Source organism: Brachypodium distachyon, chromosome 1 (genome assembly GCF_000005505.3).
Source record: "Brachypodium distachyon strain Bd21 chromosome 1, Brachypodium_distachyon_v3.0, whole genome shotgun sequence".
Taxonomy (NCBI): domain Eukaryota; kingdom Viridiplantae; phylum Streptophyta; class Magnoliopsida; order Poales; family Poaceae; genus Brachypodium; species Brachypodium distachyon.
In genome coordinates, this window is record NC_016131.3 from 56,104,747 (window position 1) to 56,237,354 (window position 132,608).

At 45.8% G+C, this 132,608-nt stretch overlaps 4 protein-coding genes, 3 long non-coding RNA genes and 1 pseudogene across 11 annotated transcripts; 4 read left to right on the plus strand and 4 right to left on the minus strand.

Annotated features, from left to right (window-relative positions):
• Nucleotides 1-16,414: 16,414 nt before the first annotated feature.
• Nucleotides 16,415-17,589, plus strand: LOC112269773. 2 transcript variants are annotated; one of them, XR_002961753.1, is made up of 2 exons: nt 16,415-16,664; nt 17,008-17,589. It is a non-coding gene; the product is annotated as an uncharacterized LOC112269773 (long non-coding RNA). The 2 variants fall into 2 exon arrangements; XR_002961754.1 differs by having other exon boundaries at nt 16,415-16,656.
• Nucleotides 17,590-28,607: 11,018 nt separating this feature from the next.
• Nucleotides 28,608-33,981, minus strand: LOC106866829. 4 transcript variants are annotated; one of them, XR_002961749.1, is made up of 4 exons: nt 32,737-33,981; nt 32,615-32,646; nt 32,365-32,505; nt 28,608-28,934 (listed from the first exon to the last, which is right to left on the minus strand). It is a non-coding gene; the product is annotated as an uncharacterized LOC106866829 (long non-coding RNA). The 4 variants fall into 4 exon arrangements; XR_002961751.1 differs by having other exon boundaries at nt 28,608-28,939; XR_002961750.1 differs by lacking the exon at nt 28,608-28,934 and having other exon boundaries at nt 32,161-32,505; nt 32,737-33,354; nt 33,437-33,975.
• A 4,016-nt stretch (nt 33,982-37,997) lies between these two features.
• LOC100840180 (transcription factor IIIB 90 kDa subunit) lies at nt 37,998-46,791 on the plus strand. The gene is made up of 16 exons (XM_014897511.2): nt 37,998-38,156; nt 38,616-38,725; nt 38,898-38,979; nt 40,532-40,631; nt 42,815-42,894; nt 42,969-43,055; nt 43,214-43,294; nt 44,091-44,231; nt 44,310-44,498; nt 45,182-45,266; nt 45,405-45,463; nt 45,583-45,663; nt 45,744-45,818; nt 45,915-45,998; nt 46,123-46,170; nt 46,359-46,791. The coding sequence occupies exons 2-16, from the start codon at nt 38,661-38,663 to the stop codon at nt 46,533-46,535; spliced, it is 1,434 nt and encodes a 477-aa protein (XP_014752997.1). The 5' UTR covers nt 37,998-38,156; nt 38,616-38,660; the 3' UTR covers nt 46,536-46,791.
• An 8,382-nt stretch (nt 46,792-55,173) lies between these two features.
• Nucleotides 55,174-57,615, minus strand: LOC106866405. Its single transcript, XR_001406776.2, has 2 exons — nt 57,171-57,615; nt 55,174-57,089 (listed from the first exon to the last, which is right to left on the minus strand). It is a non-coding gene; the product is annotated as an uncharacterized LOC106866405 (long non-coding RNA).
• A 2,360-nt stretch (nt 57,616-59,975) lies between these two features.
• LOC100840153 (protein DMP3) lies at nt 59,976-60,976 on the minus strand. The gene has a single exon (XM_003557536.4). It carries the CDS (start codon nt 60,853-60,855, stop codon nt 60,157-60,159), a length of 699 nt encoding a protein of 232 aa, XP_003557584.2. The 5' UTR covers nt 60,856-60,976; the 3' UTR covers nt 59,976-60,156.
• A 10,996-nt stretch (nt 60,977-71,972) lies between these two features.
• Nucleotides 71,973-74,604, plus strand: LOC100840461 (peroxidase 70). Its single transcript, XM_014898326.2, has 4 exons — nt 71,973-72,260; nt 72,348-72,542; nt 72,879-73,044; nt 74,027-74,604. The coding sequence occupies exons 1-4, from the start codon at nt 72,048-72,050 to the stop codon at nt 74,416-74,418; spliced, it is 966 nt and encodes a 321-aa protein (XP_014753812.1). The 5' UTR covers nt 71,973-72,047; the 3' UTR covers nt 74,419-74,604.
• Nucleotides 74,605-82,027: 7,423 nt separating this feature from the next.
• Nucleotides 82,028-83,928, minus strand: LOC100840488 (annotated as a pseudogene).
• Nucleotides 83,929-96,054: 12,126 nt separating this feature from the next.
• On the plus strand, nt 96,055-99,154 carry LOC100840790. Its single transcript, XM_024458620.1, has 4 exons — nt 96,055-96,580; nt 97,008-97,823; nt 98,210-98,232; nt 98,349-99,154. Exons 1-4 carry the CDS (start codon nt 96,133-96,135, stop codon nt 98,880-98,882), a joined length of 1,821 nt encoding a protein of 606 aa, XP_024314388.1. The 5' UTR covers nt 96,055-96,132; the 3' UTR covers nt 98,883-99,154.
• The last annotated feature ends 33,454 nt before the right edge of the window (nt 99,155-132,608 follow it).

Consider the following 132,608-nt stretch of genomic DNA (forward strand, 5'->3'; position numbering starts at 1 on the left):
CAGCATCCTCCTCGACTCGCTTGTACTGCAGCCGCCTCATCCCCGTTCTAATTTTCTTGTTACTAGTCGACGAACTTCCAGCCAGCATATTGAGATGTAAATGGACAATTCTGCCATGCATTTGACTTGTACGATTTAATTTCTCTGAACCAGCCGGTGTAATCTCATCTTTAATCTTGCATCACAAATTCACAATCCAATTCGCGTATGAACGATAGTCGCCTGCTACTGCTAGGGTCCTAGCTGCCGCTCCGCCTGGACGGAGTGGCGGCGGCCTGACCGTCATAATCGTTTTTTTGAGTCATGACCGTCGTAACCGTTGCTTCTGGATCCGAACTAAACGCCTGGTGCTCGCTGTTGTGTAAATCTCCGTCCGTGTCCAACGCCTCGCTCTGCCGGCCTTCTCTTTGGCGGCCACGACGGCCTGACGCAGGCCACCAAACCTGTACGTCGACTTCTTCCGTCGAGGGCACGCCGCCCGCAAAGTAAAACTAGGCTTCCGTGCGATGCGAGAGGGGAATAAAAATTATTTTGTTTTAAGAATTAGTATCTCTGGATTACCATTTTACCCTTGTACTCAGGGTACTCCTGCGGTTTTGTGCGTCGTACTCTCCCGTTTTTGCATGGGAGTGCCATTCAATAACGTCCATCGGATTAACACAAACGGATGGCTCATATTTATTTAAGGGTACCGTAAAAGAGCTCGTAATTTTACACTTTGCACAATGTTTCTTTTAAAAAATGATATCGTTGAATGCAACTTCATTATGGCAAATGTGGAACTACATTTGTTAACTCGTTGCATGTTTTCTAGTTGTAGAAATAAAATTACCGACAACATTATTTGTTGATACATGAACTTGACATGGAGAAACACTTTAGTACACATCATGTAATTGATATCGTAAACTTAACATGCATGTGGGAACACTTTTAGTTCAAATTGATTTCCACTTGAGGGCCTAAAATTGTGAAGCTCAACATTACAGTTAGCTCTTTTAAAAACTCCAAACGTTTCACGCACCAAGCCCATGGTGCAAAAATTCCGGTTATGCATCTTTATGACCTAAAGTGTTGATCCGTGCCAAGTTCACGTACCTTTGCAGTTAACTCCATATAAAAAGGTAAAGTTGCACGTGTACTAAAAAGCCAGTTCAAACTCTTCATGAATATATATTGATATGTAATAAAATAAAAAGGATAATAAATTTTATAGTACATGACCACACCTAACTTGCAGTTATGAGAGTATACGCTGTAGTCTCAAAATATATACCCGGCCTTGATCATCAAGGACGTATCAGCAACTATCACTCTTCTAGTAAAAAAATAACCTCGCAACTGCTTTCTTTTCCACTAAACAAAACCATCGGGTCCCTCGATAAAAATAAAATCACACGAGCTTCTATATCTTGCACCAGGACGTATCAGCAACTATCACTCTTCTAGTAAAAAAATAACCTCGCAACTGCCTTCTTTTCCACTAAACAAAACCATCGGGTCCCTCGATAAAAATAAACATGAAGTATACGTGGGATGGTGGAGCGATGAGTATACATAGTTCCCCTCACTTGTTTTGCATATATACTTCAAATGAAACAATGTTCTGACTACATGGCATGGCATGGCATGGCATGGGCTTAGGAGACATTGGGAATGGGTGTTTTACTTCATTCCCAAAACAAACTTCGTGTCCTCAGCTGCCTAGATCGCACCTACTAGTTCGCATCCAAGTTGTATGTAGAGTTTGCAACCGCAATGGAGGCATCAGTATCCGGGCCAGGATAAGAAAACCGTGAGGAAGCATAATTTGAATGCGGGCTGTGACGAGGGGAAAAAAACCCGCACTCGCGTGGCAAAAGAGACACGCTACCTTTCTCTCGCTCTCTCTCTCTGACCTACTACCCCACTAGATCCAAGGTCTTGGACCATCGGAATGGCGAAGCAGCTGCGTCGTCCTTGACTTCGTCCATTAATTCATCATCGTCTTCCTTCCCAGGCTCGACGTCCTCCTTTCCAAGCTGGTCAGCAGTCCCCTTTCCGGCAAACTCGTCGGCTCCCCAAGCTGCTCAGCTCAGCAGTCCTTGCTCCTCCGACCCGTTGTATTGGTGGTTGATTTGCCAAAGAAAAGCCGGTTTCAAGATTCGGTTAGGATTTTTTTTGTTACTACATGTGCTTCATTGTGATAAAAAAAAGAGAGGGAAAATGGCGGTCTTCGTAGACTTGAGGCACCACGCACTATTAGACTGGAGTACTGGACCAGTAGTTGATTGGAAGGTCTCGCCGGAGATTCCCTTCACCCATGTCCTGAGGGTCTCAAAGTCCACGCCGTCCTAATGGAGACGTGTCCTGTCCCCGGGACCCGTGTATATCCACGCGGGCCGGGAGTGTAGCTGCAGCGGGGCTATGCGCCGATGGACAAAGGTGCGTGCCACGTCCACATCGGTGAGCCCCGCTAGCCGTAGCGCCTTAATCTTCTCCACGATGGGGAAGAGGTCGGCGTCGCGGTCGTATCTGTCCTGCCAGCCGTTCTGGGGTAGCGGCAACTCCGTCGGCGACTGTATGAACTCCTGGGGTCCTCCACTCGGACCCAGTACCAATCGCTTCGCCACTCTTTTTCAATCTTCTTCCCCGACCGGACGATGAACTCGGACTTCATCTGGTCGCGGGCGCGGAATACCACCCCCGACGACATCGCCTTCGCGTTGTCAATGCGGGGGTAGAAGTAGTGGCGGAAGAGCCCCACCGACGGCATCACCCTCACGAACGCCTCGCAGAGGAACTAGAAGGTGGTGAGGAGGAATAGCGATGTGGGGTGGAGCTGCGCCACCCGCAACTGGTAGGACTCCATCAGTGCGTGGAGGAATAGGGAGAAAGGCGGCACCATGCCGCAGAGAAGGAAGCGCGCGAACACCCGGAAGTCGTTGTCCTAGTGCTCGACGCCCGCCGGGAAGATCCGCGTCTCCCCATGCTCATTGAAGTTGGAGGCGACGGCGTGCCGGAGCTTCCCCAGCGCCTCGCCATTATAGCCGGGGCGGAAGAAGGCGACTGTGGCTCGCATCTCCCGCCTCTTCTGGTCCTTGGCGGCGGCCGCCTTGATTGCCGCCTCACTCTTGCTTGTTGAGGCCCTCTTCGAGGTTTGGACCTCCTTCCCCTTTCTGGTGGTGGGGGGCGCCATGGAGAGCGGAGGCGAAAACTAGCAGGAGCGCAGGGGTGCGAGATGCGGAAGGGGATGGAGACGAAGGCTATGGGGGCAGAGTATTTTTCCCCTTTTGGCAACGGTAGTAGCTTTATAACGTCCGGCCGTTTGGTAACGGCCGGTTCCGTACCCTACGGGTGCGCGAGGATAACTCCTAATCATTAGGAGTAATGCGCGGAGTGGCCCTAACTTCCCTATTTAGGGGGGGAGTTAGGGCGGAAATCACGCGCCCACTACCCCGTTTGTAACGGCGCCGTACACGGGGCAGCGAAGGGACGCGGGCCCGCGGCGGATCGGGGCCCACACGTCGGTTAAGGGCGTAGCCCGGCAACTGACCGGGAAGAAGACTCTTCCGGGAACAGGTGATTCCGGCCCACACCCGGGGGCTACTGTAGCACCAGTGGCACCCGGGGTACCACCGCTGCGTGACGCGCGGGCCCCATTCCCGAGTTCCCGAGAAGGTTTCATCCCGGGCAGCGTCTATGAGCAGCCCGACAAGTTACCAGCCCGGAAGGGGCTAGCGGGGCTTCGGGGAATATTTCCGCTTGGGCACCTCCCGGGAAGCTGCTTCCCGGGGGAGGTTCCTGGGTGCGTTGGGCCCAGGCGCTTCCCGGGGTCGACTTGCCGGGACAGGGGGTTCCCGGGCGCATGCCCCCGCCTCAGGCGCGAGGCCCAGCATCCAGATCTACAGCGGCACGAGGACGCGTGGCGGGCGTGGGATGCACGGTCCCACCGGGGCAAGGAGTAAGGCGCGCGGTGCATTAAATGAGCCGACCGACGGGGCGTTACCCGTCCGATCAAGGGAATAGTTGCTGTCCAATCCTACTCTAGGGTTTTAGACCCCTAGCGGCGGAGGTGGCATCCATGCACGCCACCAGATCACCGAGGGGAGTTGTATGCCTCCCTGCTCGACACTTGTAGCTCATGCACTGTGGCACCTGTGGCATCCCCTTGAGTATAAAAGGAGGACCCTCGCCAACAGTCAGGAGGGTGAGAAGGTTCGAGTTTTGGTTCCGCGTAAGTTGGGTTCGGTTCAATCGGCCCACAGTTAGCCTCTTGCATGAGCAGAGGATAGTAAGGAGCACCTAGCCAGAGAGAGAGAGAGCCTGAGAACTCGCCCGGCAACCTGTAAGCGCTTGAGTTTAATCTAATACCAGCTCAGACAAGCAGGACGTAGGGTTTTACACCTCCGGGTGGCCCGAACCTGGGTAAAAACGTGCGTGTGTTTTCTTCTTGGATTAGCGCGCACCTTCAGTACTTCATCTCGCCGGCCCTGCAGGGCCTCATTGGCCGTGCTGGCGATTGCCGGGGCGAACCCCGACGCCCCTACCGAACCTAAAAAGGGGGCCGTGACCGCACGCCCCCGGTGTCGGAGCACCGTGCGTCGACACTGCCGTACCAATAATTCTTCAGCCACGCTGTGAATGTTTTATTGTGGTCCCAGTGGATCCAGACTTCTCCTCTTTTAGGGTTTTCATTTCGTAGTTGTTCCATGTGCATTTCCTGATAAGGCCGGCAGTAATCGACAGTTTGCAACACAACCAAATGTGCTCTTTCAAAGTCAGCTTCTCTTCCTCTTCCATAGACATTAAGTTATGTATGTCCAAGGCCACCTTCGCCATCGAGCTTGCCCTTGTGCCGTGATTCGGGAACACCTATTGATTTCAGATCGGCCAATCAATCCGTGCAGAACTCGATGTACTCTTCTGCCCTAAAGCCTTCCACGATGCTACCTTCCGGACGTGATCTGTTACGAACGTACCGCTTTAGAACCCCGTTGTATCGTTCAGGGCCATACATGTTATGCAGGAACGAGGGCCCTAGGGACAGGATCTCATCGCATATGTCGATCATTAGATGGACCATGATATCGAAGAATGATGGAGGGAAGAACATTTCGAGCTCGCACAGAATCTGTATCATACTATCCTTCAGTATCTAGCATCGTCTAACGGTGATTGACTTCTGCGAGATGCTGTCAAAGAAGTCAGAAAGCTTCATGATTGTCTCCGTTACGTGCGGCTCCATGATATCTCTCATTGCGACTGGAAGTAACTGAGTGAGTATGACATGGTTGTCGTGAGATTTCATGCCAGATAGCTTGTAACTCTTCATGTCAACTAGATGCTTGACGCTCGACGAGTAGTTCGATGGGACTTTAATGCCTTGCAGGCACTGACACATCCTTAACGTTCTACATCCAACGCTCAACTCGGCCACCTGTCGTAAGATACCAGACAGTCTTTGCTGGCCTACCCTTCATCACTTCTTTCCCATCGTCTTCGCCAGCTCTGGCGTTTTTCTTTTTGTATCTCGATGCACCGCATATGTGGCAGCTCTCATGGTTCTCGTACTCTCCAATGTATACCATGCAGTCGTTTGGACATGAATGATGTTTCATGCAATCCAATCCGAGCGGGCATGTAATCTTCTTCGCCTCGTATGTGCTCTTGGGCAACTTATTTGGCTGTGGAAAAACCGAAGCAAGGTAACTCAACAAGCCCATGAAGCCCTTGTCTGACCAGCATGATGCTGCCTTCAGTCTCAAAAGTTCGAGCGTCACTTCGAGCACGTTGTTTTCTTCGCTAGCTCCATCATACAAGGGTGTGTTTGCATCCTCCAACAATTTTTTGAACTGAGCAGACTCTGCCTCATCTTCGGGGTTCTCCGGCTGGTCTCGTAGGTACGGGTCATCTAGCATTTCGGCAATCCTGCCACGTGGAGCTACTTCACCTTCCACATTAGCCTCCTCATCCACTCTTGTTTGTTCCTCGGAATCATTCGCCAGATCATACCGCAGGACATCATCATCTTCGCTACCGTTACTGACATCAACCGCATCCTCCCCATGACAAGTCCAGCGAGAATAACCATCGACAAAACCCGATGCCAGCACGTGCATCTGAACATCTTCAGGCTTCATCATGCATGTGTTTCCACATTTGCAACATGGGCAACGCATCATCAAAAGTCCATTTCGTTCCATATCACCTTTCTCGACTCCAAAAAAGACCGTCCATTCGGTTATCCATCGAGCATTGATTCTTTCCAAGAACGGTCCTTCGATCTACAACACAATACACAAGAAAACAAAAATGCAAAATAGTTAGCCTAATCATTGACAAGGAGATTAATGTGCTAATTAACTGGAGCTAACTAAAATTTTGAAATTAGAGACATTCGGAGAGAAATTGGAGGCCGGCGAGAAATATCAGGAGGGAGAGAGAGCACACAAGCGAGAGGGAAGCTCCGGGTGATGGTGAGGACACCGCATTTCGGCCGGCGGCCGCGGAGCTCAAAAATTTTAAATTGGGAAAATTCGGAGAGAAATTGAGGCCGCCGAGAGAGATCGGGGGGGGGGGGGGCGGAGAGAGACATCGGGAGGGAGAGGGAAGCTTATGGCTCGAAGATCGGAGCGCACCGGACGCCGGAGCTCCAAAAATGGAGCTCGGCGGCCATGGAGGCGGCGCCGCCGGCGCAGGGGGGGGGGGGGAGGGAGGAGGGCGTACCTGGGGCGCTCGCCGAAGGCCATGGCGCGGTCGGGCGGCACCTCGCCGTCGCTGGAGAGGAAGGGGCCGCAGCTGGTCCGTCACGACGCGCGGTGCGACCAGCTGCGGCTCCGCACAGCGTACTTAATACGCGAGTAACATCAATGTCGGTCCAGAAAACCTCGACGGTTACTGATAATCGTGTAGACCGTTACTGATGCATGTTTCATCAGTGGCGGTCGCCCCATAAACGAGCGCCACTGATGTAACTCGCGAGCTATGAGTGTTCATCAGTGGCGGTCGTGTCACGCGACCGCCACTGATGTGTGGCTGGGCGGGGACGGACGGTGCCCGCTCGATTCATCAGTAACGGTCGTGACCGCGACCGACACTGATGTTCTTTATCAGTAACGGTCGCGCCTACCTGACAACCTCCTGGGCAGCTGCGAGTGCCTGTGCTTGCATTTGGGCAGCAGCAGTCGCCCGTTGTTTGATTTGCTGCTGTGCTTGGAGTTGAGCAGCCTGCTGCTGCTGAGCTTGAGCGGCAGCCTGAGCCGCAGGATCACCGTTGTTTATCATGGTGACGAAGAAGCCGACGAGGAAGGGATGTGATGAAGCGAGCAGTCACGTAAGAACGCTCCCCAAAAACCTTATCGACCGTCTCCCGCGCAGGATCTCGAAGGTCGGGGTTCCGGAGGCCTGCTCTCCCGGCGAGCTGTGCACGCAGCCGGCGGGATGGAGTAGCAGAAGGCAGCGAACAACGAGATTGGATCGTGGGTGCAACAACAGATTTTTGGGCGTATTCGTTCTGAGGCCGGGAACGTCTTATTATATAGGCACGCATGCGGATGTCGGTTTAGGAAACCATCAATTTAGGAAACCTTCAGTTTAGAAAACCAACCGCCGTTGATTTAGGAAACCTTCGGTTTAGGAAACCAACGGACGTTGATTTAGGAAACCTTCGGTTTAGAAAACCAAAGTCGACTCCGCAATTATCAGGATTTGTTACGCGTCCGCAACATATTCCAACTGCCAAAAGAATAAGCAACGATCCGGACCGACCGACTCGATGAATGGGCTTTTGAGATTTTACAGGAATTTAATTTAGTTTAGGCGTTTGCCTTATCCTAAATTCCAACAATCCCCCACAATATCTCATAAGCACATAAGAATGCCGTTGATCCAAAACTCTGTTTTTGATATACCAGCGTTTCAGTGGAGACCGGTTAAGGTTGAACATCCACCTAAATAAATAGCTATACTCATGCACAACTGAACAATGGACAAGACCTTAAATTGTCAGTTTTCTGTGTTAGAGCTTCACTAAGTTGTTGTCTGGTAGAGGGCTGCCGAAAGCTACCCTACGGTGTGGAGCATATAAGTCATTCTCCAGGCCTTTTTCATGAGCTTACTAGAGACCACCCAAATCTCATAAACTGCGACCAACAATCAGGCTCATATAGGTGTGTTCTTTCGAGACTACTCTGTAGGACAGTATCTCTCTTGCAAATTAATGCAACGCATCAGAACACATTAAGTTGAACAACCTACCATACAACATACGAGAGTAATGCATCGTCAACGGAGTGGGATAAAGAATGTACACTCTCCTCAGTTATCCTATGACTTGTTTCCCAGGTCCTACTTCACGGGATCTCCGATCACATAGGCTGGCTTACCGCCATGGTAACTCACGTGGGTCGCAACCCCATCTCCCTTGATATAGATTCTATCACATTCCTTGATAGACCCTTCGTAAAGGGATCTGCCAGATTTTTAGCCGTTGGAATATACTCCAATGCTATTATTCCGGAATTTCTCATTGCTCTGACAGATTTCAGACGTCTTCTGATGTGTCTTGATGACTTCATGTTGTCTTTAGAACTGTTCACTTTGACTATCACAGTTTGATTGTCACAGTTCATAAGAATTGCCGGTACAGGTTTTTCAACAATCGGCAAGTCCATCAAGAGCTCTCGAAGTCAGTCGGTTTCAACCGTGGATGTATCTAACGCTGAAAGTTCTGCTTCCATTGTTGATCTGGTTAAGATCGTTTGCTTGCAAGACTTCCAGGAAACAGCTCCCCCTCCGAGTGTGAACACATATTCACTCGTGGTCTTTAGTTCATCAACATCAGATATCCAGTTTGAATCACTATAGCCCTCAAGTACCTTGGGGTACCCAGTATAGTGTATACCATAGCTCATTGTATCCTTTAGGTAGCGCATTACCCTCTCGAGTGCACTCCAGTGATCATCTCCCAGATTCTTAGTGAACCGACTCAGTTTGCTCACAACAAAAGAGATGTCAGGTCTAGTTGCGCTAGCTAAATACATGAGCGAGCCAATAATCTGAGAATATCTCAGTTAGTCTCTTCCAATTATGTGATTCTTGCGAAGCAGAACACTTGGATCATAAGGAGTTGGAGAAGGTTTACAATCAGCATAGCTGAAACGGCTCAATATCTTCTCCACATAGTGAGATTGCAACAGAGTGATCTCACCGTTGTCGCCTCTCACAAGCTTGATGTTTAAAATGACATCAGCTACACCAAGATCTTTCATGTCAAAGCACTTCGACAAGAAAGCCTTAACCTCTTCAATCACTTCGAGGTCAGTCCCAAATATTAGTATGTCATCGACCTACAAGCAGAGTATAACTCCCTCACCCCCACCATGGCGGTAGTATACACATTTGTCAGCTTCGTTAACAACAAAGCCGGCCGATGTCAAAGTTTTGTCAAACTTCTCATGCCATTGCTTAGAATCTTGTTTCAGGCCATATAGAGACTTTAATAACTTACACAATTTGTCTTTATGACCCTTTATTACAAATCCATCTGGCTATTTCATGTAAATTCCCTCGTCCAACTCTCCATTAAGGAAAGCTGTCTTGACGTCAATTTGATGGACGATCAGACCATATGAGGCAGCCAGTGACAGTAATACTCTGATTGTGGTCAATTGAGCTACAGGTGAGTAAGTATCAAAGAAATCCTCACCTTCTTTCTGGGTAAAACCCTTAGCCACAAGCCGTGCTTTGTACTTCTTAATAGTACCATCGGGCCTAAGCTTTTTTTAAAATATCCACTTGCATCCTACGGGTTTGCACCCGTACGGACGGTCAAAGACCTCCCAAGTACCATTAGCCATGATGGAATCCATCTCACTACGAATGGCTTCCTTCCAATAGTCTGCATCCGGAGATGCAAATGCTTCATTAATGGTTTTAGGAGTGTCTTCCACAAGGTACACAATGAAATCATCACCAAAGGATTTTGCAATCCTTTGTCGCTTAGTCCTCGTAGGAGCTTCATTGTCATCCTCCTCAGGAATCTCAGCAAGTATTTGTTCAAGATTTTCAATTGGGATGGCGGGTTCAGGAGCTACATCATGATCTTGATGTTCCTCTGAATTGTCGGGTTCAACAGGTATATCATGATCCTCTCTAAATGTGCTATGCATATCTCTCATGGGAAATATATCCTCAAAAAATGTAACATCCCTGGACTCCATAATTGTACCGACACTCATGTCGGGTACTCCAGAGTTTACAACCAAGAATCTATAGCCGACACTCCTAAGAGCGTAGCCAAGAAAGACACAATCAACGGTTTTGGGTCCAAGCTTAGATTTCTTGGTAATTGGCACATTGACTTTCGCCAAACAACTCCAAGTCCATAAGTAAGAAAGTGTGAGTCTCTTCTTTTCCCATAGCTCGTATGGTGTGATCTCTTTATCTTTTGTGGGAACACGATTTAGGACATGACACGAAGTCAATAGAGCCTCCCCCCACCATGCCTTGGATAAACGCGCAGCAACCGTTTGATTTTCTTTTCAAGTTGATTCTCGACTTCAGCTTTATAGATCTTAAAATAATGCAATGTTTCATCTTTTGATTCTAATAAATACACAAAGCAAAATCTAGTCGCATCATTAATGAAAGTCATAAAGTAACGTTTTCCACCTTTGGTTAATACACCGTTCATCTCACAAAGATCAGAATGTATGAGCTCTAACGGTGGTAGATTCCTCTCCTCCGCAGCCTTGTGAGGCTTGCGAGGCTGCTTCGCTTGCACACAAGTTTGGCACTTCGAACATTTAGCCATGGTGATTTTAGGCATTAAATTCAGATTTGCTAACCGCGTCATGCAACCAAAATTAATGTGACAAAGTCGTGAATGCCAAACATTAGACTCATTGTTAATAGAATTGACGTTGTTCACGACCTTGTTACAAAAATCCGAAAGGGATAAGCGGAACAAGCCTCCGCACTCATAACCTTTATCAATAAATTGTCCATACTTAGACACAATAACTTTATTGGACTCAAACACTAACTTAAATCCGTCCTTGCAAAAGAGGAATCCACTATCAAGATTTTTCTGAATGGAGGGCACATGCTGCACGTTCCTCAGCTACACGATCTTCCCCGAAGTAAACTTCAGATCCATCGAGCCAACACCATGAACAGAAGCATGAGCACCGTTCCCCATCGTCACTGAGGACCTGGTGGGCTGATATGAAAAAAACAAGGAAATATCAGCACACACATGAATAGTTGCACCTGTATCAACCCACCAATCGGTGGATTGACATACAGAAAATACAGTAAATGAATTACCATACCTGCCTGCATTTTCATTGTTGCCAATAGTCAGATTGGCAAACTTTTGCCGTATCTGTCCTCCTTTGCGCTCTTTGCAATTTCTCGCCCAATGGCCGAGTCCTCCGCACACAAAGCAAGGATCCTTGTCCTTGTTGCCTCCTTTCTTCTTCTTCTTCAAAGTGGTAGTGTTCTTGGGACCAGGCATGCTGAATCCCTTTTCCTTTCCCTTGTTGTTACTGCTGTTGTGGTTATGGTTGTTCCTCTGAACCATGTTGGCAGTGGACGTAGCCTCCACAGAATTGCCTTTGGGGCCAGCATCTTTTGCTCTCGCCTTCTCCTCAACATCAAAAGTCCCCATCAGGTTCTCCACAGAGATTTCCTGTCTCTTGTGTTTTAGAGAAGTAGCAAAGTTCCTCCCCGAGGGAGGAAACTTGGCAATGATGCCCCCGGCAACAAATTTGTCGGGTAGTGGACACTTGAATTGCTCAAGTTCCTTAGCCATAGTCAGTAGCTCATGAGTTTGTTCGACTACAGATCGGTTTGCAACCATCTTATAGTCAAAGAACTGCTTCATGACGTACAGCTCACTGCCAGCATCAGATGTGCCGAATTTTGCGTCGAGCGCATCCCACAGCCCTTTGGCATCCTGAATGTGCAGATACGCATCAACGAGTTTATCTCTCAGCACACTTAGGATCGCGCCGACGACTACAACACAAGCTTCTTTATACAGCTACTCAGGAGCAACCGTTTGAGTCTTCCTGTGTTGTACCGCCCACCATGCGCCCATAGCCACAAGCCACATGTGACATTTATACTGCCACCTCTTAAAGCTTAAAGTGCAGTCCAGTAAACATAGGTGGTTTCAAAGTAGCAGAAAATTGAGCCATCGAAAATTGCCTACAGATATAAGGTTTTTGGATTGTTGAAAAATTAGGTATTTTCGATGAATATTTAATCCATAAAATCATGGCTAAAAACATGTAGCATATTATGTCATGCAAACTAGACAAACTAAACAGCAACGCATAGCGATAAAACTCGCCTAATTCCACAGCATGCATAATATAACTATTGAATAAAATCAACAAGAAAAAGCAGATTACGTACGGTAAGGTGTCCTTCTCCTGAGTTGGTTCCTTGTTGATGAATTTGTTGAAGTCGGTGACGAGTCCAGCAGCGTCGATGTTCACGCCGGCTGCAGCAGCCGACCTGGTAACCTCCTGGGCAGCTGCGAGTGCCTGTGCTTGCATCTGGGCAGCAGCAGTCGCCCGTTGTTTGATATGCTGCTGTGCTTGGAGTTGAGCAGCCTGCTGCTGCTGAGCTTGAGCGGTAGCCTGAGCCGCAGGATCACCGTTGTTGACCATGGTGACGAAGAAACCGACGAGGAAGGGCCGTGATGAAGCGAGCAGTCGAGTAAGAACGCTCCCCAAAAAATATTATCGACCGTCTCCCGGACAGGATCTCGAAGGTCGGGGTTCCGGAGGCCTGCTCTTCCGGCGCGCTGTGCACGCAGCCGGCGGGATGGAGTAGCAGAAGGCAGCGAACAACGAGATTGGATCGTGGGTGCAACGACGGATTTTTAGGCGTATTCGTTCTGAGGCCGGAAACGTCTTATTATATAGGCAGTCATGCGGACGTCGGTTTAGGAAACCATCAATTTAGGAAATCTTCAGTTTAGAAAACCAACCGCCGTTGATTTAGGAAACCTTCGGTTTAGGAAACCAACCGACGTTGATTTAGGAAACCTTCGGTTTAGGAAACCAAAATCGACTCCGCAATTATCAGAATTTGTTACGCGTCCGCAACATATTCCAACTGCCAAAAGAATAAGCAACGATCCGGACCGACCAACTCGATGAATGGGCTTTTGAGATTTTACAGGAATTTAATTTAGTTTAGACGTTTGCGTTATCCTAAATTCCAACAACGCAACCGACGTTGATTTAGGAAACCTTCGGTTTAGGAAACCAAAATCGACTCCGCAATTATCAGAATTTGTTACGCGTCCGCAACATATTCCAACTGCCAAAAGAATAAGCAACGATCCGGACCGACCGACTCGATGAATGGGCTTTTGAGATTTTACAGGAATTTAATTTAGTTTAGACGTTTGCGTTATCCTAAATTCCAACAACGTCTCGGACCATCGTGCTGCAGAAAAGGCTCTCCCGGCCAACACACCTTCCTTTCGCTCTCTCTTATCCTACAACCCCCTTGGATCCAAGGTCTTGGACTATCGGAATGGTGAAGTAGTTGCGTCCTGGACCTCCTTCCGTGGCTTGTTAACGTCCTCCTCCCCAAGCTGGTCAGCAGCCTCCGTCGACTCGTTCGTCCACAATATTTGGCCACACGTCTCCTTTCCGGCAAACTCGTGCTCCTCCGACTCCTCGCAGGTGGTTGATTTTTTTGTTACTAGCTAGATGTGCATGATTAGGCTGAAACAAATGGGAAAATGACGACTTGATTTTCATTGATTTTTTTTGTAAGATCAGCGTCTGAATTTACATGCTTCTGTGTGTGAAGGCTGATCTGGAATGTTCATACTCCATTTAGCAAAAAAAACATCTTGGTACATTAGTAAATGATCTGAACTCTATTAACACGTACATAAACTCTGTTACGGAGTAGGGTGAAATTTGTACAGTTGAAAGCCTTCTGTAACCTGGAAATACAAACTTGTGTGCTCGTCTTTTGAAAGCCTTCGGAGACAAGGAAGAAGATTAGGGAAGGGGACAAAAGTTGACTGGTCAATTTGGGCAAAAGAGCAGTAAACCGGCGAATTAGAGAGGGGAAGGATGGGAGAGCGCAAGGCAGGGCTAGTGTAGGAGTAGAGGTGAGGAATTCGGCCCACGTACAGTGCTAGTGTAGCTGGGATTTGCTCCATTCCATATGTTGCTACCGGAGTGGGCCTTTAGTTATTTTTGGCAATGTAATGGGCTTCTTCCACTGTGTAGTGTGCACACTGTAATTTTACATTTTGCACGCTTGTGAAACTGAAATTGCAGAATGCAACTTCATTATGGCAAATGTGCAACTACGTCAGATGTATTTTGTAGATTCAAAGTTGCACACAAAACTATTTTTTACTATGTATTGCTCAACTGCCTTGTCATGCACTTTAAAAAGAGCGAAATGCACCATTCATATATAATCTTGATATAGATGAACACTGCTGTACATAAAGTTGCACATCATGTATTTGGAACCATGAACTTGGCACGAGTGAACACTTAAGTCCAATTTGACCTCCATTTGTGGGCCAAAAACTGTGAACATTACAGTTAACTCTCTTAGAAAAAACAAGTGTTTCCCCATGCCAAGCTCATGGTGCAAAAATGAAGGATTTGCATCTTTGTGTAACAATGTGTTGTCATGTGCCAAGTTCACGCACCCTTGCAGCTAACTCCTTTTAAAAAGCTAAAGTCCCCCTTGTACTGTTGTTGGACCCGTAGCATTGTAGAATTTTAAAGCCAATTAACTCTCTTCATGGATATATATTGGTGGACCCGTAGCATCACAAACTTACACTTTAAGGAGCCACACCCTAACTTGCAGTTGTGTGAGTATACTAGTCTCAAAATGTCCGGCGTCGATCATTAACATACCACCAACTATTTTCTTCCGGTAAATAAAACCACTCATCTCACAACTACTTTTTCTTCCACCAAACAAAATCATCTCATCCCTCGATAAAAATAAAGTCACACGAGCTTCTACATCCCTCAACAAGAAGTTGTCGAAATATGAAGTACACGTGGAATGGTGGAGCAATGGGTACACGTATACATAGTTATACTCAGCTCGTTTTCCATACTTCAAATGAAGCAATGGTCTGGTCTGACTACATGGCATGGCATGGCATGATATGGGTTTAGGAGACATTGGGAATATGTATTTTACCTTATTACAGATGCAAACTTCGTCTTCGTGGCTTCATAGATCGCGCCTATTAGTTCACACCCAAGTTGTATGCAGAGACTGCACCCACAATGCAGAAAAGGGTCTCCCGGCCAACATAACTCAAATGCGGGTTGCGACGAAGGAGAAACACTCGCCCCAGCTTTGCAAAAGAATGTAAGGTCTCGGACCATCGGGCTGCAGAAAAGGCTCTCCCAGCCAACACTACCTTCCTTTCGCTCTCTCTGATCCTACACTACCCCCTTGACCATCGGAATGGTGAAGTAGTTGCGTCCTTGACTTCCTTCCCAGGCTTGTTAATGTCCTCCTCCCCAATTAAGCTGGTCAGCAGCCTCCGTCGACTCGTTCGTCCACAATCTTTGGCCACACGTCTCCTTTCCGGCCGGCAAACTCGTGCTCCGCCGACCCCTTGCAGGTGGTTGATTTTGCAAAGAAAAGCTGGGTATGCGGCTAGGATTTTTTTGTTACTAGCTAGATGTGCCTGATTAGGCTGAAACAAATGGGAAAATGACGATTTGATTTTCATTGATTTTTTTTTGTAAGATTACCGTCTGAATTTACATGCTTCTGTGTGTGAAGGCCGATCTGGAATGTTCACACTCCATTTAGCGAAAAAAAGAATTTCTTTGTACACTAGTAAATGATCTGAACTCTATTAACACATAAACTCTGTTACGGAGTAGGGTGAAATTTGTACAGTTGAAAGCCTTCTGTAACATGGAAATACAAACTTTTGTGCTGTCTGACCCGCTGTACTTCCAGGCTGAGGTCATATTAATTTGAGCCTTAATTTGCTGGCACGTGTCGATTTACATGCTCGGGGAGTCAAACAAACGATGATGCTACAGTCACAAAAAAGAAACAATGTTGCTAGAAAGACTCGTTAGTTAGCAAGACATGTATCACGGGCATTATATTCTTACTGTTGGAGCACATTTATGGTGTTTAATCAATGTATTAGCAGTAACTAATAATCTTGAGTAAATTACAGGTAAACCCATGTTTTGCGGCTCTCGTAACAGAAAACCACGAACCCAGTGATTTTTAACTGATACCCACAAGTTTAACATTAATTAGGAGTAACAAAACACTCCGAGAATCACAGTTTCACCAAATTAGCGATTCGGGCCCACATGTCATACTCACGAGTCTGAGTTTTAGCTCCAATCTTACAGCCATTGGCTTGAGCCTAAGATAGGGTAGGAGCCAAGCGGCTTAGGAGTTATCCCCTTCCAAGCCAACCAGTCCGCACATGCGCAGGAGGAGTTGATGCTGGCGTCGGCCGTGCACAGGCCGAGGGATCTGCTCCGGTGCGGTGGTGATGAGCGTGGTGCGTGCACTGGCACGGCCGCATGCTGGTGCGTGCAGTGGCGTCAACATGAAGCCACCCCCGCCGGTGCAGAGGAGGAAGACAACATAGGACGAGACAAGGACATAGCTGTAAATCCGTAATAACTCATCTCCAATCCTATTCCTCTATTGTTTAGTTATCTCATTAACGTCTGTTTTTTCACCCTTCTATCTTACATGAGCTTCTCATTTTCTCAAAGCAGAGAAGAGCAGTGATACATATCCAAATTTATTGCAAGAGTTTACTCATCTCGCAACTATACTTTCTCTTCCACTAAACAAAACCATCTCATCCCTATATATAAAACGAATCACACGAGCTTCTATATCCCGCACTAGGAAGTTATGGAAGCATACGTCGGATAGTGGACGATGAGTACACATATATGTAGCTATAATCGCTTGCTTTCCACACTTCAAATGAATCGGTGTTTTTTCTAGATGGCAGGACATGGGTTTAGGAGACATTGGGAATGGATGTTTTACACACGGATATTGTTGAGGATTTTTCCCCCGCCTGCACAGGCCACATCTTGGTGGATGTCTTTTGCCCTTCTGGTGGTGTGCTGCAAGGGCAGGCGATGCCCAGACGACGGGCGCTGCTGAACGAAACGGGGTGCGCAGAAAAAGTGATGACATGGCTTTGAAAGAGAGCATCAAAATGATGTAGTGGGGTTCTCCCTCTTACATACAGAAGATTCCGGAACCAAGATTCAGCTTCTCCTGAGGGTTGTTTGGTTGCATATATCATACCTGGTTCGCACAAGAGCTATAGATGGAGGCATGTTTGGTAGGTTGAATTGCACGTAGAGCCTGCATCCACGATGCAGAAAAGGGTCTCGTTCCAAGACAAAAACGTGAGAAGAGCACGAGAGCTATAGTTGTAGAACTAAAATTATAGGCAGCATTATTTTTTCAATTACCTCGTCACACATTTGAAGAAGTACCAAATGTGGACATCATGTATTTGGCATCATGAAATTTGGCACGAGGGAACACTTTAGTTCCAGGTCGAGATCTCCACTTGCGGGCCAAAAAATTGCCAAGTTCAACATTACGATTAGCTCTTTTAGAAAAGCCAACCGTTTCCCCGACCAAGCCCATGGTACAAAAATGTAGGATTTGCAACTTTATGTATTTAAGTGTTGCTCTGTGTCAAGACATTCGCAGTTAAAAAAAAAAGCTAAAGTTCCACGTGTATTGTCTGTGGACAGATAACATTGTCGAATTATTTAAAAAGCCAATTCATACTCTTATTTAAAAGGACTATAGATTTATAGTTTACATAGCCACACCTAACTTGTATTTACGTGAGTATATGTTGTATTCTTAAAATGTCCGTCCTCGAGAGCCAAGGATGTAGCACCAACTATCCCTCTTCCAGTAAAGAAAACCACTCATCTCACAACTACATTCTCTTCCACTAGACAAAAGTACAAAACCATATCATCCCTGTATATAAAGTTACACGAGTCTTCTATATCCTGTACTAGGAAGTTGTCGAAATATGAAGCATACGTGGGATAGTGGACAATGAGTACACATATACATAGCTATAATCACTCATTTTCCATATTTCAAATGAAAAAATGTTTTGACTACATGGCGGGACGACATGGGTCTAGGAGACATTGGGAATGGGTGTTTTACCTTAGTCTGGAACCAATCTCCAGCTTCTTCTTGTTTGGTTCCTTAGATCGCACCTGATTCGCACCATAGCTATAGGTGGAGACCTTTTTGATAGGTTGGGTTGTGTGTAGAGCCTGCAGCTGTAATTAAGTAAAAGGCCTCCATGTCAGGATGAGGAAAACGTGAGGATTGAGCATAGCTCGCAGGCGGGTTGCGACGAGGACAAACCCCCAGCACTCGCATCGCAGATGAGACACCTAGGACTTGCTTTCTCTCGAGCTCTCTCTCACCCTACTACTCCCCCTCCAGATCCAAGGTGTTGGGCTGCTCGTCGGCATCTTCCTCAACAAACTCATCAGCGTCTTCTGTTCATGGTTGTCGGCGTCCTCCTCCTCATGTTGGTCAGCACTCAGCAGTCCCCGACCTCGTCCGTGCGTGCTCTTGTCACCAATGTCATGTGGCAAAACAAGGCTAGGTTCAACACATGTCTAGGATATTTTGTTAAGGGATGTACTTGATTGAGCTGAAACAAAATGGGAAAATGACGGCTACGTTTTATTAAGCGTACAGTACAACAAAACGCATACCTAACGGCTCTTGTAACCGAAAACCACAAACTCGAATGATTTTAACTGATACCCACAAGACAAAGTCTAATGAGTAACAAATAACACCGAAATGATTGGTTTGGCCATGTTAATTATTCTGGCCCACCTTCCATACTCACGAGCCATTTTTCTGGCTCAATATAGCGAGCCATCCACTTGAGCTGCATCCGAGGCGAGCCGAACAAGCAGTTGCTTTCTCCATCCCGTTCCCTTCTCTCTTATGTCCCACTCAAGATTCATAAAAGTGAAGCACATGGGAAGAGAAATATATATTGGCATATAGAGATGGTTTTACCTAAGATGACCATATATATATGAGAACCTTACTAGTAGCTAGCTAAAAGTCAAGCTAAGTTAGCTCCATACCATCCAGTTTTTATTGGAAACCATTTTTCACACTCAAAATCAAACGATGTTGTAGTCACATGGCATGAGCTTGGGAGACATTGGGAAAACTTGTTTTACGTGCTGATCAACTAACTCTGCATCGTCAGCCCCAGCATGAATAATAATGCGCATATGATCCATAGTGCTAGCAGCCACTATATTAGGCCTAGTTTGAATTAAGAGCAGTTCATTGCATTTTTATTTTGACTAAGAGTTGCCTACGATTTTTTTTTTGTGTGTGTGAGGAAGTTGCCCACGATTTCAGTTGAAAGGGACTGGCAGCTTCAGAGTTTGTACAGAAAACAGAACAAATTGCGAAGTCAGCGAAGGAAGCTAAAGAACCCCTAGTGACCACACGTATCAACAAGCTTTCAAATAACAATATGCTATTTGAACAAGCAGCATCAGAACAGAACACAAGAAACACATTAGCAGAGAAACAGAAGAAAGTGCGACAGAAACAGAAGAAAGAACAGAACACAAGAAACACTCCATCACCTGGTCCATCAACTGCAGTATGAAGTATGCAATCTGAACTTGCCTCATTTTTCTGCAGAATGAACCAGTCCTTTAACATACAACATATGTAATACATCTCAGAATGTGGGTTACTGACTATCTTGCAATGGAAGCAAGCTTTGTTTCTCAGCTTCAGAATTGCCCAACAAACAGCCAACACCCTCACAGCGAACAGTGCTCATCGAATTACCGTACCCTTATACCAGTCGATCAGACATATCATTCATGTCTTTGGGTCCATCAGATACACCAAAGGCACATCTAATTACCCCAGACATAGTGGGCTAAAGGTGAAGGATAAATGTCTGATGGATTCATCAGCTTCACGAAATTAGCAAGTTTTACCTCCTTGACAGACTCTCTGTACCAAATTATCTTTCTAGAGCATATCAACGCGTCTTCCATGTTCCATTGGGAGCCTCTCGTTCTATTCATGCCCCTCTGGGCGGGTCACGCTGGATCTGGTCCGTTCGGTAGAGCGTGCCTTGAGGACAAGTTGTGGTGGAGGTCCTTTGGTGTCGTGTTTGATGGTGCGTTTCGGTGGCTTCATTGACACATGGGGGATACCTGTCCATTATATCTGGTTTTCGGGTGGTGGGAAAAAACACTAGCCACAAAAATATTTTGATTCTTGTTGGAAAACGAAAATCAGTTTCAATGAGCTTAAGATAGAAGGATCTTATTGAAAATTGCCCACTTTTAGGGAAGAACTAGAGCATCATATCCTTCTGACCATTTAACCAACTTTTGACACATTCAGCATATTGATCTATTTCAACATCAATTGTCCGAGATTATAAAGTCTTCTACAAAACATATTTTCTTTAGAGCTCATCTGCAAGCATGTTGATCAACCCGGAGTCACGTTCTGCACAAATCTGACGGGCAACAAGAATTCCATCACCAACGCCGTCGATATCAACATAAGATGTCTCTAACGGTCGGCTCTCGCGGGAGGGCGATCTCGCCCCCGCCGCCGGTGCCCGGCCTCGCCTCTGCTGGCAGCGCCACCCCAATGCCTGGGCGGCTCCTCTTTCTATGCCTGTCGTTGCAGCTGCCTCCTTGGCGTCCACTGTGCGATCTGCTTCTCCGTTGCTCTTTGAGGGCGACTATGCGGTGCCCACTGTCGCCCTGCCTGCGATGGTGCCTTCCGGCCCGGCCTCCGTTGCCGAGGGTTTTTGGCTCAATGCTGCTCGGGATCTGCAGGTTGCTTTTGACTTCCTCACACCTCCTTCACGCCGCCCTGCTATGGTGCTCTCGTCCACGTCGTCCTTCATCGACTGCTTTGGTGATCTCTGCCGTGCCGGCTACTCCGAGGTGGAGGCTTTCCAGTCCGTCTGTCTGGAGGATGCCTCTTGCCGTGCTGCCGGAGTCTCCATGGTGCTGCAATTGGCCTCTTTTCTTCAGAAGTTCCCGGAGTTCATTCTGCAACACTCTCTTCCCGGGCCTCCTCCTGGATCGCCGGCCTCGCCCACGACCCCATGCTTCAACGACATCGTCGTGGGTCAACGCTTCGCGCGCACGATCTTCTCGTCTCACCGTCAACCTGTTCACCCTTTGTCTGCTGAGGCTGCCTTCCTCATGGTGGTTTCCTTTGGACGCGCTGACTTTAAGTTGGACATGCCGTCGGTGGAGCAGGCACTCGACGCTGTGCTTGGGGCGCGCGGTGCTCTTCTCCAGGTCGGTAGGCAGGCCAATCGCGTCTTCCGCTTCGTGGTTTGCAGCAAGCATGTTGGTTTAGCTGTTCTCAAGCTCAGTGCGTTCGCTTGCAAGCGCTTCATCTGCTTCTTCCATCTCTGGAGTTCGGGCGGGCCTAACTGGCGCCGTGAGTATGCGCTCTGGTTGGCCGAGTCGGAGGAAGATTGGTCCCTGGTTCTTCGCTCCAAATGCACGACTGCCAATGCTCTGCAGGCCATGGCCATTGGTGACAAACTTAGTCCTCATTCGATTCTCAAGAAGCGTTCTTCTGCGCGTCGCGCGCGACCTGGTCATCTTCTCTTTGCCGACTACGTCGCGTATGAAGCTTGTTTGGGATACTTTCGATCGTCGTTGGTCTCGCCGGACCCCTCGCCGGTGCTGGTGCTGGGCGAGTTTCAGTTTCCCATTCCTGAGTGCCCTCCTCGCCTGCCGTCCGCCAGGTGTCCGTTACGCTTTGGCCAACCCTCCCCCCCTCCCCCGTTCTTCCGCTCATGCCCATGCTGTCGCGGGTGATATGTCGACCGCCTGTTTGCCCGTGCATTGTGTGGGTGCATGCGCGGCGTCCGGGAGTCAGATTTTTCCTCCTCGTCATGATTACTTGCTGCCTGCTGACCCTGGTAGGGGTCTCGGTTTGACGTCTTTGCCGTCCGATAGGCCTCGGGCTAGCCCTGTGGCCTGCATGCCTCCCCGTCTCTTCCCCCGCATTAATTATGGGCGATTGGACCTGGCTTGTGGCTTGGGCCGGTGGCCTGCTCGGCCTTTTCGCCTCCCGGTGCGCCCTGGACGCGTGGAGACCTTTGATCTGCCCCGGGCCCGGCGTCAGTGTCCGTTGTTTGGGTTGGGTGTCCCCTTGGGTGCCTATCGGCCGTCTCTGCTTTGTCACATCAACCTCGATTCTCGCCTCTCGCCGCCTCCTGCTCCCTCTTCATGCTACGCTGTGTCTACTGTTACTACTCCACGCTGTTCTCCCAGGCCGATTCAGTTCCCCACACCAATCTCACATTTCGCTCTGCTCTTGGTGCCTGCGGCAACTCGGCGCCCTTGCTTCATGGCCAACTTCGATTTCGACCCCTCGAGTTGGGTCCCTGAGGGCCTCCAATGGCTTGATGGTGGCGATGACCAGACGCGGGAGGCGACCATCTTCGTCGGCGAGCAGCCGGCCCATTCCCACGACAACTGCACGATTGCCGTCGTCAATCCGCTAGATCCTGACCTGCCTGTGCTCGTCCGTGAGCAGACGCTAGCTGAGGTACTAAATGTCATCACCGCTCCTCCCCATAATCTTGTGGTTCTTTGATCCAACATTCATCCGTTCTGCGCTAGGGTCATTCGTTTTGAGGATGTTCTTACCCGAGATAGATTGGTTTCGCGTCCTAGTTTCTTTCATCTGGCGGGGGGCAGAGTTCTATATTTCATGCGCCATGATGAGGCGCGCAATGTCAGACGCACTGAGGGCTTGCGCTTGTTCTATGTGATGTTTTTGGGTTGGCCTTTGGACTTCTGTGAGGAAAGGTTATTTCGCAGGGCTGTGCCTCAGTATGGGATTCCTTTGAATTGGGTTGATCGCCACATGAAAGAGGCTTATATTTTGATTAGATGTCTCATTAAGGAGCACCTCTAGGTTCCTCATAGTACTATCTTGGAGCACGTCTGCATGTATGGTGGCCGGGGTCGTTCTTGGACCATGCCCACCATGCTTCTTGATGGCGATTTGGATGGAGTCTTGCTCTTTGAGGAGGAGCTTCCGAAGGGCGCCAGAAACCGTCACGCTCCTCTTCCGCCTCCGGCTCCAGAGGATGGTTGGGGTCTTTGGGATCAGCCCGATGAGAATGATGGGGGTAATGCTGCTGCTGGGGGTTGAGCCGGATGTTCAGATGCCGGAATCCCGCCTCGTGACCATGGATCTCCATGCTCCTCAACGCCCTCTTGGCCGTAACATCATCAGGGGACCTGCTCGCTCGGACAATATGGACTCGGTCAGCTCACACTCTGTGGTGCCCTTTGTTGCGCGCCCCCAGCCGAGGCGCGTGGTTTCCCGGGCATCAGTTTTCGCTCCCCGCCGCCTGCCCCTTCTGTGGATTTGTGACCTGAGCCGGTGCCTCTTCTTGAGCAACTCGGCTTGACTTCGGAGTTTGATCAGCAGCTTCAGATTGCTCTTCTGGAATGGCAGTCCAGATCACATGCTGTCCCTCCTCCTTCTCAGTTTGACCCTTTTGATCCCAAGGGAAAGAGAATCATCTCCAGCCAGCCTAGTCCGGACAATATTTCCCTCCCCGGGAATTTGACTGCCGGTCCCTCGACGACTCTACCTGAGCACTCCCCTGCCTCCTGGCCTTTCCCTCTTGACAGAGTTCCAGGGCTCACTCCCTCGGCTCCCGTGATGGCCGCTCATGATTTCAGCTCTGCTCCCCTGGCTAGCAACATCCTTACTCTCCTCGAGCAGTAGTAGGCCAACTCTATTCAGTCCATTGCCCCCACTCCTGGAAAGAAGAGGTGGCTCATTAGATTTTTGCAGAATCTGCTTGATAAGGAAGAATCTGGTTCTGCTGAGCAACGGGATGCTGATCCCCCTCTCTCCCCCATCAGAACTGTCAACTTGCATGGTATTGGTGCGCTTAATGACCCTGCCCCTACTACTTCTCACACCAATGTGGTGACCAGAGCCAGAAGCATTCAGAGCTTTGATAAGTTTTACACCAGGCGCAACAAGAGTGTTGATTTGGTTGCTTCCCGCCCTCCCCCAGTTCAAGCGTTGGGCCGTGCTGCTCCGGCCCAATCTGCTCCTGCCCAAGATGGTAGAGGGCCCATTTCTGAATCTGAAGTGAGAAGAAGCCCCAGACTCAGCAACCTCAGCCAAGGATTCAAGCGCGACTATGCTCTGATGCATCGTGGGGGTTCCCAGAATCTGCCCCGTCAGAATAGATCTGCTTCTTTCTCCAGTTCCAGCGTTGGTTCTCAGACCCAATCCACTGCTCGTCGCTCGGTTGATCAAGGTGTCCCTGCGGAGCTGCGACAACATTTACAACCCTCTGAGTAGTCCTCTGTTCCTGTGCCTATTCCCATCCAGATGATCCAGTCCACCGGTGAACGCTTCTGTGGTCTCGCTCATGTGGAGCTGGAGACGGACAAGCTGAACAACCCTGAAGGTGTTCCCAATGTTAGCACACCCGATGCTTAGTGGGCGCTGGCGGCCCATAACTGTCAGTTGCTGGAGTTGCTGTTGGAGGTCTCCAGGTGGTGCTCAGGGATGTCACTTTTGTGGATCGTTGGACTCCTTTTTTGCGCTCGTGCGTGCTGCAGGTTGTGCCTGCTGGCCGAGGGGGGCTGTGTCCCTCTCGTTTTTACTGCTCTTTCAGACTGTTTTTAATGAATAGTACAACGTCTTGTAATCGGGCTTGGAACATTCTGTGTTGGAATGTCCGTGGCATCAATGCGCCCTTTAAGCATGATCCTGTTCGTGCGCGTACTCTTGATGGTGACTGTGCTGTGGTCTGTCTCCAGGAGACCAAAAAGACCTCGTTTGATCTTCCTTTTGTTAAGAAGTTTATGCCTCGTCGCTTGGATCACTTCGCTCTCGTCCCCTCTTTTGGTCTTGTGGGCAATTCGGGTGGCTTGATTACCATTTGGGATGGGGCTCTCTTCGCTGGTATTGTGTTGGATGCACTTCCTTTTGCTCTTCACGTTGAGCTTCGCTCTAAGCTCTCGGCTGACTGCTTCCACATCGTCAACATTTACGGTCCCTGCTCTGAACCGGATCGTTCTCAGTTCCTCGACTGGCTTTGTGCCCTGGATATTGGGGAGGACGATGACTGGTTATTTCTGGGGGACTTCAACCTCTACAAATCCCTGGAAAACCACAACCAGCCGGGCGGCAACGTTCAAGACATTCTCAACTTCAACAACGCGATCGCTGCCCTGGAGCTCAATGAGTTGCCTCTGCAAGGAAGAGCTTTCACTTGGAGCAACATGCAAGATGATCCCCTCTTGGAGCAAGTTGATTGGTTCTTCACTTCCAATGCTTGGGTGCTCAATCACCCTAACAATTCGGTGCGTCCATTGGTACGCTCCACGTCTGATCATGTGCCATGCGTTGTGAGTATTGCTTCTTTCATTCCGAAGCCCGCGGTGTTTAGATTCGAAAACTATTGGACGAAACTGCCTGGTTTCATGGAGGTGGTGGCCACCTTTTGGAATTTGCCGGTGCGGGCTCACACCTCTACGGGGAGGTTGGTTGCCAAGCTCAAGGCTGCGCATCGGGGTTTGAAGATTTGGAGAAAGCGTGCTTCTAGGCTCGACACCTGGATTTCTAACAGTGACTTGATCATCAACGAGCTGGATCACCTGGAGGAGTTGAGGCAGCTGGTCATTCATGAAAGTAATTTTCGGGCGCCGCTCAAGATTCATGTTTTGAAACTGCACAGTTTGAAGAAGATGATTTGGCAACAAAGATGTTCTATTTGATGGGCCAAACTGGGTGATGAGTGCACCAAATTCTTTCATGCTTGGGCCACCAAGGCTCATAGACGCAACATGGTCCCCTCGATCCGTGGGCCTGATGGGCTCGTTGCTGATTCGCATCAAGCTAAAGCCCACGCCTTGTGGAATGTCTTCCGCGACCGCATGGGCTAGGCCGAACCGCGTAGCCTCCACCCTGCGTTGGCCTGCCTCATCACTCGCCACGATGGGCTCAGGGAACTGTCTGCTCCTTTCTCGGTGGATGAAATTGACGCTGTGGTCCAGCACCTCCCGTCTGATAGAGCTCCTGGGCTAGACGACTTCAATGGCTTGTTTCTCAAGTGCTGCTGGCATATTATCAAGAATGAGTTCTATGAATTGTGCAATGATTTTTTCAATCACAATATCAGTCTCCGGTGTCTGAATTCCTCCTTCATCATCCTGATTCCGAAAGTTCTCTCCCCTGAGTCTGTCAATGATTTTCGGCCCATCTTGTTGTTAAACTCTTGTCTCAAGCTGATCACCAAGATCCTATCCGTCCGACTGCAACGTTGCATCCTCAAGCTGGTCCATGACAACCAATATGGTTTTCTTAAGTGCCACTTCATCCAAGATTGTCTGTCTTGGTCTCTGGAATACATTCATCAATGCGTCACATGGGATTAATTTGATGATAAATGGATGGGATGGATCGAGAATCTGCTGGACTCGGGCTCCTCTTCAGTGCTTCTCAACGGCGTTCCTGGCAAGCAGTTCAGATGCCTCCGGGGTGTGCAACAAGGGGATCCCCTGTCCCCTCTGCTCTTTGTTCTTGCGGCATATTTGCTTCAGATCATCATCAACAGAGATTTTCACCTCAACTTGTTGGGACTCCCGATTCCTAACAATGATACCCATTTCCCCATTGTCCGGTATGCTGATGACACTTTGATCATCATGCAGGCCTCGGGTTGGCAATTGATTTGCCTCAAGGCGCTTCTTGGGTCCTTTGCACAGGCCACTGGCCTCCGGGTTAATTTCGCCAAATCCTGCTTGATTCCCATCAATATTCCAGATCAAAAAGCTAGACACCTGGCTGCTACGATGGGTTGTGCGGTGGGCATTTTCACCTACCTTGGGCAGCCGGTGGGTACTTCCAGGCCCAAGATCCGTGATCTCATGCCCATCATTGATCGTATCGATCGTAGGCTTGCGTCCTGTGCTTCCTTCCTGTCTTTCGGGGGGCGTCTTCAAGTTGTCAAGTCTGTTTTCTCGGCTCTGCCAGCCTATGCTCTTAGCGTTTTCAAGGTCCAGGAAGGTTTCAAGGAGGCGGTGGACAAGCGCAAGAGAATTGCCCTCTGGAACAAGTCTGAGATCACCGGCAGGTGCAAAGCCCTTGCGGCCTCGGACAAAGTTTGTTCCCCTAAAAGCTCTGGTGGCCTTGGCGTTCTCAACTTATCGGTCTTCAATGAAGCTCAGATGACCAAATTCCTTCACAAATTCTACAACCATGTCGACACTCCTTGGGTTAAGCTTATTTGGTCTTCTTACTACACTGGATCGGTGCCTAAATTGGATGATGGTGTTGGCTCTTTTTGGTGGAGAGACTTGGTGGGCCTTATTGCAGGGTATAAAGAGGTTGCTAGATGTCTTCCTAGCGGGGGATCCACCATTTCTTTCTGGAAAGATGCCTGGGACGGCGATCCCTTTATGACCAGATTCCCGCGCATTTTTTCGTTCGCGATCAACAAAGATATCACCCTGCTTGAGTTTCACTCTTCTGAAGATCACTATGGTCTCTTTGCTCTGCCCCTTTCCACTCTGGCCTTTGAGGAATTGCAACAGATTTTCAAGATTCTCCACAACGCGGCCTTGGATCAGATGGACCAAGACCTTTGGATTTGTCGCTGGGGATCCGGAGCCTTCTCCACCAAATTCTTCTATCAGCACCACTTCCCTGCTCTCCAAGGATGTCTCAGGTCCACATGGATTTGGAAGAACAATTGTTTGCTGAAGATCAAGGGTTTTGCCTGGCTCCTCTATCGCGATCGCCTCAATACCAAAGACATGATGGATCGCAGACATTGTAACCGTGATGGGGTGCTCAATTGTGCTCTCTGCACCAGCAGTTCAAGGGAAACAAGCGATCACCTCTTCTTCACTTGCCAGTTCAGCGTTGAGTGCTGGCTCAGGATTGGGGTGGACTGGTCGTCCCTGCCTTCGGCGCCTTCTCTTCCGGATCGTCTTCACCTCGTCAAAGCCTGCGCCCCTGCTAGAATTCACAGAGAAGTTTTCCTCTTTGTGGACTGGGAACTGTGGAAATGCAGAAATGATAAGATCTTCAACGATATCACTCCTTCTGTGTCGTCTTGGTTAGCTAGACTCCCCGTTTCTCTGAATGTTCAGATCTGTAGATTCAATTCTGGCTCCGTCAATGTCTTGAGGGCCTGGCTTGTTTCTCTTGCCTCGGTCCCATGAACTAGGTGCCTCTCTTTTCCCCCCCTCTATGTGTATCTCCCCCTGTAAACTGCTTGTGTTTGTGTCCCTTCATTATATAATATGTATGTATGTATGTATGTATGTATGTATGTATGTATGTATGTATGTATGTATGTATGTATGTATGTATGTATGTATGTATGTACTGTCGGAGCCTCTCCTACAGTTTTCGGTCAAAAAAAAAACATATTTTCTTTGGGCACTGTCCGTAAGACTTTAGCTACAGTTTTTTTGGGGTCATAAGCTATATTATAAGATCCTGAAACAAGACAACCAAAGATTAATTTGACACCAATCCAGATATCTTCCTACAACACAGTGTTCTGGCCATTACCTACTTTCGTACATTGAGCATAGAAAGGAAATTAAATTTTCATGATCCCTTACCAGAAATGAAATCTCCTTCTCTCTTTTTTCCATCACCACTGTCCCCTTAAACTGGGCTCAACATTTGTTGCCATGGACTATTTTCAGTCTCAACTCTCAAGCTTCCAGATCCACTCCCCGTTAAAAGGATAACTACTTCACACTGTTCATCAGCTTGGGAAGTACTCCACATCGCAGAGATAGACGAGGTGTTCCGGGAATAAAGTTCTGTTCTTCAAAAAACAAAAGGTTCCCCATCAATTGCCATAATTAAGCTTTTTCCTTAAAGTTCAGTAAACAGCAAAGTGCAGAGGCTCAGACACCAACCGGGAAACATTAATGGTTTTAATGCATGCCTCTGATTTAACTCCTCAGTTTTTTCTTGGTCTCTCTGATTTTGCATATCTTTGAGCAGAAATCATCAAAGCATGAATGAAGCAGAGAGAGGTTACCGCTTTGTTTTCTTAGCATTTGTAGCTAGCTGTGTGGATCTGTCAGATTGTGGTCTTGTAGCATTTGCAGCTGTGGATGGATGATCGATTCTGTGTTGAACCGTGGATTCTGTCTGTCTAAAATGTTTCTGTCTTGAATTGAATCGTGTGGATTGTTTTCGGCAATATAGGAGCACATGGAGTTTCTTACTCTTTTAGTTTTCATAATTTCTTCCAAGTCGATTCATATAGTTCAACCGACCGAGAGATATACAAGTTAGCAAGCGCACCCTGGGAAACTCCATTTAGTTTTTTATATGGGTATGTTGAGTTAGTCTGTTTTTCCTCGCAAAAAAAACTCCAATTAGTCTGTTTTTTCTTTTTTGCTATGTGCACCGATTGATGCAGAGGACAGGTATTCCTCCCCTTTTTGAAAAAAATAGTTAGTGTGTTTATTGACTCACAAGAGTGGGGGGCAAGGACACAATAAAAGTTCAGCCACTACGATTAAACCACTTCCGCTCACAATAAAAGTTTAAATCACACAACGACCTTACATGCCCTCTGGTATGTAACATACATGAGAGGAGTATATATATATATACATGGACATAGATAACATACATGGGAGGAGTATACACACACACACACACACAAATAGATAACATATGTGAGATATTTATCAAACTAGTGAGGTGCATGTTTCTAAGTTCCTCGTTGCCTAGAAATCGTTTTCCTTGCTTCAAATTAAGCTACTTCTGATTGTATGCAATGGATTTGGGAGACATTGGGAATAGGCATTTAACATCAAATCTCATCCAAGCTTCAGTTAGGCGAAGCCCTTAGCAATCATGAGTGATGGCTGGTAATGCACGCTTGACCCTCCAAATGGTTACAAACTGTTGTACATGCCTTTTAATTATTGGATCCTACTTTGCTTTGGAGTGCTTTCGAAGATGAAGCGTCGGGAAAACAACTAGGCTTCATAGTATTCATTAACCAAATTCCCACTAGTTGAGATGTGATCTATTTCCACGCAACCAGTGCCGAGAATCATGGCCACTGCCAAGAATCACGTCACTTGATTAATTAAATTAGAGGATTACAGTAGAACATTCCATGCATGGTTTAAAACGTCGGAAGCAAACTGAACTATAGATTGAAGCTCCATATTTGTGGTGTCCCAGCATTTTGAATTTTTCTACAAGTTAGAAACATAACTCATTTATGTAGGAAAGAATTTTGATGACTAGTTGAAATTTTTGAAATCATAAATAGTCCACCTATTTTTCCAAAACTTTTATGCACATCTGCAAAGTGTTGGAAGCAACTGAACTTGTGTATGGGGGGGAGTAGATGGAAGCAAGTTTATATGGGTACATAACATGACACATTATTTTGTTTATGAAGCACTTGCATAGGGTTGGGGAGATGGAAGAAACTTTTTATTAGGTGCAAGAAAACATCGTGCAATACCTTAGATGCATTCTAAGGGCCTCTTTCATATGTAGGAAAATCATAGGAAGATGAAATTTTGCTTTACTTTGATTGTGGTTTTCTTCATGTTCCTCAAAAAAGTGAAAAATCTGAAGACTTAGCATTGTTGATAGCCTGTGCACTCAACATTATTGCAGGTAGTTGTCACTGGTGCTGCACACATGTACCGAAAATTTTGTCTTGGGGACCCAGTGTTAACTAAGACTTTGCAGGATGCATTTTTGTGATATCTGTGTATATGCATGTTCTGTTTATGCATGATTTAGAGCTGGCAAAAGTGCTTCTTTAATGTGCAGAAATTTCGGTACCGTTTTTGATCTCCAACACTTACGTGTCACACCTTTTTGCTTGGAGGATGTCACAAAATGTTTTAAACTGGGCATATCTGTAGGATGATTGATAAAACCTGATATTGCGTATAGCAGGAAAGTGGGTACACGTGTTGTGGGTTTGGGGATGCCGCTAAATCAGGTGGCTCTATTGAAGTTATACCACAAATAAAGTGATGGTTCATGGTGCTTGACAAATTGATTGCATCAACTGAGAGAAGTTCCTGGCCTAAGGTATGTAATCGGAATTACATGTACATGCTATACTTGGTATCTGTTTTATGCAATAAATTAGTTTGGGGCCCAACTAATGTTGAAGAGAGAATTTCATATTGCCACTCAAATTTTGCTCATATGTCCAAATGCATTCAGAATTTTCTTGTTCCAAATTTGCCACTCAAAATTAATTTGCATAGGGTACAAATATGTCACTACCGTCAGTTGACTGCTAGCTGACCGTTAAATAAAAGATAAAAAGACAATTTTACTCCTAGATACTATGTTGATTTCCTTCACAACAAAATACTCCATCCGTCTCATTTTATTTGTCGTTTTAGATTTAGTCCAAATACCAAAGCACACGATTATTGCAACGGCTGAAACGGGAGATTGATTTTGTTGTAATTAAGCCCACACTTCACGCCGTCTCGCACGTGCGCAGCCCAGGCCCAGCGCATGCACACCAACCAAAGTAATTAGGCACTGTTGTTCTAAAAAAAGGTAATTAGGCACTGCGGTGAAAAAAAAGGTAATTAGACAGTAGGTAAATGGATTCCTGCTTCTGGAAACCGATATCAGTATTGCCCAATACGACACTTATTATGGGGAAAAATAAAAATCTAAAACGAGAAATAAAATGAGATGGATGGAGTATTTCGTTGTAAAGGAAAAATCAACATACCATTTAGGGTCAAGATTGTCTTTTAATTTCTTACTAGTAAGTGTGCACGTGAACGCACGTCCTTAAATCTCAAACTCTCTTTCAAATCTATTTCTCTTTAAGTTAAATTTGATTACCTCACTAAGCCATTTAAATAAGTGTCATTTTGCAATCATGTAACCTTACAGGCGAAGCTACCATTTCACTTTAAATGTGCACGTCACACACTTCTAAAATATAAAAGACGTATTTTAAATCTTACTTTTTTATAAGTTGTCTTTATTGCCCCTGTTCTTGTTTAGACACTTAAATATACATATGTCATGATCTAGCGATGTAAGCATGCATATCACTTGCTCAAAAATAATGTCCATGCTGGCGAGCACGATGTCGGAGGCGGCCATGCGGAATTGTGGATGGTCTCACAGAACAGGGATGCAATGCAAAAATCTAGTCACCAACTAACTCTTTCAGAATTACATCAGAGAAAGGTCAGAGCAAATCACAAAGGTAGTAGTGACCTGGTTAACATATTGCAGTATCAGCTCCTTCGTTTTGTTTCACGAAGCTGGTTCTCTATCCACACAATGGCCATCTCACAGGCTGTGCAAATAACGACCGAGCCGACATATTTTTTACCCACAACAGATTCAATTCCGTTACTGCAGAAGTTTATGGAAAAATGGAATTTATCCCATCATTAAAATGAGTTAGTAATGGAACTGAAATTGCAGTTTAAAATATTTATAATGAACTAATCTGATAGAGTACCATCAAAGACTGCACACTTTCTGTGGCTTTGTCTGCTCAAACATAGAACAAAATCATCTCAGCAAATCTATTCCATAGTTGGAAGTATGAACAGAAGATGGAAAATGCAGCAAAACACAAACCTGTACCAATAACAAGTGAAGGGTCATCTCTCCGTACTGGCTCACCTCTTCTTTACATTCTGTGTTGATAATCTCTCGGCACCGATTGCATGGTTCACCTGAGCAACTATAGCCTGGAAACAGCACAAAGATACGATTATTATCATGGAATATTGGCATTAGTTGTAATGTTATCAACATTTGCGAGCATTTTCCTTAAAAAAAATACTTGCAGGCCTTTCTCCAAACACTATCTAGCATTATCTCGATGCTAATAATTAATCTGAGTCAAGTGTCCATGATCACGAAAATATAGCACCAGATTGATAGAATAAATGGATCCTTGATTTCAAGATACAGATACATATTGGTCCGGCCAGCAGGGAATTCCCGGAGTACACAATATCAGCACACCCTTTGGCACAGAAACCAGTCGACTGGCCATCAACCAAAAGATCCCCCATGTTAAATTGCCATTAACCTCTGCGTCTCACAGGGACATAGGTGTGGTTTCCCTTATAGTGATTCGAGTCCACGCCACCAAAGACGAGCTCACCACCAGAAGATGCATCAGCTTCACGGTTATGCCAAAATGTGAAAATGTCGTCAGCGAGCAGTTTCTGCTCCTGCATGCTCAGCCTGTTGTTGCACACAAGAGAAAACCCATGTTCAGTTGGTAAGCAGCAAGAAATACTACGACAAAAGATAACTAATACTCCACTAATGTGGCGACTCTTCTTCCTCCTTCTCAAATCCCCTCTTCTTCCTCTCCTCAAATCCCGTCTATGACCAAATCCCGATTCTGCTCGCTGCTCCCGTGCGCAGCGCTGCCCGGCTGCTCCCTTCCGCTGCTCCCGAGGGCAAACACAAGGAGGATACGGCGGGCCGCCATGGAAGGCGATGCAGGGGGCAGGAGGCTGCGGGCTGCCGTCGTGGAAGGTGGAGAGGGGGGCAGGGGGCGGGGGCGCGTGCGCGATGGCGAAGATGCAGAGAAGAGCAGGTGGAGATCGGGAGTTGAGCGGGAAGGCAGAGGCGGGGCAGAGGCGGGCCGCGGGGGGAGGAGGCGGCGGCGCCCGCAAGGAAAGGGAAGCAGGAGGGGGCGTGGGGGCGGGCGAGGCGGGCTGAGGCCGCAGAGGCGGGCCGCGAGGGGAGGAGCCGAGGAGGCGGCGCCCGCAGGAGAAGGGAAGGTGGAGGCGGCTGGCGGCATGCGAGTCTGGCCGGGTGAGGAGAGAAAGAAAAAACGTTTCGGGGCGATGAAAACGCGGCGGGCTGAAAGATTCTGATGCGGGTGGAATTTCACGCTGTTAGCGAGTGGTTTGTGTTCAGGAGTCTGATCGTGGGACCATTAGTACTCTGTGTTCGTTTAATGGGATGGACGTTGGGATGAACACGTTGGTGTCTTTATAAGTAGTAGAGATTTAACGGTCAACTAGCAGTCAACTAACGATAGTGGCATATTTGTACCCCACGCAAAATTTGAGTGGCAAATTTAGGAAAAAAATATTCTGAATGGCATTTGGGATATGAGAAGTTTTGAGTGGCAAATATGAAATTCTCTCAACGTTGAATGCTTGCAGCCAAGAAAATGTATTCTTAGCAGTGTCTGCATATGCCCAACACGAATGAAGTGACCTCAAACATATTTAGCGATACTTATATCCTCTGACCCTCATCGTAGAAATTGATCAATAAACCAGAAAATGGGCAAACACAACATTATTTTACCAAATTAAGTTCCCAACAACAATCTTAAATAGAGCTATTTGAAGCTTTTTTCGAGAACACAGCAGATAATTATCTTTTTTTTAGAACAACAATCTGGTTTTATTTATTCAACAAACGTATTACAACTGATCAGAAAAACTAAAACGACAACAAAGATTTCGGAAAAACCGAAGGTTACATAAAAAATCTTTGAAGCCAACTTCTCTAGCTGCGCCAATCGCATCTTGATATTTCTCCAAATCTCTGGTGACAAAACAGTATAAGACCAAACGTGCATAAGATGGACTAACCTTGTAGGTTTTACTAAGCCACATGAGCCGCCCACCCCAGCGGGTGAGAACTTAATATCGTTGAACGCTTGGTGGCTGGTGACACACCCCTCGCAAGACAGGTTGTCGAACCATTGAATCATCGCCGAACCGATGAGTAAGATGACCAAAATCACGAAATTACGAGTCGTGAGATCCCAAAACTCCATGTAGTAGACCACAATAGCCACGCCAGAACGGGATGGAGCTGGGAGACCATTAATCCGCACGTTGTCGCCTCCGCCGTCAAGACTCCGCCGCCAAGGACACAGAAAACCTTACAAAGAAGATACTAAAACGATGCCAGATGTTGATCCGTGGTTCCCCTCACCTCCTGATGACCAATAGGCTATCGGAGGCGAGGGGAACCGACGAAGATGGAAACAGGATTTTCTCCGGCGGCTAGGGTTTCTCCGTCTCGTTCCGTCTCGTCTCCGTATGGGTATGTCCATATGGCAGATAATTATATGTGGGTCGTTTGATCCTTTTTAGGCCAAGGCCCAGCTAGCTTGTCAGCCCCAGGCCCAGTCCCCGCACGTCTGCCTCCTTCACGAGCTCGCAAGCAGCCGCTGCTGCAACCTGCAACCTCTGGCCGCCCTCGCCGCGCCTTCTTGTCCTTTCTCTCGGGAGGAGTTGAAGCACCGGAACGGGTCCTCTTATCTCCACCGCCCTCAACTTGGTGCTCCGGAAGAAGCGGATCCGGGACAAGGGAGAGCAGGGTACGCCAGGGCTAGGCCGCCGTTATAGCCGCTCTGCCGGTGGCGGGGTCTCGCCCTACTACTCGTGCCGCCGCCGGGAGAGAGGGGAAATCTGACCTGAGCAGCAAACCTCGGGGGACCTCGACTCGAAGCCGAATCGCACTAGGTCAGCATAATTTCCTTTTATTTGCCTCGTTAATTTGATTTTTCACCAAATCGAGTGTTTTCACCCAAATCTGCTAGTGTCTAAACCTTAAAAACTCTAATGCCGCCGGCCTCTCCTCCGCCCCCAATCTCCTCGTGCAGATTCGGAGTTCATCCGTGCAAAGGATTTTCTGCGTGATTTCTTTAGAGGAAACAAGTGTATGGGTATATAAGACTTTGCACATCTCATCATAGGAAATAAGCTCAAGTTTGATAAGCTATTTGAAACAAAACAAGTTTTTTCTCTAGGATTCCCCAGACCTGAGCTCCAGCCACGCCGCCACCTGCGCAGAGCCCCTCCCATCCCGCGTGCCGCCAGCACAGAGCTCCTCCGCCGCGCGCCTCCCGTGCGGAGGCCCTCCGCCGCTCGAAACCCCACATCCCTGCCAAGGTAGAGCCCCTCGCCGCACCATCCCCCTGACGGCGCCTCTCCTCCTTCTTCCCCTCCGTCAGCCCTCCTTCTTCGTCTCAGCCAATGCTGCTCCTGTGCCGTCCCTCCTCCTTCCTATCCGCCGGCTGCCGCCGCTGCTCCGCCCGGATGCATCGGACCCCCAAACACCGGGCTGCAGCCACTGTTTGCATCCGGGATGCTTGCAGCCCTGGATGCCGTAGCGCCCGTGCGGTGCAGGCCAACGCCCTGCAGGCGTCCAAACACGCCCTAAGCTTTAGATGGCTTACGCACAAGCCCAAGCTACCTAGAAGGGGGCCATAGTTTATGAAAGTGGACACCTTTTTCATGGACATATTGCCTGTTAAGTTCACTCTGGTAGCTAGTACTTCAAAATATTGTTTCCTGCTCTTTATGGATTTTGCTATTATCTGATCCCACAGAGTCTGATGTATATGATAGTTGTCACACCAAGCTTGGCTTCTTGCGTGTACAGATTATAATTTGGTCGGTTCTTTTGCTTTTCACTAACTTTATGGGGTTTACTACTATTGGGATTAGATATTACAATTTGTTTATGTGTAGTGCAGTGTACTAATCCTACAACATCATGTTATCAACCATAGATGCATCGTCCAACTCCGCTGCAGCATCCATACCATTGGCGGAGGACAGAAATTTTTTTAGATAAGGCGAATTCTTATCCTAACACTATGAGTTAATATAGATATCACATTTAATATTTTTTTAGGTTTGCAAAATATATTTCACTAAATTTGGTTCGTTTGGACTTTTTTGGTATGCATTTTTTTGCTTGGTACATTTATGATATATCATCCAGTGATATTTATGTTAAATATTAATTTTCATCATACTATATGTTAACCATAATCTGAAGATGTAATATAAATATCTATAACATTTAACATGTGACAATTATAATAATTTGCAAACAGTTCTTCGGTGGGGTGAGCAGACGATTAACAACTCAAATCTTTATAAGGGTGAAACTATAGTTATATTTTGCTTCCAAAATTATCTCTATACTTAGCGACCTAAAAATATCAAGTAGATATTTAGTTAATAAGCAACGCCCTTCTCCATACTTCGAGAGATATGGTATCTTATGGGAAATAACTACACAATCTGAAACATAGTATGCAAGTCTGTCAAAATCAGAACTCATAAAACAATAATACACACCACGTGGGCATGGCTATCATATCTACTGTCATTAAGTAATATAATTTTCCTATCGATTTTCATTAAGCAAGAAATACGAGTAAAGGTATGACAATTAAGACATCAATGAGCAATCGTACATGGACATCAAAAGTAGATATCCAAAATAACTAACAGTGCAGAAGTTGCGTTTCTCGGAGAACCAGTCTTTGCAGGCTATATCCTCGTCGACTGCGCAAAGTTATGTTGGAACGCTACACACACCACCTCACACGGGCGTCACCGTCGAAGATTGGCCACCGATGTAGGTGACAATTGACCCGTCATCACTGCCTCCTACAACGTCTTTCTCAGACCACGTAAAAAATGCAAATCATCGCCATCGCTGCCTGTAATGATTCAGAGTTAAATTAGTTAAAATTTTGCATATTTATTTTATACAGAGACTCAAATTCAAATTCTAAAGGACCAAATAAATGTACATCTAACAACGATTTAATAATTTGTCTTAACTTGATGCAAGGGTTACGACATCTAACACGATGTCTTTTTTTACCCATGTATTCTTAAACACTGTTAATAAATCGTGTTATTCTCATTTACTACTTGAATAGTTGGCCCTGCTATACGGTGCCGTGCCTGAGCCTGAAGAAGTCGGGCTTCACCGGGCCGCGACCGGGTCAGACCCATTTAACCTTAAACCGGCCGGTGACCGGGCAGACCGACCTGATGGCCACCTATAGCTATATCTATACCCCTCTCCTTCTCTTTAAAAAAACAAAGAAAAGCTATACCCCCTCCCCATCTCCTTGCCGAGCCCCACAGCCCCTCGCTCCGTGCATCTTCTTCCTCCTCGCGCGAGCGCCGCCACTCATGCCGCTGCCGAGCGCCCGAGCCCCCTTCGTCTTCCTCCTCGCTCGAGCGCCTCCACCGCAGGTTGATCTCCCCTTCGATTCTCTCGTTCCCGACCATTTCTCTTCCCATCACACCACGAACGGATTCCGCCCTTTAGATCCCCGTTTCATAGTCTTCCCCAATTCGTAACTGAGGCAAAATCAAGGTAGGGCGCGCCTTGCCCTACTGGATCCTCCGCCCGTGATCCATACTTTGAGTGAAGGCTAGTTGTAACTTGAAGGTTGATTTTGAATTGAAAGTTAAAATTTAGAGTGCCCCAAGTTTTGTTATCTTACTGGACTGGAAGTTTAATGCTTGCTCGCGCGTTTTGGTGTTTGATCGGACTAGAAATGGCGTGCGGTTTTGTGAACAGTGCTTGTCCGCAGAATCTAGTCCCCCCCTGCTTCCCTTTTTGGCCTATGGAATAACCCAATCTGAAGATCATTCAATTTGTTTGTTTTGAAGGTTTAAGAGTTTTCCTTGTATTCCTCTTATTCGCAGGTTGATCTGGTCTGATTATCCTCTGTGGTCTACTTCTGTTAAGCAATGTTTTACTGCACTCACTGTGCTGATTATTGCCCATACATAAAGGATCCTGACAAAGGATATATGTGAGACCCTCCCTTCCTGTTCTTTCTTTGTTCTTCTAGTTGCATGTGAACTCAGTCCATATAATTGTTTATGAACATGGTCTTATTGGTCATTCTGTTACTTCTTGCTTCGTATATTTTTGTTAAACAACTTTAATGCTTGAATATTTGTCTCCTCATATTTGATGATCAGATGCTGTGGAACTTGTGGGAAGGTTCTTGATCAGGACATTTACGACACTGAGCCCACTTTTGTCAAGGACGGCTTAGGGCAGGTTGTTGTTGTTATAGTGCTTCTTAATATTCATTTTATTGATTTATCTGTCTAGTTGTTTGGTTCATTTTCTTGGATCTGACAGAGCCAGAGGGCTGGAAACGTTATCTCAAGCATCGAGAGTGGCAGTTCGATATCCCATGAAAGAACTTTAATGAAAGGCATGGTTTTTGGGGGCATTCCTTTTATATTATTGATTGTCTCACTTTGTCACTTAATTTGTGCTCAGTCTGTTGAGTGCGTCTTCCTCGGCTATGATGATGAGCACAAGGGCTATCGGTGCTGGGATCCGAATGCTCGTTGGATACGGATTTCTCGGGATGTGACTTTTGATGAGTCTTGTCCTTTCTATCCTCGCCCATCTTCTCCCGAGGTTACCCCTGTAGAGTCTCTCTCCTTCCTGATTCTTCCCGATACATCTATACCAGCTAGTCGATTATCTGATCGTTCCACTGTGTCTTCACATCCTACCTTTTTGAGACTTCACCCCCGTCGTCTCCTCCCCACACACCAGATTCTCCCGATCAGCCACAACATTCTCCTGATGCTCCATCTACCTTGGTTCCACCTGTGCCTTCCTATCTTTTTTACTACACCCGTCGTTCTCGACTTCCGGCTACTCCGGTTTCCCCTGTTCGGTTATCTTCCCCTGATATTTCGGACTCTCCTGTTCAGTTATCTTCCCCTGTTCAGACTTCAGATGTGCCTGGTCCTTCAGGTGAGGCCTCGTCTACCACTGTGCAGCCTCCCGTTCCTTCATATGGCCTTCGCACTCGTCCGCTTCCTGCAATTGACCGTTATGGTTTTGCTGGCACTGCTCCTCTTGAGCCATCCTCTTATCGTGATGCTGTTCATCCTGAATGGCAGCATGCGATGGCCGAGGAGATTGCTGCCCTTGAGCGCACTGGCATGTGGGATATTGTTTCTCCTCCTCCTCGTGTTCGTCCTATCTCTTGCAAGTGGGTCTACAAGGTTAAGACTCGCTCTGACGGTACTCTTGAGCGCTATAAGGCGCATCTTGTGGCTTGTGGTTTTCAGCAGGAGCATGGTCGTGATTATGATGAGACCTTTGCTCCTGTGGTTCATAGGACCACTGTTCGCACTCTTCTTGCTGTGGCCTCTGTTCGTCACTGGTCTATTTCCCAGCTCGATGTCAAGAATGCCTTTCTTAATGGTGAGTTGCATGAGGTCTACATGCAGCCACCTCCTCGGTATTCTGTTCCTGACGGCATGGTTTGTCGTCTTCGTCGCTCTCTCTATGGCCTTAAGCAGGCCCCTCGTGCCTCGTTTGAGCGCTTTGCCTCCGTGATCACTGCTGTTGGTTTTTCCGCCGGTGCACATGATCCTGCGCTCTTCGTCACCTTTCTCCTCGAGGTCGGACTCTCCTTCTCCTCTATGTTGATGATATGATCATCACTGGGGATGACCCTGAGTATATTGCCTTTGTTAAGGCACGTCTTAGTGAGCAATTTCTTATGTCTGATCTTGGTGCCCTTCGATATTTTCTTGGGATTGAGGTCTCTTCCACCTCTGATGGCTTCTTTATTTCTCAGGAGAAGTACATTCAGGATCTTCTTGCTCGTGCTGGTCTTACTGATGAGCGCACTGTTGAGACTCCGATGGAGCTCAATGTTCATCTTCGTGCTTCTGTTGGTGAGCCTCTTTCTGATCCGACTCGCTATCGTCATCTTGTTGGGAGTTTGGTCTATCTAGCTGTCACTTGTCCAGATATTTCTTATCCGGTTCATGTTCTCAGTCAGTTTGTTTCTGCTCCCACCCATGTTCACTATAGCCACCTCCTTCGAGTTCTGCGTTATCTTCGTGGGACTGTCTCTCGTCGTCTTTTCTTCCCACGCTCCAGCTCGCTCCAGCTTCGGGCCTACTGGGATGCTACCTGGGCTAGTGATCCTTCGGATCGCCGGTCCTTGTCTGCTTATTGTGTTTTTCTAGGTGGTTTTCTTATTGCTTGGAAGACGAAGAAACAGGTTGCAGTCTCTCGTTCGAGTGCGGAGGCAGAGTTGCGTGCTATGGCGCTTTTGACAGCTGAGGTGACTTGGCTTCGGTGGTTACTTGAGGATTTTGGTGTTTTTGTTACCTACTCCTCTTTTGTCAGACAGTACAGGTGCTATCAGCATTGCGCGTGATCCCGTGAAGCATGAGCTTACCAAGCATATTGGTGTGGATGCTTCTTTCATGCGCTCTTGTGTACAGGATCAGGTTGTTGATCTTCAGTTTGTGCCTTCTGAGCTCCAGTTAGCAGATTTCTTCACGAAGGCCCAGACTAGAGCACTTCATGGCTTTTATCTCTCCAAACTCAGTGTTGCTGATCCACCATGAGTTTGAGGGGGGTGTTAGAGTTGTAGTTGTATAGCCATGTTATATCCCCATTGTATAAGGGTTTTTTTGCATATTTGCCACACCTGTACCTGTATATATACTGGCCTTTGGCCTCCTGGAAATACAAGTTGCATATTTCCTAACACAGTCTTCCTCTGGGATCACATATTCCTCTTCCAAACCTTATTCTGGGTGCTGAGTGCTGACCTGCTGTTCTATTCGTCGTTTGAGTCTTTCTATGTGATCTCATATTCATCCTCCAAACCTTATTCTAGGTATACTAAACCTGCTGGAACTGTTGCCCATGCTTCTCGTCCCATGCGCCAATAGTCTAATTCCCTCACTAGATTATCGTTGCTTCAGCTGCACGACGCTGCATCCATACAGATATCGGTATCAGGCCAATATGGATATGGTGATGCACATGGTTTGGGGATACATCATTTTTCAAATACATGGAATACATTTTACTAATTTTAGAACATAAAATAAAATTATGTCTTGGTTGCAACAACAGATTACATTGCTGTTTGTTCTTTTCCTAAGCATAAAGAAGCACCTCTGGCACGTTTTTTGTCTTTGATTTTGCTAATGCCTCTTTAGCCCTTGCTACCTCATTTCTAAGCTGATTAAGAAAATGAACTGTCACCTTCTTACATGGTTGAATTCCACCAGTATGTTCACAATAGTTGCATTTCCATTTAGTATTCCCCCCGCCCACTGTTTTTTCTGGAATAGTAACATGACTCCAAAGAAGAGCACTGAGCACTACTAGACATCACATCTTCTAGACTAGACAAGCACCCAAGGAATGAGTTTGCCGTTAGGGATCTGCAGTGCAAGGAGGGAGCAGTCATTAGAGGGATGGAATGTGTGCAGGTCCAGAAGAGAGAGGGGGAAGAGGAGATGGAACCTTGCTGTCCTGCTATAGCCTGGTATGGGAGGGGGAGGACCAGAGGAGCTTGCCGCCAGCTTGCTGTCTTCTGCTGCGGCTGGTGGCACCACTAGGGAGGTCCCGCCTTGTTCTGGAGAAAGCAGGGGCAGAGGGGATTGAACCTCCAATGGACACCTTAGCAAGTTTAGAGGGTCAAACTGCATTTTGAGAATAGGAGGATGAAAGTGATTGTATCTTGCAATTTAATGGACTGTTGATGCATTTTACTCTATATTAGTAAAAGTAACTAAAATCGTTGGAATTGGGATCGTGTGGCTTTCTATGACGACATGATAGTGAAAAAAAAGGGACTGGCACCCCCTGTGGACCATCTGATAGTGCTCCCTGTGGATGTGTGCATCTTGTGATTAACGCATCACCTACATTCATGCAGCAACTCTACCAATGTGCTTTTGGGAGTTCATGTAATCGTACTATGTACCGTCATGCAAATTACTACATTAAGGAAATTAACATAGGAGTATGGCCAAAAACTGCATTAAGGAAATTAACCATGCTTTTATTTTTTTATTCATTTAGTTCAATTTATTGGTTCTGTCTGTAGGTTTACTTGGAAAAAGGGACAATGCCGTCTCGGACACAGCCTTACGCATTGTAGCTAGCATGAAGCGAGACTGGATGCAGGCTAGCATCTTCTTCCTTCTAGTTTTTTTATTTGGTTCCTTTTGAAGGTTCTAATAGTTTGTTCTGATCTGCAGACTGGGAGAAAGCCAAGTGGATTATGTGGTGCAGCATTATATATCGCTGCACTTTCGCACGGGTATAATTATACTAAGTCAGATATTGTAAGCTCAAATGCTCAGGACAAATCTACTTTTTTGAGACTTGAGAGTTGTATTCTACATGCCTTCCTTTTGTATTAATCAGCATTTATTGTGTATACGCAGCCTTTCTATGCATAATGTAGGATTGAATATTGATACAATTTGTTTTCTGTTTTTAGGTTGCAGTTGTGCATATCTGTGAGGCAACGCTAACTAAACGTTTGATAGAGTTTGAAAATACGGATTCTGGTAGCCTAACGGTATGTATCTGCTTTCCTTGAAATTGCCGAATGGGGCTCTCTGTTCATCAAATCACTTGAATTGTACATATTTTAGTCACTTTTGCTAACTCTTTGGTGAAGATCTAACAATTCTCGTCACTCCCCTCACTTCCTATTTAAAGGCATGTCCCACAAGATACGAACACAAAAAATTCTAAGCTGGATAAAATTGTTCAGCCTTAAAAGAAATGTAAGCCTATGCTGACACCATAAATACAAAAATAAGTAGAAACGAAAATTGCAGTGAACTTCTACTAAAACTTCATATTATTATTTATCATTGCAGTTTTAGGTTTAGTACTGTGAAAGTTTAGGTGACTGAAACATAAGTGAAAATTAGTGAATCTGTTGGTCTGTTTTTTTCATACACTAGAATTGTAAGCGATCAGTTGGTACAATATTTGATTATTACCATTCTGCTAAAGTCCTTAAACTGTCGATTCTAGAGCACACCAAAGCGACTAAGTGTGTTGTTTCTTGTGTGACAAGAATTGGACTTTGTGTGTCATACTAAATCAAATGGTGGCCTGAACAAGTGTTGAGGAATGCAACTCTATTTCAACTAGACCTATCTTTACCTCATTTAGCATGTCAGACAGCTACTTAAGATGACACTTTTCTTAATCTGCTAGAGCATTGGGCATTCTATTTCATATTGCTACCTCGTTATCTACTACAAATGTATCATATATCTAAATACTCTACAATCTACTGCATTTACTGCTGATGTTTAATTTATTTATTTATGAACACTTTCTCATGGCCCCTATGCTAGATTGAAGATGTTTTGGCAAAGGCTGATGAAGAGCAACCTGTCTCAAAACCTTCACGCAAGTCTGGAGAAGTCCTCTGCAAGCACAAGGATAAAGACATTGAGCATTTTGCTCATGGACTTTGTGAAAAATGCTACAACAAAGTAATACACACTTAGTATGTTTGTAATGCATCGGTTTCAATACTTCATTCACTATTGACACTTGACCTGATTGTGCAGTTTATTAAAATGTCGGGTGGATTAGAGGGCGGGGCTGATCCTCCAGCTTTTCAACGAGCTGAAAGACAAAGACTCGAAGCTGCGAAAAAATCCGAGGAAGCTGCTGCACTCAAGGAGGCAGCATTAGGAGAGTCGAATTGTGAGATACAGAATTCTGATGTTGAAGATAACATAATTAGCCCTAAGAAGGTAATAATCCTGTCATGCACGAACTGATGCTTCTTACCTATCTACTCAAGAGGCACTACTGCAATCACACCTGCCTCTGCCTTTGCTCATCTGAGACATCGCCTGCAATGCCCTCTTGGCCAAGAGTGGTATCGCTGTCCGTGCTTTGGGAGATGCACTAAATTTAAGTGAGGAAGATAACTTGACTGGTGTTCTGTTTTGGTGGGATAGCAGAAGACCTTACTGATGCTGGATTGTTTTGAGATGAGGAAGGTCTCACTCAGAGGCAACATTGACCTCACAGCTCCCTTGCTTCTAATTATTCTTAAAGGTTTCCTTGCATGACATATCCCAACAAAGGTGTTAGCTGACAAGTGACAGTTTCTCAAATTTTCTAGTGCCGAAGTAACTTTTCTTGATTTGTCGCGAAACTTACGCACTGCCTTATTTGTTACACTCGAAAGATGTGAAAGGCTGAAATATAGTTGTTCTTTCCATTCTGATGCTAACTGTAGCAGTGTTCTAATGGAATATTTGAACCTTCTGAATCTGTTTATATTGCTGAACTTAAGATTTATTGCATTGGGATGTAACCCATGTATGTTACCTCTCTACCACATCTGCAATAGTTGTTTCTTTATGATCCATTCTTCGTGCTCTACACATATTTGTGTTTCAAAATTCAGTTTATCTTCTCTGACCAGGGGGCAATTGGAGATAAATCTTTGACCATTCCTTCTGAGCAAAATGCAAATGATAACATAGCTTCGAAAGATCCTGAAGTGGGAGGTTTGTTAGTTCCCGTAACATGATACTGTGCAACAATATAATAATTTCGGTTCAATTTTCTCCCTTTTGGGTTCATAAATTTGTATTCTGAAGTTACTGTTGCCGATCAACTTGCTGGATGCTGTTTTGCATCCTTAGGTGAAAACAGTAAACCTGATGCTGATCCAGAGAGTTTTTCTGATATTGATGATGTGGAGGTACTTTTATCCACAGTCTTTTGGACATACTTTTCACAAACTAATTTTTTGTTGTCTTTCAGCCTGGAAGATGACCATATCGGTTATTTGTGATCTCTAATGCTGTGTTAATTTTGTAGGTTGACGGGTATCTTCACAACGAGGAAGAGACACATTACAAAAAGATAATCTGGGAAGAAATGAACAAAGAATACATAGAGGTAGTTATGGTAACTCTAGCAACATGAGGTGGTTGTTATTCTCACCGGAGGGTGTAACTGTATGGTGATTTCTTTTACAGGAACAAGCTGCAAAGGAAGCTTTGGCAGCTGAATTAGCAGCTAGGGGTGTGGGCATGGGAGGGGGACAACAGAAAGTATGCAATGTTTATACTTTCTAGTATAAATCAAACTTCCTGTGTACGTTCACTATATTAGATTCAGCTCATGACTAGCCTGCATTTGTAATGTAGAAACGAAGACGTAATGAAGACACTAAGAACTTGTCACCTGCTGAAACACCAGCTGAAGCAACATACAATATGTTGAAACGAAAGGTAAATGAACTTTCTGTTCAGCCATAGATGCCCAAGAATAGTTTGTCATGTGAAGAGTACTTATGTGTTAAAACTAAACATTTAAGCAAGCTGAGATTTTAATATATAACGTTGCTCCTTGCAGGGACTTGGGTCAAAAATCAACGTTGAAGCAGTCGGTGGATTGTACAATGTATGTTTATATTCCAAGTTGACTGGATCTATAATTCTTTGTACATGTGAAATTAACTGATTAATTAATTCATGATTTATGCTTGTAAATCACTCTTGCGTCAAATTATACTTGTCTATTAATATTGACTTTTTTTTCCTTGTCTACTTTGTCATCTTCATTGCCACTCAAATGCTTGCTGCAAGCAGACTAAAGATGAAGAAGGCGAGGCAAATGAAAAAGGAGACATGGGCTTTGATGGGGAATATACACAGGACATTGGTGATGGCGAAACATTTGAAGGGGGCGACGACTATGCAGATTACAACAATGATGGTGAAGGTGGTGCTGGAGCCTATACTGATTATGATGAGTTTGGTTTCTAATAGCAAAATTCTGAGTGGCAAGCTCAACAAAATTTATTTAGAGTTTCAGTTGACTCAAAAATCCTATTTTATCCAAAAGCTGGAAGAAATGATTGCAATATTCTTCATTTGTACAAGAAGATATTTCAGTATTTTTGAACTTCTAAAACAAATGAGGTTTCGTTAAGATAGACCGAATTCATAGTCAAGTCTATCAGTGTATGATTGAAAGAAATATCAGTGTGATCTTAACTACGAATCTTCTACTCAGGCCTCAGATGAACTACTCCGGCAATTTACTCATGAAAAGCTGTGGCATCTATTTTTTCTGCGGTTCATCTTGTTCTGGATTCATCTTAGTTTAGACTGGCTTATTATATCTACAGAGTCAGAGACTACGCCACAATCTTGGTTTAGACTGGCTTATATCTACAGAGACTACAACACACTCTAGCACTGGATTCTAAATCAGATTAACATTTCATTCTTAACATCACTTGGCTCAAAGGCTTTGCCCAGTTTCAAAACCTGCCCATTGATCCCATAGCCGCATTGTCAACACTCAACACCACTATAATCAGGAACTAATAATAGAAAGCTGATAGAATCAGCTGACTCAGCTCCCAAGGGAAAGGAAAAATACCATCATCCATGCCAAAGATGTTGATAAAAACTGTCAACTAGTAGTACTATTAATAACCAAGATGTTCATGATTCGGTTCTTGACCCTGGCTAGGAGATGTCTCAATGAAATGGCCAAGTGCTAGCTCTGGTGATTTTCCCTCAAAAATAAAAAGTAAAACGGCTTTGGTGATCCTGAAATGCAGTTGACGATCGACGCAGGAGGTTTCTAAAATTTCTGATAGCTCTTTCCCTAGCTAGACCATCAATTTCGCCTCAAACCAGCAGATGGTTCGTCATCCATGTCTCCGTGGTTGTAATCTCAGTTAGAATTCAGAGGGTTGTTAGTAGTGCCTCTCGGCCGGTGATGAGGAGTTCCATAAATGTATGTATAAGGGAAGAGCTTGGAAATGGGTGCTATGTGTGAGTTCTACGCGTTAGTAAGAAAAAACCTTCAATTTCCAATCATCTATGAATTTCCACTTACCTCCTCTCACAGAAGTCACGTGGGTGTTCCAGCTCTTATGCCCCACTAGTTAGTGAAGGTGCCTAAAAGTGAACCACACCAGAGAAGTATATATAGACATCTAGATATGGTCGTCCCATAGATGAACTTATACATGTACATGTGAGATGAGAATCTTATTTGCTAAAGGTCAGGCTATTTGCATACCGCCAAGTCCTTATGGAAAATCGTTTTTCGTAGTCAAAATCAAAGCTACGTTGGTAATTACATGGCGTGAGCTTGGGAGATGTCGGGAGAAGTTGTTTGATGAGGTGTTGAGAGCATCATACCGCGTGATGGATGAGTACGATAATGCAAATATGATCCCCCAGTGTTTGCGCCACTCTAACAGATCGAGCGTCAAGAGTGGCTTATTGTATTATTGGTTTTTGAAAGGGTTGGGCCTTATTTTCATTAACGGAAAATTACCGTCCACCAGAATAGAGTTTGTACGGAGAAGAACATCAATGTTGAAAGTTGACAAAGACCTCTCTAGCGCCAACAAGTATCAATAGTATGCCTCTTTTTTCTTTGAAGGGGAAATGCATTAATTTGAAAGAGTGACTTCGGTTACAATTGGATCAACAACGTCCTGCACGCAGGCAGGAACATCCTCACGCATAACCCCATTACAATTGTTTAAGTGACAATAGTATGCCTCTTGAACCTATGGACTTCATGCTAGAGTCTTACAATTATTTTTTAAAGTGTTATGCAAGTTATGCATGGGACATGTATATATAGCAGTTTTCTTCGCTTATGGAATATCCCCCATCGAAGGAAAGATTGCGAGTAGTTGACTACAGAGCTATGGCACCAGAATGAATGAACCACATTGGCAGAGAAACCATCGAAGAGAGAACAAAGACGATGACACCGTTGCCACCACATGATTGCCACTTGTCAATAGGCTATCATGGCCTCATGGAAGCATGATGGCCTCATTTAGCTGAATTTTGGCACATTCAGCATTGATCCTGTTCAATATCTAGTGGAAGATCATAATAGTCTTGTACGGAGTACGAAACATATTCTGTTTGAGCCGTACGTGTCTGTAAGACTTTGGCTACAGCTACTTTGTTTTCTCATAAACCATATTATAGATCAGGAAACAAGGCAGCCAAAGATTTGCCACTAATCTAGGTATGTTCTAACAACACCCAGAACAGTGTTCTGGTCGTTACATACTTTCTACGTGCACTAAACATAGAAACAGAGTAAATTTTCATGATAGCTAATGTTTTTAATCTTTCTTTTTTGTCTTCACCATTTCTTGTCCCCTTACATGCTTGGCCCTTAGCATTTGTTGCCATGGAAATTTTCAGTCTCCAGCTTCCAGATCTATTAGTATCTTTGTCCTTCTTTTTTTTTCTCAAGGGGTTAGTATCTTCGTCCTGACTTCTGTTTGCAATGCATCATGAAATCCAATAGTTTTTCTCCCCAAGAGCCCTCTATGTTTTCCTGAGTTCGTTGTGCTTGGTCCAAAGTCTGGGCCAGAAACCAGACATGACAGGCAAAGTGCCACGGCATGGATCCATAATACCATACATAACACAGTAAGGCAGCAAACATTGAAAAATTGATGGTTCCAACATCGACCTTGCAAACATAGTTGATGCATGTAACTTCTGTGGCGGTGATTACTGAGCTATGAGTTGAAACACACAACTGCGTACTTGAGAAATTCCGGGCTTTGCTTGCACGCTCCTCGAACACGCTTTTCTGATACCTCCCAATTCCATTCAGTCATCCACTGGCACGTACCATTCTCACACACAAGCACCGTAATATTACACTTCTCCCAAGGATTAAGTTCAACACGCATTGTATGTTGGAATTGTCTATAGTCAGTTGCACTAGCATATATAATGATTGTTTGGGTCAAAAGAAGTACATTTGGGTTGGTCATGAAGCAATGCATGTTTACAGTTGGAATTTCGTCCTTTTGGTATTGACGTTATGAATTATGTCAAGGGCCCGACCCAGTGTTCTCAATGGCAACACACATGAAGTGTGTGTGTGTCTATATATATATATATGTTGGTGGATTAAGCCTGGGCAATAAACTTGCGACTCCCTGCTTCAGACGCTTTGCTCAACAAGATGTGCTCACCGGGAAAAACATATGAAAATCGAATGGGATTGAGCATCATTAGTTTCTGTACAGCCGAATTGCACGTCTGCAGTTTTCTTCTTTTTTTTTTCTGTCTGTTCTGCAACCTATTTTTGGCTTCGGCTTTGCTTGTCTTCCTATACTTATGAAAAGGCAGAGCGTTGAAGGTGAGCTGAACGTCATTCAATCGCTGGCAACAGAAAGTAGGTAGTTTACTGAAAGACCATAAAACGCACACCTCCTCTGAACAGAACACACACATGGATATACTCTTTGACATAGATGAACATATAGAGAGCCTTATATCTTTAAAGATCAATAGAGGTGCATACCGTCCAGTTTCTTTACCTGTGAGCATTTCACACTCCAAATTAAGCTATGTTGTGACTAAATGGTTGGGATTAGGAGAGATCGGGAAGATTTGTTGTGCGGCACTTTGGTCACAACTCAGAAGCTTCCATAACGCCTTACGTCCTTGACACATACACATCTTGGGCAGAGGTGTCTCGGAGCAGTTGGAGCTTGTGAGCAAGCTTCCCGTTGTACCTGAAGAGAAGGAGCAGCAGAGCAACGGCGGACCCAGACGAGAGCCCAGCAAGAACGTCATCGGCCTTGAGTTGGTTCTGGGCCTGCCAGCCTGACAGGCCCGACAACAAGTCTCTGGGGCAAACATGGGTCTCCAGTTCTGCGGGACGACAGTGCCCCAAGCTGCAGGGGGTCCGCAACTCGGCGTGATCATGTTGTCGGCGAGCAATCCCTTTTCTTGCGTTGAGTAACTGCAACCCTTTTCCCAAAGTCTCTGCCAAACCTACTGCATAGAGCATCAGTAGAGAATGCGACCAGATGTGGTTAATTTCTACACCATCTGAGATGCAAAAGTCACAAGTTTACGAAAAAAAAAATTCTTTGACGATCAAGGCAGGTGCTCTCACGGGCGGAGGACCCGGTAGAGCAAGGTAGGGCGGCCGCCCCACCTTGATTTTCGCCTCAGTTATGAATTGGGGAAGATGAAACGGGGAGCTAAAGGGCGGAATCCGTTCGTGGGGTGATGGGAGGAGAAACGGTCGGGAGAGAGAGGGGAGATCAACCTGCGGTGGAGGAAGACGAGCCAGGGGGTTGGGGCGCCCGGCAGCAGTGGCGGTGCTGGCGCGAGGAGGAAGATGAGCCACGGAGCGACCTACGAGATCTAATCTGCTTTAGTTGTCCATTTAGTTAGACTAAGAGCATCTCCATTCCCTCAAAAAGACTAAAGGGCCCCCACACGGATTATGGGGGCGCCGGCGTAAAAAAACTGAACCAGTTCACCCCCCCAAAACCAAAAAGTAGCCGGTCTGGCACATCAATTTAGCCGGCGCCCCCAATCAACTCCTTTCTCAAAGGGGGGCCAGCGGGGACGCCGGTTGAAACTGAAAAGCAGTGCGGGCCACCACTATCAGTGAGACAAACTAAATTTGAGGGAGCGATGTTTCGGGGTACAGCTGGGTGCCGGTTCCACCCCAAACAAATTGTTGCGCCAGCGCCTCCCCATATGGCCATGTGCCGGATAAAATATAGGAGGGCGAGTGGACATGCTCTAATATTAGGAAGAAATTTCTATGTGACCCGGGTCGCCCCCTCCACGCCTCTCACGTGGAGTCTTGATTCCGTCCGGAAGGCCACATGCATGCTGTGCAGGTCCACGTGTCCTTCAATCAGCTGGGTCCACCGTGCGACTCGGGTCGTAGAGGATTTTCTTCCCTAAGATTAGGGGGGATCTGATCTGATCTTTAGCCCCACCTTTCCTCAGAGAAGGAGACTTCGCAGAGGATTTTATTCCCTAAGATTAGGGGGGGATCTGATCTGATCTTTAGCCCCACCTTTCCTCGGAGAAGGGGACTGCGGGAGGAATTAAAGGGAGCAGACATGGTGCGCAGGTTGAGGTGCCCTGGCGCCGGGAAGTGCCACCACGTAGCAGCGACAAACGAGAGAGAGGAAGAGGAGGAGGTACCTGCATCAGTGGACAATGTGGTCGTAGAAGGTTGCTGCCGTGAAGGTTGCCGCCTCAGCTCCCGTCGTCACCGCCAGATGAAGAGAGAAGACAGGGGTCGGTGACAAACTGAAGGACCACAAAACAGGTGATGTTGTTTTATGTATTGGAATCGATTAAGAGCAATCTGTTTCGGCACCCGACAAAGGAACGGAGAACGTTTTTTTTCACAAAAGAGGAACCTAGAACGATCAAACAAAATAGTAAATGAGATTTTCATTGTTTGCAACGTCACATGTCATAGATTTGACAAGTTTCAGCGTGATGGAAAATTAGACCTGGTATCATATGATTTTTTTCCAAGTGAGGGGACTGACCACTCGGCAACGAGACGGGGCAGAGGGAGGGAGAGGTGTATTAGCTGGCCAACGACTCGCTTCGCTACTAACCGGGCTTAGCCCGGCCTAGTCTTCAAACTCACATATAAATGGGTCATGCCATGCTGTCCCGCTAAGGAGAAAGGTACACCTAGGCACGACCCATGTGAAAAAAGAGGTAGTCACATAATTTCATCTCATGTAAAAGAAGAATTTGTCTTTTGCTACATAGGACACCCTCTTAATTATTTTGGCTATATACAGTTGATGTCCATGCACGATTGCTCACTATTGCCTTAATTTTTTTCTTTTACCTGCATTTCTTGTTTAATGACAATAGATAATCATTATCACGTGGTGTATTTTTTTTATTAAGTTATAAGAAGTTCCGATTTCACAAATCATGTTTCGGCTTCTCTAGTTCTTGCTGATGTATCTCTAGAAGTATGGAGAAAAATCTTGTTTTATTATGTCAAATATTTACTCGATCTTTTTAGTTTGGTAGGTAAATATGAAGATATGTTTACAAACAAAAATGTAACTATATTTACTATTATAAAAATTTGATATGTTGCTTGTCTGTACTGCACCTAGAAACTACTTGCAAATCATATCCAGTGCTATATATTCTATGTGGTAGATATTAATTAATATTTGAACAAAGTTAATAAATAAGACCCAAATATTTAAATAACTAATGTAATACAGAATATTAAAATTACTTTAAATTGTAGTAACACTCAGATATTTAGTTAGTAGACAATACTCCCTCCGGTCCTAAATACTTGTCGTTGTTTTAGTTCAAGTTTGCGCTAAAACAGCGACAAATATTTAGGAACGGAGGGAGTATATGATAAGATGCTAAAAATAAATTGAAAAAAAGGCTAAACAAACTAAAATTATTAAAATATATTTTTGCATATATAGAAAATATTGAATGTTATTTATTTCAGTTTTAGAATGAATAGGAGTTCGCCCTACCTCAAAAAAACATTTGTCATCCGCCCATGGGTGCTCTGCCATTTCATTAAAGAAGAAAAGAAGTGCCAAACTTACAGAAGGAAATGAAAACAAAAACAGAAAAAAAAAAACCGATGCTGAGGCACAGCCCGGCTGTACAACAACCCAGTCTACAAACTTTTAGCACTCCTAAAAAACGCCAAGTCATCATCTATCATGCTCTTAACATCCTGGACAGTGGCCTGCTTTGAGAGAGAGATTTAGAATGGGTGATATCTACACCAATAACGATTAGCTATGTGCGTCTAAAGAAATTGAGGGACAGTAATTTTGGGGACCCCCAAAAATCATTGAATTGGCAAAGCAACCATGCACTTCCCAAGCGAACTAGTACTCGAGTATGTAGATATATATAGGTCACATAGCGTGGGCTGTCGATCTATTGTATCTCACCTATCTAAGGAGTTCACCCAAATCAACATGCATGTTCTCAACTTATATGTATAAAAACATGTCGATATATCTTTACAAAGATGAGCATACATGAGCCTTATATCTTTAAAGGTCAAGCGATGAGCATACCGTCGAGTTTCCTTACTGCAAACATTCAGATACACCAAATTAAGCAATGTTGTAATTACTGTAATTACATGATTGGGATTGGGAGAGACTGGGAAGATATGTTGTGCAGAAAATTGGGGAATATCTTGTTTGAAGCTTCACGTCCTTGGCAGATACACACCTTGCGCAGTTGTAGCTACGGGCGTGGCAGTGTCTGGCGGGCGCCGCTTGTAATGAGTGAGAAGGTGTGGTCGATGACAAATCGATCCATTGATGCCTGCTAATTCAATTCAGCCATCACGAGGATGAAATGATGGTGTGGGGGATGTAAGTAGAATAACAATGCCAATTAACTTTTGTTTAGTTGAGCTTTAATATATTTTTGCATTAGGTCTATGACCTACCGTCTTCCCTAAAAAAAGTGACGATGAAAGGTAATAAGGTATCATGAAATCATATAAGTGACTTGGATTTGTATAGATTTTCTTATACAAATCCAAGTCACTTATTTCCGGACGGAGGGAGTACACTAAAAGGTGTACCGGAAGATCTAGGCTTTTGAGGTTCACTAGTACAATGCCCGTGCGTTGCAACAGAACAACAAAATTAATCATATAAATACCGATAAAAAGATCATTATAGATCACAAACGACTACATTGTTTGTGGTTTATGACTAGTTGCAACAAATATCACATTGCGCTTCTTTTTCATATACGGTGATTACCACGCATAATGCATGTGAAAATTCAAGTACACACATAATGCATGTAAAATTTCAGGTGTATACAAAAGATAACACAATAATATTCCAAAATGTTACACTAATAGACGACTACCTCCAAGCTTGAAATCTATAGGTAGCCACAAACAGATCAAATGGACCGCACAACAGACTGACAAGACAAACACTTTTTCCACAACACCTTGCAGGTTTCAGAAAACAAAAGCAGTGCTAGCCTGCCCTATGTCATTCTATCCTACTCCACACCCCCTACAGTTGGAGACTTGGGATCCATGTCACTCATCCCTTTCTTGACGCTGAGATATCAATGCCCACATGTTTTAGAAGTCTTGTGCCCTTGCCGGAGCAGCTCTCGTGCATTTTAGAAAGAATAACCTCAAGTGGTTCATGAGGCCACTGTATTGAAAATGCCCCACAACATAGCTGCAATCCCTAGAGTCAACATGTTTTCCTTCCCCAACTCTTGCCATTCCCACATAGCAGAGATCTTTGTCTGTTGAAATTTTGGCTTCCGGTGGTTTGCAAATGGGTTTACAACCATGGACATCCGGTATCAGCGATCGGTCCAAATGCTTGCGTTTCCAAATCACCAAACATTTTTTTTCTTTTTTAATAGGGCCAGTAATGAGCATCTGGTCAATGTACTGGAGATGTAAAATGTAACATTAGAAGTGTTCCAACAAATGATTTAATTTCTTAGTAAGAGTACAGACCAAAGAACTACTACAAATCATTCTATAGCAAACATCATACATGCTTCCAAAAAAACAGAGCAAACATCAAAGAACTGCTACAAATCCATGAACAGCCAATTTAAGAAAACTTTTCAAATGCTGTTCTATTTTGCCTTTAATTTATTGCCGCATAAATACATAGGACAGATGGAATATGGAATTCTTCTGATGTAGCAGTTTGCTGCCAGTACAAAAAACAAAACATTTGGGATATAACATAGTGACTATCTCAACAAAAAGTCTACGTTAATGTGCCTCAATGTTTGGAGAAGTTCAACCTGTGAATAGCATCTTCAGGACCTGCATTCGCTATGAAGAAAATATCGCTGCATCAGAAAAGTTACCAACAAAAGACAGAACCAAAGCTTACATCCATAAACAGATCAATCAAGAATGCATCATTGATAACTGGGTCCTCCATGCGGCGAGCCTCGCCACTGCCACGTCTACGCCGCTGATCTCCATCACGCTCTCGCTGTTCCCCAAGCCGTTACGTTTCTCATCCATGGTCTCAGCCGGTTTGCTGCCGACGCTGCCTTCCATTCTTCCTCCTCATCAGTACACTCTTCTTTCTTCGGCCGCAGCAAGCTTACAGAGGTCAGATCCACCTCCATAAGGGGCAACACCCGGCAAAAGTGATAGATAAAAACACATGCTCAATCTAAGGAGGTTGTATAACGAACTATATATTTTACTTTATTTTACAGGTTATATAAATATGTTGCCAATTTGATAGGAGAAACATATAACACCCTTCTGACAGTGTAAGATTCACCGGCATAAATCAATGGCTCTGTTAATATGGTAAGAAAACCATTCATGTTTCCATAGATAACATCAGCAAATTATCTATCACCCACGTCAAAAAGTGGGGGAAGAGATTAACAAAGTAAACACATACTTCTTGGTTTCTTTTTTTACAAGAGGTTTTAGCAAGCCAAATCGACTTGCCAAAATGTCTTATAGATGGGGACATTGGGAGTATTAACTACGATTAAGTGTAACTGTTCAAAGGCATTCCTACCAGCACGAGATTAAAAGCTGAACAACCAAAATAACTCTACTTCAGTAACTGCCCTAGCAGACTTCTTTGCATCTGTAACCAATAAAGGAGATGAATAACTATAGGAAGCTTCCACCAAGCAAAATATACATTCTCAAAAAGAAAGATGGTTTGGAACACAAAGTCATCCAAACATCTAAGTGCAAGTATGCAACACATAACTTTTATGCTTTGGTATCATGATGTGCAATTTGACGTCTCATACTTAATAAAATGGTTTTGAACTACATTGATGGCACCATAGGTGGATCAGAGAGAAGGAAAGAGAATGCCAGAGTGGGGATTCAGGGTACTGAAGAAGAGAGGGAATAAATAAATAAGAGGTAGGATAGGTCCATGCCCAGGAATTATATATGAAGCTCAATCGACCAAATGGAACAGGGAAAGAGCATGCCCATGTTAGTCAGTTTTGCATGTTATACTGTAATTCTGTTAATTTAATCCTCTATCTTTCCTTTGAACATGGTCTGTGTGGCTAAAACCATAGGGTTCAGGTGGTGAAATCTAGTATCCTTGTTGCTTGTTTTCATCTTTTATATTAGCTGAGATAACTGAAACATTCAGCAGGAGATTGACACACCATCTACTGCCATACGTACTCACCATTTGTTTTATTTGATTGCCGAAGGGATAGTTAGATTACTGGAGGTACGGGCTCTCATTTTCAGGCTCACAGATTGAAGCATTGGCAGTTCCAACGAAGAACAACAAATAAAATATTATACTTAGAATTTAAGTGCATCTGAAAATTCTCAGCAGGATTGAGTTCAGATGATATACAAACACATTTACCTAAAATTGACGGGAGATATATAACACACCAATCCAATTGTCATCGGAGGAATTTGGATGGAAGAGTTGGGATACATGGATCTATCGTGTCACCAAATTTAAGTTGAATCCCAATGCACTAAGTTGGGGATTGCGTGTTCTTCAGAGAAATTGAGAGGATTCAGAAAATCATATAGATATAAAAGGTTCATAAGAAATCGAGGAAGAGAAGAATATTAACCTTTGTGAAAGCTCACTGGAGCCAGGGGGTGGAGGCGATTTCACCGGCAACGGCGGCGAAATCTTAGGGGCTGGTGGCGTGGCGGAGGTGAGCTTGACGGTTGTGGGCGAGCCGAGGCTCGCTGGCTGCATCGTCAATTCGTCATCTGCAAATTAGAAAGCGAGGGGCCGAAGGGCAGGACTCATGCCTGACCCGCCCGCGCTCACCGCAACTCGCCGATGCCATCGACACTTGCAGGTCCGGGGACTGCTCTGTACCGCCGGCGTCCTCTACAGATGAGACAGGAAGCAGGGTTGTGACTGACGGGTGGCTAGGGCATATGGAGGAGGTGAGTGGTGCTGTGGTGGGCCGGTCCGCTGCTGGCCGATGACTCCGCAGGGGCGAGACCGCGATAGCAAGACGAACCAGGATCGATGGTCTGTTCTGATTCAAGATCGGGCGTGGGAGGCAGGGGAAGAGATGGGAGTGCCGGTCCCACATGCCACAAGGCTTTTTTTATAGGAGTTAACATTTCATACTCTACTTACAGGAATAATGACGAAAATAATAAGATAGTGATCACTCTGTTACAACTCTTTTACAATTGACACGAGCATGCTCTAATCGCTCTAGAATCACTCCTAACACAAGGCAGATCACAGAACTGACCCAGACAAGAATTTCAACATTCCAGACTCCCCCTTTCCCGGCCCGATCTATCTCTCCCCACCCACCTGGTAGCGCATCGTCACCTTAGGATCGTCCCACGGCGGAGGTCGCTTCTCCTCCTCCTCCGGCGAACATATCAATATGCATGTTTCTGTGTAACGCTTGAACCCCATGAATTTGCATGCAATTTGTTTTCCCTCCAAAACCTCTCCCATCCCTTAAAAAAAACCTCTCCAACCATTTAGTCTTGGTGTCCAGTGCGGGCACAGCATATTGATAAAAAAACTCTCCATAGTTACTTCCTAGATCTAAGTCTTGCACACATGAAATAGGAGGGAACCGAAGTTATATATCGGTAATTGTAAATTAATTGGCCAAAATATGTTTGTTATTTTCATGTGCACGTATAAATTCACTGTCCATTCGTTAGAGCTAGATATATACTTCGCTCGGCCTTATTCATGACTCAACCTGGCTTCTGTCTTTCAAGTTCGAACCTCCTTCAATTCCTGTTAAAGCACAATCTCGTCTAGTAAATGCATCCACATTGTATAGGTTTGGGATGCATAGGGAAGATGTTGCCTCCATCTTTATCAGTTGCCACTACCAAAAACAATCATCGATCTTACCACATATTTGATCTGGCATGCTGGTAATTGTATATTATCACACATTTCACTAAAACTCTTATCTACTTGCCCATCACATTCGTATAGAAGGTGGAGAGTGTGCCTGGCCCACAACCTTGTTCCAGCATATAAAGTGTTCTTTGCCTTATTTACAACCACCAATACACACTCCTATGTATAAATTTCAAAACCTGAGCAACTTTGAAGAGTTAGCTATACAAAGATAAAGGAGGCTTCTCTTTTGAAGGGGGCAAGATATATATCTTCGAGCACACAATCACTAATTTAATTAGTTAACCCTCCTTTATGAAGCTCTTGAACCTGTTTCCTCTGGATCCTGATCTTCTGAAACCAAACAATACTCAACGAATGCAAACCAGTGCCTTGGTTGTATGGATCTGGGAGGCATAGGGAAAATGTGTTGTTGAACTATTCCATACATAGGGATGAGGTTTCTAGAACAAATGCGGCATTCCGAGATTCCGTATGCAGAGAGAGGTAGACGTCCACAGATCGAGTATGCACACCATTTGAAAGATTTTCCTGTACTCACAGGTGAATTAATAATTATCAAGCTACAATAATCAACTGCATAATCCTCAAGGAAAAATTGCACACAAAAATCTTCTACTACTACCTGGTTTTCCACGTCATCCGTTTCCAACACAATTTCTTCCGAGGTACTGTAGCTCTGGATCCCGTGCGATCATCTACCATTCTCAATCCCGCACGGTACGTGGGCTCTTCCTGTGACATGGGCCGTTCCCGTGGCCTTGAGCAAAGTACCGACGGTATAACCGTTTCTTCTCCAGGCCTCTTCTTTTCCTCTCCCGACGTTTTCTTTTCCTCCATGTCCACCCAATCAGGCGCCTCCCCCTGCCGCAGATGTGGGGCCAGGTGCCTCCGTTGCCCCCATTTTAGTTTGAAAATTGAAGGACAAATTGTGAAGATAATTTGTTCCAAACAATATATAATAACCATATTGTTCATGTTCAGATGGGATACCTGTTTATATATGTGGGGCATAGAAAAATTACATTAATGTTCCAATACCAAAGTCACAAGTATGCAGAGCTGCAGACTGAATTTCAATATATTTCTGAAATGCTCCAATACCAAAGCCCCCATTGCAAGTAGAAAAGGCATTATTCTGTACTTTCTTTTACTTGGTCTGATAAATTGGAAGAATGCAATCTAATATGGAATGGAGAGAGAGTAGTGTTCTATCTTTTGAATGATCAAAACCTATATGTTACTATAGAGTAACATTTTGTAAAAGATTTAAAATTTCTATTGTTGACTCTGTATACACACAAGAGACAAGCTTGTGGAATAAGCATAGGATATTCTTGTTTGATTAAGACACAAAAGAATAATCTTGACTACATTGCCATCTACAAACTATACTCTTACACCTATAAAACACCTTCCTGTCAAACACACGTTTCATATCAGACAAAAATAAGTTCATTTTACATCATTATTAACTTTGCAAAATGCAACCATGCATGCACTAATTAACCAAAAATTGATTGACAAAAAAAATAGCTTCTGTAGAAATTAAAAAAAGAGTGAAGAAAACTAGCAATTAATAATTTGATAGTACAAGTAGTCACGAGTCACGAGTCACAACCAACAGTCGTATAACACACTTTTCTGAACACTTTTCTGATCTAAAGTTCTAAACTTGAATCAGGCATGCATGCTTCTCATGCCTTGGTGTAAGGTGTGGTGTCGTTGTATCCGATGCCCTTACGCTTCGTCGGGAATATCATGAACACAAAGCTGGACAAGAACGCCATGCCCAGCGGCAGGTTCTTGAGCAGCTCCTGGGCGTTTTTGCCGGCGTCGGGGAAGAAGCAATTCTGCAGCCCCACGTCACTGAACGCCACGGTGAGGAACACCACGGCAGTGAAGGCGGCGTGCATGAAGTCCAGAGGCCGGATTCGAAGCTTCCGGAGCTCATCCTCAGCCCACAGCCGCTGTTCCTCGTCGCCAGAGAAGTTGAACACGTTGAAGCCGCGTGGCGTGGCCACGCCGTAGTATAGTTTGCGATCGCGGCCGAGGAGGACGCTGTCGGTGAAGGAGAATAAAATGGAGAGCGTGGCGAGGACGGTGACCAGGGCGGCTGTGAGCCACTGGTTGGAGGTCTGGCACTGGCCATGGTTGGTGAAAGACGGCGACAGTGCCTGGTACGCTAGCACGGTGCCCGTTGGCAGGAGCTGTGCTAAGTTGGCCGCGCTTGACATGACCTTGTCGGTCGCCGATGCCGTGGGCCTGCTGGCAGATGCCGGTGCTGCCACGGGGTCATCGGCGACCTTCAGCGTGGCCGGGGGCGCCGTGCCGCCATTGGGGTTAGGACTTGGAGGCATCTGGATCACGGTAGATGGAGGAGGAGGAGACGCCATTGTGTGCTTAATTAGTTGTGTGTCCAAGGAATAATTCAATCGTGTGGTTCATGTTTATATAGGCGAATCCTTGGCGAATGGTTCCAACATGCACTTCCAAGGATGGCGCGTTGATTTTTCTACGCCTCACTGTTGCATGCATATATGTGGACTTCAACTCTCGAACTGTGATCAGTCGTACTACTTTTCTTGATTTTTTTCTAAGAGTATAACCAACTTTGACGTTACCGCTTGTTTCGTCAATTAACTTGTCATGATGGTGAATTTCCTGTAAGGACAAGGACGTGGTTGTTTTCATGTGGAAATCTTGACATTATTATACAAATTTTTACAGTGAACTTCTACAGTGAAAATGTACCAAATTTATTTGCATGAAGGACGTTTAATTATTATGGTGCACCCTGTTGAAAATGGCAGCTTGCTTGGAGATTGTTTACCTGGTATATGTGGCTAGCTAATTTGTAATAGGTTGTGTGGTACATGAGTTGTACGGATGTACCATATATTTGTTAAGCTCACAATAGTTAGGTTCTATATGATGCAGTGTACAACTCATGTACCATATATTGTTAAGCTCACAATAGTTAGGTTCTATATGATGCAGTGTAATATACATCTTTAATGTAATGACATGAATCTAAGTAACAATAGTTGATTGTGTGCGTCAATTGATTCAGAAGCTGGGTTGTTCCTCCGTTTCATAAAAAAAAGCAGACGAAAATCTTAAAGAAAAATACCATTAGCCAATGTTTTTTGGGGTGCAACTAATGTTTTTGAGGAAACAATTTTACATGCGCCGTGGAGTACTAGCTATCTCCAGCCCTTCAAAGTCGCCTATCCTGGTGCTAATAAGGACGTCCCCGTACGTTGTGGACGTGTGGTTCTCAATTTTCATGACGTGTTGGTCACTTATTGCAATTTTTTTGTGTGGATGCCGTACAGCATAGGTATATCTCATGTGTGTTCACCTGGAAGCTACCTGACGTAGGAACATGTGGGCAGCATAAACATATCTGGTTTTCAATTGGTGCGGCCGGATTCCCAAAGCACTAGCAGATCGCACTAAACTTGTTAATTAATTAACGCTAATTTCTAAGCATGCTAATTAACCGCAGCACGAGCGGCTGACCGCTGACGGCGAACAGGTCGCCGCAGATCGACGTTGATGATGGGCCGTGGAAAGTGTGAACATATCTTGGCTGTGGAGAAGGAAACAAGTGACAATCTTGAAAGGGACAGAAAGCAAAAGCTGCCTTTTGTCCACAGGTAAAACTGTTGCAGTTTCCTCTCTGGTTCCCTGATTTCCAGTCTCCAATTTTTCTCTCGTGCAATTTGAACCAATCACCGGGTCAAACAGAAAAACGAGGCGTACAATTCGTCTTGAGACTACCAAGTGCAATTGTACGCGCAATTCTCACTATTGTAAAGTACGGAAAATATTTTTTGCTTTTGCTTTTGCTTTTGCTATTGACGTACTATATGCTTCTGCCCGCCAGTGGCGACTGATCAGTTATGACGTCTTTACACGATTTAATTCCGTATATCTTGTGAAGAAGTTGTAGTACTAGTACATGTGCCATTTAATTTCCCTATATTTTGCAAAAATAAAAAGGTTGTAGTAGGGCGTGTTACTGAATATATAAGTATGGCTGTGAAGAAATGAAACAAAGGTCATCAAAAAGGGAAGACACGGAGAGCCGAGAAGATCTGTCATATATCATACAAAGTAATTTTTTTGAGGACGCAAACGGTCGATCCCCGCGATTCGATTAGAAGAAAGAGTTGCCCCGTTTATAAGGAAAACCGGGCCTGAAAACCGATACAATGTACGGCTTATTGCAGGAAAGCCGTGCGAAAAATCCTGACAAAGAGCATGCACAAGACGAAATCGAAAAAGCAAGCCGCTAACGCAAAGACGAGACCTCTTCTGCTCCAACGACGCCGAACAGGGAGCAGCTCCTTGCGCCAGAAGAAGGTAGGCAGAACTGGGCTTCTTCGACGATCGGAGCAAGAAAAGGTTGCCTCGACGAGAACAACTCGCACAACGGCAAGCCCGCGCAGCACAAGGTCCTCCCTGGCCAGGATCCCAGCCAGGCCCCCTAGCGAAACATGATCCGCCGCCAAACGAGGGCTCCAGAGGCAACGCCTCCGAGGAGGATACGACGTCCGAAGACGCCGCCGTTACCCGACCCGGACACCGAATTAGAGTTTTCGCTCGGAGGCACCTCGTTTGCGGAGGGTGGGATGTGGCGGAGCTGTACAATGACGCCTTCAGGAAGGAAACGACGTCCAAGAACGCCGTCGTCGCCGGCACCGACAACGTCGATGCAGGGTTTTCACCCCCAGCCACCGCACCCACCACGGACAGGAGCGGACAGCTCCGCAGCAAGCCCGACGGCCAAGGACCTGGCCAGAGGCCACAACACCACAACGAGCGCCGGCGAAGCCCGCCGAACGCCACGCGCCAAACCACCAAACGGGCACCGGCCAAGGCGCCGCAACCGCCCCATGCACCGGATATGGCCAGCCTACGGCGGCTGAGCGCCACCCCGTGGCACCGCACCATGCGTGCAGCCACCACGCCAGCAGATCTGCGCCCCCACGCCGCAGCGCACCGTCCTGCACCAGCGGCCTTCACGCGCCACCCCACGGAGCCGTGACGGCCACCACCGCCGGGAAACTCCACAAGAAGCCGCGCCATGCCGGATCCAGCATCAGCAACCACGGATCCGGCACCACCATAGACGGAGCAAGCTGCTCCGGCCAAAGATCCGGCGCAGACACCGCCGAAGCACGCAAATCGGGCACCGTCGGCCCGACGCCCTGCTGCTCCGCCGCAGGAGAGGACCCGCACCGGATCCGGCGGCCCCCCATGGATCCAGCGCCGAAGGCGGTAGAACCAGCGCCGCCGGCCAACCCGAGCTCGGAGGGGCCGGGCTGCGAAGGAGGGCACAGAGGAGACAAGGACGCCTCGAACGAGGCCCCACCACCGCCATCCCCGTGTAGGCTTTGCCTGGCGGCGACCACCGGCGGCGGCGAGGGGGTGGAGATGGGAGGTGGCGGCCGAGAGTTGGGGCGACGGTGTCGCCTCCCGAGTCGCCGGACGCGAGCGACGCGGGGGCCTAGCTGTACAGTACTGAGTTCTCTAGGCGCGCTAAGGTAAATGAAGCTTCATACAAAGTATTTCATTATTATGTAGGTAGGGACGAGAGGCATCGGAAAATGCAATCTAGGAGCGACCAAAGAGCAATTCTAACAGACATATGGCTTCAGGAAAAGTTCCACCAGCTCCACTCCTATATCCCACACACCTTCTTAAGTTAACAGACTGTCTTTGTGGGGTTAAGCTAGGTAGGATCCTGATCAACCATGCCTTACAAATTGATCTCTTTTACGGTACCCCAAGATTAATATTCATCTAGATCTAGTGGCCAGTTTTAATTAGTACTCCAAAATAAATCCGGTGGAGTACCACCTGAAGAGACGTGGAGTACCTTAACATTAGGGGCAAAACGGTAATTAAAATAGACCGATTCGTTCACTCCTCCGGCCGTCCAAATATGTCGAGCGTCGCCGGCCGGTTGCTCGCTGATGCCAGCCACATCGATCCAGCCAGAGTTGTGGCCTCTAGCCGGAGATAATCACGGACCAGCGGTAGTGCATTGCCGTCTGCCACCGCTCCTTGGGCCGAGCAGTGCTCTTCCTTCATTAATTAACACCTTCAACGAGCTGGAACGATCCGCAGGAGACACGGCAACGACGACCGTGCTAGGAAGAAGACGATAGCATCATGGCAAGATCAAGTCACTCGTATATTACACGATCTCTTCGGCCTTTCTCTGGCTTCCTTAAAATTTCTGTGGATTTGATGCAGACATCTCGCTCGTTCATTCATGATTTTCTTGGGCGATCGGGAGAGATCATTAGATCAAGCTGCCGGAGTAGTTTAGACATTCAGACTTGATTCACTAGTAGTCAACTTGGGCGGTTCGAGATTCATTAGTAGTCAACTTGGGCGGTTCGAGACGGGATGGGAAGGAGATGCCGCTCTTTCTTTTCTTTCCTTTGATCCGAGGTCGGCGTTCGATCTCCGGGAGAGAGGCGGCGCTGTGGCGACAAGCGTCTGATGACGGGAGAGACGAAGGGGCTTGATGGTTTGAGGTTTCCGTCTAATCTTAGAAGATAAAAAGTCTAAACTACCCCTGCAAAATGGACGGTTGGATTCGTTTAGCACTCCCATACCTCGTACGGAGTATTAAGGTACCGTAAAATTCCTATATAAATTAAGTTGGTTAGCTGCAAATCAATCTGTTGTAGTATAACTACTTTGTAATCCTGTACACGGATGCATTATAAATACGAGAGCGAACAGCCCCAAAACACTTCTATCTTGGAAGGCAGGAGGTTGCCCAAAGGTCGAAAAGACATGGTTGGGCGCAAACAGTAGAAACACCAGCGAGGCATTCTCTGCTTCAAACCACAACAGTCAGTTCTCGGAAGAAACCTGTTTAATTTACCGCACACAGTTAGCGAAGAAATTGCAGAGCCAGCAGGATGTTAGCCTAGTTTAGTTCAGTGGGGGCGGGTAGATATTCATTCTAACCACTTTAATTCATGCCCTCGTGGATTCTAATCTAGATTCCTGTTTAGCATACTGTCTAGGTATCTGTCTGAAAATTCACTCAATACTGCCCGGTCTGGGTTAGGATCTGCTACAGTTTTTCTCCAAATAATAAGTGACAAACAAGGGCGAATTGCCTGCCAGTACGGGATTTTATAATACAAGTGTGTTAGAATAATCTTGTTGTATGAGTCCGTCCTGAGTTCGAGTAGTAGCACTGGTACGAGTCTAATTAGTTTTGCACATTAAGTCCTACTCCTGTTAGGATTAGGTGATTTTGGGTGTGTGTGTATATAGATGCATCAGGGTCAAAATTGTAACGTAAGATTTACAACAGTGCCTTTGTGCATAATTTGGTGATCGTCGGGTGGCGTCTTCATCGCCAATAAATTTTATTAATCCACGGGGATTTCCAATGACCGTGCCAGAGAGATAGGTTAGAAGATTAGATGAGTGAAGGAGCTAACTTGTGAGTTTCGCTAAAGAGCAGTAAGAGGAGTGCAGATCACTTTGGTGATGAGGTTGTTGCCATGGATGCCGTTCGTCAATTAGGAGGACGACATGCAGCTGACTCACACAGGAGACAATAATGCAACTTTTATGATATAGCAAATGTGCAACCACCTATAGCAGCACACATTGTGTGCATTTAGAACTGCACACAAAATTATTGCATTCGGCTGCCTACTGTACAACTAAAACTGCTCACAAAAATATTCATTCACCTAAGTCCTTACACGTTTTAAAACGCTACAATCTCGCATGTTTTTCTTAGAAAAACATCACAATTCCGCATGTATATCATGGACATTGATAGCCCGCGCGAAGTTCTCGGAGCAATATAATCAATAGTGAAAACGCCATATAAGGCTGTAAAGAAGCCTACTCATGGAAACAATTTCCAGCAAAATAGAATACACAAACTCGACTAAATACTCTGTATATATCTTCTGGCTTCTGGACAGGAATGCTCCACATCCTTTCAAAGAAAGCTCTCTAAATAAAAAAAACCACACTGCCCTTCTGAGTGCTCACAACCAAGGGAAAAAGGTGTCTAAATGTAAAGCACACAGAGGAGGAGAGTGGTAGCATAAATTGATATGCTCACCGTGAAAGTGAACATATATACATGAGTGAAGGAGTCTTGTGAGAAGTCAACGGAACCCGAATTTAAACAACATTGTGTTATATGTCATAGCTAGGATCGAGAGACATCAGGGAAATGTGTTTTACCACATCCGGGTCCCAAGTTTGGGCTGATCCTTAAGCCCTTAGCATCCATTGAAATTCATGTACTGGGGGTACAGATCTTGGTTATATGGCCTGGGTTCATTAGCAAATTGGTTGTACCTCGTAACAAAAATGTAGCGGTCAAATTGGTCGAACCTGAGAAGCTGGTTGAGCCCGGCTGGTCGTACCGAGGTAATCCACTCCGACTAACGGTCACAGGATAAAAAATCTGGTCTAACTTTCGATGCAGGCATCAATTTTAAACAAAGTAAAGATAACGGGGCAAAGACTTACTGCGTTTTCGTGGACATGCATAGTAGTTGGATATAAGATTGTATTATTTATTAACACATGGCTCAAACTCCATTCTCACATGGTTTCTACGAGCACGCGCTGCAGCTGGCTATTAGGTAATAGCCCACTTCTCTTCTCTCTCCTATTCTCTCCACTCCAACTAAGCAAAAATAACATGTTTAAATCCTTATAGCCTGTTTGAATCACCTTATTATTCTTGCTCTTAGAGAATTAGGCCTAAAAGCCGGCAAATGTCATAGCGACTAATCTTTACCGCTGCAAGTTCCTAGATTTCCCCGGGGGGGGGGGGGGGGGGGGGGGGGAGGGGGTCGCTCCCGCTCGTCCCTCTTGAATCCGTCCCTGACAGAAGGTGTCTACCCGAGTCTTTTCTTGATTTTGAGGAAAAAAAGTGAACTCGGGGCTAAAGAAAACCTAATGCCAATGTGGCAAGTCGGGAAGAAAAACCATATCATGTTGGCACCAAAACCATTTTAGAACGTGACGAAGCACATTGGTGTCTGATTTCAACAGTTTGGGACAAAAAGTATATATACGAAAAAAGTTGAGAGACCATTCGCGTACTTTTTAACAAGTTGAAGGACGAATAATTTAATTTTCTTTTTTCTCTTTATTTTATATTACTTTTTTTGCCTCATCTCTATTCTTTCTCTATTATTTGCCTGGCCTTACGTGAAACTCTATCTTACATGAAATTTAACCAACAGAGACTTTCCTCTTTTATAACTATAACCCATACACATAGTTATTGTGACTAGAGCTAAAGAACGATGACTTAATTTACACTATTAGAGATGTGCTAACATCCTAATTCGCTAATTTTTTTTGGCTTCGTCTGGTATGGGACAAGAGAAGCGGCATCATGTTCGCAGAACAACAGCTCGAGGAAAAATCAATTTAGACTTGGCCGCGCCGACAGCCAGCACAAATTAATCTCGCAATGACCTAGCTGTCTCGAGCCACGGCCATGAGGTAGCATTCTTCCAAGAATCCTTTTGCACGACAATTCAACCAGATGCTGCCGGGGGCGCTCAGATGACACATACTGGCGACCTCAGAGACATAGATGAGGCGCATACGATGTGTGTAACTAGCTGAAATGGATGGATCGAAAATTGGCAGCGGCAACTGCCGAGATGCCAGTTGAATTGAACAGATTCTTGCAGCGTGTGAGCACGGCTTTGATCTGATGTCCAAAAACATGTTTTTCCGATGCCTCCCAATTCTATATATGCAGTCATCCATTTGCACGTACCATGCTCAAACACAAGCACAAATATTTGGCTTCTCAAGTCTGGTCGAGGATTCGCACAAATATTTGGCTTCTCAAGTCTGGTCGAGGATTCAACACACATACATATATATATATATATATATAAATGCATGGAACTGAGAGAAGATGCAAAGGAGATAGATGTGGTCAGAAATAATGTAGAGTACATGTCTACGTGTGTACTTGAGGTTCTAACATGAGAGATAAAGAAATACATATGTATACATGCAGTCATCTTGGATAGTATTCGTCTTGAAATTAGTAGGTGGAAATAAGTGGGTTTGTTGAGAAAGTAAGATTGCGTGTCTTGTGTGGGTGGGAGTGGTAGGGGTGTGGTATTTGTTCATGTGTATGGTGGTTGGCGGCCCTTCCGTCCTTTTCTTTATGAAAATTAGATGATGCCCCGTACGTGAGTGAAATTAAATAGCACTAAATACTATCCAAAATTAAAATATATAACGAAATTGTATGAGAGATTCTTCACTTAATGGGATAGCTTGATGAAAAGTAAATATGAGTTTTTCACTAAACATGTGTGAACAATTAATTGTGTGATAACGTGGCTTGTTGTTGAAAGAAATCAAATAGTAGAGTTCTTTTCCGGCCCAACAGCGGGGCAGTATTTTCTGCTTAACGACCGGACTGGCCTCCGGTTCTGACTTTTTTCCGGTTCAACCGGCAGTCCGGTCCGTTTTTAAAACTAGGCTTGGTTCTGACGCACAACAATGCCCCAATATCCCCCCAAGTTAAAAATGTTCCTTTGGTATATTTACGATGTGACACATACTACTGGTCATAATCCATCAGTCACGCTTTTTTATTATACACACATATAATTTCTGAAAAAAAGGAAAACTTTATTTTAAAAGTGAGGAGCAGTTATTTTGTAAGTCAAGAACATGCATTTAGAAACTTATCAGCATTTGTCCAAATAAAATTAATTTTAAAATAAAAATGTTTATCAATCTCTACAACTATAAACATAGACATTTGTCCATCCTTTATCGCCTGGCATGTACGAGTTCGCTCCTGGAAAGGCTGAGAAAGAGACGAGCTGCAGCGATTGCGGCTCTAGCAAGCAAGCAGGGATTTGAGTCTGCGCTTGCGAGCTGGACCAAGCCCGCGTGCTTTTCAGGCCGGGCCGAGCCAAAAAAACAGGGTCGTCGTGGCCTTCGGGCCGAGCCAGGCTCGGCTCGATCCAGCGCAAGCCAACGGCCTGAGCACTGTAGCAGCCCACCAACACTCAGTTCGCCCAGCCCACTAAGGCATCAACAAATATTTCTTCGGTCCAGTCCAGTCCAGGACGAGTAGGGGAACCCTCGACCTCTCCCAATCCAGATTCCGTCCTCCCCCGAGGCCCCGGCCTCGTCCAAGCAAGCCGCCGCCGCCGCCGCCCACCTCGCTGCCCGCCGTTGCTGTTGCTGCTCGCCGCCGCCACTCGCCGTGGCTGCAGCTGCTGCGCGCCGGCTAACCAGATGCCCGTGATGACGATGGGCACGGCTGCTGCTCACCTCTGCCCCTCAAGCTCGCGAGGCGGACCGAGCCAGCGAGAGCCCGAGTCGAGCTGCCAAAATAGGCTCGTTTGGCCTCCTGGTCAGGTAGTCTGGAGCCACTGGCTCACTGTCGTCGCCTGCCTCTCCATGGTCGTGTCCCTGATGACCGCAGTGTATCTCACCGTCGAGCCAAAGTCGCCCTGGCTTGCGCATTTGGTGATTGCAATGGGTTGCTGCACTCCAGTCGTGATGTATCTCATGTTGGGCAGGGACTTGCTCTCCACTCGAGTATAGTTCCGTCCGTGCCAAATTGAAAACAGTTCATGCATCTAGTTGCAGGTATTTCATGTGCGCGTGTGGCCAGCCATTCCTTTAGAACAACCGTAGTCGCCTCCACCTTTGTTTAGATCCGCACCATGCATAATCCAATCTACAAGCTCGCTCAGATTTCCGTGGTTATGATTGTATGCGATCACATCATTGCAGAAAGTAGACCGAAGACGATATTTGTTAATGAAGTTCAGTATAAACACTTATATCCCCGGTCAAAGTAATTAATCAGGCCACGCATGCACTCAAGCGATCTGGATGGAAACCAATGAATCATACACACGCGATGAGATGGACACGCGCGAACGCAAATATATACACGGAGACACGAGGTATTTTGCGACGCGTTCTTATGGAATTTATATTTATGTAATGTGCGTTCGAAAGATCGATGAAGGAAATACGCCGATTCTGTTAATTTAACCTGTTTTGGCCCATCGAGCCCACCAAAACTCTAGTCGATCAGATGATCGATGCTCCACACTTAGTCCATCTATACTTCCATTATGATCACTTTACAAGAAAAACCTGAACAATAAAAATCCATCCTCTTGAAGACTAGTCTGCCACCATGTACATCGGACCGACGAGTCATATACCAACACTAGCTAGTGAGATTACGTAGTTTGTCATGTGTGACTGCAACCATTAAAGCATCATTCACTTAGTAATTAATTAATTACACTTAGTAATGAAGGGTGTGGCATATATACCTTCAAAAAATGAAGGGTGTGGCAGTTCAAGTCACCAGTGCAAAAGGGATACCCAAAGTGATCCCAGCTGGTTTTTGGATATATCCGGGGTCGTGAACTTTAGATCACATCGCAGAGACGGTTTTTTGATATATCCGGAGACAGCAAACGTACCCACTTTATGGAGCTTCAATTGACGTCTCAACTAATCGTTAGATCCCCAGCTGCAGAAAAAAAAGAACCAGCTTAACAAAAGCTATATGATTAATTAATTAAACAAATTCGGCTATCTCTTCTGTTCACAGGGTCAACACATTCTTTAGTACCGTCCGAACGTACAGGATGACAATGAGCACATATCTCGCTTCAAGTTGAAGCGACATCGCCTGCATGGGTCCAAGCTAGCTAGGATCTAAATGAATGCAACTAACAATGAACAGCCCCATCTTGGACGACAATTTGATTCTCTAGCTAGTAGCTTGGTGGGTATGTCTTGATGCACCGACGCATGTGTGTAACTGCTCATATATGTAGATTCTGAAGTGCATGGCATGCATGCATATTGCATATATACCTAATTGGAGAGCCTCTAATTAATCAAGCACACCTTTTTCATTCCGTGCGGTACGTAGGTTCATCGTCAGATTAGATTACATCTTGCATGCCTGTAAAATATATACTTATAGCTCAAATTATATCATATGGCTAGAATTAATTCGTCCGTTGCATGCAGAAGGTGTCGTTGAAATTCCTGCAGACTTCATCTTGCCTATATATAAATGACAGATTTTACTGTACCTAAATACTTCACATAGACTAAATGATGTACCTCTGGTTTGGTTTAAAGGGCCTGCGCACATTTCTAGGTCGACGACTAACTAATGTAACATCAGTTTTATATCTCAAAAATTACAAAATTAAAAATAAAACATTTGAAGTTTCTGATATATAATTTTTTTATGATATATCAAGAAGAGAAGGGTATATCAAGAAGAGAAGGTTACAAACGTAATGGGGACGATCGATACTCCACGCCCACATTGAAAGTATAGTATTTAGGATAGCAACTAATTTGTGCTCTAAGATCAAAAAAATAAACTATCTAAATTAACTTCAGGGTACCCTGAGATATAAATATGCTCCCGGACCTGCAAATGCGTCAGACCGGCTCCTCCCTAAACCCGAAAGGTCCATCCGCGCCCCTGAGGGTCGAGAGAGACGTACACTTGGATATCGCTCTCATGGCTTCAAAGCACGGTTGGATCGCTTGTGTACTGTTTCTCGTCGCAGCTGCGGCAGCCAAAGCCAATGCACAGCTCTCAGAGGACTACTACGACGCTTCCTGCCCCGCGGCGCTACTCACCATCAGGGCTGCCGTGGCAACGGCGGTGCTGCTCAACCGCCGCATGGGCGCCTCCCTCCTCCGGCTTCACTTCCACGACTGCTTCGTGCAAGCAAGTCTCCTTAATTTTTCTCTCTTCCTCTGTTAATTTACACTGATCGGGTCTTCGATCAGTAATATGGACATCTAATGGTGGCAGGGCTGCGATGCTTCCGTGCTCCTCGACGACACAGACGACGGATTCACCGGCGAGAAAGGGGCTGGGCCGAACGCCGGGTCGCTGCTGGGTTTCGAGGTGATCGACAGGATCAAGATGCTGCTGGAGCTCATGTGTCCGCGTACCGTCTCCTGTGCCGACATCCTCGCCGTCGCCGCCCGGGACTCCGTCGTCAGTGTAAGCTAGTTAAGCTCGCGCTAGAGCACTGAATTCAAGCTCGCTAGAGCACCGAATGTGTCCACGGACTATAGGTCACGGTATATGACCGGACGCATTTCAAAGTGCGTCAAATTTATATTCGTGGCATTTTAAAAGTGTGAATATACTCGTGTTGGCAAAAGTATTTGACGTTTTTTTTTTGACAGAATCTGCGGTTGAAGTGCTAAAACTGCGGTTAAAATCAAAATTAACTACGTTTGAACAAAGTGCAGCTAACATAGTGCCGATCGATCATTTCGTCGGCGGAATTTAATTTAATTAGTACTATACCATTTTTGTTGGACTTTTTTTCAGCTAGGGGGCCCTTCATGGACGGTTCTACTTGGGAGGAGGGATGCCACCACAGCAAGTGCGTCCTTGGCCAACAGTGACCTCCCCGGCCCGACCTCCAACCTCAACAATCTCCTCAGCGCCTTCTCCAAAAAGGGACTCAGCAGCACCGATATGGTTGCTCTCTCAGGTAGAGTATTTTTTTCGAGGAGGAGGAAACCCGTTGGACTCTGCATCAACAGTCATGTATCACGGCCAACAAACTTTAAACTATCGCCACCAAAGAAATTAACTTCAAAGTATCTAACGAACGAGCAACTTTGTAGAGGTAAACGATGATCAATCTAGTGCAGGCAGTACATCTATGTCGTCCTCTAGTGCGTATATATGCATATTATTGCATGCAGGCACCATCCAAAGTGCCTATGCGCGTATATGTGTGTAGGCTTTTTAGTGCCATTACGACTCTTTTTTCACAAGTTCTTGGCAACTTCTTTCCGTTCACCTAATGATCGTCATCGTCCCAGTGATTCATCCAGGGTGCATGTGCATCCAGTATAGCTCTTGTCTCTATTCTCGGCTCACAGTACCTTTCCTTTTCGCAACCAGACAAGGCACATGCATGCATTCACGAGACATCAAGTACCTGATCACTCGAGTGGTCAAAATGTGCCACCCAACCACCCCCTATATATTCAGTGACCCCATATGCATGCAACATGCAATGTTTCTGAGACAAAACAAAAGAAGAAATATGCCGTGCAAATCGTTCATGCATGCTTGCATGTTACTCTATCGACCAATCAAAAGACCCCAAGAAAGCAAAATGCGAGAGCGACGTTTCGATCAATATAGTAGATCAAAAGCTCCCAAAAAACAATAGGTTGCACCAAATGATTATATTTTGAAAAACTTGAGCCCATGATTTTGTTTAAAAATGTAATATAAAGAAATCCTTAAATTCTACAGAACTTTTGTGATATATAGACCATATAACTAGATAAGTAAATCTGCCAATGTAACGTATTGTTTTTCTAGTGTAGGTTAGTAGACTATTCCAAAATGCGAAACCTCATATATTTCGATCAATATAATAGATCAAAAGCTCCCAAGGAAAATCACCGCATTATTCTTGCTGCCTCGCCGGCCATGTGAAATGTACATCTCTGCAGGAGCCCACACCATAGGCCGCGCGCAGTGCAAGAACTACCAGGACAGGATCTACAACGACACCGACATCGACGGCCCGTTTGCGGCGTCGCTGCGTGCCGACTGCCCCCAGGCCGCAGGCGGCAACGATGGCAGCCTCGCGCCGCTTGATGTGTCCTCGCCTGACGCCTTCGACAACAGCTACTTCTCCGGCCTCCTCTACCGCCAGGGGCTGTTGCACTCCGACCAGGCGTTGTACGACGGCGGCTCCACTGACGAACTGGTCAAGAGCTACGCGTCCGATGGTGATCGGTTTGGCTGCGACTTCGCGGCGGCAATGGTGAACATGGGCAATATCAGCCCGCTCACAGGGGCGGATGGCGAGATCAGGGTGAACTGCAGGGCGGTGAATTAATGATTGATGCTTGGCTAGCTGTGTGTCATGGACTAAGAACAATATGTTTGCATTTTTGCAAAGATGGAAATCTGCATCCTTAGCTTTTATGTACACTAGCTATTTTTATTTGCAGTATGTAATCCTTTTTCCATTTTTTTAAATTTGTGAGTAAAATGCATATATGGCACGTATATAACCACTTTACTTCGTGCACCTCAATTTACAACCACAATGATGCTAAAATTGTCCGTAGATGGTCTGATCGCGTGACTTGTGTACTTGTGATCAGCTTGGTGTGTGTGTGTGTGTGTCTACATTCATAAAGTTCAACATCACGGGGAAATTGGCCAGGAGACACCGTTATTTTGTGACATTTGCTCAAACACACTGCCTGAATGTGGATTTGCCCAGTATCATTACAATTCTCGGACCATTTGCTGAACCCGTCCAAAAATGGAAAGCCACGTACCACGCCACGGTCTACACGGCCAGTTGCTCGTGTGTATGCACGTACGTATGCACACGACTGCTCTGTTTTCGAGTTCTCGAAAATTAAAGTTTCGTTAGTTACGTACCTGCCTTAATTAATTCAGTACCATTAGCATATATGGGCTTTTCTACCGTGTTAATCGTTTGCATTCAGTCTCTATGCATGGCTATGCTACCCGTGAATATGACGGTTTTCAGACCACATGCATCGTAGGAGAGGATGGAGAAATCGTGTTGACCGTGGCGTGGTAAGTAACTGATCGACTCACGGGGCAGCGCACCTTGCCACGCCGTTCGCTATTGGGGCTGGCAGCGGCAGGACGTGCAGTGCCAGGCGACGGCGGGAGGGCAGGCAGGCCTCGCGCCCGCTAGGGATTTGGTCGCCTCCCAGCTTGGGGAATGGATATATAGTTCGCGCCGGAGAAACAACACGGGATACATCTATGCTGTATAACCCTGTGTACGTACTTCGTGGACCTCAATTTACAGCCACAATAGTGCTAAAATTGTCTATATTCAAATATTTATGCCCTCTTCATAAAACTTCGCAGGCCATATTGATTCCTTAAATGGGCTAAGCCAACTTTTTGGGCCGAGACCGTTTGATTTTTGTCATAAATATCCATGATTGAGTCCAGCATTAGTCACTTAAATTGGCCAGGCCCATTTGTTCTTAGTTGGATGCTATTTGGTCTGAAGATTCTAAAGTCCATTTGTTCTTAGTCGGAGCCCCCATCTGTATAATCTATTGATGATCTTTTACTACACCGTGGTTATATAATTAATTTCTCCCCCTCAAAAAAAAATTTGTTACCGTGAAACAACCATAACCTTTCGAATCGAGAAAACTAGAGCGTCGCTCGGTGAACAAGAGATGCACTAAGAGCTAGCGTGCCTATATATTAAGTCCATGTATATTCGGTCTTCACGATTGAACAAGAGATGCAGTGAGAGCTAGCGTGCTTTTGCATGTTCTATCTTCACCCACATGTGTTTTATTCATGCATCTTGTATGTGGAAGTAACGTGATTGAAAAAAAACCAATTGTTACTCACCCGAGCTTCGCATGAAAATGATTACATATGCGAACATACCTCCATGTATTGTTCTTGGTTCTCACAGTCACAGGTATACCTCCTTTTCACATATTGGTGCATCTGTTATGATCATAATAAAGCCTCTAGGAATGGTTAGTTCGGTCACCTTGAGCCAGCAAACAACAAAAATGATTTCCCATTCCAGTGAACATCGTATTGTTCTTGCTTGGACCCTGAAGAATTAACAATTTTGCAAGAGATCATAATATTTCAGCCATCTCCTACAAAGGTTCAATACCATTCACGGTGACAGTACATTTTCAAAGAAAATCAATTTTTTTGATATGAGAAAATAGGAAGAAACAAATATCAAACATGGAATCCGGCGAGAGACGCACACGTACAGAGCAAAGCCAGCAGCAATCGATCAGAAGCAACTAGCTCTACTAATCACGTCAGGCAACACACGAACACGCGAGAATCGATTTATAGCCACATGCCCGTATCGTGCATGTCTTGCTTTCTTTATTTTTGAATTTTCTGGGTGAAGTTTACAGGTAGCGAGTACATGGTGTACTGGATTTTTACTCAATGATGCCTTAGACTTGTTGTCAACATATAACACCACTTGTTCTGATTCTTGATTCATCAGATCTCCTAGGAGTCCTGCCAACCAAACTCCTTGACATGATGTTGTTGCTGCGTAAACACTTATCTACCGGCTCTGCTAACCGGTGGTAATCTGCCACCAGGCTGCAACCATCCATGTGCTGCATGCAACCAGCCATGTAGTGACACATGGCATCATATACCATATACATAAAGTATATTTATACCATTAAGTTATACCATATATCAAAACCACATGTCATTGACTAATACCATATATCATTGACTCATATCATATACGTACCAATACCATATATCATTGACTCATACCATATACCATTGACCCATATCATATACCATTACCCGACCCAATGCTATGTGGCAGGCATGCAAAGCACCGGCACATGGCGGAGCTGTTAAAATCGCCGCTTTGGCTGTTGCCGCTGCTATATACTCAGCCTCACAAGATGATAATGCCACCACCTTTTGTTTTTGTGACAACCACGTGATCATGGTATTTCCTAGAAAATATGCAACACCCGAAGTACTTTTGCGGTCATCCACATCTCCTGCCATATCACCGTCATTGTAGCCAACTAGCTTGGCCACGCCTTCTTCTACATACAACCAAAATTGCTTGTTCCTTTTATGTACCTGAGTATTTGCTTTACAGCAGCATAATGTTCAGTTGTGGGAGCTTCCATGTACCGACTTACTATCCCAACCGAATATGCTAGGTTGGGCCTCCTGTTTACTAGGTACCGAAGACTACCCACAATGCTTCTATATTCCGTGGTATCAACCAACTGTGCCCCACTCTTCTTGCTTAATTTGAACTGAGGCTCCAGGGGAACATGAGTTGGGTTGCAATCATCCATACCACAAGTCTTCAGAATTTTCTTTGCATATGCTTCTTGACAATGTGAAATTCCAGCAGGTTGTTGATGTACCTCAATACCCTAGATAGTAGGTCAACAGCCCTAGATCACTCATCTTGAACAAATCTTTCACATCTGTAGTTTGAATTTTGCAATCTCCTTTTCAAGTCGTCTTGTTATCAACAGATCATCTACATAGATGCCAACTAGTAGAAGGCTGTCTCCAACTCCTCGTTTATACATTGCATGTTATAGATGACTTTTCTCAAAACCAAGGGAGATCAAGGTCCGGTCTAGCTTGATGTTGCATGCCCGAGGTGCCTGTCGCAAGCCATATAACGCTTAATTTGCGTAGTTTAAACACTATGTGTTCTTCCCCTTCCTTGTAAAAGCAGGAGGTTGCTTCACATACTTCCTCTTCTAACTCTCCATTCAGAAAAGCAGATTTCACATCCGTGTGATGCAATTTCCACATATTCTGAGCTGCAAGCTAGAGCTATCAAAAGCCTCACTGATTCCATCCCTCGCCACCTGGCGGCCGGGCAAACACTTCTTCAAAGTCTACACCTTGCTCTTGAACATATCCTTTAGCCACTAATCTGGCCTTGGGCTTTACAACTTCACCATCAGCATCTTTCTTGATTTTATATACCCACTTTAGGCCAATTGCTTTCTGACCATGGGGCAGGTCAACAAGACTCCATGTCGTGTTGTCTTCTATCAAATCCAGCTCTTCTTTCATTGCCACACGCCAACTTTCCTCTTCATTTGCTGCTTCAAACTTTATGGGTTCCTCAACACTTAGCAGGCGCTTGGATCTTGTTGCACGGTCGTTTAATTTAGCCGGCTTCGGTTTCCTAATCTCCGGAGGAGGATACAACTTGGACATCAGGCCAAGCTTTACCTCAGGCGTGGCTGTAGCTCGCCCTGAGCCTCCCCCCGAAGTTGACTGTACTTCCTCTGTCTGTTCTGCCGCGGCGGCAGAGTTTCCTGCCGCGGCAGAGGACTTTCCTGCCATGGCGGTAGGATTTCCTGCCGCGGAAGCAGCACTGCTTCCCTGATCCTCTTCTATTTGTTCTGCCGCGGCAGAAGAATTCCCAGCTGCCGTAGCTTCAGTGCTTTGCTGGTCCGCTGCATCTTGCCTGTCTGCCGCGGCAGAAGATTTCTCTGCCGTCGCAGAGATACTTCGTGTCGACTGTCGAGGTAGAAGGCGGGTACGAGAAGTTGCCACACACCCTCCACTGTGACCCGAAGGAGTTCAGGGATCCTCCTGATTATCCTCATGCTGATGTCTATCACCACCATCACCATGACCTGTAGCGACCTGGTTATCATAATGTACGTGAAATATTTCACTCGTACCTTGTTCACTCGTCTCGGTTATTTTTTATCATCAAGGCGCTGGTGCGGCTCCATGAACAGCATCAGCACCGATGCCAGCCTTGGCATCCGATCGTCAGATCTTGACAAGGGAGCATCTCGGGTCAGCGCCAGGCAGGAGAGAGATGAGAAGGGCGCGTAGATCAGCCTGTGGGCGCTCGGCAAGTGTCGATGTGGACCCCCTCTAGTGGCGGAGCAGTGCAGTCAGGAGGGCGGGTGGATCTTGTCGGGCACATCCTGGGTGTGTCCGGATGTGGCAGTGATGACAGGAGGAATAAGGAGGAGGCATGGGAGAATAGAGGCTGGCAGGTTGGTCCATGGGCCTACTGGCAGAGGGATAGAAGCAAGCGAAAGGGTGAATTGCTGGGTGCTACAGGGAATGCGGAGTGGGAGAGAAGAACTGCATGCGGCTGTCCAGATTCATCCTGGACCGAGAGCTCGATTAATCCACCGTGCACCTTCATATTATTGCAGAAACGTGTGTGCATTTAGGTTTATGGTATGTGTGTGCAAAGTTTCAGGCTTTTTTGAAACATGGAAGTATGAATTCTCCCAAATTGTCAATTTGCCAGAAAATTGAATTTTTTCCAACTGCTCGATTTTTTGAACTGGACATCTTCATTTTTTTTTCATATTTGGCTCCAGGGTGTTGATATGATTCAAATGGTTGTGGTATAAAAATTATTTTTTCTCAATTCAAAAGGTTTGAATTGAAAACTCAAATCTGAAATTCTCCCGTTGCGGGCACCTCTTTTTGACAGCCCGTCCCCCATGTCGCCCTCCTCTGGCGACCCGGGGGAAACCCTAGCGCCGCCAGCCCCAACCCCGCTCCCGTCTCCCCTGCTTCGCCGCCGCCGGAGGGGGTGCCGGCGAAGCCCGCGCACCGCCCAGGGAAGGTGGCGGCGAGGCGGTCTTCCTCTTCCTCTCCTCGCGGGCATGGTGTTCCTCGGCGGCGCGTGGTGGCAGCGTTGCTGCAGGGCAGGCGGGCGGCCCGGGGCTCCCGCGAAGGCGGCTCCCGGTGGCGAGGCGGCGCGAGTGCCGGATCCGGGGCGGACGGGCTTGTGGTGGCCTGTGGCCGTGGGAGGCGCGTGCGGGCAGCGTCTGGAGGCCGGCGGCGAGGCGGCTCGCCAGATTCGCCGATTGTGGCGCCGGATCCGGTCCTGCGGTGCGTGGTGGAGGCAGGCCCTGGTGCGGCGAGGCCCGGTGGCGCGCGCGGCACGGCGTCAGTAGGAGCAGAGGCGCCCTTGTGGTGGCGGACAGGAACTTCGAGCCCGCTCGGGGCCCATCTGGTCCGGGGCGGGCCTGCTGTTCTTGACGCTGCTCCAGGTGCGCGTGGAGCCTGATGTGCTGGCACCTGCACCGTGGTGGTGCCGGAGGCCGGCCAGGCAGCGGTGGGCTGGGTCCTCACCGTCTAGTCCCCGTCCCGGTGGTGGTGAGATGGTGCGCAGCCTTCTACTCCTTCGACGACGTGGATCTCGTTTCTCTACGGCGATGAGGTCAAAAGGCGGCTCCTTGTTGCATGATGGACGTCGGGGTTGACGGCAGGGTCGGGAGAAATCCTTGCGTGAAGCTGACGACGGCGACGCCCGCGGGCGCCGTCACCTCCTTGGAGGCGTCGTCATGGCGTTGCCCGTTCTTCCCCGCCTCGAGCACCGGGGGAAACCCTTTATCCGCTCTTCGGATTAGGCGGCGGCGGCACACCCATGTTGTTCCCCTCTTGGGGGTGTCGTCTAGGTGGCTCTTGGAGTCCTTGGTGTGACAGTCAGAGTCGGTCGGCCACCGCTCGGAACTTGGGCTTCCGGGACGCTATGTACGCCGTCGTCGAAGCTTCTTCTGGGTCGACGCCTCCTTAGGTCAGGTTCGGTCCCGCCGTTCTCTCGCTGACTCTTAGGCACTTATGGGCGGGCGGTGCGTTGGCTTGTGCCTTCCCGGAGTTGGAGTTGGTCTCAGGAAGTTTCCCTCTTCGGTTGTGACGCGGCTTTGAAGCTCGGTGTATCGCCCCCTCGCCATTCTTGTCGGGAGACGATACAAGGCGAATCCTTGTCGTTGTTGTTGTATGGTGTGTTGTAATCCGTGTGGCGTTGCGTTTATATCGTGTAGCCTTTTTTGGCGTTGTACAGCCGTCTTGGCCTCTTGGCCACTCTGTGGTGTTGTAACTGGCTTTCTGGCCATCTCCTTCTTTAATCCATGATGCGCCCGCTGGGTCGCATTCTTGAAAAAAAACTCAAATTTGGCCAAATTTTGAATCTGAAACTTCTCTGAACATTTGTACTGAAGTCGAAAAACTTTATTTTATAAAGTTATCAGAAGTTGTTTAAATATGCTAATAGAATTTTCTGGGATTTTTCCAAATTGAAAACCATGCATAAAATGATAAAATATTGTTTTGGCTGTTTTTGCAAAAAAAATGTCTGTCATGCATAAAAAATGGCTCGGTACACTTCGACAACAATTCAAATACGCCCTTTAGTATTCCATATAAGCCAGGGACATTTTCGGGATTTATCGACCTACAGACAGGCACATTTATTTCTCTAATGCAACCTTTTCGGGAGGGATCTATCTCGCTCTCTCCATATTTCTTGTGCCCTTTCCCATTTTCTCTCTAATTCATTTGCTCGTTGTTATTCTCGGCTACAATCACTTTGTACAATAGAGTTGACGATTTGTTCCAAGAGCATCAAATAGTGTGCCTTCATACCACATTAGGTATTGAGAGAAGTCGCTCCCATTGGGAATGCCCATGGATCAGAATCTAGCTAGCGTGCATCGCCCAAAGGTGCACAGCCAGAGACAGAACCGAAGAGAAGCAGGCGGTGCATGGCAAGGTCAGGTCTAGCTTCCTCAGAAGATTTAAGGACAAAATCTAAGATCTGCATGCCATCAGCGCCTGCCTAGTAAAAAGTAGGTTGGCTTCGCACTGTTTGTTCTGGGGGGGCGCAATTGGTAACATCTTTTCCACATCTCGTCAAAGATGGGATGGCACTTTGCCGAAGCCGGCCAGTTCACCCAGACAACACAATGCAAGTTATGCAAGCAATTTGGTTTGCTTTATGTAAGCACCAAAGTTTTATATCCAGATCATTCGCTCAAAATGCAAGCTACTGGTAACACAATTACAAACACATAACATAGAAGAAAGGTGCTTCAAAGTTGGAACATATAAGATGTCACCATGCATGACAGCATGAACAAACAGCAGTTGTCTGAAAAACTTGGTAAGTAATGCAGCTTTCATGGAGATGACGGCCAAACAAAACCAGTACCGAATTCTAATCACTCGATGTCCTGACCATCGTCCCATATGGCCTCCTCCTCGTCACTTCCAATGACATAGTAGTCATCATCAATGAGCTCGCTTGAATAAATCGAATCATCATCGGAGTCGTCCGAGTACTCTTCCCAGAATCTGTCCTCATAGAAGCCATCGACAAGAGGACCTTGGACTTTCAGCCAAGGATATCTCTCTTCCAGCAGTTTATTATCCACGTACCAGCAGCCACGCACATCTAAGAATTTGAGATCATGACATTGGGAGGCTATCTCAACAACATCCTCTGTCGCAATGAGCATGTAGCCTATTTCAAGATGGCGGAGCTTTCGCATATTGTAAGCAATAGCACGGGCCTCATCATGTTGGCTGTCCTTGCCATCAACATCCATTGGGTGCATGACGTGCCAAAGTCTTTCAAGAGATCTACAATTCTTGCCAAATGCCTCCAAAGCACGGGCGCCGATCTTTGTACAGCTACTTACATCCAAGAATGTAACATTAGACAATCTTTGTGCAACATCTTCCACTATGCAGTCACTGATATCACTCCTTGGAAGCTCGAAGGTCTTAAGAGACCGTGCGCTTGCAAAAGCAAACACGGTAGTAGGGTCAGTATAGCTAGGTTTGAACCAAATAATATGGATGGGAGAACGAAGTACAATGGATGTGATGCATACCCCTATATTCTATAGGGATTCACTGGAAGGTCACACATATTTTTTTAAAGACACAACATACACAATTAAATCTTAACTCCGAACATGAACTGAGTTTAGATTCATGGCACTGGGGCAGCGTATAGGGTGGGGGGGTGGATGGTAATGCCATTTTGGACATATTCTTCGGCGCACATGTGAAGGTTATGCATGGTACTGTGTGTTTTTGACATCTGTTACGGACTCACGGTAAACAAAAACAGATTGAACCAACCAGAGGTGCACAATTGTACCTAGCAGCTTATAACACCGGCCAGCTAATGCTTAAGTGCAACAGAATGATGGCACTCCAATTGTACTACTAAAATGGAACTGATAGTTCATAAGCATATATAATCAATAAACATATGCACAATTGTTTGGAATGATGGAATGCAGTGCTCATAGGCTGGACCGCTGGAGCTTATAGTATAAAAAGAAATAAATAGTTAAAGAAATTAATTTTGGAATCAATAATATTACAGAAAATAGATATGCCTGTGGAATCAAACAGACGTACTCCGTATTATGTACGCTGGTCCCATGTCCCATTAGCAGATAAAATTGCATCAGTGATCAGCTCTATAGCACAAGCTAGTGAGGTATTATATGTCACCTGCCACTGCTTGTGGCAACCAAAATCATATTTTGCACCGATGCACCTCATGCCCTTGTGCAACGATATTGCCAAATATGAAGTTGTCCAGCAACAGGCAAATTTTCATGGGCTAATGATTTGTCAACATTACAGTCACATCCAAACTCGGATGCATCGATCCCAAGTCATCAAATCTCAATAGGAAAACATCATGCAACAGAGAAATTATTTGGACAAAAGAACACTACTTACTGGTCTGCAATGAAGCAAACAATGTGTCGTTGGGAAGCGCAGACACGCTAAAGCGACTGAATGAACCACCGCTGCGAGCGATGAGCATATGAACCATGCGAGTGAGCTTTTCAGACTTCCACCAATTCCGCTGGCACCACTCGTCGATGTCAATCTCCTGCCAGCAGTAGGGACCTGAGACCACCCGGTTCCAGGATTTGCAAACCCGGGGAACCACAGTAAGAACCTCCTGAAGTGAGAGGTTGCGAAAGATGAGGCCTAGGGCATCTGGTAATAGCTCCTCCCAACATCTGTACTCATTGCACTCTTCTCCCATCCCTGCAGCTAGGATTGACCTTACAAGTTATATGTAATCCACCTGTTTCAAGAACAATGATAAATTACTCCGTGATAAAATGTACATAAGTGAACACAGTTGGAGATCTGAAGTAGCATGTTCATGATTTCATGGTAACTCGTATTAACAAAATGGAAGAACTTTTCTCTAAAAAGATTGAGCTCAGAGGAGCTACTTTCTTCTCTTCCAGGAACAAGGTAGCTAGTGGTCAAATTTCCAATTATCAAACTTTATTTAGAGAAAACAATTTGCAAATGAGATCGCTGAAAGAAGCAGGTATTAAGGCCGGTACTTAAAAAGAAACCCAAACTGGCAAATCTTATTACTACAGACCACTGTCTGATTGTATCTGCATCGCTCTACAAATTGCAGGCTGCAACCAAGTTACTCGAACCAAAACACAAAATATGGTCCCAAGAAAAATGAACTCGAACCACGAGAGATGCTGCAACTAGATGGGGAACCATGAACTTTGTTACATCGGTCCAAGGAACAGGCTAGGTATGGCAGAGAAGACGCCCTGCCTAGATCATCCCACGCAGATACTAAAAATAGCACCCCCTTGGAGCAAAGCGGCCTAATGACAGGAAAAAAAAACCCAGATCCGAATGAAGACGCCGTAGATCTAAAGCAATCATCGGAAGAGACGAAAAATTCGAGAAAGACGAAGGGTGGACTGCGCCCTAATTGGCGCCCCGCATGCAGCCAAAGGTAAGGTACTGGATACTTGCGAGAAAGAACAAAACAGCTTCAGCCTTTTCGAAGAAGAACAGAGAATAAGAATAAGAAAGAGGACCCGTCCTTTTCCACCCCGGAGGATTCGCAGCGAGGATGGAAACTCGAGGACGAGATGCTCGAGAGTCTTACCAGGTCGATCGACATGGAGGAGGTTGTGTTCTTTGGATCTGTGGGAGCCTCGGCGGTGTGGGGAGGAGATTGTGTTCTTTGGATCTGAGGGAGCGCCTCTAGGGCGAGGGGAGAGACAGTAGAGATAGAGGTGAATTGGTCACCGCGCGATATATAGGGCCTGGAAAGTTGTTCTCCTTTTCTGCGGGCGATTGTCTTAATTTCCTTCCCCAATTGGCCAAAGAAAAAAAAAACGTGAGTTCCTTCTTCGTGACTAAGGAATGATCTCTTTGCAATTAAAGATAGGATGTCTTTTCCATTATACCCCCTCCTTTCCATAACTCTTGACCCAAGTTCTTTTTACGCACTAAAGTGCGTCTAGATTCATCTGTATTTAGACAAAGTTGCATCAAGAATTATGAAATGGAGTGAGTACTAGATTACATCTTTTTCTTGACATTTATTCAATTATAATTATCCATTTAAGCATTACTTCCGAGATATGACATAGAAGATATCTTTTTGTATATCATCCTTCATTGTCATCATTAAATGACGTGGAATGCGGCATATCACACTAGGAGATATCCTATTCTATATCATGTTTTATTGCCTTCATTAAATGACATGGAATCCATAAGTTTCATGCCCCAACTACCAGAATAAAAAATAACTATCAGAGGATATAGTTGGCCTTAAGTAACGGGATTTTACTGTCCAAGTATTTGATAAATTAAAAAAATTTAAATAGGCACAAACTTTTGATTAGCTCAATATTCTTTTCTCATGTGTGAATACTTATTGGATTTGTGATTTTCAAACCTTTTAGCAGCGCCAGTTTTAGTATCAACTGCAACTATACTCTCAAAACTTGTGTGATGTAATTAAGTAGATTTAGTAAATCGTACTTTGGAACCAAGTGAGATATTTCATGTCGACGTGATTAACTAACATGGTCTCCAAAACTCTCCAAGGCGTGGCATATGAGATGTGACTGATGGGGCGCGTAGAGATAAAAAAAACTTTTCCTACGCGAACTCCCAAGATCTAGCCGAGGTAGAAGGCCACGAGGATTACCACTAGACGCGCAGTTGCGGATTACCGATGCGGCGCCTTGATGCAATGCAGTCCCTCGATCCGATCCAGCCGATCCAATCCCGCGATCGTCGAAGTGATGAACGTACAGCACCTCTGCCGGTATCCACACGTGCGAGGAGGAGCTCCGGCGGTGGACTGCTAGGTCCGGTGCGACGGTTGGACTGAATGGGGCTAGGGTTCTCAACGCATGAGAGTGGAAAAACCGTGCCCCTTAGGCATCCCACGCCCCTGCTTATATACCGAGTGGAAGTGGGCTCCAGCACTTGTGGCCCATCTACTCTGCGAGTCCAACTCGCATTGTCAGCCCAATTCCAGTTCGGATCCAACCCGACCAAATACTTGCTCCCGCTCTTAAGTGTGTGACCCCGCAGGCTCATGGCGACTTGGACACGATTGGAGTCCGACTCTCAATCGATCAATCGGTAGCAGCTCCTAGCAGAACGTGCCGACTCTCAAGTACCATCGAGTCATGACGACGTACCTTCCAATGTGACATACGTCTTAGTCCCTTTTGCCTCACGATATACCTTGTCGAACTATAGGCGATTAATCGTCATCCCTTTAATAGTTCAACTCTCTTCTCGATCTGTGATATACGATTCATCCGACTAACTCTTAGTCGATCGACCCGGTTAACAGTTAACCAAGTCGCGCATGGCCATGCTTCCCGAATCATATCACTCGAGAGGGTCCAGAGAATATCTCTCCAGTCGGAGGGGCAAAATCCCATCTTGGTTATCCACATCACACAGCTTGATTCTCAGTCAACCCGAACTCTGCCTTTATAACTGCCCTGTTACGGAACAACGTTTGACAGAACCTAAGTTGGTGATCCACAACTCGGATTGTGCGATAACCTCAGGTCTAAGGATTATATTGATTGAGACATGCAAATGACGACCTACTCGTTGCATCTCAATATGGGTCAGTCCGACTCGCTAAACTCTTTAGCCGAGTCCGTGTAAGCTGGAATGACATCACCATGCCCATGACAAGTGGAACCGAGTCATCAGCCAACTTTCACATTAGTCTAGGTTATGTGTCCAGCACAACCTGAATGACTAAGGACAATTTAGTATGAACAACATGAATACATAGTTCCACAATCAAATCACATATTCAATGATACATATCAGATGTTCAAACAAGGACAACTTAATAATATTTATGAATACATTGGGAATTACATCATACATGATTGCCTCTAGGGCATATTCCCAACAGTGACTTGGTTAACTATCGTGTTATTGATGCAACATTATTATGAATTTGATGATACATATGTCAACTTGCCATATAGTGTCACCTGACATACCCAAGAGTTTTGGGCTAAACTGAACCACTTGTGAGTTTTCGGGTCCGACTCTACGAGTGGGACCTATTTGATTATGCCACGCAAGTTGAACGACTACCATGTGTGTGATTTGCTCTTCACCAATCCTGATCCCGTTGGCAATAACTTTGGCAATTACTTTGTGGTCATATATTTCTCACCAAAATATAATAGATTGATATATTGGCTGCTTCCCGAAAGAGGTCTAATTGACAATAACTTTGTGGTCATATAGTTCAGAATTACATGAGGATAATCATTGGCATATGTTCCCTCTCTCAACCATATGAAAAGGCATACCTAACCCTAACAGGTTCGCTCTCACCTCTACCTTCTGCCTCAATCTCCAAGACATCTCAATGAACCTCCATCCCTATCATGTGATGTTGTTTAAGAGCTAACCGCGCCAACTTCATACTACGTGGCCATGTGTTCCCATGCACCACCCTTCCACGAGTTTTTTTGTCTTTTCTGTGTCACACCTTTCAACATAATGTGTTATATTTCTTCCCTCACTACTACAGAAAGGTTTATCAGTAGCAGTCAAAAAACAACATCAGTAACGGTCGGGGCCGCCGTTACTAACTTCGTGTTACTGATGATACCCATCATCAGTAATGGCCGCTCTGACCGTTACTGATGTACCATCATCAGTAACTGTCGCAGTGACCGTTACTGATGTATATATACATCAGTGGCGGTCGCTCCGACCTGACCGTTACTGATGTATATATCATCAGTAACGGTCGCGTTGCCACATCAGTGTCGGTCGAGCGACCGACACTGATACATTTCCGGTATTTAAAATAATAATTAAAACCACAGAAAATACACAGAATAATATATACAGCACAGAAAAATGTATCTCATCACAGAAAAATACATATAAAGCCGCATCACATCACATCATTTAAAGCATACAAATGTATATAAGCCGCATCATTTAAAGCATATAAAGAATACAAATGTATCTCACTTCACGACATTGATTACAAAGTGTCAAAATTTCATAGAAGCATAATTACAAAGTGTCAAAATTTCATAGAAGCATATAAAGAATACAAATGTATCTCATTTCAAGTTTGAATCTATTGTCATGGGTGAACCCTAGACACCACTTGTTCCACGCGTTCGTAGAAGTCCCCACTAGGCTTGATGACCTCATTGTTGATGAGATGGGACGAACTCCCTTTGAATGTTATACACGACCCATTTAGGTCGGTGTCCCATTGTCATTCGGGGCCGTCAGTACTCTTCCATCGCCGCGACTGACTCCTTCCACTCAGGCTTGAACATGCTGGCATTCTCCATAAGAATGTGATAGCAGTAGTAGCCACAGTACACACTGTCGGCCGGCTGTTGCTGGCAAAGAAACCTGTGGTTGTGGTGAGGCTCGTCTTTATAGCATTACCAGCTAGTTTTCCCTTGGTCGCCACTTTCCAGGCAGTATTAATGAGTGATTTAATGGGTTTTCAGAACCTACCTCGAACACCCTTCTTCGGAAGTAGTGAATCGAAGTAGTACACCACGGACCAAGGCAAACAAATGAGTAGGATGACCCAATGGCCTCTGTTTTCAAAAGAAACAAACTCTAAGTATCTAAGGGTGTATAAGAAAGACTGAATTAGAAAAAACAAACGGTTCCATATATAAAATTCAACTTACTCCAAATTAAGGAAGAAGAGGATAAAGTCGTGGTCCGCGTATTTCTCAAGGCATGTCACCAAGTATTTAGATGCCATGGTTCTTGAGGCATCCTTTTTTGGCTCAAGACCGATGTCACCGTAGTTGAACATCGCGGGGTCTAGAATGGCCACTTTTTTGACCTCCATTCGCTGCAGTTCTCTTATTTGGTAGGCATACCACAGCCTTAAGAGGTTGATATCAAGCTTTTGGCGGTTGAAGAGGTGGAACAGTTCGTTGAACTCCACACCAAAGGTGATAGGACGTTCCTGCATGTTCTCGGTTTCTTGGTCAAAGAAGGCATAGTCTTTTGGGATTCTAACATTGATCTGTTGGGCATGCTGTTGAGAACCAGCTGATTGCTTGCATGTAAAACTGATGAAGCTCTTGCATCTCTCTGGACACGGCACGCAGAGAATCTTCGGTGATCATCGGTCTTCCAGGATAGTAAATTAGCACCCGGTCAAACTCCCTAGCCACGAAATAGGATCCGTCTTCGAATCTCTGGCCTTGATATGGGTTCTTGATGAGAATGTCAGGCCTATTGTCCTCCCAGACTCCAGTTATGTCAGGCACATAGTGCATCTCATCTTGAGTGACATTGGAGGACTCCTTGATGGTCTTGCCGCCGCCCCCCCTTTTTTTATGCCTCCTCTTACTTTCCCATGCCTTTTGCTCCTCTGCCTTGTACTTGTCGTCGATCTTGCAGCCACCCATGGACTCAGCGGCACCCAAGAGAGAGAAGGTAGGAGGGACGCTTCCAGCCTGTGCCGACCCTATGGTCTGAATATCTTTGAGCTGTGCAGGCATCGACATTGCCCGCTCTTCATCTCCGCCGGCATCGACAGGAGGAAGTATCCTAGGGGAAAGGCCAAGCGGCGAATGAGAAGTACCTTTGTGGGCGGAGGGAGATGGAGTCATAGAGGGCCGGCGCTGGTTGTAGAGAGATACCAAGCTCCTAGGCCACATAATGCGGTAGTTTGGACAATCGTCTAGGATATCCACGCCTTCCTCCGGAGGTAGCGGGATAGCATAATCACGATGCTTCTCGACGACGGAGTCCACCATCACACTCACTTGTGCGTCGTTCATGAGAATGCCGTGCACCAGTGGCGGTGATTGTCTGGGCATCAGGCGGCCAATGGCGCCTACGGGCTTCCTAGGCTTGTCAACGTGCATCTGAACATCTTCAGGCTTCATCATGCATGTGTTTCCACATTTGCGACATGGACAACGCATCCATATCACCTTTCGCGACTCCCAAGAGACCGTCCATTCGGTTATCCATCGAGCATTGATTCTTTCCTTGACGTACATCCAAGAACGATCCTTCGATCTACAACACAATACACAAGAAAACAAACAAAGCAAAATAGTTAGCCTAATCATTGACAAGGGGATTAAGGTGTTAATTAACCGAAGCTAACTAAAAATTTGAAATTAGAGACATTCGGAGAGAAATTGGAGGCCGGCGAGAAAGATCGGGAGGGAGAGAGAGCTCGCAAGGGAGAGGGAAGCTCCGGGCGACGACGAGGAGGCCGCATTTTGGCCGGCTGCGGGCGCGGGGGGGGGGGGGGGGGGAGAAGGAAGGGGGAGGGAGGAGGGGCTACCTGGGGGGCTCGCCGGCGGCCATGGCACCGTCGGGCAGCGTTTCGCCGTCGCCGGAGAAGAAGGGGCCGCAGCTGGTCCGTTACGACGCGCAGCGCGACCAGGTGCGGCTCTGCCCAACATATTTAAATCGCGACGATCATTAGTGGCGGTCGGGAATTGGGCGACCGTTACTGATAATCGTGGGTACATCAGTAACGGTCGTGTTGGGGCGACCGTTACTGATGCGTGGTTCATCAGTGGCGGTCGCCTCTTAACCGACCGCCACTGATGTAACTCGTGAGGTATGATGGTTCATCAGTGGTGGTCGCCTCGCGCGACCACCACTGATGTATGGCTGGGCCGGGACGGGTAGAGCCCGCTCTGTTCATCAGTAACGGTCGCGGCCGCCACCGACACTAATGTTGTTCATCAGTAACGGTCGCGCCGGACCCGTTACTGATGTGCCGTTGCATATAGACCGTTTTGTAGTAGTGCCTTTCTCCCACACCTAGAACGAAAACAACGTCACATTCTAATAAAAACTTGTCAATGTTCCTTTACTCTTTCCCAATATTGTCTCCTCTCACATCGCAATTGTTCGACTGTACCCAACTAGACATCCTTCACCATGCACCCTGGCCTATCCAAGAGGGAGAGGAAGAATAAAAATGTATAAAACTAATAATTCACGTACGAGTGACAAAAATTTATAATCAATTGGAAAATTTGAAAATAATTACCATCTACTAATTCAATTTAATTGTGTTTCTTATATGCAATCATTTAATGTGCCCTAACTTGGCTTCTTGTCAATATTCCCTCTTGTTTGAGCATAAGAGTTTATGAAATATTATTTTGCTACAGCTTTAAATGGTTTTCACAGAAGTATATGCCATCTCCACACTTAGGTTTAATATGTTGATACAACCAATCTAGGGTTTTGTCCCTCCCTGTTGGAAATATGCCCTAGAGCCGATAATAATGTATTATTTATTTCCATGTTTGTAATTGATGTTTATATTTCTATGCGATAATTGTAATGGTTCTTCAATATGAGATTCGGAGGAAAAACACACCTTCTTGTGTGGAAACATATAAATACCCAAGTAGGTCACTAGTCTCGCCTATAAGGCTCAGCTATTACGGATGATCCTATTTTTTTCCCCATCATGAGTACTGCGATGCCGGTAATAATGGGAACACATTGTAGGACGGGAGCATTAGAACGCTCTCAAGCATGGGACGATTCGGTAGGTGGAGTATCACCATTGTGATGGGATGGAGAAGATACCACCTAAAGAACTAATGAGCTTATTTCCATTCTACAAAATATGCATCTGCAATCAAATGCTTGCACATACCAAATTATCTGCAACCCAACAAACCATAGAGAGAAACAGTAAGATTTGCATGCATATTGGCCCCTATCACATAGCCATCAAAAATCATTTTTCCAAAATACTGTAAGAGATTGTTTACAATGCTATAGCCAAATTCCTTATAGTTTTTCATATGGTATATGGCACTCAGCTATACCCTCACATAAAACAAGTCAGCAGAATGCGCGACTGTACATGTTTTAAAGTACATAAGAAAACTGTCAATTCATTCTCCAGTAGTGAAATTCTGGATTCCTTTAATTAAGAATGGAGAGTCAAAATATTTATGTCAAATTGTTGCTTCTGAAGTAAGCTGCAGTGTTAAAGTTAGTTTCTTAGAAATGTTCCAATTATTTGTAAAATCTTAAGGAACTTCACTGATTTCCCAAGCATTTTCTGTTTAGAAATTTCATCTCAGTTTTATATGCCTTCTAAATGTCATTTTCTGCTCAGTCTTTGTTCTTTTGAAAGGAATTTCATTTTCTGATCAGTCTTTTTTTTTGAAGAAATTTCAGTTCCTGATCAGTCTTTTTTTTTAAGGAATCTAAATGTCAGTTTTTTGTACCACAACAGCGAACTTGTTTACGAATAAGATTGCACGCAACTAGCAAACTGAAGCTTTGTTCTCAGTTTATTAATTTTTTCAGCCATGTGCAAAAGCAAGAGTGGAAAAAAAGGCATAGTAAAGTCAAAACAAAAGAAAAACATGCTTCTACTCACTCTAGTATGTAATCATGCCAGCATGTAGTAAATGCAAAAGAAACGAAAAAAGGCAACATCTTATAATGCCAGCATGTAGGATATGTAGCACAAAAAAGAAAAAAAAACAGTATTAATAATGGGAAAAATATCGTTCAGCATGGTATATGCCTTGAAGCAAAATGGACACCTACAGAGAGAATGAAAAAATCACTCCATGCACCATAGACCCGTAGACTTGGATACACAACTACAATGACAAAAGTTCATGACAAGTACGTGAAAACTATAAACATGGCAGAAACAGGAGTAACATCACTACTTACGAGCCATCATCCATTTTCTGACTGGAATCACTATCATCCATAAGCGCATCCTCGAGGTCTTCGGGCACAGGAAGTTCAGATTGAGCAAATATTTTGCCACAACATCTTACTTCGAGATGATTTACCACAACATCAACTATTTTGCACTTCTTTTCCGTCTGCTGGTAGTTCCTCAGTAAATCTTGGACCATGGTAAATAATACATTGCATTTGAGAATAAAAATGAGAGTACTTACTTTAGAGATGGAACAAAGGTGGAGTTACTTACGAAACGTTTTTTAGCCTTAGCTAGCTAGGGTTGTCAATGGAGCTGCCACTTCAAGTCTCTCTATTTCTTGAGTCCTACTTTCAGTTGCTTGTAAGTGTTTCATGATTGTTGCTTGTAAGTGTTTCATGATTGTTGCTTGTTCAGGACCAAATGTCTTTTCCTTCATAAGAAAACATGCTCTCTTAATGAAGTGCCAGCACTACATGCATCAAAAACCACATGATTTTGAACGGAACAACTTACTATTACATTGAAGCTTTTGGTACGAATAAAATTTCTTGAACTACTTTGTAGTTTTGAGCTACATCATCTGATGATATAATCCACCAATACCGCCCACTACAGCACAAAGAGGCTTCGCCGAAATTGCCTTCGGCAAAGGCTTTGCCGGATGCGTTTTTTCATGGCCTTCGGCAAAGGGCCTCCGCCTGAACAAATCATGGTGAAGGCTTCTTTGCCGAAGACATTCACACTGGCCTTCAGCAAAGGCTTTGCCAGATGCCAAATGACGGGCCTTCGGCAAAAAAGAAAAAGAAGAGACAAGGGCTCATGGATGGAGACGGTGTCAGAAGGTGGCTTGCCCAGGATGGCCCAAGTGTTGTGGGCGCCCAAGCATCTGTTTCTCCTTGTATTTAGATGAGCAGGTTTGGTCTTCTACTATTTCGTTACCAGAAATTTGGAGAAACATCAAAATGGAAAAGACGCAGCTAGAGAAGTTGGCTTCAAAGATTTTCGATGAAATCTTTGTTGTCGTTTTAGTTTTTTCGATCAGATGTATTTTATTCGTTGAATAAATGAGCACCGATAGATAAGCCCTTCCATGCTGCCAGCATCCTTGCACTACCAATCTAGCTTAGGTTGTGTATCTTGGGATCTAGTAAGATAGTCTTTGCGACATGCCTCACGATCTTTGATAGGCTCATCAACGATTTCATTATAGTACTTCTTTACAGCATCCTTCTTGAAGGACCGCATGCCACCTTCAGGAATGATTGCACGGCAAAAAAAAAACTGATACACTAACTACTACTTTACTCTGGAAACCTATCTATTATTTAAAATTCTACTACTAGTAGTATTAAGTTTTTTTAGAGGAATTCCACTAGTAGATTTTTTTTTTAGAATCAGTGGAATTCTACTAAATATTACTTTTGGGACCGGCCCGAGAGCTCGCCTAGGCTCAGTGAGGCTCGAGCTTGGCCCGCTACGTGAACAGCCCGGAGCTTTGGGCCCAACAAATTGAGTAGGCTGGACAGCCCAGAAGCATCAGCTCGCCTAGGCTCAGTGAGGAATGATTGCACGCCTCGCGAGCTGGACCGAGCCAGCCCGAGCTCGAGCTGAGCCTGCTCCGGTGGCTCGCCGGCGATATCGGAAAAAGCCAATTCGGCTTGCCGACTCCCGAGCTTTGCCAGCCTCCGCCGCTCCGGCACTCGGCTCGTCGCCGTGCAGCCCGGTCCTTGTGCAAGTACGTATCTTTTTTTTTGTTTTGTTTTGATAATTAGTCAAAGTTTGAAGATAGCTAACCACGTTTGTCGCGTGAACTGCTATGATTCAAATTTCGCATGCATTTCCCCACACGCCCAGCATCTTGGTGGAGCTGGCTAGCATATATCTTTGCGTGTGCACAGAATTTCATTGGCCCATTGCATGGATGACCAGTTAAGCACAGCCTAAAAGAAGATGTGGGCACAGTTCAGTCGCTAGCCTTTGATGCCGTTGGTGCCCCCACGGTCGCCAGTATGCAAAGACGTTAGCATCTTCCAGCCAGTTTTATTCGTTGGAATACATATCGTAGTATATATTCATTCTGTTTTCGCCTTTTCGGTAAATTCATTCCGAATTCAGAAATTCTAAAACTCGTTCGATCATGGTATTTCCCTGCCGACAGGTTCAACGATCCCTGTATGTTCTCGCAATATTAGGCAACCAGTGGCCGTGGATAGGTACATGCGTATGTAAAAAAAGTTGCGACAATTAACTTGGATCGGAGGAAATAATACTTTTTTATTCGATGCCGTTGCTGCCCCCACGGGTGCCGATGCAAAGACGTTAGCATCTTCCAGCCATTTTTATTCGTTGGAACAAACAACTAAAGCGTATACATATTGTAGCATATCCTTTTTTTTTACGGTCAGTTCAGTCTGAATTCAGAACTCTGAAACTCGTTCTTTCTCCGACAGGTTCAACAATTCCTATATGTTCTGGCAATATTAGCTAACTCATGGCCGTGGATGTTCGTTTTATCCCATTTTTTTTTATTCTACTTTGTTTTACCGGGAATCCAAATCTTATACATATGTATGTAAGGATTATTTTGGTCGTTTTGCTATATTTAGTGCAATTCATATGCGACACATATGGCAAAACTATGGTCTTGAGGCCGAGGTCTCAATTTTTTTCATAATAGTACCCATAATGATTTCGGCTTTAGTGATGATTAAATTTTCTTTGTCAAAATCCCTATAATGAGTCTCATTTGCTGTTGCCAAACAAAAGGATTTTAAGAGGGGATAAGACACTCTATTTTGGTACCGACAAACTTGCTAAAATGCAGTTGAATGTTTTCTCCTTTCTATATGCAATCAATTAATTGGTTCCTGTTTTTCGTTACTAAAATTAAAATTATATTTTGTTATTTATGTGTGCCACTAATCATTTGGTGTGCAATTTGCAATTTTTGTTCAGGAATTCACCATTGCGTGTAAGAGTCCATAGACCGGACCACACCGGAGGTGCCCCGTCCCTTTTCCAAAAAAAGTACCTCGTCTCCTCCCTATGGTTGGTATATATTTCCTTGTTCTGATCGAATAGAACTAGATGCTCGTCTTACTCTACATGCATATTGGCCATTGCACAAAATTAAACTTGTATCCTTCGAACGTACATGGTCCATATATATAGTCTCCTCCAGGCTTCCTCTGGATTTCCATCCCATTCGGAAATAAATCAAGAGAGATCGAGATGGCTGACCAGACCCAAGGTGCGGTCGACTCGCTGGTGGGCCTCCTGTCGACGGCTATCAAGGATGAGGCGAAGCTGCTGGGCAGCGTGGGCGACATGCAGTTCATCAAGGACGAAATGGAGAGCATGAACGGCTTCCTACTCCACCTCACCAAGACGGACGGACTCCGCGCCTGGATGAAGCAGGTCCGCGACATCGCCTACATCGGCCATGACTGCATTGAGCTCTACAAGCGTGACTTCGCCGACCCGCTCGGCAAGGGCCCCTGGGCCATCCTCCAAAACCTTCCCACGTATATCAGGAGCCTTCCGGCACGCCACCGCCTCGCCAACAGGATCCGGGAACTTAAGGTCCGCGTGCTTGACGTTGGCAAGAGGCGGCAGCGCTACGACATCAGCATCCCTCAAGCAAAGGAGAGCCAGCTGCAGAGTCTGTCCGAGAGCCAAGGTATGTTAGCTTTTAGCCCAAGATTCATTATATGAAAAATCATACCGCAGATACGACCGACCATCAGAAGTTATGGCCAAGGACACCTCACGTACTATATATCTTTTTTCTTTGCCATGGGCTGTATATTGCAGAGTGTGTTCTAATGATTTTGTAGAGATCTTTTCTTTCCCGAGTACCTTGACCTTAGTTTGCATTGGGCCGTGTCTTCGCTGAATGCCTTTCTCCCGCCCCTCGGTATATATGAGTCTTTGCGAGAGCCCGATAAAAAGCTCTCAGCAAAGCTGCCGACACTCGGCAAATTCTGTTTTTCTGGTAGTGACTAGAGCTAACAATACGTAGTAATATACTAGTACGACGCAGATACACTTTCCCAAACTCAATTTTCCTAACCTGACATGGACTATATCTTGATTAACTCCAACAGGTAACCAAGAAGAGATTAACAAGATCAGACAAGAATTTCTGCGTGTGTTAGCACTTGACAAGCAGCAGCAGGAGGAAGCTCCTACTTTTGATGGGGCCATTGATCTCCTTCCTGAAGATCTTAAATCGGCAGGTACCACAGTACGTGGTGGCCTTGACGAACAGTCGCCAGCCACCACACGCAGGATCTGCATGGAGATGCTCCTCTGCGCTCTTCGGGCTCATAGAAAAGTCCGAACGGCCAATACCAAGGAAGAACTGGAGAAACTAGCCAAGGCGCCGGACAGAACAGATCTTCCAGCTCAAGTGATGATCTTCTGCTACAGCATGTTGTCCAGGAGCTACAAGAGCTGCTTCCAATACATGTGTGCTTTCCGTGATGAGATCGCCATCAGCAGGACGAGCTTGGTCAGGCGATGGGTCGCCGAAGGCCTGGTGAAGAAACAAGATGGTCGTTCTCTCGAGGAAGCAGCGGAGTTGTGCTTCCAAGAGCTCCTCTTCCGAGGCTTCCTTCTTCCTCACCACCGAGGCGATGCGGGTAAGGTCAAGAGCTGCAAGATTGACGACACTGTCTGGGAATTTGCCTACCGTATGTCTGCAAGTGAGAACTTCGTGAGCAGCCTGCCGACATACCTCTCCTACCAGCTTCGCATCCGAAAATTTGTGAAAGAGCAAGAAAAAGAACTGGAGAAGAACCCACGACCACAGGAGGTGGACAGTCACCGTAGTATTTGTGGGTTTCGTCGGAGGCCGCGGGATGACACCAAGGCCATGGATGACATGGTAAGCTTACTCGGAACTCTCCCCCAAGCTACCGGCTAAACGTGCTGGATCTTGGGGGATGCAGGGGTCTAAAGAAGAGACACCTTAATAGCATCTGCAACGTGCACTCCCTCAAGTATCTGAGCCTCCGGAACACGGCGGGGGTCTGTCGGCTGCCCCGGGGGATCAACAAGCTCCGACTGCTGGAAACTCTGGACATCCGACAAACTGAGTTGCAGCAGCAGGACACGGAGCGCATTTGCATCCCAAACCTGAAGCACCTGCTCACTGGCACCAAGATGACTGACAATGACAAGGAGGCACTCTACGCGGGGAGTATTCCTAGAAAGATCGGAAGATGAGAGACATGGAGATACTGTCCTGGGTCCAGGTTCAGGAAGCTCAGGAACTGGAAAACGTTAGTCACCTGCAGCATCTTAGGAAGCTTGGGGTGGTTCTCTGTGGCAAGGGCAGTGAAGCTCAAGACAACATGAACAAGCTGCTCCATGCAATAACCCAGCCGGAGTACTTACGCTCTCTTGTCAATATGGGTCACTCCGCCACCCACCAATGGCAATAGCGACTCTGCTCTGAAGATGGAGATGACAGAACAGCACTTAATAATTGCACCAAAAATACTCCAGAGCCTGCATATCAGCGGCATCAGCTTAGCGCAAACTGGGCTGCCTGGATCCTCCAGCCCCAACTCTCCGAGATTACACTGTGTAACACCTGGCTGTCAAAAGAATCTCTGCAGAAGCTTGGGACCAATCTCCCTCGTTTGTGCTGCCTTCGGCTCCGTCGCAACTCGTACAACGACTGCAAGCTCACCTTCAACAAGGATGGGTTCAAGCCTCTCAAGTTCCTCATCATTCAGGGCGACAAGGTCACCACTGTCGAATTTGAAGAAGAAGGAACAACCCCTCTGCTGGAGAAGATCGTTTGGCGCAACATGTCCCTCAACAACAGCGGCTCGTTTTCTGGAATCTACCACCTTGCAGGGAAGCTGGAAGAGGTGGAGCTCAAGGGCCTCTTTGACGTCGGCTCCATTGAAGCATGGAGTGGATGCAAAGTGAACTATGACCTTGAGGTACCTGTTGCATGCGTTGATTAATTCCCTCGGTCTCTATTCTCTACTCGCTCGTCTGCCTGAATATGTAATGTGTGTGAATCTGTACGTGTGTGCCTGAATATGTGTGTGAATCTGTACGTGTCTGCCTGAATATGTGTGTGAATCTGTACGTGTCTGCCTGAATGTTTGGATCCTAATTTGTATTGCTAGTGTGTTTATTTCTCCACCATGATCGATTTGATGTAATCGATCTCTTCCTCCAGTTGGTTTGTATATGATATTTGTACCAATATTACTTGCATTAGCAGGTCTCACAGGCGTCTTCTCAATCCTGCTACTTTAATATATATTTGATCTTGGGGTTTTGTGGATATATGCTTACTTTAGAGTTTACGAGCAAAGTGTCCTGCGTAATTGTGCAGGCAACATGTTCAATCGTCTTTAGTTTTTCTGGCTTACATAGATGTATTGCTATACTGTTTGGAAGAACAATAGATCAACCATAGGTGTTTGTCATCTGTATAAGAAACTAAAACTCGAGTAAAACTAGGCCACTTCGTCATTTGCAACAGTTAATATGTTGTAGTTTGTGCGCGATTAGAGCTGCAAAATTGTGACCCTCAGAGTACCCTTTGACCATCTTTAGTTCAACCAAATGAACTAAAATTTCAAAATGGCACAATTTTTTTGAAAATCTAATTCATTTGTTTGAACTAAGTAGGGTCAAAGAGTCACCACGTTGCACCTCTATATACGATATTAAATCAATATACACTTAAAGTTCGGACCATGAGCATGATTGATAATTAGAAAGGAAAAATAAACCAAACCATGGTACGGCGACAAAACTAAAACGAGCGATTCTATTATATATAGTCAAAAACCCGTGGGAGAATAAAAAGAAGAATATTCCATCTCTTTTTTCTACTTTCATTTCATCCCTTGGTTTGAAATGTAGCTTTGCTTGACATGCTACTCGGTATTTCGGTGCGCATTTGGTGGATGACAACCCATTAAGCAAACTTATAACTGAGCCGATGTGGCGATGTACCGGTGCTGGTTCTGGTCACCATCGTCTCCGGCCTCCTCACCACCACCTGGTGGCCGGCCCTCCCGCGAGAAGACGGGACAAGGCAGGCGTGTGGCGCCCGGCGGACGAGCGGATGGGTGCGAGCAGCGGCAGAGAGAAGCCCTTTGGCGGAGGGGATCGGGACTTAATTGGGGAATCGGTACTAGCGGAGGAGATCGGTAGAGAAAAAAAAAAGCGGGCGGTGTGTCGCCCCGCGTCCATGAGGCGTCCGCGGCCGTGCATGTGCTCAGGTGCAAGGCCTGAAGAACGAAGATTTGTTGCAGTTGAGTAGATTCGGCCAGTTTTGCCTTTTCTTTAGCTTTGCTGTTTTGCCGGTTGACTTGTCCATGTGTTTCTGCGTTGCAGGGCGAATGGCAAGTGCAGGAAGGAGAAGCAAAGCCTTGAGTCTTGTTTGGTTTCTTACCTGAGTTTTCTTTTCCTTCCCTGATCCGAGCCCACCGGCATGTAATTAGCCTGAACGAGGCCACCAAAATAGGAGGCCTGAGCTCAGGCACAAGCACTTGATTTTTTAATTGTTTAATCTACTTTTTCTCTACCCAATACATGAACATGTACTACATTTATTAATTTCTCAGGCACAGTCTAGCAAAGGACACAACCAAACATAGTTTTCTCAAATCTGCCTGGGCAGGCACACATCAGCAAAATCTCTGGGGAGTGGCAGGCACGAATTTTTCTGCACACTGCTCAAACAGCCCCAGAGTCCATGACCGGACACCACCGGCTGTGGGCGATCCCTTTTTTTTGCTCTGCTTAGCAAGGCATCAGCTACACAACGGGCTCTCCTTTGCTTTTGCACATTGTAACATGAACCAGTGAGTAGAATTAGTACAAAGAAACAAATGGTCTTCTAAAATTTCATTTACAAAAGAAAACAAAATACTCCCTCCGTACCAAAATAAATGAAGTGGATTTGTATAAGAATTTATAAAAGTTCACGTCACTTATTTTAACGCGTAGAGAGTATAATAGAGAAAAAGTGAGAAAGAAAATATGCTTGTGTTTGTGTTGTACTTGTGCCTGACACAAATGAGAGAGAGAAGTAAAGAAAAAGAAAAAGCAAGGGGAGAGAAGCAAATGGAAAAGAAAAAGATGTTACGGGGGTCACATCCGATCCAAAGAGGTACTATGTGTCTGACACCTTTTCTCTTATCATCTATCTCTAATAAAGGGAGGCTTGTGTATTAATATATTTCTGAGAAAAATTGTGTAGCTACCATGATGGCTCTAGATACTACGGATGATACGGCCTCTGCTTTAGTCAACCGTCCGTCGGAGCATCGGCGGCATGCATAGTTCTGCCTTTCATGGCGGCCACTACATTTCAGCTTTTGTCTGGCGCGGGGGGGGGGGCGGGGGGGGGGGGGGGGGGGGGGGAACGGCGTCGGCGCAAAAGAAATTGGGGGTGGCGTCGTGATCCAGCCACGGCACCAATAATAAATCCCCAAAAATTAAAATTTGGCACACTTTGATTGAACACGGTGAATTTAACTAAACATGAACGATTTTATTACATAATTCACAAATTAAAAACCCTAGCGTAGTCTTCGTTGAGGTAGGCGTCGAAGTCTCAGTCGGTGTCATCATCCTCGCCGTCGCTGTCGAGGACAATCTAGGCGAGCGCTTCGGCGTCCGTCATTGTGAGGCCGAGGTGGTGTGCCGCTCCTCCTCGGCCTCTTGCTGGCTGGCGCGCTCCACCGCCAGCTGCCCCTGGAATTCCTCGATTGGGGTCGCCGTCGCTCCGGTACTCAAGCGCCCGACGCTGTACTCCTCCGTTACCAACGCCAGCTTCAGCTTTTGCCGGACAAGGCGGAGGTGGCTGCGTGGCGGCGACGATCGGGCTCGTCCTTGATGCGCAGCGCCGGTGAGGAGGCGCTGCGGGAGGACGAGCCGGAGCCGGAGGAGGGCCGGCCCGCCATCGGTGCCGGCCGGCTAGAGGTGCAGCTGCCGCTAGTCTGCAGGTAGGGGCGATATCCGGCGCTCCATCACCACCGCGAGCGATCGTCCCGCCCAGAACCTGTGCCGCCCGTCGGTGTTGTGGTGCAGCGGGGGCACGCGATGGGCCTTGCCCTCATACTGGGCCATGAGGGCGTCACGCTGGTCAGCGAAGAGACAGGCCCAGGCGGTGCCGGTCTGCCGGTTCCACTCTGGCATCTCCCGCTCCTGCGCTGCCAGAAGGGCGCCCTGATGGCGCGCTGCCGGGCACGCCCTTCCGATCCGACAACGGCGGCGTTTGGATGCCGTCGAGCGACAGAGCCTAGCCGGAGGGCCGTCGGCAGTCCGGCGACGTCGGGTAGTCGTGCTCGCACAACGCCTCGGCCTCAACGAGGGTGAGGGAACAGCGAGGCCAGTTCTCGCCGGGGAGCGAGGAGAGACTGCGAGGAAGATGGGGCGAGAGGAGAGAGAGAGATAGAGAGAGGGAGAGTTGGGGGCGAGGAGAGACGGCGAGGAAGACGGGGCGAGAGGGGATTGCAAGCAGTGGTGAGGAGATCGCTGCTTTTATAGGCGGGGAATGCGACCGATGGAAGGTGTGAACACGGTGGTATTGCGCGGGGACGGGGCCGCGTGGCAACCGGCGGTCATTGACCCGTCGAACCGTCATTACTCGCTTCGGGAGCCAAGGAGAAGCCGGTGGGAAACCGGTTGGGCGATTAATGGCCGCTGACACGGCAGGCCCGCGGCAATAACGTGTGCCACCGGCGCCCCCACTCGCCTCCTCCTGGGTTGGGTTCGGCTTGGGGGCGCCGGCTCAAATTTTCATTTAGGGAGACCGGCCAGATCTGTTTGGCGCTGGGAGTCCCAAAACTCGTTTTGGGCCTTTTAGGCGGGCCAGCAGCTGGAGATGCTCTTACAGGAAACCTGTAATTGAGATAATGGTCTCACTCGAGAGCTGATTCGATGGACTCAGATAATTTCTTAAACAGGATCCAAATTCATCATGTGTTAGTTTTGCCCAGGAAACAATCACATGAGGAATTAGACGCATACACCGTAGGCAAATCTTTGTGGCCAAAGGCACCTGTACGTCGTGCCTCTTTTTCGTTTTCCTTTATTCCTTCTCTTCAAGTCTCACATTGTGCATGTCTAAGACACGATGATGGATTCCTATTGGAGCTCTAATAGGATCATGTGTAACACATTAACAGGTACCACTGTCAACTCTATTTTTTTTCTTTCAAAAAGGAGGATAACTCCTACCCTTTGCATCGACTGATGCACACAACCATATATTATTAAAGCCAGGCAAAGATATACAGCAAAGCCGAACAATGTCGACCAAAAAAGAAAAATAGTAATTTCACCAAACTACCACTAACCCTATGGCACATGTGAAAACAAAAGAAAAGAAAACAACTACTAGGCAAATCCTTCAAGAAGGGACGCCATACGTTCGCCGATGATGACGAATCCACCTTAGATCGAACTAGGGATTTTCATCCCCACAGCCAAGCTTCGAGCCACCATTTTCAACGGGGACACTGGAGTGTGCAGACTTGCCGTCAATAGCAACAGGCATGTCTTGGCGCCTCACCGTGAGTTGCTGAGTGTAGCACCTGCTCCTGTTGTAAGAGTCCTCACCCGAAATGAATGCAAACAAATATGTTGCCATCCTCAAACCTAGATTAGCCGTCGTAGCCTGACGAGACATGGAGTACAATCGGCATACCCGCTGAAGCACGACGCTGCCACCATGGCAAATGTAGGCAGTTGCAGATAATTTGCACATTCCTACAATAAATAAGACACACAATAATTTGCATTTGTTCAGACCCAAATCGTGAAGTGGACGGGCAGGCAGCCTCCGTATTAGTAAGAAATTTCCCATCAGGAATCACTTCCAAAGTAGCAGCACACGGCTCTGGCACCATCCGTTTGGAGATGCTCGATCCCGCGGGAACATCTTAGTCTTTTTTTAATGGCATGGCATCTCCATCTAATTAATCCGTAATTAGCAATATATGGCGTGCAGCTGGTGCACATAGAATGGTCTGCGCCAACACATATTTGGAAAGGATGAAGCTTCGTGGAAGTGGCCACAGCGCAAGCTCAAGTCGACACATGGCCGGTGCCCGGTGCCATCTAGGTAGCTATATCCATGCCAAATACAGAAGGACATATATCTAGCTAGGTCAAGTCAGAGGTCATTTCAAATTGTTCTGGAGAAGTGGTGGTGATGGACCTGCAGTCAAATACTAGCTTCAATAGCAGAGTACTTACACAAATGTGGGTCCTATTATCCTGATCTCTTTTGGTGGTCGAGACCATATCCGATCACAAGAAAAGGGAGGACAGCGTGCTAGCAAGTTCACGGAAACTATGGCTGTGGAATTCTCTAGGCATCCCAACAGTAATTAGCAATGGCTTGTAGCCGGTGCACAGGCATCATATATATAGCAATGGCGTGTAGCCATCATGGTCTGCACCTAAACATATTTGGAAAGGGCGAAACTTCGTGGAAGTTGCTACACCGCTGCTCAAGTCGACACATGGCTAGTGCCATCTATATCCATGCCAAATAGAGAAGGGCATATATATCTAGATCAAGTCAGAGGTCATCTCAAATTGTTCTGAAGTACTCCACGGCCATAGTTCCCGTGAACTTGCTATCATGCTGTCCTCCCTTTTCTTGTGATCGGATATGGTCTCGACCAGCAAAAGAGATCAAGATAATAGGACCCCCATTTTGTAGTATTCTGCTAGCTATTGAAGCTATTAGGACAATGGAGAAGTGGAGATGGTGTGGACCAGTCAAATAAAAGCATAAACTCTCTCTGTTTCTAAATACTTGTCGCTCTTTTAGTACACGACAAGTATTTAGAAATGGAGAGAGTATCTGCTATCCTTGCTATCCTTTCAAGGATATGATGAGATGGTGCATCCCATGATAGACCAGTCAAATATATGACGTGGCAAAGGAGCCCTCCTGGCCACCCGGGTAGTGACTGGCCGGCATCCCATGTGGCGCACATCTCATGGCGCAGTACGTAATACACGGTGCAAGAGCCTACCAGGGTGGCACCCTCGGTGTACAACGTAGATTAATCTATTGCAGCGACACGCGACCCGGTGAAGGAGCCCACACGTGTGGCACGATGTTGCATGGTTGACACTGTGGAGCATCGCAACGTGCAGCGCGGCCGGCCACCCTCACGTACGTGTGGCGATCTCCCGTGTGGTACTGAGTGACGTGGTACGCAACGCGCACATCAACCTGTGCGGCAACCCTACATGGCATGGCAAGGCGCAGCCCAACAACACGACGATCGTACAGGAAGTATTAGTTTACTTATGTGCAGATTTTGTGCGGATCTAGCTCATAATCTCTAAAGATAAGCAAATACTCACTTTGTCCAACAACAGATGTCTCAACTTTATTAAATTTGAATGCATCTATACACTAAATCATATATAGATACATCCAAATTTTGACAAACATGAGACATCTTCTGTTGGACGAAGGGAGTAATATAATTTTAAATTTTCAATACCAAAAACTTAGACAAATGGGGTTATTTTCTGCCACCCGAATCTGAAGCCCCCAAGGTATTTTCTCTTACTTTTTTATGGAAAATTTGAAGTTCAAAATAAAAAGATAATTTTTAATTTTTGAATTTCACTTTTATTAATATGTTTCAAAACTTTATTCTATAACAAACTTTCATTTTTTCCGTATGAAATTTAAAATTCAGCACAATCTTTCATTTCGTTTCTAAATGCATGGGCTTTCAAAAATTCTGGACAATCAATTTGTTTCAAAATGCATGGACTTCCAAATTTTTTGGACAAACTATGATTGATTTTTTTTCTCGAATCGGGCCACTCCCCATTTTCCATTTCATTCAAAACGAAAACAACAAAGTCTCAAAACCATGCAGCAAGAGCAGGAATGAAATAGAAGCGGGGAAGAGACGGATCCGGCACACCAGCAGGAAACTATGATTGATTTTTTAACAGACTTTTGAAAATTTAAAATAAAACTTTTTTATAAAAGTGTTTCTAAAGCCAGGACGAGCTTTCGATCTATTTAAATAAACTTTACAAAATTCTGAATAACCTTTTGATGTTCTTAACGGACTTTAAAAAATTCCGGACAAACCATCCCTTTCACGTACGTGGTGGGAAATAGCACCTAGTAGTCAAAACAGGAGTACATAGTGTTGAACTGATGAGAACTTCTGCAGAAAAGAAAAGCATGTAGTGGGTGGTGGGACCCGTCCACTGTTGAACTCATGGCCACGGGGATACGAGAAAGGAAGAAAGAGACGAGTGATCCAGGTCGATTTGCACAAATTAGGGCAGACATAGACTACTTGCCTCTCTCCCTATTCTTTCACAAATTTGCACACCAGGATGCTTCCCGGAAGTTGCTCTCGCTCGCATCGCACCATTTATTAAGGCACACCCACATCGATCGATCTCCATTTCTGTTTCATCTTCTTGTTGCTCCTCGCCATGGATTATTACGTACCACCTTTAATTTTTATATCACAGCAAGTTCAACACAGTTCTTGGGATGTAGCCGCTGGCCTGCGGTGGCTCATCTCGATCGGCCGGTGAGCTACGATTCCGTATAGTGATTGGATCGATCGAGCTCTCTTCAGTGTGACTCTCAAAGCACCTTCCCGGTGAGTCTTAATACTAACTCAATGATATAATTTTGCAACATGTAGCCCACCTATCATTGAACTAATTGTTGGTCAAACTTAAACCCTGAAATGTGTAGACGTCATGAATTAGTGAGTTTGGGTTGTTTGCTCTAGTTCTTTTGTTATTTCTTGCAGATCTTTCTCCCTTTTTTCCCTCGTCTTTTTTTCTCTGGCTCTCCTGTAACTCTCCTGGCCAAACTTGTTTCAATCATCTTGTCAATAAATAACACACTGTGTTATCGTAAAGTAAAAGCCCTTAGACCCTATTCTTTATGAAAAGGAGAGAGTACATCCTAGTCCAAGAAAAATTAAATCATGGTGATTCCTATGTAATCCGTATTTATTTATTTAACTACATCAAATTTTCTAGCCCAATAGAGTAAAGGAAGGATACAGGGTACCTGCCTCCCTCCCTCCCTATTTGTTGCATAAATTTGCACATATTGGGAGACACTAAGTACCTGCCTCCCTCCCTGTTTGTTGCACAAATTTGCACATATTGGGAGACACTAAGTACCTGCCTCCTCCCTATTTGTTGCACAAATTTGCACATATTGGCAGACACTAGTACCTGCCTCCCTTCCTATTTGTTGCAAAAATTTGCACATTTTGGCAGACACCGAGTACCTGCCTCCCTCCCTATTTGTTGCACAAATTTGCACATATTGGCCGACACCGAGTACCTGCCTAGCTCCCTCCCACAAATTAATTTGCACACCACGATGCTTCCAGGAAATTGCTCTGTATGGATGGATGGATGGTATGGGAGGCAGGCATGCATTCATGTATGTGTATTAAGTCACACCCACATCGATCTCCACTAGTACTGTCGGACCTTCTCGTTGCTCCTTGCAGCCGTATCGGCCACCCCTGCTACAAAACGGTCCATATGCAACGGCACATTAGTAACAGGTCCCGCGCGACCGTTACTGATGAACAACATTTGCCCGTTCCCGCCGGCGACCGCCACTGATGAACCATCATACCTCGCGAGATACATCAGTGGCGGTCGGTTAAGAGGCGACCGCCACTGATTAACCACGCATCAGTAATGGTCGCCCTAACGTGACCGTTACTGTTGTACCCACTATTATCAGTAACGGTCGTCCAATTTCCGACCGCCACTGATGATCGTCGCGGTTTAATATGAAGAGCAGAGCCGCAGCTGGTCACGCTGCGCGTCGTAACGGACCAGCTGCGGCCCCTTCTTCTCCGGCGACGGTGAAGCACTGCCCGAGGTAGCCATGGCCGTCGGCGAGCCCCCAAGGTAGCCCCTCCTCCCTCCCCCTTCCTCCTCTGCCCCCCCCCCACCCCCCCCGCGCCGGCGGCCGCCGTTTCCATGGCCGCCGAGCTCCGATTCTCGACCCCCGAAGCTTCCCTCTCCCTCCCGATCTATCTCGCTGGCCTCCAATTTCTCTCCGAAGTTCCCCAATTTCAAATTTTTGAGCTCCGGCCGCTGGCCAAAATGCGGCCTCCTCGTCGTCGCCCGGAGCTTCCCTCTCCCTTGAGAGCTCTCCCTGCCTCCCGATCTTTCTCGCCGGCCTTCAATTTCTCTCCGAATGTCTCTAATTTAAAAATTTTAGTTAGCTCCGGTTAATTAACACCTTAATCCCCTTGTGAATGATTAGGCTAACTATTTTGCTTTGTTTGTTTTCTTGTGTATTTGTTGTAGATCGAAGGATCGTTCTTGGATGTACGCCAAGGAAAGAATCAATGCTCGATGGATAACCGAATGGACGGTCTTTTTTGGAGTCGCGAAAGGTGATATGGAACGAAAAGGACTTTTGATGATGCGTTGCCCATGTTGCAGATGTGGAAACACATGCATGATGAAGCCTGAAGATGTTCAGATGCACGTGCTGGCATCAGGTTTTGTGGAAGGTTATTCTCGCTGAACTTGTCACGGGGAGGATGCGGTTGATGTCGGTAGCGGTAGCGAAGATGATGATGTCCTGCGGTATGATCTGGCGAATGATTCCGAGGAAGAAACAAGGGTCGATGAGGAGGCTAATGTGGAAGGTGAAGGAGCTCCACGTGGCAGGATTGCCGAAATGCTAGATGACCCGTACCTACGGGACCAGCTGGAGGACCCCGAAGATGAGGCAGAGTTCAAAAAATTGTTGGAGGACACAAACACACCCTTGTATGATGGAGCTGGCGAAGAAAATAACGTGCTCGAAGTGACGCTCGAACTTTTGAGGCTGAAGGCAGCATCATGCTGGTCAAACAAGGGATTCATGGACTTGTTGAATTACCTAGCTTCGGTTTTTCCACAGCCAAACAAGTTGCCCAAGAGCACATACGAGACGAAGAAGATTACATGCCCGCTTGGATTAGATTCCGTGAAACATCATTCATGTCCAAACGACTGCATGGTATACATTGGAGAGTACGAGAACCATGAGAGCTGCCACATATGCGGTGCATCGAGATATAAGAAAAAAAGCGCCAGAGCTGGCGAAAACGATGGGGAAGAAGTGATGAAGGCCAGACCGGCAAAGACTGTCTAGTATCTTATGACAGGTGGCTGAGTTGAGCGTTGGATGCAAAACGTTAAGGACGCGAGGTATCTCGTCTATCACGATCCGGCGCAGGCTGCATTCGATCCTGACGGGCACCACCGTGTGGAGGAACCTGGGGTCCTAAGACACCCTGCTGATGGGACTCGGTGGAGGAACTTCGACACGGTATTTCCTGATTTCAGGGCAGAGCCCAGAAACCTGAGGCTCGGTCTCAGCACTGACGGGATAAATCCTTTCGGAAACATGAACAACAAGTACAGCACATGGCCAGTGATTTTGTTTGTCTACAACCTTCCTAGTTAATCATGAAGAGAAAGTACATCCACATGTGCATGCTCATACAGGGTCCAAAGCAGCCGGAAAAGCTAACCTAAATGTGTATCTGCAGCTAGTGAAGGATGAGCTGAAGCAGCTTTGGAACCCTGGCAGAGTGGTTTGGGACGCAAACAGGAGGGAGTACTTCACGATGAGAGCAGCGCTTCTGACCTGCATGCATGACTACCCCGCGAATGGAAATACTTCATGCCAGGTGACACATGGCTACAAGGCCTGTACAAAGTGCGGGCAAAACACGACATCGGACAAGTTGCCCGCTTAATCCAAAATTGTTTACATGGGCCACCGAAAGTGGTTGGATGCTAAAGACCCTTGGAGGGATGACAAGGAAATGTTCAATGGGAAGACGGAGCACGGGACAGCGCCGAAGGAGAAGTCTGGTATGCAAATCCTCGAAATTGTGAACGATCCTGAAGTTGTCCCCGGAAAGATTGCTACGAAGAAATATAAGCAACCTGAAGGCGTCGTGTGGAAAAGGAGGTCCGTATTTTGGCACCTGGAGTAATGGGCACATTTAGAATGCCGCAACAGCATAGATGTCATGCACGTGGAGAAAAATGTATGCGACAGCATGCTGGGGTTGCTGATGAACATTCCAGAGAAGACGAAAGATGGACCCAATGCACGGAAGGACCTGGAACTCATGTCTATCGGAAAAGAGTTGTGGGTCAAAGATCAAGTGTTGGCAGCCGACAAGAATGGTTTTGTGACGGTGACCACGCGGTGTCGTCTTGCATGTTACAACCTGTACAAAGACGAGTTGCATAGGATGTGCCAGTGCCTGCAGGGCATTAAAGTCCCATCGAACTACTCGTCGAGCATCAAGCATCTAGTTGACATGAAAAGTCACAAGCTATCTGGCATGAAGTCTCACGACAACCATGTCATACTCACTCAGTTACTTTCAGTCGCAATCAGAGGTATCATGGAGCCGCACGTAAGGGAGACAATCATGAAGCTTTCTGATTTCTTTGACAGCATCTCGCAGAAGTCAATCACCGTTAGACGATGCCAGATACCGGAGCATAGTATGATATAGATTATGTGCGAACTCGAGATGTTCTTCCCTCCATCATTCTTCGATATCATGGTCTATCTAATGATCCACATATGCGATGAGATCTTGTCCCTAGGGCCCTCGTTAGTGCATAACATGTATGGCCCTGAACGATACAACGGGGTTCTAAAGTGCTACGTTCGTAACAGATTGCATCCAAAAGGTAGCATCGTGGAAGGCTTTAGGGTAGAAGAGTGCATCGAGTTCTGCACGGATTGGTTGGCCGATCGGAAATCAATAGGTGTTCCCGAATCACGGCACAAGGGCAAGCTCGAAGGCGAAGGTGGCCTTGGACATACATTCCTTAATGTCTATGGAAGAGGAAGGGAAGCTGACTTTGAAAGAGCACATTTGGTTGTGTTGCAAACTGTCGATTGTTGCCGGCTTTATCAGCAAATGCACATGGAACAACTGCGAAATGAAAACCTTAAAAGAGGAGAAGTCTGGATCCACTGGGAGCACAATAAAACATTCACAGCGTGACTGAAGAATTATTGGTACGGTAGGGAAACGACCAATGTATCAGAAGAGACGGTTGCATGTTTGTCAAGGAAGGAGAAGCACTAGTAGTCACATTGTAATGTACTCATACTGAATCTGTATGCAATCTTTGTACTAAGTGAAATTATGTGTGATCGATGTACTTTTGTGTATGCATGTTAGTACATGTCTTTGTCACTCCTAAAAAGTCAATCCAAAAATATAGGTATCATGTGATGAATTTTTTAAATTAAATTTAGCACAAATACTAGACAAAATGCATGAATTTATTGATCAAACTTTCACATTTTTGTTTCATCTATTGAATCTGACAAGTACATGTCCTAAAACACTCAAAAGGACAGGTTTTAAATTTTTTAAACGTTCATGTAATTTAAATTGATACAAAGCTCAACAAGTATAGATGCACATCAGTAATGGTCGCCTGGTTGATTGCCCGTTACTGATGTGCATCTATACATCAGTAACGGTCGCCTACTTACTCGACCGTTACTGATGTATAAATGCACATCAGTAACGGTCGCGTGTGAAGGCGACCGCCACTGATGTACTTCGGCATATAAAAAGAAGAACCGAAACCCTAGCCCGTCATTCTTCTCGCCTACACGTCGCTTCCTAGCAGACCAACAGTGGGCTCTAACCCTAGCGCGGGCGAAAAAGCCTTGCCGGATTTTCGCGCCGCCGTCGACCTCCTCGTCCTCGCCCCCGTGCCGTCTTCCTCCTCTGCCCCGAGCCCGCGCCTCGTCGTCGTCTCCCCGAGCGCCGCCCCCGCCTCGACCATTGCGCCCAAAGCCCGCCGCCCCCGCCTCGATCACGCGCCGCCGAGCCCGACGCCTCCGCGCCGTCTTCCTCCTCCGCCCCGAGCCCCCGCCTCCCCATCCTCGCCCGGTGCCCGCCGCCGTCGACCCCGCGCTTCCCCGAGCGCCGTCTTCCACCTCCGTGCCGTCTTCCTCCTCCATCCGCACCGTCTTCCTCCTCCGCCGACGAACCCTTGGTACGTTCTTGCTGATTTGATTCCCCATATGGCTAAATATATTCAAAAGGAGCAACATTGCTTATGAGTAGTGAACTGATTTGCTTAATATTGGCTAAACATATTCAAAAGGAACAACATCCTTGTAAGCATACTTTTCAAACTCTTTTTCACTCCTTACATTCATGAATAAAAATCTTACACACATATGCATTCTTCTTGTTACGCGCAGGCACCAGTGAAGTGTCGTATCCACGTAGACTAGCCTGGGAAGCCTGTAGGCGCCATTGGCCGCCTGATGCCCAGACAATCACCGCCACTGGTGCACGGCATTCTTATGAACGAGACACAAGTGAGTGTGATGGTGGACTCCGTCGTCGACGACCATCGTGATTATGCTATCCCGCTACCTCTGGAGGAAAGCGTGGATATCCTAGGCGGTTGTCCAAACTACCGCATTATGTGGCCTAGGAGCTTGGTATCTCTCTACAACCAGTGCCGGCCCTCTATGACTTCATCTCCCTCCGCCCACAAAGGTACTTCTCAATCACCGCTCCGCCTTTCCCCTAGGATACTTCCTCCTGTCGATGCCGGCGGAGATGAAGAGTGGGAAATGTCGATGTCTCCACAGCTCAAAGATAGCCAGACCACAGGGTCGGCATAGGCTGGAAGCGTCCCTCCTACCTTCTCTCTCTTGGGTGCCGCTGAGTCCATGGGTCGCTGCAAGATCGATGACAAGTACAAGGCAGAGGAGCAAAAGGCATGGGACAATAAGAGGAGGCATAAAAAGAGGGGGCGCGGCGGTAAGACCATCAAGGACTCCTCCAATGTCAATCCACATGAGATGTACTATGTGCCTGACATAACTGGAGTCTGGGAAGACAATAGGCCTGACATTCTCATGAAGAACCTCCATCAAGGCCCGAGATTCAAAGACGGATCCTATTTCATGGCTAGGGAGTTTGACCGGGTGCTTATTTACTATCCTGAAAGACCGATGGTCACATTCCCTGCGTGCCGTGTCCAGAGAGATGCAAGAGCTTCATCAGTTCTACATGCAAGCATCAGCTGGTTCTCAACAGCATGCCCAACAAATCAATATTCGAATCCCACGAGACTATGGCTTCTTTGACCAAGAAACTGGAAACATTCAGGAACGTCCTATCACCTTTGGTGTGGAGTTCAATGAAATGTTCCACCACTTCAACCGCCAAAAGCTTAATATCAATCTCTTAAGGCTGTGGTCTGCCTAACAAATAAGGGAAATGCGACGAATGGAGGTAAAAAAAGTAGCCATTATAGACCCCGCGGTGTTCAACTACGGTGACATCGGTCTTGAGCCAGAAAAGGATCCCTCAAGAACCCTGGCATCTAAATACTTGGTGGCATGTCTGGAGAAATACGCGGACCACGACTTTATCCTCTTCTTCCTTAATTTGGAGTAAGTTCAATTTTATATATGGAACCGTTTGTTTTTTCTAATTCAGTCTTTGTTATACACCATTAGATACTAAAGTTTGTTTCTTTTGAAAACAGAGACCATTGGGTGGCACTACTCATTTGTTTGCCTTGGTCCGCGGTGTACTATTTCGATTCACTACTTCCGAAGAAGGATGTTCGAGGTCGGTACTGGAAACCCATCAAATCACTCATTAACACTGCCTGGAAAGTGGCGACCAAGGAAAAACTAGTTGGTAAAGGCTATAAAGACGAGCCTTACCACAACCACAGGTTCCCTTGCCAACAACAGCCGCCCGACAGTGTGTACTGTGGCTACTATTGCTGTCACATCCTTATGGAGAATGCCAGCATGTTCAAGCCTGAGTGGAAGGGGTCAATCGCGGCTGTGGAAGAGTACTGGCGGCCTCGAATGACAATGGCACACCGACCTAAATGGGTCGTGTATAACATTCAAAGGGAGTTCGCACATCTCATCAACAATGAGGTCATCAAGCCTAATGGGGACTTCAACGAACGCGTGGAACAAGTGGTGACTAGAGTTCACCCACAACAATAGCTTCAAATTTTGACACTTTGTAATCAATGTCGTGAAGTGAGATACATTTGTATTCTTTATATGCTTTAAATGATGCGGCTTTATATACATTTGTATCTTTTAAATGATGTGGCTGTGTATTTTTCCGTGCTATACCGTGTATTCAAATATATATTTTTCTTTGTATTTTTTGTGGTTTTAATTATTTTTTTTAATTATCGGAAATGTATCAGGGTGGGTCGCTCGCCCGATACTGATGTGGCAAAGCGACCGTGACTGATGTACATATCATCAGTGACGGTCACGTTTTCCGCGCCCGTCACTGATGATGGTATTCATCATTAACGGTCGGGTCGCGCCGCCCGCCACGGATGATGGTACAGGTACATCAGTAACGGTTGGAGCGGCCGTTACTGATGATACCCATCATCAGTAACACGAAGTTAGTAACGGCGGCCCCGACCGTTACTGATGTTGTTTTTCGACCGTTACTGATAAGCCTTTCTGTAGTACTGTGGCTTGTAATCTTGGACTATTATAAGGACTATGGTGTAATCCGTATGTTTCAGAAGTTCCTGGATGTAAGTTCTAACTTTTCTGTAAGGTCCATGTTTTAATATAAAAATGCAGGAAGTTAAAGAAAAGAAGTTTTCATACTATTTACTGATTGCGGCTGCTAATAAGCACGTACGGATAGATTTGCACTAATCTAGGCATATTGCCCAATCGATCGGTATACCATCAGTATTCGCTCAACAAATTCGTAGAATGGACTGAAGCGTGGTCGTTTGTCCTGTAATTCTAACACGCCAACAAGTAGATTTGTCTACAACAAATTAACCTCGGCGAGGAGTTCTTTGCTGATGCGTAGCAGTAAAGGAAAATCTAAGGTGTGCAAGGGATTGATATATTGTATGTATGGAGCAATCACTGCAGGTCGCCGGGTGCATGCGGCCGTCGTTGCCTCGTTGGGGCAGAGGCACCCGAACGCGTTGGCGCCGGCCTTGTAGCGGCACCTGCCGCCGCTGGCGTTGCACTCCGCGCAGTCCCCGGGCACCGTCGAGTCCAGCAAGTTGGGGTAAAAAAAAATCTCATTAAGTGAGGTCAAAACTGTAAAAACAAGTTAAACTTGGTTTCAAAAATGAAATTCACTCTAACTTTTTTGAAAAAGCTCGCAACTTTGATTTCACACTTCTCTATCAGTCTATCACTATCATGTCAACCAAAACTTAAATTCAAAATAGTCTATGGTAAAGAAATAAAGACAAATTTCTGGTGCACGGGAATAGATAGCACAGATAGCACACGGCTGTCATTGAGTCACTTTCCACACTGAAACAGCTGTAGGTCCTTCATGCAATTCCTAAACATTTGGCAACTCTTACAGCATGGGGATGTCGCCCATTGCATTAGCAAATTGGGATCAACTACGAAGCTGACCTTTCAACTTAATAGCAGGAGCCAGGCCTGAGGAAACTGTACTCTAATTTGATGGGGAACCATCGCCATGTTGCGCTGAAGGATCGATGAATTTGAGCATCGTTGTTCTCCTTTTCACCCAATCATCACCATCTTGTACTGGGAGATAATCATCTTCGAGTTTCTTGAGACGAGGTTCAGCAGAGATGTGTTCGGCCCTGCTGGCTCGTTTGATGCCTCTGCCTTCAGCTCCAAGTTCAGTTCCAGTACTACCGGCACTTCCGCTTGTTGCTGCTGTAGATGTAGGATTGCTCGATACACCAATTTGTGAAGAAGTCGAACATGCAGCTCTTGGCACATCATTGCTAACATTCTGCTCATTACTCGCCTCTGAGATTGGTGTTGACGTAACTTGCTTCAGGTCCTGAAACTGAAACCCCCCAAAAATAATCAAACATGTCAATGTACATTAGTAAAAAATAATCAAAGATGTTTTCTTGCAAGTTACTACTGTAATAGGTTCACAAGGAAAACTAAGTCAGGAATACGAACGAGATTTAACGTTTTTACCTTCTTCCTTAGTACAGTAGTCAATGCGCAAGCAAGAAGCTTGATCTCATCATCTAGAGAGGATATTTGTGGGACAACTTCAGCAGAAGATTCATTATCACCTTTATAAGCAAAGAAAGAATCCTTGGTCCTTTTCAGGTTCTGTATACGTGACTTGCACAATGAAATGACCTTTGAGCAGTATATGATCGCATGTCCAATCCTGGATGCCGACTCAAAGGCCAAACATATATAGAAGTTTCTAGGACCGAACTGATATAAGGAATTTAACAAAGGAAGAACAACCAATATCTACAATATACCCATTATACATATATCTAATCTGAATTCTTTTTTAGCAATAAAAGCTCACCCACACACATATCACAACAAAGAGGATACATCATGATAATACGACGATGGTCAAGCACAAACAAATCCTCCAAGATGGCTAAAGCTTTCAACCAAGCACGAATTGAGCAGTCTACGTCTCCTGCAATTAAAATGTGACGCCATGACTATCAAGAGTTTCAAGACCATTCACAGATATTATATAGATGGAGGAGTAACTAAGATAACTAAAGCTACCTTTTTCCTTAGCCACTTGCGCAAGAGAACAAAACATTTCAACTTTGTCCATAGGAATGCAAGGAATCTTCTCAAGTATTACCCTCGCGGGATACAACATTTTCCAGGCCAAATCCAATTCTGCACAAAATCAGAATCATGTTTGCCCTTGAGTTTTTCTTAGAAAATGCCTATATTAGTATTGCATGCCCTCACAGGAAGAAATGCAAATTGAACGTTAAAATCAATTATTATAAAATTTGTTAGTTCTTGAAAATTAAAAGCAGTAGTCAATATTGACAGAACACAAAATGAAATACACAGAAATGTGCAAATGACCAACTAAAAATTGGATAAGCTGATCATCCCATTTTTATCATCAATACAGTGGTGCACCTGCACCTAAAAAACAAATTAGTAAGAATTATGATGAAAATTTAAGACCGCAATTCTCCACATAATTGCATAATATTAATATCTGTAACACATAATTGTACAAAAGAGATACACTTCTTATTGTCATGCGTTGAGCAGATAGCCAGTTTCACAATTGAATGAAACCAATGGTTCATTGATCAATATATGTTTAATCAGGCATTTCAATTCCAGTCGAGCTATTGTATCATGGTAGGAAAAAAAATCCAACCTAGAAGAGGCTAATAATAATGTCTTGTAGTGTATATGACACTGTATGGAGTAAAGAGGTAATTGCAAATACCTTTTCCAGTATCACCTTTCAATGTATTGGAACTGGATGCCCTTGAGCATATAATATCATCTCTGCTGGACAAACCCTTGAATAAGTCTTGAAAGACACTCTTGGGTTGAACATTGTATAGCAAAGCACTTGAGAAGTTATAATATATGCTAATGCACTTTGGAGAGAATTTTGCCATGATGGAACAACCTTAGGAGACAACAAAGGCGTAAATTATCAGTGCGTTATAGTTACATTAGTGGTATAACATAAATCCAGGAAAGGTAATGAACCTGATATAGAACATACCAATCAAAACAATTTCATCAGGAAGGTGGTAACTATATCTGTTTTTTATTGCCTTTTGTAACAACTGCCTAGGTTTTCATAAGTATAAATTCTTAGGTAGTAACATAGAAATAAACTGCAATGCGATCAAGTATTTGGTGTCAACTGCATACTGTGGACCAGTTATTCAAACCACAGTTATTCCAAATGGTTACTTAGTGTAATTAATCACTACAATGGATCTGGTTTATCGCAACAAATTTTTCGTTGCAATAGGCAGGAAATCGTTGCATTATGTACTTATTCTAACAAAATCAAGTTTGTTGCCAGCCGTTGCAATAAACACCGTGGCAATAGGCTTTTGCGACAGTTACGATTTTGTGGCAATAAATGTAGTTGTTGCAACGATTTTATTGTGGCAAAAGGAATAATTGCCACGATTGATTTCGTTGCAATACACCCATATAACCACAAAACAGATTGCCACGGCTGAAAGTTGTTGCGATAGAACGTACGTATTGCCACACGCTGGACATTCGTGGCAGTAAATTTACTTTTTGCAACGGAATTTGTATCGTTGCAATATTTTCGTTGCGATATCTAGGTTTTCTTGTAGTGAATTCTGGTCCCATCCACTGAGATTTTTGTAAGAAAGAAAAAAACCAGGCAATGCGCTCAAAATATGTAATACCAAAACTAGCCGATACTTCAGAAACATATGTGCATTTCTCAAATGGGTAAACGACAATCTTTGAAGAAAATGATCCACCTCCAAGCCCTCTCAAGCACATAACAAAAAGAGGCTAGCTAGGTCGATCTCAGCTCTCTCAAGTATTTCTGCGTAACACAGTCAGCTGCAATCGGTACTCGGACGAACCTCCTAAACCCAATTAAGCTTGTAGCAAAGATGATGTGTAAATCAAAAGCACAAAACAACTAAGCACATACGAAAACACCAGTACGTAACTACGTATAGAGAACTGGGCTAATTGCATGTTGTATATAATAATAATCTCTATAGATGCACGCCTAGGGCAGGCTTTTTAGTAAAAGAAGGAGAAATCCTAACCTGGCCACGAGGGTTTGGCGGAAATAGTTAATTGCGCAGACGAATCGCCCCTCCTTGATGGCCTTAGACCCATTGTTGAATAGCTCCTGTGCAGCTTTATCCCCTTGCCATTCCCAATCCTCCAACCATGTCCCCTTCTCATTGCCCATCTCCCCCCTTGAGTGCTGAACCGGCATATCATGGTGCTCTTGTCTCCCCACCTCAGCATCGTCGTCCAAGGTTAACGGCGGGTGACATAATAGCCGCCGGCAAAGGTGGCTTTGCCGAAGGCCCACATAATAGCTGCCAGCAAAGTTTTTTCTTTCCTTTTTTGTTTGTTTGTGATGTAAATCAACCATATTGTAAACACATAGAGCAATATATATTGTTGTTTAGATTGAACCGAATTTGCACTTATAAAATAAAGAGAACTAATTACTCATTGCCGACGGCCGTGAGTTAATTGGTTACGATCGGTTACGTTCATCGACGCATGAAATGACGAAACAAATGGTTTCCCGGCTTTCCCCTTGTGCATGGTGTGCCATGTATATGTAAGTGAAGGGTGTGTTAATGGTAAAATCAAAGCGATAGCCTTGTGACACTTCCTTTGCAAACAATACTAGCGAATGGGCATGAATGTTCCACACTTGAGGGAAAAAGTCTCAATTCAGACCGACAGGACATAATTTAGTCGGTCCATGGGGTAGATGTTTGCTTTTTCATGTTGACATGTCGTAATACAACACTATGATATAGTAAAGTGACATGGAAACCCAAGTTTTGGTGAAAAGCTAGTAACAAAACACTAAGGAACATTCAAACCTAAGCCCTAGAGTGAGGAAAACACGCATTTCGGACCGAGGGAGAAGAATTCTGTGAGGGCTTGGGGTAGATTTTTTTTTGTTTTACTTGTGCCCATGTGGCAATAGAACACTAAGTAATAGAAAAAACATAAGGAAAACCGATGTTTTGGTGAAAAACTACCCCGTAGACGCCACGAGGCCCGCAGGAGGGGGCGATGCCTCAAATCAGACGACGGATGGTCTAGAGAACTTGAAATCTTGGATGATGCCATCAAATGGGTACATAGAGATGGTGTTAAGAGGAAAACACAATCCAAGGATCTAAGGTTGCATTTTCTTCACAAACTAGACTAACCCGCACGAACGTTCCAGACTTAGGGGAGAAAAGTCGCAATTCGGACGGACAGAACAGAATCCTTTGAGGACTTGGATAGCTTTTTGGTTTTTCATGTCCCCATGTGCTAGTACAACACAAAGGTATAGAGTAAAGTGACTTGAGAACACAAGTTTTGGTGAAAATCTAGCCTGGAGACACCACGGGACCCGCAGGAGAGGGCGATGCTTGAAATCACACGACGAATGATCGAGAGAACTTGAAATCTTGGATGATGTCATCAGATGGGTTCATAAAGATGGTGTAAGAGGAAAACACAATCCAAGTATCTGAGGTTGCAATTCCTTCACAAACTAGACTAACCCGCATGGAAGTTCCGGACTTAGGGGGGAAAAGTCGCAATTCGGACGGACGGAGCATAATTCTTTAAGAAATTGGGTAGATTTTTGGTTTTTCATGTTCAAATGTCCCGCACAGAAGTTCCGGACTTAGCGAGGCACCTGCGGTGACTTCGTCAATCTCTCAAGATCTGCCGACCCAGTCTTTAGGAGGTGCTCATAGGGGCAGGGTGTGCGTGTGTGCGTTCATAGGGGTGAGTGTACGCACGTGCTGTGAGCGTCTGCGTACCAAATTCTCATTGAATTGGATTTTTCCATTCGAAGGGGATCGTACAAGGTCGGCAGTACAATTCTCCCAATTCGACCAGATCAGTATGAGTAGGACTCCGACCATAACATAATTGACAGATCCAAGAAGTGCTCCGGCAAGTAAAGGGGTTCTAATATATATTGGTTGTGCTCGAAATGGTTGTGCTCGAAAAGCATTTGGTTTGTACCGTGTTTCTCAAAAAAAAAAACTGGAAAAAAAAAAGAAAAAAATTCTTTGCCGCCGGCAAAGGGTGTTTAAAAAAAAACCGCCCCGCGCCCCCCCGGCCCCCATTCTCTCTCGCGTTTTCTTCCTCCCCTCGCTCTCGCCCCCGCCCGACCGTCGCTGCCGCGATCCCCGCCGCCCTGTCCCCTGGCCGGATCCGCCCAGATCTGGCCGCCCCCTCCCTCTCCGCCGCCCCCGGCTCCACCCCATCTCCCTGCCGCCCCCAACTCCCCCCACCCCCACCTCCCCCCCTCCCCCGCCACCTCCGCCTCCTCGGCACCCCGCCCCGCCTCCCCTCCCCCAACCCGGCCACCTCTCCTCCCCGCCGCCCTCCTCTCCTCTCCACCCCCACCGCCGGCGCCTCCTCCCTCCTCCCCGGCCTCCTCCCCGCCGGCCCCCTCTGGTGAGTTTTTTTTTTGCTTGTTGCATGTTGCTTGTTGAAATGTGATATATGTGTACAATAATTATATAGTTGTTGCTTGTTGCTTGTTGAAATGTGATATGTACAATAATTATATGTACAATAATGTGCTTAATCATACATATGCTTAATTATATGCTTTGTATGTGCTTAATTATGTGCTTAATCATACACATGCTTAGTTATAATCGTACAAATGTTACAATAATTATATGCTTAATCATAACTATCTTAATTTCAACATCTGAAATTATATGTACAATAATTTCATACATATGCTTAATCATACATATGCTTAATTATATGTACAATTATGAAATGTACAATTATATGCTTAATTTATATGCTAGGTTGTGTAATTAAGTTTGTATAACTGTTACTTAGGGTTTAGGATTTAGGGTTAGGCTTTAGGGTTTAGAGGGTTAGGGTTTAGGGTTTGTAAAATGTTCATGCTCATGCTCATGCATGTATGCTTATAAAATGTATGCTTCTTTGCGAATGCGCATGCATGTATGCTTGTATGCTTATAAAATTTTCATGCTCATGTAGGTGACCTCGACCTCGACTACTTCGTCTATGGTGTAGCTTGGTGAGCATCTCCCTCTATCTCGCCTTTCCCTTTTGCTCTGTCCCGGCCAACGAGCCGATGACACTTGTAGTTTAAATGTCAAAGTCGCGTAAACCTATGCGTCTCCCGTCCGAAACGGTTACGTATATAGATATGCAAGTCTTTGCATATCTATAAGCGTAACTCTTTCGGATTGTCCACGTTTTTTGGACAGCCCGAGGGTGTGTAGATTGCGTTCCTTTCCGTGCTCTAGTTCGGTCTGAGACGTGATTTCGGCAGCATCTCCCCGTTGTTCTCCGGATGCACATTCTCTTGGCTTGTTGTCGAGACGTGTATTTGGAGAACAGCGGGGAGGTGCTACCGAAATTTTGTCTCAGACTGGACTGGAGCACGGAAACGGCCCAATCTACACACCGTCGGGTGGGATTAGGACCTATCCTTACCTATTAGTGGAATAGTTCAGCACATGCCCTTTTTAGTGAACAAATAAAATATGTGACGTAATTAATTTGACGAAACTAAATACTTGTGTTGCTAGTTGCGTTATTAAACCGTGTATCCCTTTGGTGTCATGTGGTATCCGAAAATAGCAGAGAATGGCTGATCTTCGGTGGATGTACAGTGGCCGCCTTAGTCGGACAGACCGGGATGATGATTGGATGAAAAACACGGCAGATTTCTTGGAGGTTGCATTTGCTAGAGGAGAAGAGCGTGCTTGGTGCCCTTACAGTCGTTGCAATAACTAGACACGACACACAAAGGATGAGATGGGCAATCACTTGGTGTTGTACGGGTACACGCCAAACTATACCCGATGGGGCTACCATGGTGAGCAAGAGGATAGAGGAAGAGAGGAGGTTGTGCGACGAAGTCCAGCCGTACATCAAATAAGTGCCCAGTAAATAATTCCTCTTTGGAATTTATCACAACTTTGTCTCTAACTCATCTTATTCTCATTGCATCAGCACATTCACTCAACTCAACTGGAAGCGAACAAGAAAACCCGATCCTCTAGAACATGATGCCCTTCTTAGAGATGGTCCAAATGGCCCCGGATCCAGTTTCATTGAGTTGTTCCAAAATCAAGTACTTTCTTTCTTAGCTCCTAGTTGTGTCAACACCTAGAGGCCTTGCGTGCAACTAATACATGATGCTTTTCTGGTTAAACTTGTAGGCTAACAAAGATGCGTCTATGAGCTCCCAATTGAGACAAATTGCCAATGGTTTTGATGTCAAAGTCGGTTCATTCAAATCCTACGATGTCAATGGATATTGATTCCATACAACAGGGTACGAGCTCAGTCTACCCAATCGAACCTCAACAAATTCCGGGGTGTTCGTAGAATGCGGTGGAGATGACTTCTACGGAAGGGTTGAGGAGATATACGAACTACAATACCGCGGCCCCAAACCTCCAAAGGTCGTTGTATTCAAATGCTGTTGGATCGATCCAAAACATGTTAACAAGGATGACACAATTGGCCTAGTCGAAGTAAAACGAGACAGTGTCTTCGAATGCGAGGATGCATATATTGTGGCTCAACAAGCCACACAAGTTTATTTCCTCCCGTACCCGTGCACTAAAGTGGCTCGCCTTCAGGGGTTGGATGTCGTGTACCACGTGCAGCCACATGGTAAACTACCACAACCAAACGACCAAGATTATCTGCCGCAAAAAGAGCCTGGCGATGAGTTTTTCCAAGAAGCTGGCGGGGACACAAGTGATTTCATGGTACGGTATACCGATTCTCCAGGCACGGAAGTAGACAATGACGGTGAAGGTGACGAGGTTGATGGTGATGGTGACGATGACGATGAGGAACAGGCCAATGTTGATAGTGATGTTGAGAGTGATCTTGATGCGGCTCTTCTAATTGATCCCAATGACGAAGACTACAATCCACATGCCCATACTTAGTTGTTTCTTTTGTTTACATCAAGTTGTAATCCGTCCTACTTAATTAGTTAGTTCGTTGAATCCCAACTTTACGATATTGTACATCAAGTTGTTTCATTTGTTTACATTTAGTTGGTGTTTCTTTTATTTACATCAAGATGTTGTTTCATTGGTTTACATCTACTTGTATAATCCGTCCTACTTAATTAGTTAGTTCGTTGAATCTCAACTTTACTTGTATTGTACATCAAGTTGTTTCATTTGTTTACATCAAGTTGTTGTTTCATTTATTTACATCTACTTGTATAATCCGTACTAACTTGTTCACTTTTCCTCATGGCAGGTGATTGAACCATGGTGAGCGGGTGAGTACCTCTCAGAGGTGTGTCGAAGAGCTATACCCTCCACCTAAAGTGAAGGCCAAACCCCCAAAGAAGACCGCTGCACGTAAAGCAAAGGGCAAAGCCAGGAGGGAGCCCTCTCCCTCGCCGCCGCCACTTGATCCACTGTACGATCCTGAGGATGACAGGGAGGAGGAGATTCAGGAGGAGGTGAGGGAGATGGAGATGGAGGCGGGGGACTTTGGTGAGGACGAGCTACAAGATCACTCTGTTGGTACCTCCGCAGGAGCCTCGGCGGGGGGCTGCCTCCAGCTCTGGTACAGACAAAGTGTACCAACGTGGTCCTACTCGTCTCCCCACCAAGCGGCCCTCTTCTGAAGCTGAGAAGCCGGTCATTCGTCCAACAGCCAAGATGTACCTTTCTTGATCCTAGAATTCAGTTTACATCAAACTGTTGTTTCATTTATTAACTGCAATTGACTTGTCTTATCCTTGTGCAGGGGCTGGGTGGTTGTTGCACTCGGGTGTTTTACGATGCAACCCAAGGCTGTGCTTGGGGTCCTCCTCAAGGACCACTTCCCTGGCATGGTTCTTCTTGAAGGAAAGGAGGAGCCAGAGGTAGCCCAGACATGGGCACACTACGTGGCCCAACCGGACTTTCAAGATAGAGAGAATGTGGTGTATGCGAACAAAGCCGAGCGGGTGAAGGGCGAATTTTGGGTAAGTCGCCTTCGCACAATGCATACATTAGTCAAAACAATTATAATGCAAAATATATAACTCATGGATGGATCCATTTTGTCTAATTGCAGCGCTTCTTCAAGCTGGCGGAAGACATTGATGATGCAACAATTGCATGGCACTTCGAGGCAAGTGTGAAGAAGGCATTGTCCGAGATGTTCTATCACGCGCGCATCTACGCTGTGAGGAAGTACTATGCCGAAGTGAAGAAACAGAAATTGGACAAGGCACAATGTATGGTGACGCATCTCGAGCACGAACAATACATGCAGGTAAAGTTAAATAAAGTGCATTTCTTTGCTTAATAAGGGCTACGCTTAACTTCTTCGTGTTTGGGCTTGTACTTGTTCATTTAGGTTCCTCCGCACTAGTGCGTCTCACGCTTAAATGCCTGGAAGGCGCTGGTGGACTCATGGTGCAGCCCGGAGTACATGGAGACTCACGGGCTCCTTAGGGAGAGGAGGTTGGCGAACCCAAGCGGAATGCACCATCAAGGGAGCGTGAACCTGCAGGGCTACATCAACAACTATGTATGTGTTTTTCTCCCAAAAAGATCTTCATGTGCGAGCCTCACCCCTAACTATCTTGTTGTTGCTTGTTGTTTTAGGCAAAGGCTCATCCGGATAAAGCATGCCTTACCAGTTTCACGGCCGTTGACTGCGCCCTCAAGGGAAAGGCGAGCACCGTGTCGGAATACAGTGCGAACGCCCCGCCCGAAGCCTGCACCACCCCGGCTGACCATGCCAAGGTCACAGGCTACGCGGAGGTGTTTGAGGAGGTGCACAGCCCCGGGGCTGATCCTAGCCAGCACGACCTGGATGTGGAAGTGGTTGTGAGGGCGGGAGGAGGCATGAAGCACGGTAGGCTGGTCCTCGGGAACGGAACCATTGATCTGAGCACCATTCCCAGCCTACCTCACCTGAAGGCTACTTCCACGAGCTCCAGTGCTAGTATACGCAGTCGTCCAGGTGCACGGCAGTTCTCACAGCAGGTTAGTTGTTCTTCATTCACCAGCTCGTGTCTTTTCGCATTTCATTGTAACTACAATGAACTTGTAATGGCATTGCAGGAGGTGGAGGGTATGGTGGCGGCTCAGGTGCAGGCTCAGATGGAGGATCAGAGGCAGGCTCACGATGCTCAGATCCAGGCTCAGGTGGCGGCTCAGGGCCAGGCTCAGATGTAGGCCGCACTGAGGGCTCAGTACGACCACCTTAGGTTATGTTTACCGCACATAATAGCCAAGAAAGCGTGGTATTAGTTCCGTAACTGCAACTCTTTGTCTTTTCATTATGCAGCCGTACCTCGCCGCCATCTCTCAAGAGCCGCCTACAGTACCACCGCCGTTCGACTTGGCGTTTGTCAATCTCCAGATTGAGCATGCTCCACAGCCTTCTCCACAAACTCCGGTGAGTTCACTCAAAACATTTCAATCTCCATTCATGACTTTTCTTGCTTTCGTTGAGGGTTGGGGTCAATGCCTAATCATCTGTGCAACAGCATCAATCCGGCCGTGGCTCGAACGACCCTTCTTCACACGCAAGCCTTGCTGGAGGCAACCCTCCTGGCCAGTCAATTGCTCCAAGGCACTGACTCGGGTAAGTTGCCACAAACTTGTCTCATCTCGAGGTCCGGTTTATCAAAAACTTACTTTCTTGTCTCCACACGTAGAACGGCGTAACCTAGCATCACATAGTGACATAGATCCCTTTTTAGAGCCAAGAGGACTCACTTGGCTCCAAAATGGTGGCTTGGTGGCATTTTTGGGCATTTGGCTCATTTATGCCACCAGGGCACCAATTTGGAGCCAAATAAGCCATCTTGGCTCCAAAATGGTCCCTTGGTGGCATGTTTGGGCATTTGGCTCATTTTTGCCATCAGGGCACCATTTTGGAGCCAAATGAGCCATGTTGACTCCAAAATGGTGCCTTGGTGGCAAATATGGCTCATTTGGCTCCAAAATGCCACAGCTAGGGCACCATTTTGGGGCCCAAAAATGACACGAAGGAACAATTTTGGAGGCAATATGGTTCATTTGGCTCTAAAATGGTGTTTTGGTGGCATTTTGGAGCCAAATGGCCCAAAAATGGCACCAAGGCACCATGTTGGAGCCAATATGAGCCATATTGGCTCCAACATGGTGCCTTGGTGCCATTTTTGGGCCATTTTGAAGCAAAATGCGCCTCTTGGGCACAAAATGATGCCATAGTGGCAATTATGAGCCAACTAGCCCTTTTATGACTCATTTTGGAGCCCAAGTGGCTCAATTTGCTCTTGGCACCAAAATGGTGCCATGGTGGCAATTATGAGCCTTATGGCTCATTTTGGAACCCAAGAGGCTCATTTTCCTCCCAAATGGTGTAATGTTGGCTAACTGGTGCATAAATGCCACCAAGGCACCATTTTGGCTCAAATTGAGCCTCTTGGGCACAAAATGGTGCTATGGTGGCAATTATGAGCCAAATGGCCCTTTTATGGCTCATTTTGGAGCCCAAGAGGCTCACTTTGCTCCAAAATGGTGCAATGTTGGCTAAATGGTTCATAAATGCCATCAAGACACCATTTTGAAGCAAAACTGAGCCTCTTGGCCAAGCTAATGCTCTTGCATGCGACCAAGTCACCATTTTGGAGTCAATTGGCTAATTTCCCCTTCAAATTCGACGTTTGTCACTTCAATGCCTTATTTTGTTTCTAATTGTGCAATTCCAACTCTATTTCATAGGTTTATATTGGTGCATCTCCAAGGATCAATGGATGGTGGACTTAGAAGGTTCCCGAGTCACTCTCTTCTTTCTTTTCATGTATATATGGATATTTGGCAGATGAACAGTTGTAATATGTTGCAATCTTGTGAGATGAACTCTTGTAATATTATGTCGTGACATATATATGTGATGTTTCGGACATGTGAGATGTATGCTTGTGATGTGAAATGGTCGCGTCTATGGTTTGTATGTGTTGTGCTATTTGAAATGAGCTGTCGTGTTATATATGATTTTAATTGCTGGGATAAAGAGAAAATAAATTAAAAAAATGTGTTGTGCCTCTTTACCGGCAGCCACCCTCGGTAAAGCTACCACGTGGCTGCTTGCGGGGCACGTTTGCTGGCGGCTTTTTCCCTGGCCGCCGGCAAAGGCCCGACATGTGGGTCCAGCCGTGGCACGCGCGGCCGGCTCGCGGCGTGCCACGTGTCGGGCCTTTGCGGAGTCTTTTTCCCTGGCCGCCGGCAAAGGCCCGACATGTGGTCCCAGCCGTTAACGGCACCACATGCCGTGATCTCCTTTTCTTTGCCAGAGGCCGTCGTTTTGGCCGCCGGCAAAGGCTTTGCTGATGGGCCCGTGAGAAAGCCGCCGGCAAAGATTCCTTTGCCGGTGGTCCTCCGTGCCGACGGGCTTTGCCGGCGGCCCCGAAAAAAAGCTGCCGACAAAGGCTTTGCCGGAGGCAGATGTGCCTTTGCCGGCGGTCCCTGGCCCCCGGCAAAGCCACTTTCTCCCGTAGTGTCGACCTTGGTCCCTTTCAGTATAATATCCGTCGTTAGGTTTCTCTTTTTAAATTTTACTCAGCATGTTGCTCTCTGCTCACCTGTCTCGCTGGCACCAGCACCTGACAGATCTAGTTTCACTGTTATGACTTGCCTCTAATTCCTCTATGCATGTCGCTTTGCCAAGTTTGTTTTGTCTTAATTACTGAAGTGTGTTATAACTGCAGACTAGACTTCTCAGTGCTTACATCAACAAGAAACTATACTTTGGCAGGTTTATACTTAACAGATCTAATTTCACTGTTATGACGTAACACTAATTTTGCATTCTTTCCAGGCACTCGACTGATCGTGAAGTTTCTAGTATGATTCTCATGGCTTATTTATCTCACATGCTGGCTGAAGTAAGCACCGAACACTATCATATCTGTTTAATGTCTGAACTAGTTAGTATATTGGGTGCTACATTTGTTTTGCATTTGTATGACTTTCGTGTCCAAGTTTGAGAGACAAAGAGCCACCGGTTTATGTAACTCTGGCCTGTGCAATTTGAATTCTTTATCGCAGCAGTTTGTTCTGATTAATTACTCCCTCCATCTCATATTAAGTATCTCAAATTTGTCAAAGTATGGATGTATCTATAGCCAAAAACGTCTAGATATATTAACTATCTCAAATTTTCCTTTTTCAGGTTGTACTCATCTGGTCAATTTAAATCGAGGCTTTGTTAAGAATTTCATTAGCAAGCTAAGCCATCAGATTGGGCCGCTGCTAGCTTGATTCGTCACTGCCAGCCACCTCCCGCTGATTTGGAGCCTCCTAACGGCGGTCGACGGCTTGGTCGGTTCCCTCTTTCTTCTTCAACCCTTTCCTTTCCCCTCTTTCAATTATGGCCGTGAATTTTAGTTATTGTTTTGTCTTTGAACGGGAACTTGATCTGAAATTAATGTTAACAAATCCACTGCTGCTGGTGATGGTATTGGCATCTATTGTTTCTTCCATTGTTTGCATTTTGATCAGCCTTTGTATATTTGTTAGAAATGGCTGGGAAGTAGCTAGAGATTGATCCTTGCCTATGTCGTACTTAATTGTCTATGTTCATTCACGAAGTCTGATGTTTGTAATTGATTTTTGTGGTCTTTATAGCCTCTCAATGTAGTCAATACTATTGTTCCTGGCTTCCTGCCAGTCCATTGCTTCTTACTTTACAGCTGCACTAATACTACATGAATGTCCCTTCTTTGTATGCAGGAAAGACGGGAAATATCGAGAAGGTTTCCATTTATTTTATTCGAGAGCCAACAAGAGTTTTTCTGATCTAAACATCATCAATCCCAATATGGGTCCTTAGGTATCTTATATTCTGTAACAGCTTGGATGGAGATGTATTATGCACATAATATTGTGTGTGTAATGGATGCTTGAATTGAATTGCGTTGTAACCTTCTTGTTGATTGCATGACTCCTATAGTGATGATATCAAGCAAATGAATTGCATTGTAATTATTGTCGTCGCATACGACCAGTGCATTGGATGAATTGAATTGCATTGAAATATTGCAATACCCAAAAAGTTGTACATTTTCCTGTCAGCCTGTCCATTTTCCTGTCAGTTAGACCTGACGAGTATTTCTGCTGTATAAATAGTGTTGAATTGGATATTAAGCCATATCCCTGTGTGTTACCCGACAGGAAAATTTCCTGACTTGACGAGACTAGACCTGACGACGTGTTCTATCCCCGTCGGTGGCTGACGGGAATACCCGACAGGAAAATCCCTTGAGCTGACGAGCTCAGACATGGCGACGGATTATATTCTTGTCCGTGGCTGACGGGAGTAGCCGACTGGAAAATATCTCCTGTCGGCCAACACACAGACATTTTCGACTCTGTATAGATATCCCTGTCGTCTTCTTGTCGGGCGACGCACGGGAGTTCTATTCCTGTCGGCAAATCACATTTTTCCTGTCGGTTCTTGGCCGATAGGGATATTCCTGTCTGTGGTAGTGTATCATCACAATTAAAGCACTTAATTTTGCTCTTATCGAACTTACGGTCTTTCTTCTTCTTGCCGTTCGCCTCGCCGTGGTCATTGTGGTCACCACGGTCACCACGCCTCACTGTGGTCACCACGATCACCACGCCCCGTCTGGGCGCGGTTGGCACCTTTCTTCGTGCTGCCAGTTGAGGACGAGGCGTCACCGTTCTTGCCCTTCAATAGCTGCTCCAGCGCACTGGTGACCAACATGAGCTGGTCGTTGTTCGACGCGCTGCTAGTGCCGCCATGGCCTCCTTGGAACACCTCCTGGCCTTCCTCATATGTGCGCAGCTGGCCCACCGCCTTAGCAGTCGTCATGTTCTTGACATCTCCCTGCTACTGGATGGTGTTGATGATGGACTAGAAGCACCGCGGCATTGCCTCGAACACGCGCTGCACGACTCGGGACTCCGACAGCTTCTCTCCCGGAGCCCCGATCTCGCCGACGAGTGCATTTAGCCGGCGAGAGAAGGCCGTCACTGTCTCCATCTCCTACGCCACCGGTTGATCGAATTTCCACATGAGCGACTCGATCCGAGCTTACGAAACCCGGTCCTATCCGAGTGGTCTCACATGCCATGATCGACATCATGACGTCGTCGGGCACCAACTGCGATAGTGTTGTCATCGCGTCGTGGTCCTTCTCCTCATCGACGGTCCTGTCCCATCAATGCTATCCCATACACCAAGATGGCGCAGGAGTATATTCATCTTCCCGGCCCACAGCTGAAAGTGTTCGCCTCCATCAGCGTCGGGTACTGGACAGGGAAAATGCCCCGCTTCCACTGCTGCTCGAGCCATCGCATACTCCTGGCATCTTCCCCGGCGGCAAGTACTTTCTCGCCACCGGCGTGGTGAGATCTCCTCGTCGGGGAAGTCGACATATCCCCTAGAGCCGCCGCTTGATCAAGTTCTCCACACACCTCCTCCGATTCGCCGCCAGTGGCTCTGATACCACTTGTTAGAATCTACAAGGTCCTAGCACACACGACGAACTCGGTAGATTAACTCTAAAGATGAATGCCGCTCTGAACTCTCACTCTCTCTACCGCGGCAGACAACACAGAGACGAACAGGTTTTTGTGACGCATAATGCTTACGTCTTTTTTGCTCTTCCTTTTATTCCTTGGACCGCGTAGCGAACGCACCGGTATTCTAGCTCGCCACGATCCTCAACGCCGCGCCATCCCACAGAACTGGATCGTGCCGAGCATTCGTTAACAGAAAGTAAACGGGAAAAACTGCCCCTCATGAACTAGTGCAAGTCATGCATGCTAAATGCTAACTACCTAGACTTATTTCATGGCGCACCTGACAACTTGGGAACACTCACAACAAACTAGCTAGATCATGTTCTCTGGACGTGACACAAACACAAGTTCATAAAGGAAAATACTAGCAACAAAATTAGACAGTAACAAAATACCCATGACCAAGGCAAGTACCATGATCCACGGTCAAATGAGGAGGTGGGCAGTGACAAGGGGACATGGTTTTCTTTAGATTTAATTTTGGTATTCACCTAAGTTCAACAAAAGGTACTCGTTTGGGATCTCATTATATGGTTTTATTAAGGTCTCACCCGGTTTTCTCAAGGCTAGCTTCACAAAATACAGTTTTTGTCAATACTTCATTATTGTTTTATTGATGTTTTATTCTGGTTCCAATAAGATTTCACAAACTTCACAAAAAAGGTACTTACAAAAAGCAACACTGGCATGAAACATAAAAACTGAAGTTAACGTAACAGAAATTACATTGTTGTAGTATTCATATTAATTGGCCAAGGGTACAAAGAGTGGTACAAATATATTCTCGTTAAGATTCTTATTGGAATGAGGAAAGAGAAACACGGCACACTTGCTTGGATAAGACTGATAGGATCCAAGTTTATTGAACATGGAATGGAACCATGAGATCTTGGCCTTGGACATGATTCATGCACACGCATGATTAGGCTGCAACCGATGCAACAGCAGAATCATTCCCGTTACAGAGACTCACACATGCATCGAGGCAGAGTTCCACGTTGTCTTCGCCGCGAAAAACTGCAGCAAAATCGTAGACATTATATATCTATTAGACATTACAGTTCTATATGACCGAAATTAAAATTAATGTAGAGGGGTATATATATACCATGGTTCATGTTGTCACACACGGTAGAGCTACATCCGATGTTGCAGTACTTAATGGCATCTGATTCACCTGCAAGAGAAAATAACTGGCCGTCAATAGCTTATTTGCAAGAGAAAATAAAAGAAGTGGGAAATGAAGAGTGAGTTTTCTTTACGGGAGTCAGGAAGAAGGTGCATCTTAGGATAGTCAGCTGGACATCTTTTGCCATCGATGTGTATACATCCACAAGTGCTTGCACAGGCTCCTTGGCTACCCCCAGCTTTACGGCAGGCGTTGTAGCAGAGTCTTGACGACGTGTTTTTGCAGCAACTCTTTCCCTCTACTTGGACCTGCTCCAGAACTAGCCCCAGTATGAGGATACAAATGATCACGCTCTTAAGACCATTGTTGCTTGCCATGGCTGGCCGGCTGGTTTTTATGTCTACTTGTTTCGATGGCTGGCTGG

What these genes read in the sequence shown, in the direction of transcription:
- LOC100840180 (XM_014897511.2), top strand. Translation starts at nt 38,661, where the DNA reads ATGTTTTACTGCACTCACTGTGCTGATTATTGCCCATACATAAAGGAT. An exon ending in CTGATATTGATGATGTGGAG is followed by an intron (nt 45,464 to 45,582) that starts GTACTTTTATCC and finishes TTAATTTTGTAG; the next exon opens with GTTGACGGGTATCTTCACAA. An exon ending in CAGTCGGTGGATTGTACAAT is followed by an intron (nt 46,171 to 46,358) that starts GTATGTTTATAT and finishes TGCTGCAAGCAG; the next exon opens with ACTAAAGATGAAGAAGGCGA.
- LOC100840153 (XM_003557536.4), bottom strand. Translation starts at nt 60,855, where the DNA reads ATGGCGTCTCCTCCTCCTCCATCTACCGTGATCCAGATGCCTCCAAGT.
- LOC100840461 (XM_014898326.2), top strand. Translation starts at nt 72,048, where the DNA reads ATGGCTTCAAAGCACGGTTGGATCGCTTGTGTACTGTTTCTCGTCGCA. An exon ending in CCCGGGACTCCGTCGTCAGT is followed by an intron (nt 72,543 to 72,878) that starts GTAAGCTAGTTA and finishes ACTTTTTTTCAG; the next exon opens with CTAGGGGGCCCTTCATGGAC. An exon ending in CGATATGGTTGCTCTCTCAG is followed by an intron (nt 73,045 to 74,026) that starts GTAGAGTATTTT and finishes ACATCTCTGCAG; the next exon opens with GAGCCCACACCATAGGCCGC.
- LOC100840790 (XM_024458620.1), top strand. Translation starts at nt 96,133, where the DNA reads ATGGCTGACCAGACCCAAGGTGCGGTCGACTCGCTGGTGGGCCTCCTG. An exon ending in GAGTCTGTCCGAGAGCCAAG is followed by an intron (nt 96,581 to 97,007) that starts GTATGTTAGCTT and finishes TAACTCCAACAG; the next exon opens with GTAACCAAGAAGAGATTAAC. An exon ending in AACTCTCCCCCAAGCTACCG is followed by an intron (nt 97,824 to 98,209) that starts GCTAAACGTGCT and finishes GCAGCATCTTAG; the next exon opens with GAAGCTTGGGGTGGTTCTCT.